The sequence below is a fragment of the Narcine bancroftii genome, chromosome 4 (assembly GCF_036971445.1).
Source record: "Narcine bancroftii isolate sNarBan1 chromosome 4, sNarBan1.hap1, whole genome shotgun sequence".
In the NCBI taxonomy this organism is placed as follows: Eukaryota; Metazoa; Chordata; class Chondrichthyes; order Torpediniformes; family Narcinidae; genus Narcine; species Narcine bancroftii.
The window spans coordinates 127,573,805-127,717,983 of NC_091472.1; the positions used below are offsets into that span (position 1 = coordinate 127,573,805).

The window sequence follows — 144,179 nt, forward strand, 5'->3', positions numbered from 1 at the left end:
TTTTTTCGTTTTATTACCAAATGTTAATTTCATTCTTGTTCCTATGCCAAATCATTTTGTTGTATCAGTATTGTGCCCAGAACTGCAAAATATCTATTGACATTTATTTTACTTTGTTCCCCAATTATCTCCATATTCTAAAAATTGCATTCCTCTTATTTCAATGCATATTAATTCTCTTTCCTTTGTAGCTGCTGTCTCACAGCTTTGATAATCTGAATTCAATCCTAAACTACAGTGCTGACAGTTTGCATTTTTTCTCCCATTTCCCAAAGATGTGAGAAGGTAAGATATTTGGCCACTTTACATTGTCCCTGATGCATTGGTGAGTGCAGAATCTTGGGGTGGGAGGGAAAACTTTTGAAAATATGGGCAGCATAAAATTGAATTACTGAAAAAGAGTACTTGATGACTGCATGGGCCTGTTATTATGCTATATTATCCAAATATGTTTTGAAATATTTTTTGAAATATTCATAAATGAATATTGCTTGCATTTATACATTCAGAAATTACATCTAAGCCTTCACTTACTTAATTCTGCATTAAGGAGTCATAACTAATGTAATTTCCTTTATATTTTGCTAATGAATTCCTTTCCCCTACTTTCAGCAAAGGTGACATCCTTCAATCTTTCATTGCAATTCCCTCAGGTAAACACAAAAGCACATTTTCCAAGAAGATATATAATCACAAGACTGATAAAGATATAAAGATGATCTAGACTATGTCACATACCATAGGACATATGTTTAAGGGGGGGGGGGGGGGAAATAGGAAGGATAAGTTCAAAGAAGATGTTTGAGATGGGTTTTTTACTCCGAGAGTGGAAGGTGCCTGGAACTGGCTACCAAGGATAGTGGTGGAAGCCGATATGATAGTAGCATTTAAAATGCTTCTAGATAGATGAATATGCAGGGAATAGATGGGAATAATGGTATGGTTAACAAGAAGTGCATGCGATAAATTTTAGTTTAACGGGCATCATGTTTCATGCATTCATTGCAGCCCAAAGGGCCTGTACTGTACTGTTCTATATTCAGTGTTTTAATAGTGCATCAGATTTTGAATATATAGCAAATTAAGGAAGTGATAAGAACATTGAATTCTTGTATAAAGTGACTACAATTTAAATAAGATTTTAAAAGATAAACAAAAAAGCAATGAGTTTAAAAGGTTAGTACTGTCCAGTCCAATTCATACGAATCCTTCCATGATGCTTAGGTCATTCCATGATTATGACTTCAATATATTAGTTGCCCATTGCCAATCTGATACCATAATTCTGTGATTCTCTGTTCTGATTTAATTTTCAGTGATTGAGCCCAGCACTCTGACTCCTGTCCATAGTGAAAAACCCCGCTCTCTTATCCCTGTCATACAATTTTCTGATACTCTTCAAGTCAATAGCATTTGAAAACATAGAAGGTGTCATTCAGCAGCCAGCCTCCTTGGAGAACCAAGCAGAATGTTTGATGAAATTTTGCATAGAGCTTCAAATTGTAGCAAGGACAAATCAAGTTTGCTTGAGAGAAGCCAATCCGCCGGACGATATAACTCTGAAATTGGATTCTGTTCACATTCCGAGATGACAACCACTTGGGGAATTGGCAATAGTTCCAAATTGCATGGAAAGAGGATTAAAGTTAGACTATGCATCAAGTCAGTTATTTCTGTAATTATTTAAATGAAATGCACATAGCAAAATGTAAAAGTAGTACATGTAGTGGCAACACTGTAGTGAGCAGGTAGTGTTGCTGTCTTACAACTCCAATCTCCTGATTCAATCTTGACCTCCAGTGCTCTCTATGTGGATGTTGGATATTCTCCTTTTGACAATATGTGTTTCCACTAGACGCTGTGGTTTCCTCTCATATCCCAAAGATGGTGCATATGGTATTGTAAATGACTCTAATGTATGGCGGGGGAATCACCATGGGTTGATGTGAAAAAGAATAGATTACGGGAAGATTGCGATTGATGGAACTGGTTTGAAAGCTAGCATATAATGGGGATATGAAAATAATAAGTTATGATAATACCTTTAGGAAACATGACTTTTCTGAAATAATCTGTCCTCTGCTGTTCTTCAACAGTTCTCTTTAGCATTTGCTCCCTCAACGAAAGAATACCCTATAACTTCTATTGGAATATAACATCCAAGTGCCAGTAAATCATTGCTGCTTTAACCAAAATAACCTTCTTTGACCGTGCAATAATGGAATCTACATAATGGAACTCAAATTTCTTCCTACTGTTACAAGTCCAGAGGACCCCAAAACCCAACAACAAAAGAAATTCATATATCTCCCTTATCAAAAGGAGGAACTAGATTTACCTCGCGACTGGCCAAAAACCTCTCCCTAGGACTTATAGCCTCAATTCTCTTACCTCCCTCCATCTCAATTTTTAACTTCTCTAATTGAAACTCTCTCTTTCAATTTTTTCCAAGCCATATTTTCTGTCTTTCGTCATCCTCCCTCCATTTTTCAGCTCCCTCTAACTCATATTATTGTCTCTGCAACTCAAACTCCCGCTTCTCTCTCTCTTCTACCACCCTCCGTTTCTCTCTTCTTCCACCCTATATTTCTCTCTTTCTTCTTCCACCCTTCATTTCTCCAATTCCAATTGCAATTCAAAAGATCTATCTTCCGGAAAATTCTCTGTCTTTCTCAACAAATTTTCCCTCACCTATATAATATTTCACTATAATCCTTTGTATTTGTATTTTCCACATCCAATGCTTGACTTCAGCCAGGTTTAATTCCTTAGCAATGACCATCTGTTCGTCTTTTCTTTTTCTCTGGAGCTCCGCAGTTGATTTATGTAACAAAAATTACTAACATCCATGGCTGCTGTTTTTCCACACACACAAGCTTTAAATTAGCTTGGAAAAACCAATTAACTTATCGCAAAAACTCCAAAAGTTTAAGATCCCAAAACTCCAAATATTTCAATCCGAAAAGATGAACCCCCACTTTGTTATGAGTCCAGAAGACCCCAAAACCCAGCAGCAACAGAAATTCACGAAGACAAATGGTCACTTAAACAAAAGTTGCTTTTAATTTTCTTTAAACATAAAAACAGGATCAAACTTTAACTTATTACTATTAACTTAACCCCCTTCCAATTCTAAGCGCATGTGTATGTAATGTGTATATGTTCAGGAAAGTTCTTTGATTCACAGTCCAATCTCACTTCTCACTCCTCCAAGTTCACCAATATCAGGCAATTTAACATTTATGAATTTTCACCAGGCTCTGGTGCTTAAAGGTAAATGGTTACTGCTCAGGAAGGTTCTAGTTGCTTTCAGAAAGATATTTGTTGCTCGTCGGACACACACACAAACTGATTTCCTCCGATCAGCCACTTCAGTGTCTTGCCAAAGAAACTTGCCCCATCATGGGATTTCCAACTGATAACCTCTTCTTCCAGGTCACCATAGAATTTCTCTTGTTTCCCTTATTTAAGAAGAAACACTCTAGCCAGCCATTTCCTCTTGTAATAACTACAAGGGTTTTTCAACAGGCTGAACTCAGAACTCTTCAAAATGGGGTTTTCAACAAGCCTGCTATTTTTCCATGTTGCAGCCTCAAAATCCACTGCAGAACTGTCAAACTCAGTTTCCCTTTCTCTCTCTCTCTCTCTCTGAAATCCTGTTTTTACTTAGAGGAAAGTTCTGCTTGTGAAAAGCATAACTTCTTGCAGGGCTAACCCAATTCTTGAAAGATCTTTGTCAGCACTTGAGCTCTTCCATTTGCACCTGCTTTTTGAAATTCCTTCCAAAACAATTTCATGGTCTTTGCCAAGACACCCAGAGCCTGGATGTCTGGCTTGAGCAAAGCTCTGACATTTTAAATGAAATGTGTTTTGTTAAGTGTTACTCTGTTTGTGAAATGACCTACACTAAACCCCCACAATTTATCTCTTTTAAAATATATAATATACTATTACCCCTTTAACACTACCCAATATGCATTTCAATGTATTCTCTGCAAGAGTCACTATTTGGAATGCTCCTAATAAGAGAAAACTGAGAGCAGTCATATCACTCCCTTCAGTATTTTTGACAAGGGCAGTTAATTCAGCTAAGGCTAGGTATCAAATCTCAGGTCAGGTCCATGTAATTCAGTACCTCGCTTCTTTTTTTCTGTTCTACCAAAACTTGTTGAAGCTTTTTTTAAATTTGTGAAATGCATTCCAGAAATTTACAAAGGTTTTCTTTGCAATTTGTTGTGGTGCATTTGACTTAAAAGCATATTTATTATTAGCTCATCTTCATCACAGATTTGTTTGCAATAAATTCAAATTTATTTCACATAGTATCCTTGCTGACAGAGAAAAGAAGCTTTCAGCTCTTCATTTTACATTCAATTTATGCACAAGGACTATAGCAGATTAAACACAGCATTTAATTATAATTCTCCATTACATCAAATCAATTTAATGTTATGGTTAACAAGAAGTGTCAATTGGATCAAACATAGAAACGAGTATTGTTTTTCTTGAAGATGCTGGAGTTACAAGAGATGAAACTGAAAATTGTGACAGCAGTATGTTAACTTGTGTGAAAGAAATAAGAACTGCATAATTTTATCCTTGTTCTCATTTTTTAGAATAACTTAGCCTAAAAGGAGTCTAATTTCCAATCATCTCAGGTGAAGGAGAGAGTCATTTGACCGAACCCCACTTTCTCCTTTCAGAATCACCATGAGTTTTATCGCCTAATATTATGTCTTTCTTCTGCTTATCTTGTAGCAAGCTAGCTTTTCTCTAATGGCAATCTATATTTGACAACATTCTAACTTCAGCCTTTTCAGGAAGGCCTTTTTACTTGTAATATTTTTTGTTAAAAAGGATGATGACTCCACAAAATTCAGAACGTGGAATCTTACAGTGTTTTACCAAAAGAAGATCACCTTCAGAAGTTACAGTGTGATTGTTTCCACTTTACAGAAATGTCTACATACAATCCATTCACTCTGAAGATCACAGTAACTGTTAATCATAAGGACCTGCATGAAGGCATTTAGTATCATTTATATAAAGGATGCAAGCATTAAAATATTTATATGGCAAAGACAACAAAATTCTAGAAAGTAGAATGTGTGAAATGCTATCAGAAATACAATCAAACTTTCCCATAATTTGTTAAATTATGTTTTATGTAAATTCTACATTTTGTAGATTCCACTTTATTTCCTGTACCCACCAAATTGAACTGTATTTTATGCTGTAATTAATATATTTCAACATGTGGACAATCATTTGTGCAAAGCATGTGTTTTTAAATAGGCCCTGTTTTCCCATGATTGGAAATGATTTCAAACAAAAGATTAAGATATAAACCAGTTAAGCAAGATCTGATTATCAATTAATCTAAAAAACCATTGCGTGACATCAGAAACAACACTCTCAATGTATGGATGTAAGTTAACATCTCAAAAAAAGTCACTTCACTCCTTTCTATTCTCACATCCTCAGGATTTGTTCACTGTTATTAGTTTCCACCTATGCTTTACAAAAGAGTTATCTTTCAAGTGAGACTTTTTGGTGAGGCCTCGTGTGCTTTCAACAATGAACATGAACAATTCTATAATAATATTGCAAAGTAAAAGAGTGGAAAAAAAGCACATAATGTGAAGAAACACAAAGATGAGTGATTGTGGATGAAACCAGATGTTTCTATAGGCTTGAGAAGAACTAGAAGTTAACATGTCACAATACATACACCTTTGTGTTTGTAATGACAGCCAGCTCCAGAGTACCATTCAGCAAGGGGGCTGATTGCAATGTATTCTTCAAAGCTGTAAAAATGTAGGGAGATTTAGAACAGGAAAGAAAGTACAATTGTAACAGCAAAAAAGTATACTAATAGTTGAATTTGCTTTCATGATTTGTGTGCTTGTTTATGCGGCACAACTGCCTGAAAGGTCAGTGCTATATATAAATACGTGTTCCCTGGCTTTGTTCCATTTGGTGCAGACTTTCAAGAGATTGGTAGAAGGATGAGAGGCATGTCAGAGAATTTTACACTTTCAGTTCATTGCTATGTGCAGCATTGGGCTGTCTTTGTTTATTAATATGTTCCATTTAACCCTCGCTCCTATAGACCAGTAAATTTTGCTCTGATCTCAAAGTATCTTGAACATATTTTTTTAAAAAGTAACATAAAATCTAAAGATGGTTACACAATAATCAAGGCAGCCTAAGATTTTATACCAAACAGTATTTAATACTTCAGACAGATTCTCATGTTTCATGCTTTTATGCTGACTTGGATTAAAAATATAGATAGCTAAACAATCACAATTTATGTATTTCCAATGTATGCAAAGTTAATTTATTGGATGTGTTAAGTATGTGTTAGATCCCTTTGAAAGTGCTGTTATATCTTTAATAATAAATAGTCACGAAGTATGTTATGTTTTCTGCTTTATAAATACCAATGATAGGAATCCATTTTATGACATCTTAGAACAAATTTCTGTATTTTTGAAATAATTATTAAAATACACTTCTTCTATCCTAACTATAAGCTAGCAATACATTTTGGGTTCATCTGATGGATTGCTTTTTTCTAATCTTTGGGAGGTATAATAAGATGGTACTGTGGGATTAATTACTGGACTAGCATCTAGCCTGAGTGAAACACAAAAGTCTGCAGATGCTGTGATTATAGTAAAAACACATCAAAATGGTGAAGGAACTCGGCTGGTCTTTTCGGCATCCATAAAATGCAAAGATAATGCCATCCAGTGGGAGGGTTCGCGGGCAGAAGATGAGGTGTTGTTCTTCCAATTGCTCCCATTGTGGTCTCCTGTAAATTGGAGAGATTGGAGGAGGAGTCATGTGATGAAGTAGTGGCTGATCGGGAAAACCAGCCCTCTCCAGGAAAATAGGAAAAAAGTTAGGAAAAAGCAAAGCATAACAAAAATAGAAGATAAGAAATAGAAGAGAAAGATACAGAGAAGAGAAAGAAGTTAGCTTCCAAGAAAGAGAAAGTAAGAACAGCTGGAAAAATAGAAGTTAAAGAAGAAAGAAGAAGGCCTTACCTGCATGAAGGAACAGGACGCTGTGGTGACGAGGAGTGCCCAACCCTTGAGGTCCGTGCCTGCTCTGCGGAGTTGCGACCCACCAGCCGGTGCACTACAAAAGTGGCTCTTGGAGCCAAACAAAAGTACACAACTGCACATTCAAAAGAGAACGAGGACACCGGCAGGAAGGAGGCTCAGCAGAGGAGCAGGTTGTCACAGAACGAGCAGCTGAGGGACGCCCGACACCAGGGCTCTCAGCTGGAGGGCAAGGAACAACAGACGAGCAGGACAGGAAGGGAGGCCCAGCAAGAAGAGGCCTGACAAAGAGATACAAGCAGCTCATCAGGAAAAACAGAAGAGACACAGACACAAAGAAGAGAAGAAGAAGACACAAACACAGATACAGACACAGAAGAAGAGGAAGAGGAAGACCAAGATCTTCACAGAGAAATAGAAGGTAAAACTGATGGAAAAAGAGAAATAAAAGTTAAAACTGATGAATAGAATAAAGTCTTTTTTGAAGAACAAATGAGATCACTAAAAGAATGGTTGTCATTAGAGTTTAATGCAATTAAAAGTAAAATGAAAAGAACAGAAAATAAAATGCAAAGGTTAGAACTGGTAATTTCAGAAACAGGGAAAAGAGTAGAGAGTGTGGAAGAGTGGGAAACGGCTGCAGAAATGGAAGTAAATGACAAGAGAAAAATTGGAAGAAAGTGACAAAAATATTAAAGAGACACAAGAGATGTTATCTCAGAAAATTGTATGTTAGAAAATTATAGTAGGCGACACAACATAAAAATAGTGGGCCTGAAGGAGGGTGAAGAAGGTAAAGATATGAAGGAATTTATACAAGGATGGATCCCGAAGGTCCTGGGAATGACAGAAATTCAGGAAGAAATGGAAATAGAAAGGGCACACAGAGCATTTGCTCCGAAACCAAGGACATGTCAAAAATCAAGATCCATCTTAGTAAAATTTTTGAGATACACGACAAGAGAAAATATACTAGAACGATCAAGGAATAAAATTAGAGAAGATAATAAACCATTGGAATACAAGGGTCAAAAAATATTTTTTATCCAGACATAAATTTTGAACTCTTAAAGAGGAGGAAGGAATTTAATACAGCGAAATCAACTTTATGGAAAAAAGGTTACAAATTCATATTAAGACATCCAGCAGTGCTTAAAATATTTATACCCCGGGAGAAAAACAGACTGTTCTCGGATCCAGAGAAAGCGCAAGAATTTGCAGAATGTTTGCAGGACAGGAGAAGAGATGAAGAGATGTAACAAGAATGAAGAACAGCAATAAAGTATATGTAAAGATGTAAAAACAATGTATATGTAAAGAACTAAAGAGGGAAAAGAGAAGGAAAGGAAGGGAGTAAGGGGAGGAAAAAAGAGAGAGCTTTGTTATATGTGTTTTTTAAAAAAAATAGTGTTCTCTGGAGAGGGCTGGGTAGAGAGGGAATAACCGTCACTGCAAAATCAGTTGACGCTGTGAACAAGATCGCAATCCAAATGAAAAGGGGAGTTGTGGTTGCCCGGCAAGGGATATGGGGCAACTCAGAGGGGGGGGAACTTTTGGGGTTAAGGTATTAGTGGAAGTGGGAACTGCGGGGGTACTTTATGTCTTAAATGTGTTGTCGTACATTAAGTGTAATAAGAGAAAACTAAGAAATGGAAAAGGGGGATGGAGGTGGTGAAAAGGTGTATGCAAGATATAAGATGGCCATGGTGAACTATATGACTATAAACATTAATGGAATACATAACCAAATTAAAAGGAAGAGGTGACTAAATTTATTGAAGAAGGAAAAAAATAGATATAGCATTTGTGCAGGCAATGCATCTAACTGAAGCGGAACATAACAAACTAAAGAGAAACTGGGTAGGACACGTAATGCCAACATCCTCTAACTCAAAAGCTAGAGGTGTAGCCATACGAGTTAACAAAAATGTACCAATCAAAACAGAGGAGGAAATAATAGATCCGGCAGGGAGGTATGCAATGATAAAGTGTCAGATATACTCAAAATTTTGGAATTTGATCAACATATATACGATTAACGAGAAGGATCAAAAGTTTATGCAGGATTTTTTTTGAAGATTGTAGACACACAAGGAAATATATTGATAGGAGGGGATTTTAACCTTAATTTGGACCCAATGTTGGATAAAACTGGACAAAAAACAAGTAAAAAGAATAAAGTAGCCAAATTTATGGTTAAATCAATGCAGGAAAAGAAAATGAATAAATGTATTCCATTGGAAAAAATAACATATAATTTAAAAAATAAAGTCACAATGTTTGAGCAAATTTTGGAACCATACATGGAACATATCAGAGAGAGCTTGCCTATGACCTCCATCCCCTAAAATGAGAATGAAAATGATAAGAAGACAAAATGACTAGATTCAGTGTGTAATAAATAGATGACACATTTTTCTTGTTTATTTTCCTTTGTGTGAAAATATTGTTTTATGGTTTTATTGTGTTGTATATGTTGAATATGGGTTTTAGAGGGGGATGGGTAGAGGGGAGGGAGGGAAAGGGGAAAAAAAGGGAAGAAAAGACCACTGTGTAAATTTAATGAGAAATGTTTGTTCATATTTTGGTTGATATGGTTCATAGTGTGAAAAATAAAAAATTATAAAAAAATAAATTGGAGAGATTGAACACAGACTGGGAGATTGCTTTGTTGAGCACCTCAGCTCTGTCTACTGCAATAGCTATCCATTTCAATTCTCCATCCTATTCCCTTGTTGACATGTCTGACCATGGATTCATGCATTGCCAGACTGAGACCATCTTCAAATTGGAGGAACTGGATGTCATTAATGTCAACTTCTCTGACTTCTGTATACCCCTCCCCCTTTTACTTCTTAGTTTAGTTTAGCTTATTTATTTATATAGTACATTTAAAACAACTCATGTTGACCAAAGTGCTGTACAGATTACAATTAGGAAATAATTGGTCACTACTTCAATGACGATGGACAGCCAAATACAGCAGCGTGGCCATTTTTCCACAAAGACATTTCTAATTAAGACTTTTTTTTAAAAAAAAGACCACAGTAAATACAATACGAGATGTTATTCCTCCTGACCCCAGTGATAAATGACTGCATCTAAATAAATAACAATGCTACAAATATCAGTTTTCAAAAAATAAGCAGTATACACAAATAGGCCTGTTCACATTTCTGTTTTAGATATTACAACAAGTCCACTGGCACAGTGATGATAACAGTTTGCTGGATCCGAAGAGGCCGCTGGAGCTCCAACCACGCAACCATCTTACGCCTGGTTTACTATCATCCTCAAGATTTAGATGTTACAGTTTTCCAGCTTCAGAGGGGAAACTACCATCTAAGTCACAGTTTCTTGGGGTGCCAGAATTTCAACAACAATCCACCTGGAAGCCTCCCCCCCCCATCCTATTCGGGACCATCCGAATGCCACAAGGCGTCATGCTTCAGGTCAACCACACTGCACCATCTCCACAACCATCGAAACAAGGGCCACAAATGCCTCCTCTGGAAGCCTGAGGCCACATTACCATGCTACCTCTTTGGTAGGCCACAACGGAAATCCCACTCCATGATCATCAAGCTGCAAACCTTATGGCTTTGTCTCAGCAACTCGCTCGTTGTTTGGCACCCCAAGTTGCAGTTCCAGACTCGCTGCATTCCACCAAAAACTCCCATAGATCCATGTTTGTGCACAGCCTACCTACTTGCTAGTTACAGCACTCCCATGGTCCGGAATGGTTACTGCGAATGCAATTGTGCTACCATCTTGTTCTTCCCCCATTACCTTCCCCCAGTTCTGTGTCTCTCCCTTTTCCGTATCTCCTTTTCCTGTCTCTTTTCACACAAACATGATAAATTCTTACTTCGTCCCCTATCATATCCAATTAACACCTTTTGTTGGAATGGATTATTTCGCCAGGCAGCATCGTCTGAATTCTGAGACTTTCTGAGATTTCCTGCTTCTGGCTCATTCCATTTATTCCTTGAAGAAGGTCTCAAGCCTGAAACTTGGCAATATATCTTTGCTTTTTATGGATGCTGAAAAGACCGGCTGAGTTCCTCCAGCATTTTGGTGTGTTTTTACTAGCATCTAGCCTGGTCCATTTATCCAGGAACAAAAGTTCAAATCAGAGCATAGCAGCTATAAAAATTTAAGTATTCAAATAAATATCAATTGAACAAGTTTTGAAGCAGCAACAGTGACAAAGAAATTACCAGACTGGTTCACTAATGCTCTCCAGGAAAAGAAATCTGCTTTTCTTACCTGGTCTAGTCTGCACTTGATGCCAAATGCACATACTCTTTTCTGAAGTGACCCAAGAAACCAAAGAGCAACTGGGAATGGACAATAATTTCTGGCCTTGCTTAGGATATCCATATCCTACAAAGACATTTAAAAAAACAACAAATTTTAACTGACAACTTCAACCAGTGAGACATGGACTGATAAATGTCATAATTTTTAACAGAAAATTAGCTATTTAATCATTTTTGCTCCCAAGTATGATTTAATGAAGGAATCAGAATGTTGTTGCAAAACTACAGAATTGAGCTTTTGAATAAATGTACAGAGTAATGGAATGCAGATGACCTTTTTAGGACTAAAGGTAGGTAATCAATTTATCTATTAGTTATGAGGTTGCATTGGCATCGATTGCTATGTAAAAAGAATTACCGGAAAAGGCCCACAACTTCAAGGTTGCCAATAAGGAAATAAGAATTGGAAATGTAAATGTTTCAGTTTTTACAAAAAATTCTGCATTCAGATGCTTTTGCATGTGGCCAAATGAAATGTTTTATTAAAGTGTATTATATTTTATATTGCAAATCTCAATGTCAAAGGAAAGTTATTGCTGCCATAGATTCTGCCCATAATATTCATTATTTGAGAGCCAAGAGTAAGGGGCACAGCAACTTTTTTATTTATTTGACTGTTAGTTACAAGGATTACATTTATTGACCTCCTATTTGCCTGTGACAAAATGGTATGAATGGCCTCTTGATTGGCTGAATCTGATGGTACTCTTTCAATGCTGTTAAGGAGGGAGCTTCATGATTTAGTTCCAATGATGATGAAGGCAGAGGAATCAACTTTGAAGTCAGAATAGGTGAATGACATGAAGGGGAATGTGAAAGTGATGGTGTAACCTTGCACCTGAACCCATCGCCCTTGGTGGTAAAAGTCATTGGCTCAGGAGGTGCACCCAGGTCAATCAACTGCAATGCAGGATCTACAGACTCTGCAAAAAGGGTAGGTGGCTTGTTTGGATGTTGTGCACTCCTTCCACATGACCTTTGCAGAGATTTGAAGTCGATGCCTGTCCAGTTACTCCTTCTGCACCTTGTGTAGTCATTGGCCAGGGATTCCCATAATTCAATGAAGATGTGTTTTTAAGTATGATGAAACCTTGGTGCTGGAAAAGTTGAACACTAATATTGGTCCAGCTATCTTGCCAATGGAGAAATTTTCAGAGATACCAATGTTAATGTCCTCTCAATTCAACTTAGGGGCATTGGCAAAATCAGGTGTTAATCATCTTATTTTAAGAAAAGTATTAGAAAGTATAGAAAACTTTTACAGTAGATATAAAGTGTGGGCACCTTGTCTGGAGTGGACATGGAGTGAATCGTGAGAGAATCAAGAACTAGAGCTCAGAGTTTACAAGAAGTTGTCCATGTAATGCAGAGATGAAGCAAAGTTATTTCTCCAACAGGGGTTGGGTCCTTGGAACACTTCCAAGGACAATCTTTGAATAAGTTTCAAGCAGACATAGATTGGAATAAAGTATTGGAATGAAAGGTTATGTATGTATTGGTAAAAAGGAATGCAATGGCAAGGTAACAATCTAATCAGCCATGATGCCATAAATCAGCCATAAGTGACAGGGAACGTTCTGGGGATGGAGTGGCCTGATCACTCCAAATTCTGATATTCATATGATCTGGTCACTCTCCACAGTCTTTTTTTTTTCTGTCAGGTAAGTGAAAGGACTCGAGAGTTAATTGCGAAATTCAAAGCAGACCAGCTTTAAAACCCAGCTGCATCTGTTGGTTGGGAGTCATTAGGTTCGTTATAAGGCAAATAAGTTTTATTTTTATGGAGACCTTGAGTTTCAAGGCATTAACTTTCCTGTAGCAGCATTTCTGTTTGCCATCACCATATATGGCAATTTAATGATGGATATGACTGTTTATATTGGAAGTTGATGAGTCCAACAGTCACGAGTGATGACTGCGAACTTGGAATCTCTCACTTGACAATGACCTAACCCAAATGTTGCCAATGTTTGAATTAAAGTTTTGCCATGAGATCTTATACATGCTTCTCTGAAGAAGAACTAGCATGTAGGTAATGTCAAGATCATATTTAACACCTTTCCTCAAGTGGACGATTCAACTGGAGTTATGATTCCCCACTCCTTCTTTTCCGTTGGTTCATCTTTTCTAGTTGACATTGAATAGCATCAGTATTTCTTGTCCTGCGGAGCTTGGGCCAGGGAGTAGAAAAAATGGGGTAGTGCTATCGGGCACGAGAGGCAGAATTGGGGACGGGATTAATGACTTGGCTCTGGCATCTGACTCTGGACTAAATGGCGCTCTATGATGGAAAACATTTTAAATCCATTGAACTTGGGTTTTTTTTCTCTCACTCGGGTGGCAGATTGTCTTAAATTATGATCTCCCTCTGATTTGAGAGGCAATGCTACAAGATGGTGAAAGAATTACCTGAAGCGGGCAAAAATAAAATACAAATTCACGCTCTCGCAATCTCCGCGGCTTCTCCGACGCTCATGAAGTATCCCGACAGCCTCCTTGATCAATGTCCTGGCAACCAGGGACGCTCTGACGTTTCACCTTGACGTGTTGTGCCTGGCGATGGTGCATGCGCTATTCGTTAAGATGAGCAGCGCCAACAATGGCGGCCGTGGACTTACGGGAATTCTTGTAGCGGGCGAGAGTAATAATGTACTTCATCATGTCAGAGGTGAAGCTGTCTTGGATGTGATCTTCTCTACCGAGTGTCTTTTCGAGCTGGATTGACAAGGGAGATTCAGAGTTTCCTCTTTCCCTACCATTTGCTCTCTCCTCGGGCCTTGTCCTCATCTTCCCTCTCCCTCCTCGCTTTCTCTCCTTGCGAGCCCTCATCTGTTTTCTACACCCTCTCCCTTCTCCTCCCCTGTTTCTCCCCAGCCCGCGTCGACAGGATGTCCGAGGACGGCGTGGACAGAGTGATCAAGGTAGGACCTTGATGGTGGCTCACGTGATGGCTTCGGTGCGCGCGTTGGGTGCGAGTCGCAGCACAAGTGTTGGGTCGAGAAGCTCAGACGATGGGACATGTTGAAGATTAAATGCGATGGGCGGACTTTCAGGGGATGACGCTTTTTTATGTGCCAACGACTCTTGAGGGAGAAACAAACACCTCACCCTTCCAGAACTGATCACTAATTATGAGAATTACGGACTTCAAACGTGGTCGATTTAAAGAGTCATTAATCGTTTCGCTCTTTTCGAGATAAAACCACTTTAGTGGAAAAGTGATCGATTTGGGTGAATTATGGAACCCGATGCCATTAAGGAATTATTTTTAACAGGGAGGCGGGAAAGTTGTTTATTAAAATAGTGTTAACGTCTTTTGTCCATTGTGGAGTAAATTTTACCTGATTGCAGTAATTGCAAAATACTGAAAGTAGCTTATTGGTGTTTTGATTTTCCAATGCGTTCTTCAGCTGTGTCAACTGTGGATTGAATTTTAGTTGAATTAATTTTCCGATGGCATAAATTAAAGCAATAGCTTGGTATTGCAGAGCTTATAAATTCTTCACTTGTTCAGCAGTATAGATGTTGCTTGGCAGTAAATGTTTTTCTCTGGTGTTAATTTTGATTACGGGGCAGCTTATTATTTATTAATGCTAGGATATTTAGAGGAGAACTTTTTATTCCACACATGCAAATTGATTGATTCTGAGTTAAAATATGGTATTGCAACTGGTTGAGTCATAAATAAGAGATTAGTAAAACATCAGTGTTCAACATTTTTTCTTACTATAAAAGAAAACAAAGTTGTCCATTATCATTTGCCACTTCAGATGAATTTGAATATTAGTGCAGCCTTGACAGATTGAAATTATTACATTCATAATTTTTTTATGATTTATTGAATGGTAGAAATCAAGCTCCATTGGTGATATCTATTTGCTAATGTTTGCACTTGGGCAGTGGTTTTCAAACTGCTCCCCCAAGCTCACATTCCACCTTAAGTATTCCCTAATGCCACAAGTGCTCTGTCATTAGTAAGGGATTGCTTAAGGTGGTATGTGAGTGGGAAGGTTGAGAACCACTGCTCTTGACCCAATAGTTACTGAAATATTTTGCTTGAGAAAAATTATTATTGGCCCATTTCGTTTGAAGTTGTGAAACTGTACATATAGCAAGTCAATTAGGTATGATTAAAACTGTGGTTTTCAAACTTTTTCTTTCCACTTGCATACCGTCTTAAGTTATCCCTATGCCATAGGTGCTCTATGATTAGTAAGGGATTACTTAAGGTGGTATGTGAGTGGAAAGAAAAAGTTTGAAAACCACGGTTTTAATTGTACCTAATTGACTCGCTATGAGCACAATTTCATAACTCCAAATGATAATTTTTCTCAAGCAAATTATTTCAGTAACAATTGGGTCTAGAGCAGTGATTCACAACCCTTCCCCCCCATCCATCCACATACCACCTTAAGTAATCTCTTACTAATCACAGAGCACCAATGGCATAGGGATTCTTAGTGGTATGTGAGTGGAAAGAAAAAGGTTGAGAACCACTGATCTATGGCACTTAAGATGGTATTTGAGTTTTGGGGGCAGTTTGAAAACCACTGAACTAAGGGAAATAATGTTGGCTTAATGAAGAAAAAGTACATTATTGCTTTTTCTCCACCTTCCCACTGTCATTCAAATATTAAATAGTTATCAGTAGTTTCTGACATTTCTTGGACTTTGGGTGCAATTTGTTTGAGAATTTTTAAAAGGAATTTAAGCCATAGCATACCATAGAACATTACAGCAAAGTACAAGGCCCTTCAACCCTCGATGTCATGCCAACCCATATATTCCTTTTTATTAAAAAAAGTACTAAATCCTCCCCACCCCGTAACCCTCCACTTTTCCATGTGCCTGTTCAAGAGTCTGTTAAATACCTCTAATGTTTCAGCCTCCACCACCATCCTCCCTGGCAAGGCATTTCAGGCGCCCACAAGTCTCAAAAAAAATTACCTCTGTCTCCCCTAAACTTCCCTCCCTTCACTTTGTACATATGTCCATGTGTTTGCTGTATCTATGCCTCTCATAATCTTGTATCCCTCTTCACTTTGTGAGAGGGCACCAGTCTTCATTTTGCCGATGATTTTCAAATGTGTATCTCTTCTTTCTAATGTGTTGGAACTCCAACACATTCACAGGGAGAACATGCAAGCTCTACACAGATGATTCCACTTGGGTTGCCTGAGGTGTAAAACATCAGTTTGCTGCCCTTTTGCTTTTTACATAATTCCTTGTACTTTTGAAGGATAAAAGGATTTTTCAACCCTTTTGCAGAATGTGGGGGGGGGGGGGTTGTTGGAAACTACAATGGATGGGGATGTTTGTGGAAATTGAATGTCAAGAACAACTCAGAGCTAGCTTAAAAAAAATGTCAGGCTTGGATGTAACAATGCTCATTAGCTAGCCTAATCACTGGCTGGCTAATTATGTACTTGCCTCCTCAGACTGAATATTTACTGTTTTTTGTTTACCACATGTGATTAATTGCATTCATCTGTTTTCACTTTTCCAAAGCTCTTCTGCCTCTACTAATTCATCAATTACTTCTTTCCAGTCCATCTTGGCTCAATTTCCCCCATCCATCACCTGAAGTGACTTACCAGCTTCTGTACTCCATACAAAATTAAGCATTCCCTAATTCTTCAGGCCTCCAACTTTCCAAATTTGACCTGATTCTAGAATCATCCTCTCATGTTAATATTCCTCAAAATGTTACAAGTTAGAAGAACCCTCAGGTTTTCTATGTGCCTAAGCTATCATGCTCTAGTTTAGATTTTGGACTCCAGTTGCAAAATCTGTGTTCCCAAATGCTGGTACTTCAATTTTAATAGTTGTCACATAGAATGTAGTACCCTTTCTGCTGCCTTGTAGGTTATTTGCATGTATGGAGCATTTCCATTCCACTATCTCCTTTGGACTTTTCTATCACAATACTCCATGTTACTCTATTTTTAGGCAATGTTTACCTGCGCAAAATGGAAGAAAGAAAGAGCTGAGACATGGCATAAAGAATTAGAAAGTAGTTTATGTTTCATTGTGCAGTGGTGAAGGTAATTATAATACATTGTATACTTGGAAGTACCTCAATGTAAAATAGCTTATGCTTTGACTTGCATGATATAATGGAAATAACAAATTAAAGCTGGTCTACAATAACCTGGTTCTGTGAGGAAGGGTATGTCAGTTGATGCTAACAGGAATTGTCCCTAACAGGAATCCTCCATATTAGATGAATACACAATCAACTGGACTCAGAAACTGGGAGCTGGGATCAGTGGGCCTGTACGGTAAGAGAATCAAATGCAGACTTTTGTTTATTGTGCAATTTTTGGATAATGCTGACTTGATCAAAGTTCACTTGAGATAATAGCATCGTTTAGAATTTAGATAATGTATAATTATTGAGTTACTGAAGCACGCCAAACTAGTTATAACAAAATTTAATAAACGAAAATGAGTAGTGTGTGGCAATTTTTTTTTATTCTTAAGTGTGTGTAATTCTGGGTGTCTGAAGGATTGTAAAAGTGTATCTTGGTGACATTGCACATCTGCCACTTGTTGATAGTGGTGATTGTGACTAGTTTGAAATTCAATTACTTGCACTTAATTAGTACTTTTTTTTCATTTAAAATAAGATATTTATTATGTCAGAGGCTTTGTGAAAGATTTAAACTTTTCCTGTATGATGAACAAAGTGCTAAGTTCAGAGTATGGTATGTTTTTGATTACCTGCAGATGGTTGATGATCATTGAAATCCTTCAAGCTTCACTTAAAATGCATATCTGGAACGTAAAAATGCATTGTAGCAAACCAATTTATTATCTTGGGTTTCTTCCTTGTATTGCTTCAGTTATTCCTGAAATGTAATTTGTGAAAATCTTTGATTCGTTTTTGTATGAACTCAGAATTTCAATGCATCCCATGCCCATGCTCACGCAGAGGATTTAGAGTAGCTCTGCAGTTTTATAAATAAATGCTCAGTTGATTTCCACAAAATTGAACAGCATTGCTTTACTCTAAAGAAACTGGGTGAGTACAATTGGATCTAGAGTAATGAAATACAGGTACCTAATCTTTTATCCAAAATTCTGAAAACCGAACATTTTTTCCATGGATGTCATCTGCGCACCAAAGCCCAAGTTTGGCGCCAAACATGACTTGACGCAACCCACCCCTGCCAGCGCCATGTCTCAGTGCTCATCAACTTTGCAGTTCTTTTTGACATTTTCAGACTTCAAATTCTCCTTGGGTAACAGAGAGAAGCAGAAAAGGGAGCGCCTGTAACTATCGATAGCAGAAGCTTAATCGTGGTGCATCTGTGAGGTGTCTTACTGAAGATTATGGTGTGGGAACTGCCACCATATATGACAAAGAAGAAGAAAGACAAGTTGTTGAAGTTTTACAGTGACAGTTATGACTAGGAGCTAATGAAAAATTGGAAAACATTGCATAGGGCAAAAAATGGAGAACTTGAAGATGGTCAACATATTTTCAGGTCTTTAGCTTAGTTTGAGCCAGTTTATGTTTTGAAATTTTAATTTATATTTTTACTTAAAAAATGAAAAGATTGCTAGTAATTTTATGGTCTATCTTTATTTCACTTTATTTACCCCCGTCCAGCACTGCCGCAGCACCCCCCCAACTGTCCAGAGATCCTTCTAGTTGGAGTATGTCTTTGTTTTGCGCAAATCTGAAATCAGCTTAATTACTTAAGATACTGCCATTACTGTTCTATTATCCAAAAAATTCTGAAAAGTTCCCAAGGGTTTCAGATAAAAGATTATGTACCTGTATTGCACTACAGTTCAGCTTTAAACCAGGTACAGGGTATTTCGTATACTCTTACAAAATATGAGATTAAAAAGGTTTACTTATTTCCTACCCTCTCTAACTGCCCTGTTTCAAGGTGATGTTGTATTTTTGTGTTAAGTTTGTGCAGGACTGCATCACCTGCCTAAGAAGCAAAAAAAAAAAGTGCAGGTGCTTGAAATATAAAAGGTTGGAAAATGATGAAAATACTCAACAAGTCAGACACCATCTCTGGAAAGAGAAACAGCATTTCAGCTTGATTTTGTTTTTTGTCTCCGCAGATGCTGCCTGCCATGCTGAATACTTTTGGCATTTTCTGGTTTTATTTCAATGCATGAGATTGTGGAACTAAACACATTTAAAAAATATATATTGTGTCAGTTGAATAAAGTTTCAAAAGCTTTAAATGGGTTGTATTCTTCAAGAATACTTTTGTTTCAGGGTGAAGCTCAGGCCTGACTCGGCAATAAAACTATTACGTTACAGGGTCACTTGCTTCACTTGCTGTTTGAAATGGAAATTGCTTCTTCAACCAAAGTGGAAAATTACTCCTAAAATTTTCTGTTCTATTCATTATTACTGGACATGGACTTAACTTGCAAAGCAATAAGAGATCTGAATTGTGAATGAAACACATCTAATCAAAAGAAATTATTCCTTTTTGATTTTCTACATTTTGGTAGATGCCTGCCTTGCAGATTCCTATAATTGATATTCAATGAGATACTTCATTGTTAAATTTACAATAAAATACTAATTCTGATTAATTTTGTATTAAATAGGTTGTATAATGACCTGATGTTGTAGCCTTTGGACAACAGAACAATAGGCTGGCTTGGGTTTTAATGCCAAAAAAGATGTTTTCAATTGTAACTTGAGTATTCAAACAAAATTTAAAAATCCTCCAACTGTGCTAAATCTTAAAAGCTCACTCTTTTTGGAGCAATTGCTATGTATGATCAATTGCTATTTCATTGGAAGAAGTGTGCATTATGTATCATGCAATTCAGCTAGTTTATTCATCAATTAGTCTAAATCTTAAATGCTTCTAGTATTGAATACATTTTCCAACTTTCAAACGATGGTACAATGGTGCAGACAGTAATGCTGCTGCCTCACAGGACTAATGACCTGTGAATCTTAATCTCTAGTAATCTCTGTGTGAACTTTGCGGGTTCATGTGACCTTGAGCTTTCTCTAAGTAGTGCCTTGCGCTCCAAAATGGTGCTTTACAGTGGCGACTCTTTGTGTGCAGCTCTGATGGGAATTATCAAATATTTCCATTCAGAACTATAACCTGGAACCATAAAATCAAACTTTCCCATTAATAAGGATGTTCTAAGATCACTAGCAGACCTCAGAATTGCAGACTCCATCAGACTATGGGACCTTTAAACTGCCAGCACTCAGGCAAGTTCAACACTGTGGGAGTTTAAAATAGCCAGTAATTGGGTCATTTAAACTTCTTGGGAGTCACAAAAAGCAGATGTTCAGCACATTTAAACATTGCAGGAGATTTTAAAGAGACATCACACGGACCATTTAAACAGTGGAAACTGCCAGCAGCAGACCCATAGGCCATATATAGAACTGACCATGTGGACGTATGGTGAGGGGGGGGGTGGTGCTACAAGAAAGCTGAGTCGCTGGGTCCAGAGTCTTCTGCTCCCTACCATCCTCCTGGCCAACATACAATTCTTGGAAAACAAACTTGAACTCCAAACCAGACTTCAACATCAGAGAGACATCAGGGAGTGCTGCATGAGGTGCTTTACAGAAACCTGGCTGAACGTGGACATTCTGGAGACAGTGCTACAGCCCAAGGGCTACACCCACCATCGCGCTGACCAGCGTCAGGAAAACCAAGGGAAGTTGCGTTTGTGTCATCATCAATTCATTGTGGTGCACAAACATGACGGTCATGTCCCAGTCTAGCTCCCTGACCTGGAACATCTGGTGATCAAATGCCACCCATTCTACCTGCTGAGGAAGTTCACCACAGTCATCCTGGTCGTAGTGTATATTCTGCACCAGGCTAATGTCAGACTGGCACTGGAGGAACTGAGCACTGTGATTCACAGCAATGAATCAGCACATCCTGATGCCTTCCCAGTAATTAAAGGAGTCTTCGATTAGGCCAAGCTCTGACAAACTACTATCAACACGTCACATGCGAGACTAAGGGAGCCAACACACTTGACCCCTGATACACCCCTATGAATTACGCCTACCGAGCCATACCACAACTGCACTTCAGCAAGTCTGATCACTTGACTGTATTTCTACTCCCAGCATACAAGCAGAGACTAAGGACTACAGCACCAGTACTGAAGACGGCGAAAGTATGGTTGAGGGAGGCAGAGGAGCGTCTGCAGGACTGCATTGAATCAGTGGACTGAAACATATTCAAGAACTCATCTGTAGACTTAATGAACATGCAACAGGTGTCACTGACTTCATCAAGACCTGTGTAGACACGTGTGTGCCCACACACACATACCGGGAGTTCCCCAACCAGAAGCCCAGGAAGAATCAGAGGATTAGCAGCCTACTGAGGGCAAGAGCAAGGGCATTAAGGCCGGGGATTTATATCTCTACATGAAGTCCAGGTATGACCTGCGGAAGGCCATCTCTGAAGCAAAGTGGCAATTCCAGAGGAAGCTAGAGACATACATGCCTACAAAGTGAGGGCAAACACTATAGATGGTTGTGATGCTTCATTACCTAATGAACTGAACACACACTTTGAGAAAGAACCAAACAATGCCTAATAGAATCCCTTCAAAGGCTGAGGACTATGTCTTATCTGTCTTTGAGAAGTATATCAAAACATCATTCAAGAGGGTGAACCCTCACAAGGCAACAGGCCCTAATGGCATACCTGGCAGGGTACTGAAAATCTGTGCCAACATCTAGCTGGAGTGTTCACGGACACTTTTAGCCTCTCATTGTTGAAGTCAGAGGTTCCCACTGCCTTCAAAAGGACATCAATCATCCCAGTGCCCAAGAAGACCAGAGTGATTTGCCTCAATGACTATTACCCAGTTAATGACTTTTAACTTCTACTGTGATAAGATGCTTTGCAAAGCTGGTCATGGGCAGAATTAATATGTATCTAAGCAAAGATCTGTACCCACTGCAATTTGTCTATCGTCACAATTGCTCCACAACTGATACAATATTGCTGGCTCTCCACTCAGCTCTGGATCACCTCAAACAGCAATTCATACATTCGGCTACACTTCATCAACTACAGCTCAGCCTTCATTACCATTATTCCATCAATGTGGGTCAAGAAACTACAAATCTTGGCCTCTGCACCTCCCCTCTGCAACTGGATCCTTGACTTTCTCATTGGAAGACCACAGTCAGTATGAATTGGAAACAACGTTTCCTCCTCACTGATTATCAGCACAGGTGCAACCCAAGGATACGTGCTTAGCCCAGTGCTCTACTCATTATACATCCATGACTGTATGGCCAGGCACAATTCCAATGCTATCCACAAATTTGTCGATGACCCCACATTTGTCAGCAGAATCACAAACGGCAATAAGGAAGCATCCAGGAGGGAGGTAGATCTGCTCATTGAGTGATGTCACATCAACAACCTTGCGCTCAACATTAGCAAACCCAAGGAGATGATTGTGGACTTCAGGAAGAAGTCAGGGGAACACAACCCAGTCCTCAATGAGGACTCAGTAGTGGAGAGGGTCAAGAACTTTCAAATTCTCTGAGGATCTATCCTGGAGCCTCCATGTTGATGCAATCACGCAGAAGGCTCACCAGCGGCTATACTTTGTAAGGTGTTTGAGGAGATTTGGTATGTCACCAAAGATTCTTGATACCTACCGTGGAGAGAATTCTGGTATGGAGGCCCAAATCTCAGGACAAGAAAAAACTTCAGAGGGTTGTTAACTTGGCCTGCCACATCACAGGCACTAGACTTCACTCCATTGAGGACATCTACATGAGGCAGTGTCTTAAAAAAGCAGCCTCTATCCTCAAAATCCCCCATCACTCAGGCCATGCCCTCTTCACTCTGTTACCACCTGTAAAAAGGTACAGAAGCCTAAAGACTACCATTTAATGGCACAAGGATAGGTTCTTCCCTGCCGCCATCAGATTCCTGAATAATCAATGAACCAAAGACACTGCCAAACTTGAGTGCATTATTATTTTAATTTTGTAATATTTATGTAGCAAGATGGTTTATAATTTAAATGTTTGCACTATGATGCTGCCACGAAACACCAAATTTCATGTCTTGTTCAGGACACTAAATTCTGATTCTGATGTTCTTTTGGTTTTCTCCCTACATCCCTAGGACACATGGTCAGTCACCTAATTGGCTTCTGTAAATTTCCCCTTATGAATAATTGTAGGGATGTTTTGGGGAGAACATTAGGGTTTTTAGTGGAATTAGTGTAGCATTAATGTAGTTAGGGTTAGGGGTGTGTATATATGGCATGGAGGGGGAGGGATCAGAAAGAGCATCTTGTGTATATTGGTTTGGAGTATGCATCAGGATTGAACAGGTAATGAGATGGACAGGGCAATCGTGGGTGGGAGTTTGGAGGTTTTCTGAAAGAGTTAAAGGGCAAATGGATGTCTTGGATTTTCTATTAGCAGTCCAGCTAGCTTCAGACTCTAACATTTGAAAGAGGCGACACAGGTAGATGGTAGTAAAGAAAGCATTTTAAGTTTTGCAGTTACGAGAGTTGGGGCATCACGTTACAGCTAAGCAGAAGTTGACTGCATTTTGAGTATTGTGTGGAGTTCAGGTTCAGGAAGGATGTCATTAAGCTGGAAAAGATTAACAAAGTTACCAGAACTGGAGGGCTAGTGTTATAAGGAAAGCAAAAAACAAACTGCTGGTGAAAGTTAGCAGAGGGAAATGGATAGTCAACATTTTGGTTCAAAACCCTGCATCTGGACTGAGAAAGAGAGGGAAGATGGGCAATATTAAAGAAGTGGGAGGGAGGGGTGAGTAGTTGATAGACCCAGGAAGGATGAATGATTACAGACATGGGGGAGCAGGAATGGTGGAATTGAGAAACTGAGGCAAGAGGATGATGGATGGAAAGTTGCAGGAGTGTGATGGATTCCAGCTTCTACAGTCCCTTGTCTCTCTTTTATGTGAGACTAGGCTGGACTTTTTACCCCTGAAGCATTGGAGATTGAGGGTATGACTTGCAGAGGTATGTAACGCCATGAGCAGTGTCACAGATGGGAGCCTAAGGTTAGAGGGCACAGATTTAAAATGAGAGGAAAACTATCTAAAAGGGTCCTGCGCAAGTTTTATACAGAGGGTGGTAGGTATGTGAAATGAGCTGCCGGAGGAAATGATAGAGGTGGGTACTATTACAAAATTTAAGACTTTTTGACAGATGTGTGGATAGGAAATGTTCAGAGTCCTGCCAAATGCAGGTCAATGTTGATCATATTGGGCTGTAAGGCCTGTTTCTGTATGTGCTGTATGATTCAATGACTAAAGCAAACCTTAAGCTTCAGTTAACACCCACTTCAGCTTTCTTGGAGGTTTAACAGTTTTTTTCTCATGTCACTGTAAGTGCCCATCAATCACCATGTACCAGGGCTTGTTATGCATGAATGTGCTAACAACATGGACCATCAATTTTCTCCTCTGATTTGAAAATAGCTTCCCCATTGGAAATGTTTGACCATTATTTGTTAGAAGATTATTACAGCCAGGTCTTGTGTATCCTTTACAACTTCTGATGTGAATAAATTCCATTTGGAATCTTTGTCCAATAATGAGAAATGGTTAAAATAACAGGGTTGGCTCTCTATTTGTCCACCCACCCAACTCACTTAACTTTCCCTTCCTTAGCCAAGTCCAATCATAACTAACTTTGGTAAAAGTCAATTAAGAAGAGGTTTGACTTTCATGAGCATTACAAAGTCTTGACAATGCTTTCACACGAGTTGTTCTTCAAGATTCTTCTTTGAAGGCTGGTGGAAGAATTTTGACCCAATGATTCAATAAGGAAAAGCAAGTCAAAATAAAATAACACTGGGGATATGAAAAAGAGGGAGGGCAATTTTTTTAATGTCTGAATGGAAAATTGTGATATCTTTTAAAGTAGGAGAGACTAATTTTCCCTGACCGATATGTAGCAAGTTTTTCCTTGCTGCACTGCAGTTAATGATATATAAATGACATCTATTTCAAGGTTTCAGATGAGATCTGTGTCGGAGTTGTGTCACATCTTATTTTGGTTTCCACAGGACCAGTGTTTAATCTTTTCTACCCTGATCCTATTAATATTATTTGTTTATGAATACTTTGAAGGAGAGGGTTGTAAAATTTGACATTCCTCCTGTTTAAAATGGTCTACAATTTTATTGGATAGAGAATTTAAATAATCATCTGTCGTTTGTTTTCTATTAGAGCATAGAACATTAGAGCACAGTACTCACCCTTCGGCCCACGATGTTGTGCCATCCTATATAAAGCTACTCAATAAACAAAACCTTCCCTACCTCACACCCATACCCTCTATTTTTCTTGCATCCATGTACCTGACCCAGTCTTTTAAATGTCCTGATTGTACCAGCCTCCACCAATACAAGGGATCCAACACTTTTTTAAAATATAAAAAAGTTTACTCCTAGCATCTCCTTTTAAACTTTTCTCCCTCACCTTATACAGATGCCCTCTGATGTTTGCTACTCTTGCCCTGGGAAAAATATGCTGGTTATCCACCCTATCTATTAATATTAAGTAATTGCTTTATTTTAGAGTATGCATGAAAAAATCATCTGGAGAACGGTTTGCACTAAAAATTCTCCTTGACCGTCCAAAAGCAAGAAATGAGGTAAGTGTAATGACTTTAAAATATATTTAATGTAACTTTCAATTCACGCTGAAAGATGTTGTTATTCTCAGGACAAGTAGGCCTGAGAAATTAGTGAAAAGTACGTGATGATATTTAATTAGCTCCCTGTTACTCCAATGAAAAGCCATTTTAAAGAAAGCAACCTTATTCTTCCTATTCCAGAGATTTATTGTGGTGAGGTTTCTCAGTCTTTTTGATTTGTGACATTAAAATGTAAAGAATAGTAGAAGATTACATGCAACTTACTGTTGTTTAAAAGCTACAGAATTTTTAGAGAAGTCAAAGAAATGTGTAAATGTAGCTTTGTGTAAATAACCAGCAGACGGACGACTGAAGAGTATATTTTTTTAATATCTGGGCAAGGAGATTAAGTTAGTTTTAAATTTGGTATGTTTTTCTTGGTCTTGTATTGCCTCATTAAAGCAGAAAAATTAAAATTCCCAAGTACTGGGCCATCAGTGCACAATACCATGAAATATTATGATATGGGCTCTTTTTTAATTATTTTTTAATATGATGGATTCCTAATCTGGCTAAAGTAGATTTTAACAAGAAGCCAAATATTTTCATCAGCTAAAGGGAAAACAGAAGGAAACCAATTATAGACATACTTTGCTTTTTTTGTTCTTGTACTAACTGCAACTCTGAATCCTTAAAACCTCTTTTCGTAGCATATTATGGTGAATATTTTTTATTATTGTAATTAGTACATTTTGCGTTTTTGGCTGCAGCAAGTAAGAATTTTGTTGCATCTGTATATTGTACATGGCAGTAATCCCACATTAACATTGCTTGTTTTTGTCAAAGCTCAGCATTTAGATGATCTTTTGCAGATTATTGATTATTTCAAAACCTTTTATTAAAAATAAATAGAAGCAAATTTTAAGAATGAAGAAGAAAAATCTAGATGGGTTTTGTATAGGGTGAAACCTGAAGCTGAAAGGTTAGCACATGAATTGCATTAAAATATTATTTTGCTTCACCAGGCATTCTGTTAGTCTCTCTCTCTTCCCCCCACTCCTTCCAATCTTGCTGTGTTCTTGTGCTTATACATAATAATCAGAAGTTTAAAACAGGCAGTCCTCCTAAATATAGCACATATGTGTATGGTGCTGATCTGAGCAGCCTTAATTAAGGACTCCCGGAAATCTCTTTATTTTCCCAGCATGCATACTTACAACCTTCCCAGACAAAATGAAACAAGAGTCTTCAGTAGAGTGCAAATCTTTCTTGCTTCAACAATTTCCAATATAATTTTCTTGTTATGCTGTTCTCCATTTCCCAGCCTTTTTATTAGAGCAAGAATAATGAATCCTGTTGATAAATAATGTAAGAAATACATTTAAAATGAATAAAAAGAGAATATATTAAATCAAACTTTTAGTGGGTCTGGCTGCTTGCATTCATACACTTTAAAAGAATTCAGTGAAGATTAGCTGAAGTATCACTTCTTATTAAATAATTTATTGGAAGAGGTTTAATGACAGAAGAATGGCATAAAGCAGATTCCTGTCTTTGAGGAATAGAACATGTTCAGATAAATATAAATTAGTTAGCATAATATTAGTGGTATGAGTAAAGAAGAGAATTGATGAATATCTAGGAAGGTAAAACATAATAACAAATAGTCAACATGGATGTCAAAAAATAAATATCTTGCTTGACCTGGCTAAATAATTTTTAAAGAGGTAATCAAAGACGATATTTAAACTTGCCCCTTCACAGACTAAAGAGGTCAGAGAATGTGGAGTCAGGACACAGTGATCAAAATAGATTGTTAGCTGACTTCCAAGTACAATGCAGAGAGTGGGAGTAAAGAGGGGTATTCACAGAGATAGAAGGTAGAGAGTGCTATTCACAATTTGTATTAATAATTTAAAGTTTGAAGTTCCAAATTCTCTGCATGGTAGGTAGGGGCAAGGAGCTATTAAGTAAGAAGATTGCAACAAAATATAAGACAACTTTAATAAACTTGACTAAATGGTAGATGAGGATCAACACCCATAAATATGAAATGATACATTCAGGAAACGAGAATAAGCAAATCACTTGTTACTTTCACTATGCAATTCTCAGTAGGATAGAGGAGCAAAGAAATCTTGAACTGCAAAATACACCAATCACTAATTTACCTTGCAAGTTAACGTGATTAGAAACGAAACAAAAAGTACTATGCTTCAAGAGCAATAGAAAAAACTGGAACTGTGGCACTGCTACCTCTGCTCAGGAGGCTCAATTTGGTCCTGACCTTGTTTAATTTCTGATGGGTGCTCCCTCCTGCGGTTGGCAAGTTCTCCCTTGGCTTTGTGAGTTTCTCTGGTGCTCTGGTCTTCTTCCAATGACAAGGATGTGCTGGTTGATAGGTTATTTGGCAATTATAAATTGCCCATGGAATATGTGGATGAGGAAATGATCCTCGCTGGAGCATAATTTCTGTGAGAGGTGCTGGACAAAGTAGTGACTCTCGGTCTTTCTTAGATAGACAAAATTAAAGAATTTCATGTATGTTACATTCTAAATGTAGTATTACATGACAATAATGGAACCTTTACCTTTCCCTTTAAGATGTGAAAGGAAAATGGGATTAGCTTCCCTGAGTGCTTGATGGTCAGGATGGAAGGGCTTGTGTCCATACTATATGACTTGGTTGTCAGTGACTAACTTTATCAATCCTTGGTTAGACTGCATTTGCAGTATAGCATACATTTGATTTCTGCATTATGTAAAGTACATAGATGCAGTGGAAGGATGCAGAGAAGATTAAAATTGATACCAGAAGTGCAAGTGGAAATGCATCAGTAAAGAATAATTGGATCTCTTTTCCTTCTTGAGAAAGGGGGTTGAGGCATGACATAATAGAAATTTATAAATTATGCAGTAGATAAAAAGAGAATGTTTCAATTTGTGGTGCATAGCATAACTAGAAGCCATTAATATAGGATGGTCACTAAATAATTGGGAATCCAAAACAAACTTCTTCACAAAAGACTGAGAATGTAGAGCTTACTCTGATGTTGACTAGTGGATGTATTTTAAAGGTGTCTGCAAGCATCCAATGAAACAGTTAATAAAGGATTACTGTGATAGATCAGATCTGATATTGACATGTAATATAATATAACATAATAACATGAAATTGCCTTTAGTCTTCTATAAGGCAGATAAAGATTTGCCATTAGCATTGCCTAGTGCCCCTTTCAGTCAGCGAAAAAGAAGCAAAAAAAGAGCCCCCAGAGGCATCAAATGGATTAGCCTCCAGCTCTCCTGCAGCCTCTTCAGCCACACAAGACTCTGGTTCAGTTCAAACCACTGGCAACCTGAGCCCAGATCCAAATCTCCGACATGATGAGGAAGGCTTCAGCGCCCAGGGTCCTTCGGGATGTCTTGGATGAAGGTGGCTCAAAATGGAACATTAATTTGGGCTGAATAGCCTGTTTTGTGCTGCATATCTGATGTAATTCAATGATGTTTAAGAATTGCCCCATCCACCAACTAAATGAGCAGAGTCAAACTTTGTGGAGTTTCCAACTCCAAGATACTTGGATTATCTGAAATATAATATCTGAAAAATGAGGTTTAAAAAGCACTTATGTTTTTTTTTATTTTCAACAATTACATTAATTTTGTCCATTAGAAATAACAGCCATTATCCAAAAAAAAGAATATTTTTACTTTTCAGAGAAGTCACCAAACCCAAAGTTTTCTAGCATTTTTGTTTTTCTTTCAGATTTCCAGGTTTTGCTCTTCCACTTTTAATGTGCAAAGGAGAGTATGTTTGACTGAATTTATAATTGGAAATTTATATAATTGTCACAACTGACATACTAATAAATCGGCTAAGTTTTCACAGCACTTCCTGTTATTTCAAATTCTTGACATTTAAAATTTAAAAGGGAAATACTTTATTGTCATCTTGAGTTATTCAGTTATTATTCTCTTTCTAAGTTTTATGCTAAAGTTCTGCAGCAATAAAAATGTTTAATACTTTCCATGGAAAAGAATATGGGGCACAACGCCTTTACAGCGCCAACAATCAGGATTGGATCAGGGTTCGAATCTTGAGCTGTCTGTAAGGAGTTTGTACTTTGTGGGTTTTTCCCAGGGCCTCCAGTTTCCTCCCACCATTCAAATGTACCGGGGGTGCAGGTTAATTGGGTGTAAATTGGGCAGCATGGATTCATAGGCTGAAATGGCCTGTTACCGTGCTGTATGTCTAAACAATAGATATATATATATATATATATATATATACATACTTACCATATTTATAAGTAAAACATTTTTGATTTCTAATGCAGTTTAATCCTTTTACAGGTTCGACATCACCTCATGTGTGTGGGCCACAACAACATTGTTCAAATTATTGAAGTTTATGCTAACAGTGTACAATTCCCTCATGAGTCCAGTCCAAGGTATGTCTTCAGTTACTGTGATTCATGAAGATAAAGTAAACCATCAGATATTTAATTATTTGGAGGAGTTATAATTAACTCTTTTACAAAATGTGCTCTAAATTAGGGTGCACATCAATCTTGTGTTTATTTAATTACTCTTGCACTAAATTCACTATCTTATCCTTTGGAAATGTCTCTAGGGCTCGGCTGCTAATTGTAATGGAGATGATGGAAGGTGGGGAGTTGTTTCACAGAATCAGCCAACATAAGCACTTTACAGAGAAAATGGCTAGCCAGGTTACTAAACAGGTGAGAATTCATTCATGAAGGTACAGATTTTTTTAAAAAGTGAAATATCTGCCTATTAGACAACATTGAGGAGTTTCAAATGAAAGTTCAGGTAATCTGGATTTTAAGATCCACTGTATTCATTTTTTTTTATCTTGACACACATTCTCTTCAGAAGTCAGCATAATGAGATATTTGTTTTCCGATTGGAGAAAGAATACTTTGGAATAGGTTGCCATGGTAACCACTTAACGAGCTCTTTAAGTGGGATTTTGTGGCAGAGGGGTGTGGATACGAGTAGATTCACAAAAGCTTCTCCATGAAGTTGATCTCTTTTTGAATAATCAAGTTTCCCAATTCTCTGGTGGCAAATCAAACAACATAGCAGATGCTGAAAATAAAAATGGATCTGGCATCATGTGAGCCAAAGTTAAACCTAAGTCACAAATCATCTCTGGATTACTGCCTGTCCACAATCAATAGAATCAAAGTTTGTTTAGGGGAATGGGGTTAAGGATTTTGGTTCAGGTGATGCTGTTAAGACAGGTTTGACAAGAATTGTGTTGGGACCAGTGTTCTATCAAAATGAATAACTAGGTCTGTTATGAGTTATAATAGTATGGTTATGGATAAATATGTCTTTAAAAGAGATTGTGGGGGTTTAGTGCCAGTAACACTTCACAAAAGAGTAACACTTCACAAAAGACATTTAAATGCAAGAGTTTTGCTGAAGCTAGACATTGACGCTCCAGGCTCAGAAGTACTGATAAGATCTTTCAAAGATTGAGTTTGGAGCCTTGGGAGAGAGTTTTGGTTTTTACAAGCAGAGAGAAGAAAAAACAAACAGGATTCTTTTCTCAAAGAGAGAGAAGTGAGTTCTACAGTAGCAGTTGAGGCTGCAAAATGGCAGGCTTATAGAAAAACCTCATTTTGAAGACTGGTTGTGAGTTCTGAGTTCAGCCTGTTCAAACCCCTTGTAGTCCTTATAAGAGGAAATGGCTGGCTAGAGTGTTTCACCTGAAATAAGGGAAACGAGAGGAGCTCTGTGGTGACTTGGAAGAAGAGGATATCATTTGGAAAACCCATAGTGGGGCAAGTTTCTTCAGCAAGATACTGAAGTGATTAATTGGAGAGAATCAGTTTGTGTCCAATGAACAACAAATATCTCTCTGAAACCAACAAGAACCTTCCTGAGTGGTAACCATTTACCTTTAAGCACCAGAGCCTGGTGAAGATTCATAAATGTTAAATTCTGTGCACAGTATAAGAATTGCCTGATACCAGTGAACTTGGAGAAGAAAGAAGTGAATGATTGGACTGTGAAACAAAGAATTATCCTGAACATATACACATTACATAAACGTGCACTTAGAATTCGAAGGGGGTTAAGTTGATAGTAATGTTAAAGTTTGATTTTGTTATTATGTTTAAAGAAAATGAAAAGCAACTTTTGTTTAAGTAACCATTGTCTTGGTGAATTTCTATTGCTGCTGGGTTTTGGAGCCCTCTGGGCTCATAACAGGTCTTTGTAGGGAGAAGGGTTCAAATTAAGAAAAAACAGGGCAAGAGTGCAGGGTAGCAAAATGGGAGTGGAGATGAATTTAAGTCAGGAAGGGTCCGAGCATGCAAGCATAAGGATGTATCTTTAATTAAAATCCAAATAGGGAAACTAGCTGATTAAAAGAAATGGATACATTAATGGATAAATGGATTTAAAGCCTAAGGTTTTGAAAGTTGTTCCAGAGATGGTTGCTGTCTTTGAAAACTCCATAGATTCTAGAACCATTCCCATAAAGGTATCCTCACTATTTGGGAAAGGAAAGAGAGAGAAAGCTGGCACAAATAATTGGACAGGCAATATGGATTTATGATAAGTAAATAATGTTCAATTATTGTTAGATTTTACAGCTGTAATTGGCAGAGTAGATGAGGAGAGACTGGTGCAGTGGTTCTCAACCTTTTTCTTCCCACTCACATACCACTTTAAGTAATTCCTTTGCCATCGGTGCTCTGTGATTAGTAAGGGTTTGTTTAAGGTGATATGTGAGTGGGAAGGGAAGGTTGAGAATCGCTGCTCTGGACCCAATTGTTATTGAAATATTTTGCTTGAGAAAAATTGTCATTGGCCCATTTCCTTTGGAGTTACGAAACCATGCACATATCAAGTCAATTCAGTACTAATCACAGAGCACCGAAGGCATAAGGAATACTTGAGGTGACATGTAAGCAGAAAGAAAAAGATTGAGAACCATTGGACTAGTGGATGTGATGTATTTGGAGTTCCAGAAAATCTTCAATAATATACCATATACTTTATTAAACAAAATCAGATCAGTGAATTGTAGAAATAAATGAGTAAAGTTATAGCAATTGGAATATAACATGAAAAATATGAAGTTTTTTTAGTCGATAAAGTGGGAATATTTTTTTGAATTTCTGATAAATGACAAGATGTTGGTGATAAAAGGAATTTTGTCTTTGTACACAAATCACTTTTCCCCTTTCAGGTGTCAAATCACCTGTTGGACAAAGAAAATAGTTTAGTATAACTCTCTTCATACTCAAATCACTTAAAGTGAACTACACTTTTAATTCACTTCAGGGCTTTTTACACAGAGATCCAACAAAACTTCCATAAATAAGACCTGTCAATTAATCTGGCTTTGGTTGTTTACACTGAACCAACCAATGCCGGGCCAGTATGTCATTTTACACAGTAAGCTGGCATTCCGGGAGCACAAGAGGCAGGACGTGTAACACACTAGAGTTGGCGTCTAGTGTGATGTATAACATGTGCGCCAGACATTGCTTTCTACACAGAAATGGAGGTTGAACTTGATGTGCTTATGCTAACCGTGAACATTTATGCTACTCTTCAAGCACAAGCAAATTTGCTGCACGTTGTACACAAGGTTTTGATGCGTAGATGGCCAGATTCGTGCGAGCAACGTGATCGTGCTATCAGAAATACATAGGAGAAATTGAAGTGGGGCTGTTTGAGGCAGAAAGGTGTGCAAACCTTAGATGCTGTAGAACGTTTTGTTCTTGAGAGTCAATTGGTGCTGGTCTCCGATAGAAAAATGTGGAGGAGAGAGGGACCACACGGGCCCGTGTTTTGGACTAATGTCCTCAACAATTTTGATGAAGATGAGTTGCAGAGTTATTTTCGTATGTCTCGGAACACTTTTGATTTGTATTGGAACTCATTGAGCCACACCTGGGTGCAAGTCAATAAACTGGCGACAGCCTCTGGAACTTCAGCTTAGACTTGCCATTGCTTTGTAGTGGTATGCTACCCCAGGTGAATATGGATCCATTTGTTGTATTTTTGGGAGAGGAGGGTGTGTGTATTACACCAAGTTACTGGAGCATCGATGAGGGCCCTTTTCAAATGTTTTGCTCACCTGCCGAGTGGTGCACGTCTTCAGGAACCATTGAAAAGATGTACAGAAAGGGGATATTCAATGTGCGCTGGCACCATCGATGGCAACATGTATTCCCATTGACGCCACCCCCCCCCCCATGAAGATGCACCAGCCTACTACAATTGGAAAGGGTGGCACTCCATTGTTCTTCAAACTGTTGTTGACCACAACTGCTGGTAAGGATCACAGCCTAAGTTACAATTATTTGTCTTTAACAATTAATGTGTTTCGTATGTCGATCTACACAGTCTTTTTGTTGTTCCAGCTTCACAGATGTGTATGTGGGTAGGCCTGCTTGCACGCATGATGCTCAACTTGCCCATCTACTGAAAGGCCAAAGATCAATGCAGGTACCTCTTCCCACATTAAGCAAGTTTATATACCCCACTGTACAGTAATGTATGTGTGGATCATTCAATCAATCGTGTTTATTTGTCATGTAACCATATAGGATACAATCTCAGTGAAATTATATATAAAACTGAAGGAATGGTTGACTGAGTCTACTTCAAATAAAACATGACAAGTTCAAGGGTCAGGTTTAATCATTTTTGTTGTAAATGGCCAATAGAAAACATTAGCGAACTGTTTGTGATCTCAGAGGTTGCATAAGGTAACCGGTTCATTGCTCTTCCCACAGAAATCCAAAACTGCTAATGGAATGGAAATCCCTGTGCATCTAATCGGAGTCCCAGCTTACCCCCTCAGGAAGTGGCTGCTGAAAGGATTCACTATCCACCACGCACTTGATCAATGGCAGCGAAGCTTTAACTACCATTTGAACTCGGCGAGGATGGTAGTAGAAAATGCTTTTGGACATCTCAAAGGTCACGGGAGATGCCTGGCCAAGTGGTATGATGTTTGTACCACTTTTGTATCAGAAGTTGTAATTGCCTGTTGTATTTTACACAATATATGTGAAATCAACAAGGAACACTGAGCTACCCAATGTTTCAGAGCCTGATCGAGCTGCTTATCAGGGTGCACATGCACAGTCACCAGGCTATCTGTGAAGTAATTATGTCCATTTTGTAAGCTATTTAAGCAAACAAATAACAACTTTTAGTAAATCTATATTGCACATGGCAGAGAATTGTAGTGTACAGGAAACATGTAAGTAACAATAAAAATGGTGAATTCAACGGCGTATAACTATTTATAACTGTACAAATAAACGAAACACCAATGACCATGTATAAAAGTAGTATGGCACAATACAGTGTGGCAACTATTAAATCACTCCAGCAACTGGAGAAAAGCGGAGGAAGAAGGTGGTGAAATGACTCATATGTCTCGTCCTTATAGTGGATGCTGTCATTCTGCAGTGGTGGCAGAAGCGTGGTACTGTCGTTTGGGAGTTTGGCGCATTCGAGCGGGAACAGGGTGATGTGGTACATGAGCTGCCAGGTCTTGTATAAGTGAGGCCTGATTCTGCAACTTTTGCTGAAAGACCTTAAACATGTTGCTGAACCCATTCATTTTATCTGTCCACTTCGTCTATCAGCCTCCTGTGCTGCCATCTCCGCCTACTGCGCCCCTCTCCTCAGCTGCTCCTCATGGGACCTCTGCACTTCCAATCAAAGGTGCTCCCTCTCCACATCCTCACGGTCCATAGCCAGTAACAAGACCTTCATTTCCTTCATCACCACCTGGACTTTGGTTGGTTTCTACCTTTACTGCAGCAGTAAGCATCCTAGAGAACAATAGAACACAAGCGACATTAGTGAGTTGGCTCTTTAAGGGCAAATATACTCTCAAAGACACAGGGAGGAAATAAAGTTAATCACAAAAAAAAAAGTTTTTATCTGGTTGATTGTGAGTGCGAGATTCAGTTTTTTTTATTGCTGGTCTCTGTGTCCATACCACTAGAGACTCTGGCATCAGGACTGCTGCTGGAGGAGGAGGAAGATGCAGCTGGAACAGTCTCAGGAGTAGCTTGATCCTCCATGTTGCTCAGAGAGTAACCGAATTTGCAGTGGCTTGTGCCCCAAATGGAATAGCACAGATTGAAATATGACCAGTCCAAACGTCCTCTTCCACTCCTGCCATTATGGTCATTCACCTGATGGTATTTTTTTTCACAAGCTTTTCAACTTGATTGTTACCTGCGACTTGACCCAAGCAAGGCGGCAGACTTTTAAGGTGTTGTCCCAGTATTTCCAATATTGGGCCATCCTTGACTGTCCCAGTTATATGTTGCCTTGTTTTGTCCTTTGCTGAGAGGGTAAGGAGCTCACGGACTTCTTTGTCTCCCCAATTCGTAGCCATTAGCTGCTTTAAAATTTTTTAATTTCCCGCTAAGTTGCACACATAACGCATCATCAAAACATCACATTCCTTTACTGACCTGGTTCCGAAACAGCAGATTGCCCTTTTTACATGACATTGATTCAGCGCTGTGATTACCCCTGCTGCTAATATAAAGACTGGACTGGAATGACACCCCCGACCCCCAATTCTATGTTTGTACCTTTTACACAGAAAGCGTAGCGCAATAAAAGTGCCACATTCCCACATCGAAATGGCTGTGAAAAAGGGGCTTTTGAGTTGACTTGAAATATTAACTTTGTTTCTCTCCCCACAGATGAGCCTGACCTGTGGGGTATTCCCAGCATTTTCTTTTGTTGAGTTGGGTTTCCAATATTGGTAGTTGGTTTATCAACCTGTTTTATGAATGTTGAATTAAAATATGCATTTTAAGCCACACTTTAAAAGATCTTGAAATTTTGTTACTTCAGTATATTAAGTTTTAAACAATTCAGATTCGAGGTTAAATTGTATCAATTCCAAATTTATATTGAGTAATTTAATTACACAAGCAAGACCATTGAGGATAGAGAAGGTCCAGGACCTGAAATGTTAACTGCTAATTACTTACTATTTCCAGCATTTTCAGTTTCTATTTCAGATTTCCAGTGTCTGCAACTTTTAAAATTTTCAAGAATATGTTCTTGCAACAAATATTGGATATCACACACAAAACAGTAAAATGAAGTATATTTGTATAATTTTAAAAGTCATTTGGATCCAGGGTCTAATACAGTACTTACTGATAAACTTGTTTGCAACTAATTGAATGATCAAGGTTTCAATTCCCATTCCAGAGTTTGTTAATGAAGAATTGCATTACTATGAGCAATGTCAAACTCACACTTGTTTCAAAGTTAATGGTTTTGAGACACTCAAGAATTATTTGGTATTCTCAATATCCTTCCATATTAAATTAATATTATTTATTTCATTTTGTTTAAATAACCACGCTATTTGTTTAAATCATCTTTGAACAAAATTATTTTTATTATTTAATCCACAAAGGAGACATTTTTAAGGTAATGATATAAACCTATATGATTACAATTAGCCTTATTTCAAATCTCTCAATGATTGCTCTTTGTTAACTACATTAATTATTAGAAACTCCAAAAAGGATGAATTTAATATATATCTATTGGCATTATGTGCAGTAGATAACAGAACGCTCCTATATTATAATTATTTTGGATGGTCTCACCTTTTTATTTTTTATTTTTCACACTATAAACCATATTGACCAAGATACATACAGACATTTTTCTTCTTAAATATATACAGTGTTGTTTTCTCCCCCTTTTTCCCCCCTCCCTTCCCTCCCTCCCTCACCCCCTTCCCCATTTATTTGAAGTTCAATCTATAAGATACATTAAACCCGTTAAACAATGTTGTAACTTAATAAAAATAAACAAGAAATTTTACTGAGTCAGTTCTTTTCGTTATCTTCTCCTTCTGTCATTTTAGGTGGTGGAAGTCCATGGTGGGATTTCTCTATTGTATTTCATGTATGGCTCCCATATTTGTTCGAATATTGTGATGTTATTTCTTAAATTATATGTTATTTTTTCTAATGGAATACATTTATTCATTTCTATGTACCATTGTTGTATTCTCAAGTTGTCTTCTAATTTCCAGGTTGGCATAATACATTTTTTTGCTACAGCTAGGGCTATCATAACAAATCTTTTTTGTGCTCCATCCAAATCGAGTCCAAGTTCTTTACTTCTTATATTACTTAGAAGAAAGATCTCTGGATTTTTTGGTATGTTGTTTTTTGTAATTTTATTTAATACCTGGTTTAGATCTTCCCCAAATTTTTCCACTTTCTCACATGTCCAAATTGCATGAATTGTTGTTCCCGTTTCCTTTTTACAGCGAAAACATCTGTCTGATACTGTTGGGTCCCATTTATTTAACTTTTAAGGTGTGATGTATAGCCTGTGTATCCAGTTATATTGTATCATGCGTAACCTCATGTTTATTGTATTTCTCATAGTTCCGGAGCATAGCTTCTCCCATGTTTCATTCTTTATGTTTAGATCTTGTTCCCATTTTTGTTTAGGTTTACCGTTTGTTTCCTCATTCTCCTTTTCTTGCAGTTTGATGTACATGTTTGTTACAAATTTTTTAATTATCATTGTGTCTGTAATCACATATTCAAAATTGCTTCCTTCTGGTAACCTCAGACTGTTTCCCAATTTGTCCTTCAAGTAGGTTTTCAGTTGGTAGTATGAAAACATTGTATCATGAGTTATACTATATTTATCCTTCATTTGTTCAAAGGATAATAATTTATTTCCCGAAAAACAATATTCTATTCTTTTGATCCCTTTTCTCTCCCATTCTCTAAAGGAAAGGTTATCTATTGTGAAAGGGATTAGCTGATTTTGCGTCATTATTAGTTTTGGTAGTTGGTAATTTGTTTTATTCCTTTCTACATGAATCTTCTTCCAAATGTTGAGCAGATGATGCAATACCAGTGAATTCCTACGTTGCACCAATTTTTCATCCCATTTATATAGTACATGTTCAGGTATCTTCTCCCCTATTTTATCTAGTTCTAATCTGGTCCAATCTGGTTTTTCCCTTGTTTGATAAAAATCTGATAGGTATCTTAATTGTGTGGCTCTATAATAATTCTTAAAGTTTGGTAGTTGTAAGCCTCCTTGTTTGTACCATTCTGTTAATTTATCTAGTGCTATCCTCGGTTTCCCCCCTTTCCAAGAATTTCCTTATTATTTTCTTTAACTCCTTGAAGAATTTCTCTGTTAGGTGTATTGGTAATGACTGAAATAGGTATTGTATCCTTGGGAAAATATTCATTTTAATACAGTTTATCCTTCCTATCAGTGTTAGTGATAAGTCTTTCCAATGCTCTAAGTCGTCTTGTAATTTTTTTCATTAATGGATGGTAATTGAGTTTATATAGATGGCCGAGGTTTTTATTTATTTGTATACCTAGGTATCGCATTGCTTGTGTTTGCCATCTAAATGGCGATTCTTTCTTAAACTTTGTGAAATCCGCATTATTCATTGGCATTGCTTCATTTTTATTTGAGTTGATCTTGTACCCCGATACTTCTCCATATTCCTTCAATTTCCTATGTAATTCTTTTATTGATATTTCTGGTTCTGTTAAGTATATTATAACGTCATCTGCAAATAGACTGATTTTATATTCCTTCTCTTTTATTTTTATCCCTCTTATTTTATTTTCTGTTCTTATCAGTTCTGCTAGTGGTTCTATAGCTAACGCGAACAGTGAGGGAGATAGTGGACATCCCTGCCTTGTTTTGAATATATATCCATTTACTGTCACTTTCACCAATGGCCCCTTATGTAATGCTTTAATCCAATTAATATATTTCTCTGGTAGGTTGAATTTTTGTAGTACTTTGAATAAATAATTCCAATCTACTCTGTCAAAGGCCTTCTCTGCGTCTAAAGCAACCGCTACTGTTGGAGTTTTATTTCCTTCTACTGCATGAATTAAGTTAATAAATTTATAGATATTGTCTGTTGTTCGTCTTTTTTTAATAAATCCAGTTTGGTCTAGATTTACTATTTTTGGTACATAGTCGGCCAATCTGTTTGCTAATAGTTTAGCTATTATCTTATAATCTGTGTTAAGTAAAGATATTGGTCTATATGACGCTGGTGCAAGTGGATCTTTCCCTGTTTTTGGTATTATTGTAATTCTTGCTGTTTTGCATGAATCTGGTATGCTTTGTGTTTTATCAATCTGGTTGATTACTTCCAGGAGGGGAGGAATTAATAAGTCTTTAAATGTTTTATAGAATTCTATTGGGAATCCATCCTCTCCTGGTGTTTTATTGTTCGGTAGTTTTTTTTAATATCTCCTGTAATTCTTCTATTTCAATTGGTTTTATTAATTTATTTTGCTCCTTTGTTTGTAATTTCGGTAGTTCAATTTTAGTTAGAAATTCATCTATTTTGTCTTCTTTCCCTTCGTTTTCAGTTTGATATAATTGCTCGTAGAATTCCCTGAAGTTTTCATTGATCTCTGTTGGGTTATATGTAATTTTTTTGTCCTTTTTCCTTAATGCCAATACCATTCTTTTAGTTTGTTCTGTCTTAAACTGCCATGCTAGAATTTTGTGCGTTTTTCTCCTAACTCATAATATTTCTGTTTTGTCTTCATTATGTTCTTCTCCACCTTATATGTTTATAGTGTTTCATATTTTTTTATCTGCCAATTCTCTTCTTTTAGTTGTATCTTCCTTTATTGCTAATTCTTTTTCTATATTTGTTATTTCCCTTTCCAACTGTTCTGTTTCCCGATTGTAGTCCTTCTTCATCTTAGCCACATAACTTATTATTTGCCCTCTGATGAACGCTTTCATTGCGTCCCATAGTATAAACTTTTCTTTCACTGATTCCGTATTTATTTCAAAGTACATTTTAATTTGTCGTTCAATTAATTCTCTAAAATCCTGTCTTAAGTAGTATGGAGTTTAATCTCCATCTATACATTCTTGGTGGGATGTCCTCTAACTCTATTGCCAATAACAGGGGTGAGTGGTCCGATAATAGTCTAGCTTTATATTCCGTTTGCCTAACTCTCCCTTGAATGTGGGCTGATAACAAGAATAGGTCTATCCTTGAGTATGTTTTATGTCTACCCGAATAATATGAATATTCCTTTTCCTTTGGGTGTTGTTTCCTCCATATATCCAAAAGTTGCATTTCTTGCATCGATTTCATTATAAATTTGGTTACTTTGTTCTTTCTGTTAGTTTTTTTTCCAGTTTTATCCATGTTTGAGTCCAAATTAAGGTTAAAATCCCCTCCTATTAGTATGTTCCCTTGCGTATCTGCTATCTTCAAAAAGATATCTTGCATAAATTTTTGATCTTCTTCATTATGTGAATATACATTGAGTAAATTCCAAAATTCTGAATATATCTGACATTTTATCATTACATATCTCCCTGCTGGATCTATTATTTCCTCTTCTATTTTGATTGGTACATTTTTATTGATTAATATAGCTACTCCTCTGGCTTTTGAATTATACGATGCTGCTGTTACATGTCCTATCCAATCTCTCTTTAATTTCTTGTGTTCCACTTCAGTTAGATGTGTTTCTTGTACGAATGCTATATCAATTTTTTCTTTTTTCAGTAAATTTAACAGTTTCTTCCTTTTGATTTGGTCATGTAATCCATTAATATTTAAAGTCATATAATTCAACATAGTCCTTTCATATTTTGTTTATCTTTCCTTTCCGGTTCCTCATCACCATTTCTGCCTTCTTTTTTTGAACACATTATAAGACAACATTTCTAAAACATAAAATATTTCCACTATTCTCATATCTAAAATTCCTTTAACCCCAATAGTCCCTCCCCCTTCTGAGCTGCCCTTTGTCCCTTGTCGGGCAACCACATCTTCCCTCTCCATTTGGAGTTGCTAATCCGCTCGCAAGCGTCAACTGATTTTGCAGTGACTGTAATTCTTCTCCACCCAGCCCCCCCCAGAAAAGATTTTAATCTTCATATATAACAAAGGTCACTCTCTTAATTCCCTCCTTACTTCCTTTCTTCCCTTTCTTTCCTTTCTTAGTTCTTACCTATACTCTATTTTTTATATATACACACATATATATATATATATATACACACATACCTACATACACACATACATATAGTTTGTTGTCATTTTTGTTCTTGTTACATCTCTTCATTTCTCTGTCTGTTTTGTAGTTGTTCTGCAAATTTTCGTGCTTCTTCCGGGTCCGAGAATAGTTTGTTTTGCTGCCCCGGAATAACTATTTTAAGTACCGCTGGGTATTTTAACATAAATATATCACCTTTTTTCCATAAGGTCGTTTTTGCTGCATTGAACTCCTTTCTCTTCTTCAGGAGTTCAAAACTTATGTCTGGGTAGAAAAAAAAATTTTCACCCTTGTATTCCAGTGGTTTTTTGTCTTCTCTTATTTTTTTCATTGCCTTCTCCAATATATTTTCTCTTGTTGTATATCTTAGGAATTTTACTAGAATGGATCTTGGTTTTTGTTGTGGTTGTGGTTTAGGGGCTAATGTTCTGTGTGCCCTTTCTATTTCCATTTCTTCCTGTAATTCTGGTCTTCCTAGGACCCTGGGGATCCATTCTTTTATAAATTCTTTCATATTTTTGCCTTCATCTTCCTTAAGGCCCACTATCTTTATATTGTTTCTATTATAATTTTCCACTATATCTATCTTCTGAGCTAACAGCTCCTGTGTCTCTTTAACTTTTTTATCAGATTCTTCTAATTTATTTTTTAAGTCCTCTACTTCCATTTCTATCGCTGTTTCTCATTCTTCCACCTTGTCTACTCTTTTTCCTATATCTGTCATGATCATCTCTAATCTATTCACTTTTTTTCTGTACTTTTTATTCTTTTTATTTCACTGAATTCTTGTGACTGCCATTCTTTTACTGTTTCCATATATTCTTTAAAAAAAAATATATCCATGTACTTGCCCTTCCCTTCATCTTCCATTTCTCTTGTGTTCTTCCTCCTCTTCTTCTGAGTCCACTCCAGGATCTGTGACCTTTACCTCTGTCTCTTCTGGTTTTCTTGTTGAGTTGTTTGTTTTATTTTGTTGGGTATTTTTGGTCTTATTTTAATTAGAAGTGTCTTGGTGTTGGTCTTCTGTTGTTTCTTTGATTTCTTATTTTTATTCTCTTCCTTCTTGTTCTTGTTATTTTCTATGTTTTCCTCTTGCTGTTGTGTTGTAGTTGTCTGTTTCAGCTGTGGAGATCTACTCCTCAGCTAGTCCCCCCTCCCGTCAGTGTTATTTTTGTCTTGCGCGGTTGCGCACTTTTGTTTGGCTCCGTGAGCCATTTTTGTAGTCCCGAGTTCAGGACTTCCACTGACCTCAGGGAGCGGGCTTCTCTCTCCACGGCGGGCCTCCTCGTACCGGTAAGGCCTTCACCTTCTTTTTCCGACGTCTTTGCTTCTTCTTTTCTTCCCATTGTTTTTGGTTTTTCTTTCTTCGCTGCCATTTTCTCCACAGTTTTACTTTCACTTTGTTATTGTTTTTATGTTTGTGCCTTTGTTTTTTCTCTCTTTTTTTTTAACTTTTCTGGAGAAGGCTGGAGTTCCCCTACCAGCCACTACTCCATCACATGACTCCTCGGTCTCACCTTTTTTGATGTGTAAAGTGTTTAGAATGGAAAGAGTATTCATGTGGTTTCACAAAAGTATGTCCCCTGTGAAATTGCTTGTATTTTAACAGCATTATCTTCAGTTTTTTTTAAATTTTAGGATGGTTGGTTTCTCCAATCTTGTTTAGTTAAATATTTACCAATATCTGTCCTTTTTGTTTTTTGTAAAGATTGCTCTGGCTATACAGCACTGTCACTCCTTGAACATTGCCCATAGAGACCTCAAACCTGAAAACCTCCTCTTTAAGGACAACTCTCTGGTGAGTATTTAAATCAGGCACTAATCATGTAAGTAATAACTGCAGAACACTAATTATATAAGTAACTTTCATCATAATTGCAGTTTAAATAATGTTGAATTTTTAAACGTAACTCTAGTGGCACCACAAGAAGTTGTGCAGTTTTAATAAGGACATTATACCATTGGAAAAATACAATTTAAGTTATTGCTCATTTGGGCCAGAAAGTATTTGTTGAGAAATAATTAAAAGAACCATTCTCTGAAAGATCTGAACTTTTGCATGTTTTCCTAGCTTATGGGAGTATTAAGACTAAACCTGATGTGGCTTTGGTTGTGTTAAATTTTATCCAAACTCAAGCAACTTTGGAATCTCATTTAATCTGTGATTCCATCCCAATGTTGACTCCATAAATAAAGCCCTTTGCGCTTACATTGGTCATGTGGCCATAACTTGTGCCACATCCCGTTCAAATGGCCTGATCCAGAAAGACACGTTCCGTTTGGTGGTGTTCCAAGTTAACTGTGTTCTTCCAATTTTGCCCTGGACTGCAATCCCAACACCCATTGCTCTAGTGTGGCATTATATCTTCAACAATATTGTCCTAATCTTAAGAATTCCCTTCCTAAATATTTCCATCTCTAAATATATTATTTACGATTTCTCCTGAGACCATACTTTTGGTCACTTGACTTTTACACTTCTTGGCAGCTTAATGCAAAATGTTGAATGAAAATAATTTTATAAAATGTCTTGAACATTTAAATATGTTAAAGGCACTATATAAATACAAGTTATTGTTGAAAGATGCACTCTATCTTGTCTTTCTCTGTGGTCGTTATGTTTTTTTAAAAAATTTCCCCACTCCTTATTTTCGCTCTCTTCCTTTTTTTTCTTACCCTGTTTTTAGTGGGAGGTACAAGATCTGGTCAGAAAGGGATGTGGCCAGGTCAGAGGCTGATGAATCAGGGGTGCTTTTGGGTTTATGGTTGGAGAGTGGGTAGAAGGATCAGGCCTGGAAGCTACATTTACAGGTGAGGGGCACAGCTTCATCTACCTTGGAGATTCATCTTTGAGAAGACAAGAAGGCAAATAGAGGTAAGTTCATGGGGAAATTTAAACCTAATACAGACACAGCACTCAAGCATGATGGAATCGTGATGTCCTGACCATCTTGTGAGCATGGGAAGTGCATGCTTTTGTATTATATAAAATATTTTATGGATTGACAACAAGTATTCTCCCATAATTGATTTTTTTTTAAATGTCAACTAGTTGCAGCGCACTAAATTTAGTTCAGAATATTACTAGAATGGATTCCTAGTAGGGTAGAGGGTGGAGTGGGGAAAGCCACTGCCATCTATTTATCATAGTGACCTGCTAATTTAGAGGCCAAATTTGTGTCCTTGTGAAATAAATATAGAAATTGTATTTGTACATGTGAATCCTATATGATAAACCAGGGTGCAAGTTTGGCTTCTATGAACATTGGGCTTTAATTTGAAAACAAATGTGTAGAGTGTAAATAATTTCTTTTTAATGGTCAAGATATTGGTCACTGGAGTGGCCAATATTTAATGAGAATATTTAAATTGGGTAGGAGCACAAAATGGATGATGAATCCTTTATCATTATTTTCTTTTCATAAAATTTGTGCACAAAACGTACAACTTGGGGGTAGGAAATGTGATACTGAAATCTGTTGATGACACTCCAGTAGAAGGCTTGGCTAAAAATCAAAAAAAGCAATTGAGACACTTCATTTTGACTAAGAGAACAAATGGGGCTGATACAATTTGGAGTAAGGTAAAGGAAGTGTTACTATGAGAGAGCATGGTATTGTAGTAATTAGTGTTGGACAGTGCCACGAACAAGCACACACACCAGGGGATGAATGATCGTGGTCTTGTAAAATAGCATGCTGATTGTTTTTTCCATTTCTGGTTTTGATACCTAATTCTTTAATCTTGTAGGATGCACCAGTTAAGCTGTGTGATTTTGGATTTGCCAAAATTGATCATGGGGATTTGATGACACCACAGTTCACTCCGTATTATGTAGCACCTCAGGTAAGTGGGCATATTCTTGTTTTTGTAGATATTCCCTCCAGATAAAGGATGCCTTGCCTTCCACTCTGCTTTGTGGCTTCTGTAGCAAGTATTGAGGACAACATGAGTACAGACTCTCACATTTGGGGCAGCCTATGGGTGGGTAGTGTGTGAGGTGGTGTTCTCTTTCCACTTCCGACATATGGACTTCATTCTCAATACTATTCCAAATGCTCCTTCTCTATTTTGAGCCATTCCCTGAAATGGCTGGGGTTATTGAAAGCTTACAGAACGCTATTGAAACTTTTTCTGCTTCCATTTGGATATTTCTTTGTAAGATAGAGCATGGTATTGAAAGTAGTGAAAAATGAAAGACTGCAAGTACAGGTACACAATCCTTAATCCAGACATCTAAAATCCGGAAAGCTCCAAAATCCAGCAAGTGGGGAGAGATGGCAGCACGACTTGGGCAGATTGGGGGGGGGGGGGGGGAGAGACTGGCAGCGCAAGTCGAGTGGGTGACGTGGGGGTGGCGGATACGGCAGCACGACTGGAAGGAGATGGGGGTGGATACGGCAGCACAATTCAGGTGGACTGAAATCTGGCTTTCTGAAATTAGGGGCACGCTGACCCCAAGGGTTCCGGATAAAGGGTTGTGATTATAGTTAAAAACTTAGAAATGTGGAGGAATTCAGCAGGTCTTCAGTGTCCATAGGAGGAAAGATAGAAACCAATATTTTGTGCCTAAACCCTTGTAGAAGTTTATAAAATCATGAGTGTGGAGATAAGTTAAAAAATAGTCATGGTCTTTTATGCTGAAAGATTTAAGAGACAGGATAGGGACCTACTTCACACAGAAGATGGGAATATGGAACAAGAATGGTAGAGGCAGGAATAATTCTGTTGTCCATTTCTAAATAGATTTAGAACATGAATAGGAAAGGTTTAGAAAGATACGAGTGGAATGCAGGCAAATGGAACTGGCTTAATCAGCAAGTTGGACCGAATGGCCTGTTTTTGTGCTGTAGAATTCTGACTCTGCATCCAGAGTTTTCATGTAGAGTACCAATGATTCACATCCCTCAGAAATTCCTTCCCACTGTAATCAAATTGGAAATTATTTTTTTATTGTGACATATTTTGAGAAAGAGCTCAGAGTAAATGTTTGCTTCATGGGAAGGTTAAGCTGGCCAGAGTTGTGATATTTTTCAGTTTGACAAATCCCCTTCAAGCATTTGCTTGATGTGTGTCATTTCTAATCTGCCCTCCTTTACTCCCTCCATTCTCTTTTTTAAAAGGCTTTTCCTCCAGATTTTTAAATTCTTCAGTGTGATTCACTTGCTATTGAAGTGAATTAGGGTTCTACCTTTAATTTCGTGAAATTCAAGGAGCCTGCATGGTAAAGTCTTTTCCGTTTTAATCTTTTTGATAACCTTGCAGGTATTAGAGGCACAGAGGAGACATCAGAAGGAGAAATCTGGAATAATACCTACCTCGCCAACTCCTTATACATACAATAAGGTAACTCCTTGTCTCTTGCATTGGGGTGCAGTCTTGAAAATCAGTTTGTATGAAATGATGGGAGCATGTCTGAAATAATGAATGTGCTGTTTCAGTTGTTACATGGTGGAAATTAAATTTAGTTTTCTTCCTGTCATAATGTGCATAAATAGGGAAATGAGATAAATTAAATTTGTGAAGTTTTCTACAGTGCAATAATTCTGCCCTTTATTTGCCATCCCATTTCCCCATTACCAATTTCCAACCCTCCCTTTCCTGAAATGGAAAAATTATTACTAATGATTCCAAAGCATCTTTTGTAATCTCAGCACAGCATTGTGTGTTGAAAAGATCCTATCTGTTTTCTACCCCTCTTTTCCCTCCCCCTTCTCTCCCTTGGTTACTATAATAGGTAAGAGAGACATCCTGAAATGCAGTTTAATGCTGTACAGGTACTGACTAACTCCCTACATATTGCAACTCCCCACATATTGCCTCCTACTCAATGGTGAGAATTCATTGAGTTGAGGGTTTTTTAAAAAAAACAAAGAATAAAAGTGTTCAACATTTCCTTTGGTGAGAAACATCAATTTTACCTCTTCTGTGGTAGTTTATTCTCTTTAAAATTTATTCAATTCCAAAGTATAGGTGCTTCAAATGCATGTAATTCAAACCAAATTAGAAATTTTTTAAAAAGCAACAAAAGTTGAAAGTAAGTTATCGAAGCTTCTTTTTCATCTTTTTTAATTAAAAAAACACATCATTTAACATACTAATTCAATCTTTTATGAGCTATTTAGGAAATAGGAATTTGACTTTGGCACAATTTATGGATAAATGAGATTGGTGAGAACAACTAAGAGTCTCCTCCCTATTTATGATGTTGTTTTTATAAAACTAAGTCTGATTCATTTTTAAAAAAATCTCATTTACCATTTTTGGCATAAGGAGGTACTGTTTTTCCTTTATGCTTCCAATTAATAAACAATTAAAATAATACAATTGTGGTTAGTGATGGTGATTTTATTTTGCATACATTGATCGTTTCAATTGTATTTATGATGCATTCTGGCGATGTTTTGAAGAGTCTTGGGACAGAATGAATACTGAGGACTGTAGAAATTGAGTTGGTTATTAGACCCCCATCCCTAACCTGTGTTTCTGATTTTGATAAAGGGGCAGTAGGTAGTGCTAAGTGGGGAAAAAAAAGGAATTTTCTACAGGAAAATAGAACTTTAGGCAGTCACATTCCATATTCTGGCCAACATCATTGATGAAGATCTGAAAGCAGGCTGACCAGCTTCTGCACAAGTACTGTTGGAAGAGATCCATAGCAAATTCACCAAGCGAATCCCAAAATATTTTCCCATTTTACAAATGGTATTTTTCATATATAAAAACTTTTTTTGTTTATCCCAGAGCTGTGACCTGTGGTCGCTGGGTGTAATAATTTACGTGATGCTATGTGGATATCCACCGTTTTATTCCAAACACCACAGCCGGACTATCCCAAAGGACATGCGAAAAAAGATCATGACGGGAAGTTTTGAATTCCCAGAGGAAGAGTGGAGTCAGATTTCCGAGATGGCAAAGGACATTGTGAGAAAGTGAGTTGAATAGCTGGGTTGCTGTTGTATAGGTGTAGTCTGAGGTAGTATTGGAGATGTTGTAGAGAAATGATTAACAATAAATCATCAAGATAAAATGTTGGTGGATCTTGCATTCAGCAAACCTTTCTATTATTGGACACATACCATTGTATCAGTCAACAACTAGTGTTTGGTTGTTTTCTGGTTGGAATCCATAGTCTGCATTATTCTGTTTCTTTACTAATAGGTGTAAATGGGCTTAATTCTTTATTTATTTTGTTTCCTGGTTTCATTATTAAACTGTTCCCTTTTGCAGACTGCTGAAAGTAAAGCCAGAGGAGCGGCTCAATATTGAAGGGGTGCTGGATCATCCCTGGCTGAACTCCACTGAGGCTTTAGATAACATTCTCCCATCATCCCAAATGATGATGGATAAGGTAAATCAGTTATAACTAGTAGATCACAAGTGGCAAGCATTTTTTGTAATTGTGGTGAAGGCTGCAATCTGCATAAATACGTTATGCAAGAGTTGGTGATTTCTTATCACTTAAATCAAAATGGTAAAATCATACAATGCCTAAACATGAAACTTTTCCTTTAGAGAATTGATCAGAACTTGAGGGAACAGAGTTTGAGATTAGAATTTCTTGTGCTTTTGAAATTTTGAACCAGAAAAAATGATTTGTACAAGTTTTATTTCACTTGAAGTAAAAACTGAAGTTTATTGGGGCCTCTTGTGAGTATCTAGTCCTTGACCAGCTGAAACTTTATGATAATTGTGTATCTTTGCAGGCTGGGATTGTCCCTTTGCTTGTCTTATTTTGTTGTAACAAACCATATATTGATGATGAATCTGTGTATCATAGGCAATGGTGGCTGGGATCCAACAAGCTCATGCAGAACAGCTGGCCAATATGAGAATTCAGGATCTGAAAGTGAGCCTTAAACCTCTAAACTCTGTTAATAACCCAATTCTTCGCAAGAGGAAATTACTTGGGTAAGTTGTACAAATGTGATGTAGATGGCTCGGACATGCATGGTGATGAGATGTATTGATTAATCTATAGGGGAATTCTGTTTGGCGATGTGATCGGCATTATGGAGGTAACTTCATTTTTATTTAGAGTTCAACAAAGAAGCTTACTATCTTTTGCCATGTCAGAGTTTTAGTTTATCAATAAAGTACAAAGGAGTAAATAAGTTGGGATAACATTTCAAGTTATTTAAATTCCTTATTTAAGAATAAGAGCTTTGGAGTCCATGATGGTTGCAATTAGAATATTTGATCCCTGTTTTAATTGATTTCTGTGAGTTTACAATTTACCTCTGACTCCTCTACAGTGAAAAATAGATTGATGGAAAATCATCTAGTCGTGTGGAAGTTAATTGCATCTCATCCCAATGTCTTTCACAATTCAACATTCTTTTAGCATTCATGTCTTCAGTCATACACAAGGCTTTTTGAGAACAACATTTTTATTTTAAAATTAGAGCATTACAGAGTGTTTATTATTCCCATGTTATAAAAGGTTAAACTATCAAGTGGAACATGTAATTTTTTTTCTCTCACTGAATAAGGTAACAGTCTTTTAGTAGCATTATCTTGTGCTCCAGCAAATTCAGCATCTTTTTGGAGTGGTGAGGGCACATTCCTTCTTTGCTTGCTCTTCTATGCTACAGTTTGATTAAATAAATTGTACCTTTATTTCTTTTCTTTGCCATTCTCGTCCCCATTCAGGATAGGTGTTTTTTTTCTTCCCCCAGTTTACAATTTATTCCCAATCAGAATTGGTTTGTAAAGCAGTACTGTGCTGTCAAATGTAAAAGACAGATACAAAAAAACTAATGTTTTATTTACAAGTCAAGTGAAAAGGGAAATATTTAGTCAAGGTTTTCTCTGGTACAATCAGACCTGGGGTGGGGAGGAATATAAAAATTAAATTTGCCGACGGATTGTGAATAAGAGGTGGTTTGGTTTGTGTGCATTGCTTGCTCAGTTCAGGATTGTATAATTATTTTTATTTAGAGTTTCCTAAAATATTTATGCAAGTACAATTTGTTCCAAACTGAGCACCCCAATGTACACGGTGTACATACAGACCACAAGTTCATAGGCTTGATTATTTTTGCTAAGTTGGTTGATCTTCCACCCAAGTCAGCAGTTGAAATTACTGTGTTTAGTTTAAACCATCCCATGAGCAAGAAAATGTTAATCAACCAAACATCCTGCTCTTTGCCACTATTGAATTGTACTGCTGGAAAGTATTGTATTTTTTTGGCAGCATTGGCTTGGCTGTGATGCCCTTTGTGGTCAAATAGTTTGCTGGCTCACCTTTTGGCCTTACTCACGAAAGGTGGAACAATTCCATCGTGTATTTGAGGAAGAAGGGGAAATAATTGAAAGTAAAACCTAAATAAATTTGGTTTTATAACATTGTTTTCACACATTTCCTTATGCATTTGTTGGTTTTCTTTGAAGTATCTGAATTTTAACTGAGCCCAATATGGCTCACTGCCATGAGACTGCCTGGGCTTTCAACACAAACTGAATATTGGATCACATTTAGAATCTGCATTATGTTGGGATGATTTTTCTCAATGAAAGTATTTGATAGACCAGGTGAATAGAAATCAAGGAAATTGGGTGGCAAAATACAAGAGTAAACCAATTGCCACGTCAAAAAACTGATTCCAAACTGAATTGATGACTAGCTATCAATATATTCGATGTGTGCAAGTTTTGTGACGTGGAGGGGAAAAAAAACATTGCTTATGTCATGAAGAATTCAGCATTCTACTTTCTGGCTGATCTGAATCTGAGATAGACAGACATAATTGGCTGCAGCTGCTTTAGATCTTTAAGTTTAACAAGCCATTAATGTTTTTCATGCAAGTTGAGACTGATGCCCAGTGGTATTTTAAGAGTATAATATTGTTTACTGCATTGCTGCAATGACTTCCTTTTCTAATAAACTGTTGACTACCATTTGAGTGTGGATATTATTTCACTACATTGGAAGTTGGTGGTCACAAATCCAAAGGCTTTAGGAACATTTTTATTTTTTAAAGAAGCTGTCATCAAGGCTTGAACACATCTTGGAATATGGTTGCATGGGCATTTGGTGTCCTTGGTACCTATTCTAAGAGTCCATTTTTCTTGTGTAAATTAGAATTGTGCTGGCAGCAGTCAATTTGACCATGGGAGCAGGAGGAAGAATCACAGCCATGTCCATTACATTTTTTTTTCCAGACAGTTACACAAAGCACTATTGGAAACAGATTATTTTTAACCTCCCTCTTTATGAATACTCCCCCCCCCCCCCCCCCCCCCACTTCATCCTTCCACCATTAATCTGGGACTGAAGCCATTAGTTCCTGCTTTTGGCAAGGAGCTAACCCACACAGACCAGGTATGAACTTGAGCACTTTCTGGTCTGTATGGCTCAGTATCTCACAGCATATTGTATTTCCCCAGAAAGTCATTGGCAAGCTCTCAAAGCTTTGGTTAAAGCAGGTGTTGATTTGAAGCTGACATAATACCAAAGGACACATTTCTAAAACTTGCTTCAATCCATGTGGTCAGATATTTCACCATTACTGCAACAGTTGAATCCTCAAAGGGAAACTGTGTTCATTTGAATTTCATTACAGTCCTAAGCGTTATAAAGATCGGTGCACATGGTTTCTTACTCCTCCTCTCTTCCATCAGTTTCATGCTTTTAAATTTTTGTTTATGGTATCTTATTGGCATTTTCAACAGTGATGTAAATGGAAGAGTAAAATTCACTCTAGGCTTATTGAATTCCTAGATAGTGCCGTCATTTCAGTTATTGCCATGGAACTTCATGATGTCACATCACAGGAGAGGCCGCACAAAACGACAATCCTGGTTCTCGTCTGACTAGCGGTTTTAAAGCATAAAATAAGATCCAGGCAAGACTAAGATGCTAGTAAGTGCACAGAAAAAAAAAATGCTGTCAATGGAAGTGTAGAACCAGAAATGATCTGATTGCTGTAGTTCTGACTCTCTTTGGCAAGGCTTTTCCAACAATGTGAGTGTTGAAGCTGCTGCTACTCAATAAGCGAGACTTGTTGGACTGAGTTAAACAACATACGGGCTTATTATCACCAGATCAAATATGTTGACCAGTGCATGGGGTTTAATGAAGATTCAGCTGTTACACCTGTGAAGAGGATTGTTTGAACTGCGGATTTTCAAATGAAATCTTGCCAAGAGGAGGGATGTCCTTTTTTTTATCACATTTAGGATTATACATTGATTCAAGTGAAGACTGTTCCCCTTTAAGAAGATTAAAAAAAAATATTATTTCCCTAAATGTTCCCCATTGTTGTTTTTCTCATATGGCTGTTTGCCTCCAGATAGCCTCCTTCAGCCAGCAGGTGAGGCAGGCAATCCAGACGTCGGACCTCTCACCAGTGACCATCACCAGTGCCACAGCGCGATCGCCTGATAGATGGCACACTTGTAGTGGGGGCGAGATGGGTAATGTCAGTTTTCCCGTCGCTCTTCTCGTGTTTTTTTAATTGCTTTTCATTTTTATTAATTCTTTCTACCTTTCCTTTTTTATTTTTAGTTTATTTTTAAGAAAAATAAGCCTGCTTAATGTTGTAGCCCACTAAATGTGTCTCTGATTTGGCTGGCTAATTGCACCTGTTCTTGTATGACCTTTTCCCTCCCAAAATAGAATGTCATTTTGTTTCAGCACGAGACCCAAAGATGGTGTCTATATTCATGACCCGGAGAATGAGGAAGAGGATGCCAATGTTGCTGTGGAGAAACTACGGGATGTCATCGCCCAGTGTATTCTACCACAAGCTGGTAAGGCAGCGAATGTGGACGTGGGGTAGGCAGGAGAAAATGTATAAGGAATTTAAAGTATTAAACTATAAACAAGGCAGGTGTAAAGATATGGCGTACCAAGCTACCTGTTCTGATTATCTGCAGGTAGGACAAAAACACAAAAAATAGCAGCAGGACTACCATATTTTCATTTATATTAAGCATAGAAAATCATAAATTGTGTATATAATTTAAAAAAAAATTATAACACACACGCATATACTGAGCAGGTGGAGTATTCTAAATTATGATTGACTGACAAAATCAATTTGCATTTAATGGGACATGAGGCAAAGCACATACCACTATCTGCCACAGTTAATCTCCTATGATATAGATCTATGTTGTCGATGATATCCTACAACAGCACATTAACAAGCTTTGGAGAGGAATCAATTAAATATATTGAAGACAAGGCTTCAGAGTTGAGCTGGATTTTGATTCTAATGTCTCAAATTAGAGGCACTTGATATGTTAATTGTCTAGATCTGTTCCAGAGGGAGGAGCTTAACATTAATAAGGTGCAGTGCCCTAGCCAGAATAACCTGTTGATAGGAATACCATGACATTCAGTACAAAGAGATATTCCCAAGATCAAAATTTCCCATGCTCGATTTAAATTGCCAGCACATCTTTCCCATGGCTGCTATAAATTGTGCGCGTTCTTTCAATGCCACTATTATATTCCCACACTCGCTATAAATTGTCATTTCGACTTGCCCCATGCCCATTATTGTGTGCATCCTTTCAACATGTAAAAATATTCTTAGAGATAGTGCACATATGCATATAACACTTGGGGGTGCCTGGTTTGTAAAATAGGCATTTAACACACATTTACATGCATAAAAATACAGTAGATTGTCTGGTCCTTTCTCTGCCATTCAATAATTGTCCGATTTACTACTGTTCCTTCTAAAGTGAACGACCTCACATTTAACAATATTGTACTCTATCTGTCAGACCCTTGGATGCTTATTTAACCTATCTCCACAGACAATTTAATGTCATTAACAAATTTTGATATGTTGCACTTGCTCCCCTTCTCCAGATCGTTTAAGAATATTGTGAACAGTTGTGGGCCCAACCCTGATTCCTGGGACATTTCACTAACCTCTCACAACTTTCTGCTTTATTAGTTAATCAAACCTACTTCGTGTTGGAGACACAGGAGAGAATAGAGTTGCTGAAATCAGGGGCAAAACAACCTGATGGAGGAACACACTGGGTAGAATAGAATAAGTGGGAGAAAAAGAATTGTCAACATTTCAGGTCTAAACCCTTCAATACCTATCACAGCTATGTTGAAAAGTTGTAAAAGAGCAGTGTCACTTGACTAATGCTGCACTCTCTGCCCTGGAGCTTCACACTTAGATGTGTTTTCTTCCTTCTTGAACAAAAGATTGTGCAGCTTTATATGCATGCTGCAAATTCTTTCCCTTGCTGGTACCCACCTACTTTTTCATCCATATCACAAATAAGGGTCCCAACACTGATCCCTGCTAAACATCACTGGTCACAGGCCAAAAAACAGCCTTCATCCACCGTCTTTCATGGCTCAGCCAATTCCATATCCAAACTATCAACTCGATAATCCTGTTCATCAAGGACATCTCAGATACCACCTCTTATTTCCCCTTCCACAGGACATCAAACCACTGTCTCTGACACTATCTCTAACCTCTGCCCATCTCCCTTCCATGGCTTCCAATCTCATGATTTCCCATCCCTGCACTACCAGTTCTATCTCGTACCCAAGATACACAAACCTATTTATCCAGGTAAACCCATTGTTTCTGCATGAGAAATTCCTGCCCCACCAAACTACTATCCTCTTACCTCAACTTCATTTTTTCTCCCCGTTCCAATCCCTCTCTACCTACATCTGTAATACATCTAATTCCCTCCATCTCTTCAATTGCTTCCAATTCCCTAAACCTGACTGCCTCATTTTCACTATGGACATCCAATCCCTTTACACCTCCATCCCTCATACAGAATGTCTAAAGCCCTTTGTTTCTTTCTTGACAAGAGACCTAACCAGTTACCCTCCACTACCACCCTCCTCTGCCTCACAGAACTTATTTTCACTCTTAATAACTTCACCTTTTTGACTCATCCCACTTGGGTCCCAGCTATGCCTACCTGTTTGTAGCCTTTGTGGAGCAATCCATGCTGCAAGCCTACATAGGCAAGACCATTCAGCTCTTCCTCTGCTATACTGAAGACCACATCGGGGCTGCCTCATGCACTTGTGATGAGTTTGTCAACTTTGCTGCCAACTTCCACCTGACCTCAAATTCACTTGGTCCAAATTCTATGACACTCTCTCCTTTCTTGATCTGTCTCCATCTCAGAAGACAAGCTTTCCATGGACTTTTTTTTTAAGCAAGCCCATTAACTCCCACAAATACACTTCTCAGTCCTTGGAAGATTCTATTCCTTTCTCTCAATTTCTAAGTCTCCATTGTATCCCCAAGATGAGATCATCCAAAATGTACTCCTTCTTAAAAACCTAGCTTCCCCTCCACCACCATCAACTCAGCCCTTGTATGCCCTGGCTCTCTCTGCCGCCAGATGCACCTACCAGCCTAGGCATCCAACACATTATTTTCTTTAATTACCACCACCTCCAAAATGATCCCACCAGCAGACACCTCTTCCTCTCTAAGCTTTCCATAGGGACCACTCCCTCAGTAACTCCCTTGTCCAATCATCCTTCCCCTGCGGCTGCAGGAAGTGCCACACCTCCTCCCTCACCACCATTCAGGGCCCCAAACGGTCCCATCAAGTGAAGCAATATTTCACGTGTATCCGCAGGAGTTGTCTACTTCACTCGATGCTCCAGTTGTGGCCTTCTCTACATCAGAGACACTGGACATAGCCCTGGAAATTGCTTCGCTTTCTCCACATCAGTGACAGTAACACGGATCTCCCAGTAGCCAACCATTTCAATTCTGCACCCTACTCCCACGATGGCACGTCTGTCCGATGCCTCATCTATTATCAAACCAAGACCACCCATAAATTGTTAATTTTAATTTTAATGCTTAATTTTAATTCTGGGCACTCTCCAATCCAGTTTCTGCTAGCCTACTCCCTGTTCTCTCTGTCTTTCCTCCTGCACTCCAACCCCTTCCCTCTCCATTTGCAGAGCCATCTCTTCTCCCCCTGTTTGCCAGTGTGTCCTCCCTCCCTTATCCATCTATTACCTGCAGGACGGCTCCTCCCCTGCCCCACCCACAAATATTGTCATACCTTGGGGGGATAAAAAGCCCAAAACGTAAAGTACACTGTTTTGCCTGCTATGTTTTTATATCTCATTATCCATTTTTATCATTTTCATGCCCTGGTTAAGTTCTTTCCTACAATCTTCATATTCCCCCAGGGGCTTGTCAGGTTGTAGCTTTTTGAAACTTGCATATGCCTCTTCTCTTTTTGTTGAATTCATGACTTCTTCTCATCCAAAGTTCTGTTGCCATTCCATTTCTTCCTTTGCCCTGGAACATTCAGTCCTAGTCTCTAATTAATTGGCCATAAATAACTCCCTCATTTCAGTTGTGTGTTTGCCCAATAACAGCTGGCTCCCAGTTTACTACTTAATCATGTCATAATTTGCCCTCTCCTGATGTTGTACTTTGCAACACAGAATTAGATTGAAACTTTCGGAAGAGTGATAACTGTTCCTAAAATGTTCCCCCACTGAAACTGATCACCTGCCTGGGTTCATTTACCACTGCAAGGTCCTGGTTGGACTATCTGCATGTTGTTTCAAGAAACACAATGCTGCAATTATGTGTTTTGTAGGAGAGAATGAAGATGAAAAGTTAAATGAGGTTATGCAAGAGGCTTGGAAATACAATAAAGACTGTAAATTTCTGCGTGATACACTGCAGAACTTCAACTGGAATGGTGAGAATTGCATCCGCATCAGTTTTTGTTAGGTTACATTTTGGGCATTTTGGGCTTGAACATACTTTTCACACTCCAGATTATCTCTGCCATCTGTTGCATCCTTGGGCTCCAAATTTGCGTCATCAGCTGCCACCTAGGGGTCCCCAAACCTTTTAGACCATCGACCCCTTCGTGGAATCCTTGATCCCTTGTAGACCCCAAGGCATGTACAAAAATAAATAAATGCTGATAATTAAGTAGATGTGCAGTTTTCATATGCATTAGTGAGGGAAACTGTATACCAAGCCCTGCAAGACTGTTGTTCTATATCCCCTCCCCCCATGACTATCTCTCATGAAATAAAGGCACACAAAAAGGAAAAACTGTTTACCATCACTATGAAAATACAGCATGATAAATGAATATTTCACATTTTTCAGTAAACAATATAAAATAAGTAGTCTATAAAAGCAAATTGTTAATCAGAAATGTGTACCAGCAAAACTTCCCATCAATTTTCTGCTTGGCTCTTCAGAGCAGCTTCAAGAAATGTGCTGAAGACTGGACCTCCCAGCAACAACCCAAATTTTGTTGCAACATCCCAATTGCCAAGTAACAAATCTGTAATTTAAGCAAGCACATGATTGATTACAATAGCAGTAAAAAAATACTTGGCTTCGGGCCGGGAAGATGCCAAACAGAGCTGGGTCCAAGTCTTCAACATCAGTTGCGGTGCTGTCTCCATCAAAAAAGTCGCCTTGGGTTCCCAGGCAGGAGCAGGGATGTCAGACTACAATTCTTTTGAGGCCCCCCCCCCCCTCCCCAGCATTATTTTTGGACCCCTTGGATAGTCCCATTGACCCACAGGGGTTGATATCGACCACTTTAAAGACCCCTAAGCTAGACCAGTACCCACTTGTGAATATTATGTTGTACCAGGAGAACTGAAGGAATTGTTATTTTGGGGGGAAAATATACAATTTTGCTTCAAATGTTTATCAAAGCAATGAGGATATGCTTTGTTTTTAAAGTGTTTTATTTAAAAAAAAATGGCAACATGATGGTTAAGTGGGAGAGCAAACACAATTCTGTGAATTAACAAGATGCAAATTGTGGCATTTGCTGTCAATCTTGCTGTGACTTCTCTTATTTGCCAGGCATGGGGAATAGTTATAAAGCACAGAACAGGTTCTTCTGCCCAATTTGTCCACACCGACCAAGTTGGCATTTGCCTCCATTTGGTTCATATCCTTCCAAAGCTTTCCTATTCATAAATCTATCCAAATGTCTTGAATATCAGAATTATGCCTGCTTCTAGTTTCTTCTGGCATTTCATTCCAGATATGGATTACCCTCGGGAAAGTTACCCCTCAGCTCCCTATTGAATATCTCCATTCTGAACCCTCTAGTACCTGTGCTTTCTAGTTCTAGAATCATTTACCCTGGGAAAAATCAATATTGGAATATACTAAAGTAAGGGAAGCCTCGTGAACTGAGGGTTTGAATGGATAAATAAAGCTTTTTTCTTCAGATTTCAAATTAGATTTTCACTTCTGATTTAATGATCTTTTAAACTATGTGGGTATGACCTGAAGTGGTGGTAAGGCACTGTTCTTGTCATTTACTTTAAAAACTCACCTTGTTGATTGATGCCACCGTGTACACTCACAAAAAGAGTATCATGTCAAGTGAAATAATGCTAATACGTAGTACCCAATGCCATTCAGTTTAAAGGTAAAGGCATTAGTTACAATACATTCTCTGCAATTTCTTTCATTTATTGGCACCTCATTGTTTTTTCATGCAATTAAAGTAATAATTGTGTATAAAGTATCAGCTACGAAGGCAGCACAGTTACTTATCATAGTGGTTAGTGCAACGCTGTTACAGGGCCAGAGACTGGGGCCCAAATCTTCCTGTGTCTGTGTGGATTTATTCCCACCATTCAAAACATACTGGGGTTGTAGGTTAATTAGGTGTAATTGAGTGGGTCAAAATTACATGTTATCATGCTGTTTGTCTAATTTAAAAAAAAAATTTACTCCTGTGCCTGTAATTTTATTTGGATTAAATAATTCAAATTTCTTTTATTTGCAATAAATCTGATTTTGTGAGATTACAAACATAAGCTTTAATCTGGTAATTTTTCAAAGAAACCAGTTTTGGCCTCTATCAGCTCAACTGCATTATCACTGAAGATTCCCACTTAGTATTTCACCCCAACTCTACTCTGGTTAAGACTATGTTAAGGAGTCTGTATAAAATTTTGTTTACGGTGCATTGAAGAACAGTATTACAATCTCAAATCTGATCCTTTAAAATATTAGTAATTAAGCTTTGTACCTTGTGATATGACAATACATTTGCCTTTTCAGGTCGAGGGTTCAGTGATAAAGTTGATCGTCTGAAACTTGCAGAAATGGTCAAACAGGTCATTGAAGAACAAACAAACATGCAGGATTCCTAACATTAGCATCCACTGTTTTTACACTGTACCAGGAGTATTCTTTGATAAATGTAAAAATAATTTTTATTTAAATAAAAGATTTTAAAAAAAGTGCAAAAGACCTTCAGAAATGTTTCCACAACATTGAACATGTCACCCTAATTACACTTTCTTTTGAGCCCTTACTTCTACAGTTTGATTTTTTTTAAACCAAAGTGGTGTAATATAGCCGGACTATTTGCGACTTCCACATGTGAATCCCCTTTATTATCAATGCCTGAGTAAGATTGACAAAATTAGAATGAAGCCAAGTGGGGAAAGCAGGCAGACTAAGTTCCCCACTAAAGCAATTTGAATCTCAACCTCAATTGAAACATTTCTGCTTTTAACATTAGTTAAACACAGGATTCTGTTGACACTGTGATTAAGTAAAAAAAACACAAATGCTGGAGGAAACTCAGCAGGTCAAACAGTGCCTTTATGTAACAAAGTTAAAGATAACATCAACTTTCCAGGCTTGAGCCCTACATCAAGGTGTGGGGGAACAAAAGGGGGAAAGCAGAGAAGGGGGAGATGATAGGTGGAGTTTTGCCATATTTTATATTTTGAATATTTTTAAAAAGCAAAGTTTAATTATAGTTGAGTGGAAGAACAATGTGGAAAGACTTGCTTCCCCTGAGCCAATGAAACAATTGATAAGAAAATAATTTTCTACTATTTCATTTGTATCACCTATTTTGTCAACAAAGAATATAGTTTGCATCCTCTCTATACAATTGGCTCTAAGGCACTTTTGGATGTCATGACAGGGATGTGAAAGTTGTTATGCAAATGCAATTCTTTTTTCTTAATAAATAGAAGTATTGTAATTTTAGAAAATAGTGCAATTTTGTCTGTAATTTTTCCCTACAGGGGCTCCTCTCACTGTTGGTGGGATCCCAAGATGATTTACCACACTGGTTTTTAATTGTACTGCAGTTAAATCACTTTTGAAAATGCAGCAATGGGGTCTGTGTATCAACATCACAATGAGCTTTTAGTGTCCAATGTAGTTCAGCAGTCCCTATGATGCACCGGGAACAAAAGTGGATTTAACGCTGCAATTTTCTTCTGTTCAGTTTTACTATCTTTACCTTTCCTGTTTATTTCAATACTCCTATTAGCCCAGGGCCCACAGTTTTATTTCCAAAACTCACTTTCATGAACTGTTATTACCATTGTTCAACCACCAGGGGGTGGCTAATAGCCCCTTTGCAAAGAGATTGTTTATAGTCCTGCAAGATGACAATTGACTAGCACTTCACAACTACAATCTTACAGAATTACCCACTTCTGAAGCTGTTGCATTAGCACAAATGTGTCACTAAATTTCTTAGTTAATATATCTACAAGCTTCAATATCCAGATAAAACAAATAAGGAAATTATTTCATTTCAGGCATGAATACTCAAACTCATACTGCATGTATCTAAGAAGCAAGTTTTATTTGCTTTCATTGTCTACTCTGCATACAAAGGTGCCTCAAAGGCCACACTATATACAGTATATATATAAAATTTTTTAAAATCCACCTCGATGATCATTTTCAAACTACTTGTGGAGCATGTCTTGGTGTTCTAATTAAGATATCTACAAAGAATAACCTTTTCATAAATGTTTTAAAACTGAGGTTGAACAGTGCAACAAGAGAGGATTAAATGTAATTAGGTTGTCTGCAATTTGAAGGCAGGATTGTGGCCATCTCTGGGATGGATGAAAACATTGTTCCACACTTGTGACTTGGCTCAGTGCAAGGCTCTTGCTTCCTGACGGGATCAGAAAGATGCACATTAATTCCCATCCTGAATATCTGAGGATGACTCTTCATTGCAGAAATGGAAGGTGCTACTTGGGAAGATCCTGTCTTTCCGAGTGCTATGTTAACTGTGGCCCATCTTTCACACAGCTGTGAACAATTTTATCATGCTCTTTGAGGGGAAAAGAAAAGCTGGAAATTTCTGAGTTAATTCTACTGTCTCACAAACTATCACTCTTCAAAAGACAGGCTATGATTTTACAGAATAATGCAAGTGTCAGGGAATTTTGAAAAATGTTATGAGTTTTTCTTTCAGAAATTTCTAGGTCATCTATTACACAGTAGTAGTGGGGCACTTGCATTTAAGATTGTAGGTCACAGAGATTTTTGAGGAACTTAATATTTTAATAATACACTCATGTCTTGTTTTGGGACTGAACTGGTTTTAGATTCTTGTAGGACACTGCTTTCTATACAACCTCTACATCATTGTCTAGCAAAGAGTTTTAAAGATAAATTTCCTTGAGAAATTGGAATGTTGATACTTGTTAGGTCCCACTTTGCTTGTCACATCAATTTGTATGAAGTGAAAAGTAGTTTCTCTCAACGTTTTTAATACCTAAAAACAGCAAATTCTTAGACCGTTCCCATGGTTCTCAGACTAGAGGAGTCCATTCATACTTTTAAGCAAAGAACTCTTATTAGTCATTTCTGAATCTCAGGGACAAACTTAATGCATCACAGGTGCAATTTACAATTGATGCAAGTTATTTTTCATATCCCTGACCCAATTTGGAAATTGAAACATTAATTCTGTGTTAATCTAAGCATCAGAAACAATTGAATCATACTTTCCAATCACTGTATATTATGGAACAGTTTGTCTGATCTCTATGTATTTAATTCATCTTTTTTTAATTTTTTATTTTTCACACTATAAACCACATTGATCAAGATACATACATTTTCCTTTTCAAATATATACAGTGTCGTTTTCTCCCCCACTCCCTCTTCCCATCCCCCCCTCCCTACCTCCCCTCCCATTCATTTAAAGTTCAGAATATAAGGTACCCGTCAAACAACGTTGTCACTCAATAAAAACAATCAAGAATTTCCACTGAGTCAATTCTTTTCATTCCCTTCTCCTTCTGTCATTTTAGGTGGTAGATGTCCCCGGTAGGTTTTCTCTATTGTGTTTCATGTATGGCTCCTATATTTGTTCAAATATTGTAATATTATTTCTTAAATTATATGTTATTTTTTCTAATGGAATACATTTATTCATTTCTATATACCATTGTTGTATTCTCAAGTTATCTTTTAATTTCCAGGCTGACATAATACATTTTTTTGCTACAGCTAGGGCTATCCTAACAAATCTTTTTTGTGCACCATCCAAATCAAGTCCAAATTCTTTGTTTTTTTATGTTACTTAGGAGGAAGATCTCTGGGTTTTTTGGTATATTGCTTTTTGTGATTTTATTTAATATCTGGTTTAGATCTTCCCAAAATTTTTTCACTTTCTCACATGTCCAGATTGCATGAATTGTTGTTCCCATTTCCTTTTTACAGCGAAAACATCTGTCAGATACTGTTGGGTCCCATTTATTTAACTTTTGAGGTGTAATATATAGCCTGTGTATCCAGTTATATTGTATCATACGTAACCTCGTATTGTATAGTTCCTGAGCATAACTTCTCCCATGTTTCATTCTTTATCTTTATGTTTAGATCTTGTTCCCATTTTTGTTTAGTTTTACTATTTGTTTCCTCGTTCTCCTTTTCTTGTAGTTTAATATACATGTTATAATTTTTTTGATTATCATTGTGTCTGTAATCACATATTCAAAATTACTTCCCTCTGGTAGCCTCAGACTGCATCCCAATTTGTCCTTCAAGTAGGATTTCAGTTGGTAGTATGCCAACACTGTATCGTGAGTTATATTTATCCTTCATTTGTTCAAAGGATAATAATTTATTTCCCGAAAAGCAATTTTCTATTCTTTTGATCCCTTTTTTCTCCCATTCTCTAAAGGAAAGGTTATCTATTGTAAAAGGGATTAGCTGATTTTGCATCAGTATTAGTTTTGGTAGTTGGTAATTTGTTTTATTCCTTTCTACATGAATCTTCTTCCAAATATTGAGCAGATGATGTAATACTGGAGAATTCCTATGTTGTACCAATTTTTCAACCCATTTATATAATATATGTTCGGGTATCTTCTCCCCTATTTTATCTAGTTCTAATCTAGTCCAATCTGGCTTTTCCCTTGTTTGATAAAAATCTGACAGGTATCTTAATTGTGCGGCTCTATAATAATTTTTAAAGTTTGGCAGTTGTAAGCCTCCTTGTTGATACCATTCTGTTAATTTATCTAGTGCTATCCTCGGTTTCCCCCCTTCCATAAAAATTTCCTTATTATTTTCTTTAACTCCTTGAAGAATTTCTCCGTCAAGTGTATTGGCAATGCCTGAAATAGGTATTGTATCCTTGGGAAAATGTTCATTTTAATACAGTTTATCCTTCCTATTAGTGTTAGTGGTAAGTCTTTCCAATGCTCTAAGTTGTCCTGTAATTTTTTCATTAGTGGATAATAATTGAGTTTATATAGATGGCCGAGGTTTTTATTTATTTGTATACCTAGGTATCGTGTTGCTTGCATTTGCCATCTGAATGGTGATTCTTTCTTAAATTTTGAGAAATCCGCATTATTCATTGGCATTGCTTCACTTTTATTTGCGTTAATCTTGTATCCCGACACTTCTCCATATTCCTTCAATTTCTTATGTAATTCTTTTATTGATATTTCTGGTTCTGTTAAGTATACTATAACGTCATCTGCAAATAAACTGATTTTATATTCCTTGTCTTTTATTTTTATCCCTTTTATTTTATTTTCTGTTCTTATCAGTTCTGCTAGTGGTTTTATGGCTAACGCGAACAATAAGGGCGATAGTGGGCATCCCTGCCTTGTTGATCTGCTTAATTTAAATTGTTTTGATATATATCCATTTACTGTCACTTTCGCCAATGGCCCCTTATATAATGCTTTAATCCAATTAATATATTTCTCTGGTAAACTGAATTTTTGTAGTACTTTGAATAAATAATTCCATTCTACTCTGTCAAAGGCCTTCTCTGCGTCTAAGGCCACCGCTACTGTTGGAGCTTTATTTCCTTCTACTGCATGAATCAAGTTAATAAATTTACAAATATTGTCTGTTGTTCGTCTTTTTTTAATAAATCCAGTTTGGTCTAGATTTACTATTTTTGGTACATAGTCGGCTAATCTGTTTGCTAATAGTTTAGCTATTATCTTATAATCTGTGTTAAGTAAAGATATTGGTCTATATGACGCTGGTGCGAGTGGATCTTCCCCCGTCTTTGGTATTACTGTAATTATTGCTGTTTTGCATGGATCTGGTAAGCTTTGTGTTTTATCAATCTGGTTGATTACTTCCAGGAGGGGAGGAATTAATAAATCTTTAAATGCTTTATGGAATTCTATTGGGAATCCATCCTCTCCTGGTGTTTTATTATTCGGTAGTTTTTTTATTACCTTTTGTATTTCTACTATTTTAAATGGTTCTGTTAATTTATTTTGTTCCTCTATTTGTAATTTCGGTAGTTCAATTTTAGTTAAAAATTCATCTATTTTGTCTTCTTTCCCTTCATTTTCAGTTTGGTATAATTGTTCGTAGAATTCTCTGAAGTTTTCATTAATCTCCATTGGATTATATGTGATTTGTTTGTCTTTTTTCCTTGATGCCAATACCATTCTCTTAGTTTGTTCTGTCTTAAGCTGCCATGCTAGAATTTTGTGCATTTTTTCTCCTAGTTCATATTATTTCTGTTTTGTCTTCATTATGTTCTTCTCCTTATATGTTTGTAGTGTTTCATATTTTATTTTTTTATCTGCCAATTCTCTTCTTTTAGTTGTGTCTTCCTTCATTGCTAATTCTTTTTCTATATTTGCTATTTCCCTTTCCAACTGCTCTGTTTCGTGATTGTAGTCCTTCTTCATATTTGTTACATAACTTATTATTTGCCCTTTGATGAACGCTTTCATTGCGTCCCATAGTATAAACTTATCTTTCACTGATTCCGTATTAATTTGTCTTTCAATGAATTCTCTAAAATCCTGCCTTTTAAGTAGCATGGAGTTTAATCTCCATCTATACATTCTTGGAGGGATGTCCTCGTCAATATCAAGGGTGAATGGTCCGATAATATTCTAGCTTTATATTCTGTTTTTCTTACTCTATCTTGCATACGAGCTGATAACAGGAATAGGTCTATTCTTGAGTATGTTTTATGTCTACCCGAATAATATGAATATTGCTTTTCCTTTGGGTGTTGTTTCCTCCATATATCCAAGAGTTGCATTTCTTGCATCGATTTAATTATAAATTTGGTTACTTTGTTCTTTCTGTTAATTTTTTTCCCAGTTTTATCCATGTTTGAATCCAAATTAAGGTTGAAATCCCCTCCTATTAGTATGTTCCCTTGCGTGTCTGCTATCTTCAAAAAAAATATCTTGCATAAACTTTTGATCTTCTTCGTTAGGTGAATATACATTGAGTAAATTCCAAAACTCCGAATATATCTGACATTTTATCATTACGTATCTCACTGCTGGATCTATTATTTCCTCTTCTATTTTAATTGGTACATTTTTACTGATTAATATAGCTACTCCTCTAGCTTTTGAATTATATGACGCTGCTGTTACATGTCCTATCCAATCTCTCTTTAATTTCTTGTGCTCCATTTCAGTTAAGTGTGTTTCTTGCACGAATGCTATATCAATTTTTTCTTTTTTCAGTTAATTTAGCAGTTTCTTCCTTTTGATTTGGTTATGTATTCCATTATTATTTAAAGTCATATAGTTCAACATAGCCATTTCATACTTTGTTTATCTTTCCTTTCCGTTTCCTCATCATCACCTTTCCTTCTTATCCATTTCTGCTTTCTTGTTTTGAACACTTTATAAGACAACATTTCTAAAACATCAAACATTTCCCTTATTCTCCTATCTAAAATTTCTTTAACCCCACTATCCCCTCCCCTTCCTGAGTTGCCCTTTATCCCTTGTCAGGCAACCACATCTCCCCTCTCCATTTGGATTTGCGAATTCACTCGCAAGCGTCAACTGATTTCGCAGTGACCGTAACTCCTCCCCACCCAGCCCCCCCCAGAAAATATTCTAATTTTCATATACAACAAAGGTCACTCTCTTAATTCCCTCCTTACTTCCTCTCTTCCCTTTCTTTCCCTTATTAATTCTTATCTATACTCTATATATTTTCCTATAAATACGCATACACTCATGTACACACATATTTCTTTCTTTGGCTTGGCTTCGCGGACGAAGATTTATGGAGGGGGTAAATGTCCACGTCAGCTGCAGGCTCGTTTGTGGCTGACAAGTCCGATGCGGGACAGGCAGACACGGTTGCAGCGGTTGCAGGGGAAAATTGGTTGGTTGTGATTGGGTGTTGGGTTTTTCCTCCTTTGCCTTTTGTCAGTGAGGTGGGCTCTGCGGTCTTCTTCAAAGGAGGTTGCTGCCCGACAAACTGTGAGGCGCCAAGATGCACGGTTTGAGGCGATATCAGCCCACTGGTGGTGGTCAATGTGGCAGGCACCAAGAGATTTCTTTAGGCAGTCCTTGTACCTTTTCTTTGGTGCACCTCTGTCACGGTGGCCAGTGGAGAGCTCGCCATATAACACGATCTTGGGAAGGTGATGGTCCACCATTCTGGAGACGTGACCCACCCAGCGCAGCTGGATCTTCAGCAGTGTGGACTCGATGCTGTCGACCTCTGCCATCTCGAGTACTTCGACGTTAGGGATGAAGTCGCTCCAATGAATGTTGAGGATGGAGCGGAGACAACGCTGGTGGAAGCATTCTAGGAGCCGTAGGTGATGCCGGTAGAGGACCCATGATTCGGAGCCGAACAGGAGTGTGGGTATGACAACGGCTCTGTATACGCTTATCTTTGTGAGGTTTTTCAGTTGGTTGTTTTTCCAGACTCTTTTGTGTAGTCTTCCAAAGGCGCTATTTGCCTTGGCAAATATATACATATATACATACCCATATACACACATACATATAGTTTGTGGTCATTTTTGCTCTCGTTACATGTCTTCATCTCTTTGTCTGCTTTGTAGTTCTGCAAATTTTTGTGCTTCCTCCGGATCTGAGAATAGTCTGTTTTGCTGCCCTGGAATAACTATTTTAAGTACCGCTGGGTACTTTAGCATAAATTTATATCCTTTTTTCCATAGGATCGCTTTTGCTGTATTAAACTCCTTTCTCTTCTTCAGGAGTTCAAAACTTATGTCTGGATAGAAAAAAAAATTTTTGTATCCTTTCTATTTCCATTTCTTCCTGTAATTCTGGTCTTCCTAGGACCCTGGGGATCCAATCTTTTATAAATTCTCTCATATTCTTGCCTTCTTCATCTTCCTTAAGGCCCACTATCTTTATATTATTTCTTCTATTATAATTTTCCATATATCTATCTTCTGAGCTAACAGCTCTTGTGTCTCTTTAACTTTTTTATTAGATTCTTCTAATTTCTCTTTTAAGTCCTCTACTTCCATTTCTACGGCTGTTTCTCGTTCTTCTACCTTGTCCACTCTTTTTCCTACATCTGACATGACCATCTCTAATCTATTCATTTTTTCTTCTGTACTTTTAATTCTTTTTATTTCACTAAATTCTTATGATTGCCATTCTTTTACTGATTCCATATATTCTTTAAAAAAATATATATCCATTGTCTTGCCTTTCCCTTCTTCTTCCATTTCTCTGTGTTCTTCTTCTTCTTCCTCTGGGTTGGTCATCTGTTGTTTCCTTGATTTCTTTTTACTCTCTTCTTTCTTGTTATCGTTGTTTTCTATGTTCTCTTGTTGTTGTGTTGTAGCTGTCATTCTCAGCTGTGGAGATCGACTCCTCAGCTGGTCCCCCCTCCCGTCAGTGTTTTTTGTCATGCGTATCCGCGCATGCGCGAGGAGTCCCACAGCGGGCCTCCTCGGACAGGTAAGGCCTTCACCTTCTTCCGATGTCTTCTTCTTCTCTTCTTCCAGTTACTTTCGACTTTTCTTTCTTCGCTGCCATTTTCTTCCCACCTTTACTTTCACTTTATTTTAATTTTTGTATTTGTACCTTTGTGTTTTCTGTGTTTTTTTTAAACTTTTCCGGAGAGGGCTAGAGTTCCCCGACCGGCCACTACTCCATCACGTAACTCCTCCCTATTTAAATCATCTTCAATGTCTACTTTGAATGTCATTATGATGGAAACTCTGGGAGGCCATATTAGTGGAGTTTCCCTTTACTGCAATGAGATAGGTTTCACACAGAACAGTTGTTTTCATAAAGTCCTTGAACTTTCTGTGCAATCCTTAGTTTCTGTTTCTCATAAAAGGAAATCTAGCTCGACTAGAATAGATTGAATATCTAATGATCTTCTCAAAGTATTTAGATGGTAGTTGAAAAAGTCTTGGAAGAGAGAAAAGCATGCCCTCTATTCCTGCCTTTGAATAAAAAGAGAAGCAATTTGTTCGGAAACCTCACATAAGATGTAGGGTGCAAGGTAAAGTTGGCTCATGTTTATTGGATTCAGAACTTGATCATGGCCAGAAATCTCATTTGCATAAACTGGACAGGTTAAAAATTGTCTCAAGGAGTATTAACCTTGTGTGTCAATTGCAAGATCTGACTGCCTTATTTCCCCAACTACAAATGAATATTGATCTATTATATTTGTCTCTTAAGATGTATTAGGGAAATTTATACTATTGTTGATGTCCTTTACATAGAGTAAAACACAAAACACTGTGACTGTAGTTTAACCCCCCCCCCCCCCATGGTGGAGGAACTCAGCAGGTCTTGCAGAGTCCTAGGAAGAAAAGATATTTACTGATGTAAAAAGCAGCTGGAATCTGAATTAAAAGGTTGGTGGAGGGGGGGTGGTGGTGGTGGGCTACGGACAAAAGTTGTTAATTGGATGTGCCTAGGAGGAAAGGGGAGGTGGGGTCTGGGTCTGTGAATACAGAGCTGGGCTAAAGAAAGGATAGATGAGTTGGGGGAGGGGTGGCTAATGGAAACTGGAGAAGACTATGCTCATGCTGTCTGGTTGGAGGGTGCCCAGAGGTAAGATGAGGTGTTCCTCCAATTTGTAGGAGGTCTCAGTCTGGCAGTGCACGAGACCATGGACTGACATGTCAGCAAGGAATAGGACAGGGAATTGAAATGGGTGGCTACTGGAAGATTCACTGATTGCGGCAGACAGAGTTGAAGTGTTCAGCCACACGATCTCCAAGTCTGTGTCCAGTCTCTCTGATGTAGAGACAACAGGAGTATTGGATACAGTAAATGACCCCTGCAGATTCACAAGTGATGAGTTGCTTCACTGGGAAGGACTGTTTGGGGCCCTAAATGATGGTGAGTGAGGAGGTGTTGGTGCAAGTGTAGCATGTCTTGCGGACACGGGGCGATTGGTGGGAAGGGAGGAGTGGATGAGGGAAGTCACAGAATTAGCAGTCCCTGCAGAAGGCAGAGAGGAGAGGAAAAGGGAAGGTGAGCCTGGTGATGGGATTATGCAAGAAATGGCAGAGGACGGCATGTTGGATGAAGAGGTTGATGAGGACAAGGGGAATCCAGTTCTTGATTTATGTTCCCATGTGGCTGCAGGAGTTGGGATATCATGTCATAACTGTACAAAATGTTGATGAGACCATGTAATTCTGGTCACCAAGCTATACAGTGGTATTAAATTGGACAGGGTGCAGAAAAGATTCATAAGGATGGTACTAGGACTGGAGGGCTTGAAGTAATAAGGGAGGGCTAAAAAGGCTGGGACTTTTTAATAGAGTGAGGGAGGCAAAAGATGACCTTACAGACATGTAAAATTATGAGGGGCACAGAAAAGGCAAAGATTTAAAAGGGACATAAGGGGCAGCTTTTTCCACACAGACTGGTGGGTAAATATTGAATGAGCTGCTGTAAGAAGTGATAGGTGCAGTCACAACGTTTAAAAGATAGATAAGTAATTGTATAGGAAAGGTTGAGAACAGAAACCTTTTCCCCCACTCGAATAGATGCTCTGTGATTAGTTAGGAATGGCTTAAAGTGGTATGTGAGTGGGGGGGGGGGGGAAGGTTGAGAACCACTGGTTAAGAAGGCTATGGGCCTGATGCATACAACTTGGACTAGCTTAGGTAAATAACACCTTTCCTTAAAAACAGATAAATAACCCTCATGTCTATAATTTCTATCCATTCTCCCTTTATCCTCACTAATTTGAAGCCAGACTTCCTTAACATTCTTTTGCAGTATCTGTAAAGTGTAATTCACCTTTCTTTGGATTTCCCACTCCTGAAACTGTGACCTTAAAAAACCCAAGCTTGTTGTCACGATATCATTATTTCCTGATTTACCCTGGCTTCTTTACTCGCTCCAGCCTACAAAATGCCTGCCTACAGCCTTTTACTCAAATTATACTGTAAACTGAGAAAAGAGCACTGTAGCCAACATACCAGACAAACTTAATATTTCATATTGTTTGCACAATTTCCAGTTTTGAATACTAGCCCATCTATCACCAACACACCTTAATTACCTTTTGCAGTCAGCTTCAGTTTACAGAATGATCCATTGGTGCTGGCACATTTGACTCTTGTCAATTAACCTCTGCCCCCTACTGCAGTCATACATAATTAGCTGTATATTGGTTAATCCAGTCCATTGGATTCTGCCTACAGATTCTGAGATGAACAAGACAACACAAGATTCCCACTAATCTGGTACCCAACAGAATAAAGTCATGGGATACAGAAAGACTCCTCATTTAATTACATTGATCTTTGCCCATTGTTTGTCTCCAAGAAACCCAACCACAGTGACCAGATTTTTGGAGAGGGGCCATGTTTAAATTAGAAGAATCTCCAAAAAGGAATGAGAAAACAAATACTCTAATAGAAAGCAAGGAAATCAATCACAGAGATTCTGACAGAGCTCTCTGAATGAAGTTATCTCAGTCAAACATAAATGTATAGTGCCTCTTAATGTAAAAAATACCTAATCACAGTACTCCATAGGAATTTACCAGAAATGTCATCTCCAAGCTACTATAGAACTATTATAGTACAGCAAGGTCATTAGCCAATTTAATCAACTTCAGTACAAAAACTGAATGCTGTAAGAATTCAGAGGCCAATAATCATCTGGGGAAGCAACAGGTGCAAGTTAAAGTTTCAGGTTGAGTCCCTGCATCAGGACTGAAAGGGAATAGGAAAGATTGCCACAGTATATTAATTCCAAAGAGATGGGAAAGGTAGGACAGAAGTGATCACTGATGTATGCAGCAAACTGGGAAAGGGATAATAGGCAGCTGGAACCTATTTTAATTCCTTTGTTGGTCAATCCTAGTCATTTCATTTTGCACCCTATTGCCCAGTATGAACAAATTATAATGCAATTGAATACAGAATTTTATGGACATCAAATTGTTGCCAGAAATAGGAATGGATTAAAAGTGGATTTTCAAGAAGTAGTGACTAGTGAGAACCTCAGGGAATTATGCCATTAAAATTTATTCAGGGCATTTATTCTACACTTTTAAGGGAAATAGCAGAGCCAATAAAGGAAATATTTATTGCTTTACAATAAATACACTAATCTTGTGATCTGGTGGCTGGGATTCTCAAACCTCCAGGACCAGTGCACAATATTGAAGTAATAATTCTAAGAAACATTTCTGTACTAAGTAAGGGGCAACATGGAATGAAAATGGGGGTGATTGAAGGCAAGCCAACCACAGCAGTCAGTGTTCTCAAAAACACTCTTTCCAAGTGCGGGAGCAGATCGAACAGTTTAGAGAGAGATCTCTAAAATAGAGCAGTGGCACCAGTAAGGGGATAACCCAACCAGAACTCCTTGCTCAGTCTTTAGTACATTTCAGTTATGGTAGAAGGCATGGAGATAAAACTAGACAAACAACCTTCAATATAGGTTGGGGCTGAGGCAGTATGACAGGATCAGAATTCAGGAAAAATTGGGAACCACTCTATGAAAATGATCAGATGAGCTAAATCTAGAGGGCAGTCTTAAAATCACATATTACGAGGACTCTTTATCTGCAGAAGAATGGAGGTGGAAGGGTATTCAGTCAGAATATAAAAGTCAGTATGGACTGAGAACATACATTGATCAACACATCATATTTATAGCACATCATCATAAATTTAACTCCACCATTTTCTGTTTTTAGACAAGGAACCACACATTAGAAAAACAAGATTTGCATTCTTTCTCACACCCGATTTTATACCCACCATCTGTAACCACCACAGTTCATAAAATATTTAATTTTAGTTCATTTGTCATCTAATGGCACCAGTAAAACCCAAAAAACAGCATTCTGTCCAAAACATGGCTACAGTCATAAATCACACAAACTATTATACACAAATATACACAATATATATGTGCATATATTTAAATATTCTTAATAAATTGAGTAATAGAAAGTTGTTTTAGCAGTCATTCAGTCTCACAGTAAAAAAAAAATCTTTTGGGGAAATAAAACAGATAGAAGGTTATTTTATTTAAATTAGGCTATAGTTCTAAAGGCAGTGCTATTGTACAATATTAGCTGTTGCACTAACAACCTTCACCTTACACACAGAGCAGCTTCAATGTAATAAACATCTCTTGAGGTTACTTTGAGCCACATGATACCCAAGAAGATTAGAGTGGGCTGCCTCAACAACTACTGCCCAGTAGCACTAACTTCTACTGTGATGAAATGCTTTGAGAGGCTGGTCATGGCCAGAATTAACATGTACCTAAGCAACCTGCTGCAATTTGCTCTCTACACAGCTCTGGATCACATTGAAAACAGCAATTCAACAGCTGCTCTTCACAGACTACAGCTCGGCCTTCATTACGATTATTCCCTCAGTACTGGTCAGGAAGCTACAAACCTAGGCCTCAGCAAAACCAAGGAGATAATTGTGGACTTCAGGAGGAAGTCGGGAACATGACCCAGTCCTTATTGAGGGCTCAGTAGTGGAGAGGGTCAAGAACTTCAAATTCCTGGTGCCTCCACATTGATGCAATCATAAAGAAGGCTTGCCAGCAGCTATACATTGTGAGGTGTCTGAGGAGATTCAGTTTGTCAACGAAGACTCTCGTAATCCTCTACAGGTGTGCTGTCGAGAGCATTCTGGTGGGTTGCATCACTGTCTGGTACGGAGACGCTAACTCTCAGGACAAGAATAAACTCCAGAGGGTTGTTAACTTGGCCTGTGACATCACAGGCACCAGACTTCACTCCATTGAGGACATCCACAGCCTCTATCCTCAAAGACCTCCACCACACAGGCCATTGGCCTCTTCACTCTGCTACCATCAGGAAAAATGTACAGGAGCCTAAAGCGAGCACTCAACAGCATAAGGGCAGCTTCTTTCCTTCTGCCATCAGATTCCTGAATAATCCATGAACCAAAGGCACTACCTTATTTTTTGTGCACTATTATTTTTATTTGTTTCACTAGCAGGACACCCGGCATTGCCTGGAAAATTAAACATTCAGCTGTTGACTACATGGTTGAAACAAAACCCAGAAAACTTCATGGTAATTCTGCATAAATATATTTTTTTAAACACAACATTTATATTCTTTGTAAAAGAAAATGGTTCTGCCCTTTGGCTGGTGACTTTTGTTTGCATTGCTTGGCATCTTGCTTGTTCTTTCTCAACAGACTCTTATTGTCTGTTCATGGAATGCCTGGTGGCATCAGTACTGAGGCGGGCTTGGCATTGCTCCTCAGTTTCCTGCTGCTTTCTTCTTGCCTGTCTGGAGGCCTGAGCACTAAGATGGCTGATGTTCAGTTTCCTGCTGCCTGCTCCTTGCGTGTCTGGAAGCACCAACAGTGAGGGGTGAGACTGATGTTCCTGTGCTGTCTCTTGCTTTCTCTTTTGTCTAACCCTACAGGCTTGTGAAGAGATTCTGCCAATGTTGCTTCACTTTTGGGGCCCATATCTTGTTTTTATTCTGAATGTACATTGATGCGTAGCCCTGTAACTAACTGAGGTGTCTCAATTACCTTAGTGCAAGTTCAATTTTTTTTTTGAAGTTTTGATCTTCATATAACCTTAAAGATTGAATTCAATGTGGTCATGCATTACAGTAGTAATGCAAGTCAGTGCTAGTAAATGCTTGTCTTATAAACAGTAATGCAAGTCAGTCAAAATCACTTTTGTACTTCATTATTACTTTAAAGGTTAAATTCAATGTGGTCATGAGGTACAGCATCAAATATTACCCCTATTGAATCTTCTTGGACCTTTCTGGAGTGCTCCTTATTGATTTGCATGGAGAACAGACAAACAACCCGACATATATGCTCAAATATATATTAGATAGTAATGTTGTAAGATGGTTATAATATGTATGTTTGCTCTATGATACTGCTGCAAAACACCAAATTTCATGACTCGTTCTGACAATAAATTCTGATAAAGCATCGACAAATATTGGAATTAAAAAGGTACATCTTAAAGGAGAAATGAGAGATAGAGGGTTTAAAGAAGAAGAGGATGGCAAAGGGGCAAGAGTAGGAAGAGTTCTTATGAGAAGAGATTACTCAAACTAGGGGGCATAGCGTCAAAATTCCAGGGAGGCTGAGGAGTCACGTGATGGAGTAGTGGCCGGTTGGGGAACTCCAGCCCTCTCCAGAAAAGTAAAAAAAAGACAGTGAAAAAACAAAGGCACAAACATAAAAACCAAAATAAAGTGAAAGTAAAGGTGTGGAGAAAATGGCAGCGAAAAAAGAAAAGCCAAAAGCAACGGGAAGAAGAGAAGAAGAAAGGACGTCGGAAGAAGAAGGTGAAGGCCTTACCTGTCCGAGGAGGCACGCCGCGGAGAGAGAAGCCCGCTCCCTAAGGTCAGTTGAAGCCCCGAACTCGGGACTACAAAAATGGCTCACGGAGCCAAACAAAAGTGCGCAACCGCGTAAGACAAAAATAACACTGACGGGAGGGGGGACCAGCTGAGGAGTCGATCTCCACAGCTGAAATTGACAACCACAACAAAGCAGCAAGAGGAAAACACAGAAAATAATGAGAACAAGAAAGAAGAGAGTAAAAAGAAATCAAAGAAATAACAGATGACCAAACCAGAGGAAGAAGACCAGCAGCAAGACACTTCTAATAAAAATAAGAAGACCAAAAATACTCAACAAGATAAAACAAACAACCCAACAAGAAAACCAGAAGAGACGGAGATAAAGGACACAGATCCTGGAGTGGACTCAGAAGAAGAGGAAGAACACAGAGAAATGGAAGAAGAAGGGAAGGGCAAGTACATGGATATATATATTTTTTTAAAGAATATATGGAATCAATAAAAGAATGGCAATCACAAGAATTCAGTGAAATAAAAAGAGTAAAAAGTACAGAAGAAAAAATGAATAGAGATGATCATGTCAGATATAGGAAAAAGAGTGGACAAGGTAGAAGAATGAGAAACAGCCACAGAAATGGAAGTAGATGACTTAAAAAAGAAATTAGAAGGATCTAATAAAAAAGTTAAAGAGACACAAGAGCTGTTAGCTCAGAAGATAGATAAAATGGAAAATTATAATAGAAGAAACAATATAAAGATAGTGGGCCTTAAGGAAGATGAAGAAGGCAAGAATATGAGAGAATTTATAAAAGAATGGATCCCCAGGGTCCTAGGAAGACCAGAATTACAGGAAGAAATGGAAATAGAAAGGGCACACAGAACATTAGCCCCTAAACCACAAACACAACAAAAACCAAGATTCATTCTAGTAAAATTCTTAAGATATACAACAAGAAAAAATATATTGGAGAAAGCAATGAGGAAAATAAGAGAAGACAAAAAAACCACTGGAATACAAAGGTCAAAAATTTTTTTCTATCCAGATATTAGTTTTGAACTCCTGAAGAAGAGGAAGGAGTTTAATGTAGCAAAAACGATCCTATGGAAAAAAGGATATAAATTTATGCTAAAGTTCCCAGCGGTATTTAAAATAGTTATTCCAGGGCAGCAAAACAGACTATTCTTGGATCCGGAGGAAGCAAGAAAATTTGCAGAACAACTACAAAACAGACAGAGAGAGGAAGATATATAACGAGAACAAAAATTACCACAAACTATATGTATCTGTGTTTGTAGGTATATGCTGCAATCGTGTCTGCCTGTCCCGCATCGGACTGGTCAGCCACAAACGAGCCTGCAGCTGACGTGGACTTTTTACCCCCTCCATAAATCTTCGTCCGCGAAGCCAAGCCAAAGAAGAAATATATATATATATGTATATATGTATATATATGTATATATATATATATGTGTGTATATATATGTGTATATATATGTGTGTATATATACGTATGTATATATATGTATGTATATATATATATGTATATATATATATGTATATATATATGTGTGTGTATATATATATATGTGTGTGTGTGTGTGTATATATATATATATATATATACATATATATGTGTATGTGTATGTGTGTATGTATATATATAAAAAAAAATAGAATATATGTAAGAACTAAGATGGGAAAAAAAGGGAAAAAGAAAGTATGGGGGCAATTAAGAGAGTGACATTTGTTGTATATGAAAATTAAAATCTTTTCTGGGGGGGCTGGGTGGGGAAGAGTTACGGTCACTGCGAAATCAGTTGACGCTTGCGAGTGAATTCGCAAATCCAAATGGAGAGGGGAGATATGGTTGCCCGACAAGGGACATAGGGCAACTCAGGAAGGGGAGGGGATAGTGGGGTTAAATGAATTTTAGATAGGAGAATAAGGGAAATGTTTGATGTTTTAGAAATGTTGTCTTATAAAGTGCTCAAAACAAGAAAGCAGAAATGGATAAGAAGGAAAGGTGATGATGAGGAAACAGAAAGGAAAGATAAACATGGCTATGTTGAACTATATGACTTTAAATATTAATGGAATACATAACCAAATCAAAAGGAAGAAACTACTACATTTACTGAAAAAAGAAAAAAATTGATATAGCGTTCGTACAAGAAACACACTTAACTGAAGTGGAACACAAGAAATTAAAGAGAGATTGGATAGGACATGTAACTGCAGCGTCATATAATTCAAAAGCTAGAGGAGTAGCTATATTAATCAGTAAAAATGTACCAATCAAAATAGAAGAGTAAATAATAGATCCAGCAGGGAGATATGTAATGATAAAATGTCAGATATATTCGGAGTTTTGGAATTTACTCAATGTATATTCACCTAACGAAGAAGATCAAAAATTTATGCAAGGTATTTTTTTGAAGATAGCAGATACGCAAGGGAACATACTAATAGGAGGGGATTTCAACCTTAATTTGGATTCAAACATGGATAAAACTGGGAAAAAAAATTAACAGAAAGAACAAAGTAACCAAATTTATAATTAAATCGATGCAAGAAATGCAACTCTTGGATATATGGAGGAAACAACACCCAAAGGAAAAGCAATATTCATATTATTCGGGTAGACATAAAACATACTCAAGAATAGACCTATTCCTGTTATCAACTCGCATGCAAGACAGAGTTAGGAAAACAGAATATAAAGCTAGAATATTATCGGACCACTCCACCCTGATATTGACAATAGAGTTAGAGGACATCCCACCAAGAATGTATAGATGGAGATTAAACTCCGTGCTACTTAAAAGGCAGGATTTTAGAGAATTCACTGAACGACAAATTAAAATGTACTTTGAAATAAATATGGAATCAGTGAAAGATAAGTTTATACTATGGGACGCAATGAAAGCATTCATCAGAGGGCAAATAATAAGTTATGTAACTAAGTTGAAGAAGGACGACAATCAGGAAACAGAGCAGTTGGAAAGGGAACTAGCAAATATAGAAAAATAATTAGCAATGAAGGAAGACACAACTAAAAGAAGAGAATTGGCAGATAAAAAAAATAAAATATGAAACACTACAAACATATAAGGTGGAGAAGAACATAATGAAGACAAAACAGAAATATTATGAACTAGGGGAAAAAACGCACAAAATTCTAGCATGGCAGCTTAAGACAGAACAAGCTAAGAAAATGGTATTGGCATTAAGGAAAAAAGACAAGCAAATCACATATAATCCAACGGAGATTAATGAAAACTTCAGAGAATTCTACGAACAATTATACCAAACTGAAAATGAAGGGAAAGAAGACAAAATAGATGAATTTTTAACTAAAATTGAACTACTGAAATTACAAACAGAGGAACAAAATAAATTAACAGAACCATTTGAAATAGAAGAAATACAAGAGATAATAAAAAAAACTACCGAATAATAAAACACCAGGAGAGGATGGATTCCCAATAGAATTCTATAAAACATTTAAAGATTTATTAATTCCTCCCCTTCTGGAAGTAATCAACCAGATTGATAAAACACAAAGCTTACCAGATTCATGCAAAACAGCAATAATTACAGTAATACCAAAGACAGGGAAAGATCCACTCCCTCCAGCGTCATATAGACCAATATCTTTACTTAACACAGATTATAATAGCTAAACTATTAGCAAACAGATTGGCCGACTATATACCAAAAATAGTAAATCTAGACCAAACTGGGTTTATTAAAAAAAGACGAACAACAGACAATATCTTTAAATTTATTAACTTAATTCATGCAGTAGAAGGAAATAAAGCTCCAACAGTAGCGGTTGCTTTAGACGCCGAGAAGACCTTTGACAGAGTAGAATGGAATTATTTATTCAAATTACTACAAAAATTCAGCTTACCAGAGAAATATATTAATTGGATTAAAGCATTATATAAGGGGCCATTGGCGAAAATGACAGTAAATGGATATATATCAAAACAATTTTACTTAAGCAGATCAACAAGGCAGGGATGCCCACTATCGCCCTTATTGTTCGCGTTAGCCATAGAACCACTAGCAGAACTGATAAGAACAGAAAATAAAATAAAAGGGATAAAAATAAAAGATAAGGAATGTAAAATTAGTCTATTTGCAGATGACGTTATAGTATACTTAGCAGAACCAGAAATATCAATAAAAGAATTACATAGGAAATTGAAGGAATATGGAAAAGTGTCGGCGTACAAGATTAATGCAAATAAAAGTGAAGCAATGCCAATGAATAATGCAGATTTCTCAAAATTTAAGAAAGAATCACCATTCAGATGGCAAATGCAAGCAATGCGAAACCTAGGTATACAAATAAATAAAAACCTCGGCCATCTATATAAACTCAATTATTATCCACTAATGAAAAAATTACAGGACAACTTAGAGCATTGGAAAGACTTACCACTAACACTGATAGGAAGGATAAACTGTATTAAAATGAACATTTTCCCAAGGATACAATACCTATTTCAGGCATTGCCAATACACTTGAGAGAGAAATTCTTCAAGGAGTTAAAGAAAATAATAAGGAAATTTTTACGGAAAGGGGGGAAACTGAGGATAGCACTAGATAAATTAACAGAATGGTATAAACAAGGAGGCTTACAACTGCCAAACTTTAAAAATTATTATAGAGCCGCACAATTAAGATACCTATCAGATTTTTATCAAACAAGGGAAAAGCCAGATTGGACTAGATTAGAACTAGATAAAATAGGGGAGAAGTTACCTGAACATATATTATATAAATGGGATGAAAAATTGGTACAATGTAGGAATTCTGCAGTATTACATCATCTGCTCAACATTTGGAAGAAGATTCATGTCGAAAGGAATAAAACAAATTACCAACTACCAAAACTAATACTGACGCAAAATCAGCTAATCCCTTTTACAATAGATAACTTTTCCTTTAGAGAATGGGAGAAAAAAGGGATCAAAAGAATAGAAAATTGTTTTTCGGGAAATAAATTATTATTCTTTGAACAAATGAAGGATAAATATAATATAACTCACGAAACAGTGTTGGCATACTACTAACTGAAATCCTACTTGAAGGACAAATAGGAAGCAGTCTGAGGTTACCAGAGGGAAGTAATTTTGAATATGTGATTACAGACACAATGATAATCAAAAAATTTGTAACAAACATGTAAATTAAACTACAAGAAAAGGAGAATGAGGAAACAAATGGTAAAACTAAACAAAAATGGGAACAAGATCTAAACATAAAGATAAAGAATGAAACATGGGAGAAGTTATGCTCAGGAACTATGAGAAATATAATAAACACGAGGTTAAGTATGATACAATATAACTGGATACACAGGCTATACATTACACCTCAAAAGTTAAATAAATGGGACCCAACAGTATCTGACAGAAGTTTTCGCTGTAAAAAGGAAATGGGAACAACAATTCATGCAATTTGGACATGTGAGAAAGTGGAAAAATTTTGGGAAGATCTAAACCAGATATTAAATAAAATCACAAAAAGCAATATACCAAAAAACCCAGAGATCTTCCTCCTAAGTAACATAAAAAACAAAGAATTTGGACTCGATTTGGATGGTGCTCAAAAAAGATTTGTTATGATAGCCCTAGCTATAGCAAAAAAAATGTATTATGTCAGCCTGGAAATTAGAAGATAACTTGAGAATACTATATTCTATAATGCTATATAGAAATGAATAAATGTATTCCATTAGAAAAAATAACCTATAATTTAAGAAATAACATTAAAATATTTGAACAAATATGGGAGCCATACATGAAACATAATAGAGAAAACCTACCGTGGACATCTACCATCTAAAATGACAGAAGGAGAAGAGAATGAAAAGAACTGACTCAGTGGAATTTCTTGTTTATTTTTATTGAGTGACAACATTGTTTGACGGGTTTAATGTATCTTATATTCTGAACTTTAAATAAATGGGAGGGGAGGTGAGGGTGGGAGGGAGGGGAGGAGGGAAGGGGGGGGAGAAAACGACAATATATATTTAAGAAGGAAAATGTATGTATCTTGATCAATATGGTTTATAGTGTGAAAAATAATAAATTTTAAAAAAAATTCCAAGGAGTAGTTTTAAATAAGATGAGGAGGAAGTCCTTTTTCTCCAGGGAGTAGTGAATCTGTGTAATTCTCTGCCCAAGAAATACTGGCTGCCTCATTACAGATAGAATCTTCAATGGTCAGGGATTCAAGGGTTATGGAGAACAAATAGACAAGTGAAACTGAGTCCACATCCAGATCAGCGATGACTTTATTGAATGGCAGAGCAGTGCCAGATGGCCTAGTCCTGTTCCTATTTCTCATGTACTGAGACAGTAGGGATCAGAACAAAGACATTTGAAACCAGGAATGAACCAATGTAATAAAACAAAATACTGGAAATACTCAGGTCAGGCATCGTGGGGAGAAGAACAGAGTTAAGAGCTCAGGTCGATGACCTTTCATCAATGGAGGTCATTGAACTTAATTGATGAAGAAGTCTTGGAGCAAGTTTGGAATTAGGTAGCATTGTCTTGGTTAAGATGAACTTTAGAAAGCTGAAGGCAACCACATATGGACTGGAATGGTTGAGCCCAGAGGTAACAAAGGCATTGGCAAGTGTTCCAGTAGCAGGTACAGAAGTATGGGACTGTGAGGTGGAGAGAAAGAATAGATGAGTAATGCTAAAGAGATGGAAATAGGTAATCTCGGTAATGAATGGAATTCAGAAGACAGCAAAGCCACCGGTTAGCAAAAATTGGATGTACATTACTTACGAGCTGCTGCAATTGACATGACAACTGTATCTGTTTCAAACACAAAATACAGGAAGCATCATTATGGAGGGAATCAATGTGTAAGAAACAAAAAAATCCAAGAAAATAATGGAGTGAAAGCCTTTTCGCTCAAGAGCCTTTGTGAGTTGTAACTACATTGAGCTTCAGCTTGTCCGAATTGCATTCATTAGTAGTCTACATACAACCTTTGTGAATTCTAGAACAATTCACCGTATTCCCCCAATTATTTATATTTTAACCAGACGATTGAGCTAAGATGGGAATGGCTAGACATTAATCACAAGACCTTTATTAAAATTTACATGCACATAAGTCTAAAAGGGGAAAATAGATTTTAAGGAAGCATTAAATGGGCCTGCGGTTTTTGGTTTGTTTGAAATTCCCAGTCTGTTCAAAAGCTATTCCATGTGATGTAACCCTAGACATGATGTTGCTCTCTAACAAGGTCCATGCTGAAACTAAGTGAGATATTGCACATTGAGGAGTGGATCTCATTCCTGCAGGGTGTAGAATCCACCTGTTTCAAACAGGTGTAAATCATACCAGTGCCCAAAAAGAATGTAGTAACCGGCCTTCATGACTATCAGCCTACATCAACAGAGAACACTACAGCTCAGAAACAGGCCTATTTGGCCCTTCTAGACTGTGCTGAATCATCTTTTTGTCCAGTCCCATTGACCTGCACCCATTCCATAGCCCTGTCCATGTACCTGTCCAAATTCTTCTTAAATGTTAAAATTGAGCCCACCTTTAACACTGAGTTAGAATTTAACATGGAGCTTGGTCACTTTTCTGAATGGTGAGAATTGCACTAGAGTTGCTTTCAGTTCAGCCCAATGATTTTGCTGCTTATCCTTGATTCAAAAACCAGAATGAATCACATGCCCCTGCATGTATTTCTGACAAAAAGGGTCAAGTTTTTCTTCTTAGAACCATAGAACATTACAGCACAGAAGCAGGCCTTTCCAGTCTGTGCAGGACTAGTATTCTCCTTCATCCATAGCCCTCCAAACCCCTCCCATCCATGTACTTGTCCAAATTCTTCTTAAATGTTAAAATTGAGCCTGCATTCACCACCTCAGCCAGCAACTCACTCCACACTCCCACCACCCGATGTGTGCAGAAGTTCCCCCTCATGTTCCCACTTTCACTCTTAACCCATGTCCTCTGGATTGTATCTCACCGAACCTCAGTGGAAAAGGCCCATCTACATTTACTCTGTCTATTCCCCCTCATGATTTTTAAATCCTCCATCAAATCTCCCTCATTCTTCTAAGCTCCAGGGAATAAAGGCCCAACCTGTTTAACCTTTCCCTGTAACACTGTAGTTAGGTGACCAAAACTGCACACAATTCTCCAAATTTGGCCTCACAAATATCTTATACAACTTTACCATAACATCCCAACATCTATACTCAATACTTGGATTTATGAAGGCCAATATGCCAAAAGCTCTCGTTACAACCTTATCCACAGGTTACACCACTTTCAGGGTATTATGTATCTGTATTCCCAGGTCCTCTGTTCTACTGCACTCCTCAGTGGCCTACCATTCACCTTGTATATACTTTCTTGGTTTGCCCTTCCAAAATGCAACACCTCACACTTGTCTGCATTAAATTCCACCTGCCATTTTTCTAGCTGGTCCAGATCCCTCTGCAAGCTTTAAAAACCTTCTTCGCTGTCCACAACACATTCAATTTTAGTGTCATCTGCAAACTTGCTGATCCAATTTACCACATTATCATCCAGATCATTGATATAGATGACAAACAATAATGGTCCCAGCACGATCCCTGAGGCACACCACTAGTCACAGGCCTCCAGTCTAAGAAGCAATCATCCACCACTACTCTCTGGCTTCTCTTATCCAGCCATTGTTGAATCCAATTCACTACTTCACCATGAAAACCTAGCATCTGGACCTTCCGGACTAACCTCACATTTGGGATCTTGTCAAAGGTCTTACTAAAGTTCATGTAGACACCATCCACAGCCTTTCCTTCATAAACATTCCTGGTAACCTGCTCAAAAAACTCTTTGATGGTTAAACACCACCTATTACGCACAAAGCCATGTTGACTGTCCCAAACCAGTCCATGGCTATCCTCTTTTCTCTTTTAAATATTTTTATTGAGTTTAACATAAAAACTTACATACAAAATTTTAAGGAGAACACATAACATGTCATTTATATACACACAAGTACAAAAAATGGATGGAACTATATGAGAAACAAGTTAATGAATTAATCTATAACCATGTTAAACCCATATTTGCCAAATTAATCCAAATAAAAATTGATAAAAAGAAAACAAATCTAAAAACCAAATCTACCCCCTCCCTCTAATCAATGTAACCTTTGTAAAAGGAATGGACAGTGACCTCCAGACATCAGACAGAGAATCTCCGAACATTCAAAATTCTTAATTCTTCCATTCATGATAGGATTCTATGAACAGGCAAATTGAAACTTTCTATCTATAATGTTGTATCTAATTTTTTCCAAGCTTAAATAGGGCATTACATCATATAACCACGGGTGAAGAGTCATCTTTCCATTTCAATAAAATTGCTTGTCTGGCTATCAGTGTGGTAAAGGCTAAAACTTTCTCCTGAGTTGTAGACAGAAGTACATCTGGTTCATGTGAAAAACCAAACAAAGCAATGAATGGACATAGTTCTATTTTGATCTTAAAAATCATTGATAACATTTGGAAAAATCTGCACAAAAACCCTGGAACACCTGGAGTGTAAAGATGCAGACATCAGGTTGCTCTTTATTAATGATATTTCAGCATTTAACACCATCACCCCCTCAAAACTGATCAGCAAACTCCAAGACCTGGGACTCAACACCCCACTGTGTATTTGGATCATGGATTTCCTTACCTCCAGATCACAGTCAGTGAAGATTGGTAAGATCATTTCCTCCACTATCTCCATCAGTATCAGAGCACCACAGGGCTGCATTCTTAGCCCCCTCACCCACAACTGTGTGGCCTGGTACAACAATAACACGACAAATTTGCCGATGATACCACTTGAAGAAAGCACGAATAGGAGTTTGTGGAGGTTTGGTATGACCAGAAACCCTGGCAAATTTCTACAGATGTCCAGTGGAAAGTGTGCTGATCTACTATATCATGGTCAGGCATTGGGACACCCTAATCCCGAGTGTAATGCAAAAGGTAATGGACACAGCTCAGGACATCACAGCCAAAACCCTCCCCACTATCATCTACAGGGAACACTGCCCTTGGAGAGTAGCAGCAATCAAGAATCTGCACCACCCAGTACATGCTCTGTTCTCACTGCTACCATCAGAAAAGAGATATAGGTGCCACAAGATTCACTCTATCAGGTTCAGGAACAGCTTCTAACCCTCCACCATCTGACTCCTCAACAACAAATTTTATTGATTTAAAAAAATTATCTCTATATTACAATTGATTATTTACATTTTTTATCTATTTATAGTTCTTTATTTGTTTACACTGTATGCTTTTCCTGGCACTCAATGAATGATTGGACCATTTGCTCTGCCACCCTATTGCTTGCAGAAGTGTTGAAACTCTTCACTGCAAAACAGTGGTCCATTGTCACTCACTACTTGGTTTGGAAGGCCGTACTTGGCAAACAAGACCCTCAGCCCTCGGATGGTTGCACTTGCTGTTGCTCGAGTCATGATGATGATTTCTGGCCACTTTGAATGTGCGTCCACAATGACTAAGAAGTCCTGCTTCTCTTTCTGGGCAAAATCAATGCGACTCCTCCATGGACTTCTTGGCCAGACCCATGGCATCAATGGTACCACTGTTGGAACACTGCAAGTCTGTTGACAGGTTACACATTGTTTCACTAGTCCCTCAATGTCCCGTCACCACACGTGACTCCTCGCAATTTCTTTCAGTCATACTGTTCCTGCATGTGATGTATGTAGTTCTAACCCTTCTTGGAGCCGTGGGGAAGAACTACCCTGTATCCCCAGAGGATGCAATCTTGCTCCACATGACATCAATGTATGAATGGCTTCAACTGCTCACCGTGGACATCATTAGGCCAATTCCCGATCTTGACCCATCCAAACACTTGTGACAATATTGGGTCTGTATGCGCCCTCCTTCTCACATCATCACTTGTAACTGGTAAATTTTCCAAATGATGTATCGTGATATATCATCTATTTCTGTTTCAGGTAGTGGGAGACGTGACAGAGCATCTGCCACTACGTTGTTCTTCCCAGCCACAAACCTCAACTCAGTCAGAATCAGACAGTATGATAGCCCATATCTGCAGTTTCTGAGTAGCTAATGCTGGAATTGATGTCTTTGGATGGTTTCTTTGGCTTGGCTTCGCGGACGAAGATTTATGGAGGGGGTAAAAAGTCCACGTCAGCTGCAGGCTCGTTTGTGGCTGACAAGTCCGATGCGGGACAGGCAGACACGATTGCAGCGGTTGCAGGGGAAAATTGGTGGGTTGGGGTTGGGTGTTGGGTTTTTCCTCCTCTGCCTTTTGTCAGTGAGGTAGGCTCTGCGGTCTTCTTCAAAGGAGGTTGCTGCCCGCCAAACTGTGAGGCGCCAAGATGCACGGTTTGAGGCGATATCAGCCCACTGGCGGTGGTCAATGTGGCAGGCACCAAGAGATTTCTTTAGGCAGTCCTTGTACCTTTTCTTTGGTGCACCTCTGTCACGGTGGCCAGTGGAGAGCTCGCCATATAACACGATCTTGGGAAGGCGATGGTCCTCCATTCTGGAGACGTGACCCATCCAGCGCAGCTGGATCTTCAGCAGCGTGGACTCGATGCTGTCGACCTCTGCCATCTCGAGTACTTCGACGTTAGGGATGTAAGCGCTCCAATGGATGTTGAGGATGGAGCGGAGACAACGCTGGTGGAAGCGTTCTAGGAGCCGTAGGTGGTGCCGGTAGAGGACCCATGATTCGGAGCCGAACAGGAGTGTGGGTATGACAACGGCTCTGTATACGCTTATCTTTGTGAGGTTTTTCAGTTGGTTGTTTTTCCAGACTCTTTTGTGTAGTCTTCCAAAGGCGCTATTTGCCTTGGCGAGTCTGTTGTCTATCTCATTGTCGATCCTTGCATCTGATGAAATGGTGCAGCCGAGATAGGTAAACTGGTTGACCGTTTTGAGTTTTGTGTGCCCGATGGAGATGTGGGGGGGCTGGTAATCATGGTGGGGAGCTGGCTGATGGAGGACCTCAGTTTTCTTCAGGCTGACTTCCAGGCCAAACATTTTGGCAGTTTCCGCAAAGCAGGACGTCAAGCGCTGAAGAGCTGGCTCTGAATGGGCAACTAAAGCGGCATCGTCTGCAAAGAGTAGTTCACGGACAAGTTTCTCTTGTGTCTTGGTGTGAGCTTGCAGGCGCCTCAGATTGAAGAGACTGCCATCCGTGCGGTACCGGATGTAAACAGCGTCTTCATTGTTGGGGTCTTTCATGGTTTATAAACCATGCAAATGACAGATTTTCTTTCATACAAATAAGTTTTGAAATGTTGTAGTCCAAACTTGATAGCCAATGCCTCATCCAGATGCACGTAACCTTTATCATGCTTGTTCAAACTTCTCGATGCATAGGCAGTCGGTAGGTGTCTTCCTTCATCATTGACATGGCAAATGACTACTCCTATGCCTAGGGAGAGGCATCTGTACTCAGCTCCTCTGCCTTTGAAGGGTTGTAGTAAGTCAGCAGTGTGTCTGAACTGATCATCTTCTTCACAGTGTTGAACAACTCCTCACACTTATCTATCAATTTCCATGGTGCATCACCCAGTAGTGTGTTCAGTGGGTGTAGCATTGTGGACAAATGTGGGAGAAACGGAGCTTGGAAATTCATTATCCCTAGCCATAACCTCAACTCTGTTATGTTCTTGGGTGCAGGAGGCTGACGAATGGCATCAACCTTGTCCTGTGTTGGTTGGATCCCCATTGCTGATCGCTTCCTTCCCATGTAATTACTTCATTTTGCATGAACAAGCACTTTTCACACTTGACAGTAAGATGGTACTTGTTGAATCATACAAACAGCTTGTCTAGGTTCTGCACATGCTCCTCATCATCAACTCCAGTGTCGAGCACATCATGATTGCGCAGACACCCTCCAATCCACCCAACACTTGCTTGATGAAATGTTGCCATATTTCAGGACTAGATGAGATCCTAAATGGAAGCCTGGTGTACGAGAACCCCCGATGTGTATTGATGGTCACTAACCATTATGATTTCTCATCCAGTTGAATCTGCTGATAGGCACACTTGAAATCAATCCTTGAGAACTTCTTCCCTCCTATCAACTTGCTGAACACTTCTGTTGGAGTGATCACAATGAATGTTCTTGTTGATGGTTACCTTGTAATTACCACACAATCTAACTTGGCAGTCCGCTTTAGGAATGCACACTAGTGGGATTGCCCATTCACTGAATTCAACTGGAACAATCATTACTTCATGTTGCATGCGTTCCATCCTTTTCAATAGCGGGACATAGAGCATACGGTACATTGCAGGCCTTATGGAAAACAGGAACCACGTTCTCCTTAACTTGGAGTGTTGCCTTGAATTCCTTCATTGCACCCAACTCTTGCCTGAATATGTCAATATACTTCTCTTGTAGCACTGATCCAACATCTATATGTTGATAGCGTACTGTCCTTGTGAAAAAATCTTTGACCAATCTAACTGGAGCTCAACTAACCACAAGTGTGCTAACAGAGGAGGTGCATTTCTGTCAGCATGGACTACTACCAGAAGAAGTACCTTCTTCTGTCCCTGGTAGCATATATTGGCTGAAATTTCTCCTGCTACTTTCAACTGATTATCCGTATAGGTGTAGAGTAAACTTTTCTTTGATTCAAGAGGACAATGCTTGAATTTCTCTTTATAATCTTGGAAATTGATCATAGACACTGCTGCCCCCATATCAAGTTCCATCTCCAGGTCATGTCCGTTCACTTGCAACACCACTTTGAATGCCGCGGCTGACGACTTCCAGTCAATGTTAAACAAACTCTCCACAAAACTGCTCTCATCAACTTGCTTGATAGATCCATTTCCTTTTTGTTGCCCTGGTGCCACCTTGCCTTGTCATCCTGATTGAAGAGGCCTTGCCCTGGACTAACCTTGTTCAGAATGCTAAGCACAACACTGATCGAAAATGCCCCAACTTCTGACAGGCACTTCATTAGCCAGCACCACTTTCACAGCTTGTGGAAAGAAATAGTTCTTGGCCAGAAGTTTCTTCTGAATGCTGGCAGATGCCAAGCCTTCAGCAAATCAATCTCGCAGAGCTTCTGCCAATTGCACACCTGAAAACTTGCAATGTGATGGTATTTTTTTCAAATGCAATATACTTTGGCCAGGAGCCTGAAACGTATTATTAAACTTAAATCTCTCAGTCACTGCTAATCTCTTGGGAAAATAAAGCTCTTAGCAACATAAAGAGTTCACCAAAACTCTTATTAGTCGGTTTGTCTGGAAATGCCAAATCTCGCAGCGTTTGGTATGGCTTGTTCCCAACTCGACTCAGTAAAACGGCTTGATGTTTAGATGCATTGTGCCCGGTATTGTCCATGTCCGGAGCAACAAGAAAATGCTCTTATCTATCACTGTTCAAAAATCAGAGCCTGCTGCCACTCCATCACCAACTTTGTTCTGTACACGTATCCAATGTCAAATTAAAATGACAATTTTCCTTAAGCTATCATTCCAACATGTGACTAATATCTCATCAGTATGCAGTATCAGGCAGTCATCGCATCGGGTGCAGTGCGTTCCATTCCAAATGGCCCTTTTTGGTTGTTTCTTTTACCGAAGTAAAATGCACAAACTTGCTTTTTCATCTCTTCTACTCTTCCTCTGCCAGCCAACGAAGAAGCGAGACGTAGCGTGTAGCGGACCGTGTTCTCTTCTACCAGCCAACCAACAGGTGAGACGTAACGTGGAGCGGACCGTGTTCTCTTCTACCAGCCAACCAGAAGGTGAGACGTGGCGTGGAGCGGACCGTGTTCTCTTCTACCAGCCAACCAGCAGGTGAGACGTGGAGTGGAGCGGACCGTGTTCTCTTCTACCAGCCAACCAACAGGTGAGACGTGGCCTGGAGCAGACTGTGTTCTCTTCTACCAGCCAACCAACAGGTGAGACGTAACATGGAGCGGACCGTGTTCTCTTCTACCAGCCAACCAACAGGTGAGACGTGGAGTGGACCGTGTTCTCTTCTACCAGCCAACCAACAGGTGAGATGTGACATGGAGCGGACCGTGTTCTCTTCTACCAGCCAACCAACAGGTGAGACGTGATGTGGAGCGGACCGTGTTCTCTTCTACCAGCCAACCAACAGGTGAGACGTAACGTGGAGTGGACCGTGTTCTCTTCTACCAGCCAACCAACAGGTGAGACGTGGCGTGGAGCGGACCGTGTTCTCTTCGACCAGCCAACCAACAGGTGAGACGTAACGTGGAGCGGACCGTGTTATCTTCTACCAGCCAACCAACAGGTGAGACGTAACGTGGAGTGGACCGTGTTCTCTTCTACCAGCCAACCAACAGGTGAGACGTGACGTGGAGTGGACCGTGTTCTCTTCTACCAGCCAACCAACAGGTGAGACGTGGCGTGGAGCGGACCGTGTTCTCTTCTACCAGCCAACCAACAGGTGAGACGTAACGTGGAGCGGACCGTGTTCTCTTCTACCAGCCAACCAACAGGTGAGACGTAACGTGGAGTGGACCGTGTTCTCTTCTACCAGCCAACCAACAGGTGAGACGTGGCGTGGAGCGGACCGTGTTCTCTTCTACCAGCCAAGCAACAGGTGAGACGTGACGTGGAGCGGACCGTGTTCTCTTCTACCAGACAACCAACAGGTGAGATGTGATGTCGAGCGGACTGTGTTCTCTTCTACCAGCCAATCAACAGGTGAGACGTAACGTGGAGCGGACCGTGTTCTCTTCTACCAGCCAACCAACAGGTGTGACGTAACGTGGAGTGGACCGTGTTCTCTTCTACCAGCCAACCAACAGGTGAGACGTGGCGTGGAGCGGACCGTGTTCTCTTCTACCAGCCAACCAACAGGTGAGACGTAACGTGGAGCGGACCGTGTTCTCTTCTACCAGCCAAACAACAGGTGAGACGTAACGTGGAGTGGACCGTGTTCTCTTCTACCAGCCAACCAACAGGTGAGACGTGACGTGGAGCGGACCGTGTTCTCTTCTACCAGCCAACCAACAGGTGAGACGTGGCGTGGAGCGGACCGTGTTCTCTTCTACCAGCAAACCAACAGGTGAGACGTAACGTGGAGTGGACCGTGTTCTCTTCTACCAGCCAACCAACAGGTGAGACGTAACGTGGAGTGGACCGTGTTCTCTTCTACCAGCCAACCAACAGGTGAGACGTATCGTGGAGTGGACCGTGTTCTCTTCTACCAGCCAACCAATAGGTTAGACGTGACGTGGAGCGGACCGTGTTCTCTTCTACCAGCCAACCAACAGGTGAGACGTGGCGTGGAGCGGACCGTGTTCTCTTCTACCAGCCAACCAACAGGTGAGACGTGACGTGGAGCGGACCGTGTTCTCTTCTACCAGCCAACCAACAGGTGAGACGTGGCGTGGAGCGGACCGTGTTTTCTTCTACCAGCCAACCAACAGGTGAGACGTGGCGTGGAGCGGACCGTGTTCTCTTCTACCAGCCAACCAACAGGTGAGACGTAACGTGGAGTGGACCGTGTTCTCTTCTACCAGCCAACCAACAGGTGAGACGTAACGTGGAGTGGACCGTGTTCTCTTCTACCAGCCAACCAACAGGTGAGACGTAACGTGGAGTGGACCGTGTTCTCTTCTACCAGCCAACCAACAGGTGAGACGTGGCGTGGAGCGGACTGTGTTCTCTTCTACCAGCCAACCAACAGGTGAGACGTGGCGTGGAGCGGACCGTGTTCTCTTCTACCAGCCAACCAACAGGTGAGACGTGACGTGGAGTGGACCGTGTTCTCTTCTACCAGCCAACCAACAGGTGAGACGTGACGTGGAGAGGACCGTGTTCTCTTCTACCAGCCAACCAACAGGTGTGACGTAACGTGGAGTGGACCGTGTTCTCTTCTACCAGCCAACCAACAGGTGAGACGTGGCGTGGAGCGGACCGTGTTCTCTTCTACCAGCCAACCAACAGGTGAGACGTAACGTGGAGCGGACCGTGTTCTCTTCTACCAGCCAACCAACAGGTGAGACGTAACGTGGAGCGGACCGTGTTCTCTTCTACCAGCCAACCAACAGGTGAGACGTGGCGTGGAGCGGACCGTGTTCTCTTCTACCAGCCAACCAACAGGTGAGACGTAACGTGGAGTGGACCGTGTTCTCTTCTACCAGCCAACCAACAGGTGAGACGTAACGTGGAGTGGACCGTGTTCTCTTCTACCAGCCAACCAACAGGTGAGACGTGACGTGGCGTGGAGCGGACCGTGTTCTCTTCTACCAGCCAACCAACAGGTGAGACGTGGCGTGGAGCGGACCGTGTTCTCTTCTACCAGCCAACCAACAGGTGAGACGTGGCGTGGAGCGGACCGTGTTCTCTTCTACCAGCCAACCAACAGGTGAGACGTAACGTGGAGTGGACCGTGTTCTTTTCTACCAGCCAACCAACAGGTGAGACGTAACGTGGAGTGGACTGTGTTCTCTTCTACCAGCCAACCAACAGGTGAGACGTAACATGGAGTGGACCGTGTTCTCTTCTACCAGCCAACCAACAGGTGAGACGTAACGTGGAGTGGACCTTGTTCTCATCTACCAGCCAACCAACAGGTGAGACGTGGCGTGGAGCGGACCGTGTTCTCTTCTACCAGCCAACCAACAGGTGAGACGTGACGTGGAGCGGACCGTGTTCTCTTCTACCAGCCAACCAACAGGTGAGACGTGACGTGGAGCGGACCGTGTTCTCTTCTACCAGCCAACCAACAGGTGAGACGTCACGTGGAGCGGACCGTGTTCTCTTCTACCAGCCAACCAACAGGTGAGACGTCACGTGGAGTGGACCTTGTTCTCATCTACCAGCCAACCAACAGGTGAGACGTGGCGTGGAGCGGACCGTGTTCTCTTCTACCAGCCAACCAACAGGTGAGACGTGACGTGGAGCGGACCGTGTTCTCTTCTACCAGCCAACCAACAGGTGAGACGTGACGTGGAGCGGACCGTGTTCTCTTCTACCAGCCAACCAACAGGTGAGACGTCACGTGGAGCGGACCGTGTTCTCTTCTACCAGCCAACCAACAGGTGAGACGTCACGTGGAGTGGACCGTGTTCTCTTCTACCAGCCAACCAACAGGTGAGACGTGGCGTGGAGCGGACCGTGTTCTCTTCTACCAGCCAACCAACAGGTGAGACGTGGCGTGGAGCGGACCGTGTTCTCTTCTACCAGCCAACCAACAGGTGAGACGTGGCGTGGAGCGGACCGTGTTCTCTTCTACCAGCCAACCAACAGGTGAGACGTGGCGTGGAGCGGACCGTGTTCTCTTCTACCAGCCAACCAACAGGTGAGACGTAACGTGGAGTGGACCGTGTTCTTTTCTACCAGCCAACCAACAGGTGAGACGTAACGTGGAGTGGACTGTGTTCTCTTCTACCAGCCAACCAACAGGTGAGACGTAACGTGGAGTGGACCGTGTTCTTTTCTACCAGCCAACCAACAGGTGAGACGTAACGTGGAGTGGACTGTGTTCTCTTCTACCAGCCAACCAACAGGTGAGACGTAACGTGGAGTGGACCGTGTTCTCTTCTACCAGCCAACCAACAGGTGAGACGTAACGTGGAGTGGACCGTGTTCTCTTCTACCAGCCAACCAACAGGTGAGACGTGGCGTGGAGCGGACCGTGTTCTCTTCTACCATTCAACCAACAGGTGAGACGTAACGTGGAGTGGACCGTGTTCTTTTCTACCAGCCAACCAACAGGTGAGACGTAACGTGGAGTGGACGGTGTTCTCTTCTACCAGCCAACCAACAGGTGAGACGTGACGTGGAGCGGACCATGTTTTCTTCTACCAGCCAACCAACAGGTGAGACGTGACGTGGAGCGGACCGTGTTCTCTTCTACCAGCCAACCAACAGGTGAGACGTGACGTGGAGCGGACCGTGTTCTCTTCTACCAGCCAACCAACAGGTGAGACGTCACGTGGAGTGGACCGTGTTCTCTTCTACCAGCCAACCAACAGGTGAGACGTGGCGTGGAGCGGACCGTGTTCTCTTCTACCAGCCAACCAACAGGTGAGACGTGGCGTGGAGCGGACCGTGTTCTCTTCTACCAGCCAACCAACAGGTGAGACGTGGCGTGGAGCGGACCGTGTTCTCTTCTACCAGCCAACCAACAGGTGAGACGTGGCGTGGAGCGGACCGTGTTCTCTTCTACCAGCCAACCAACAGGTGAGACGTAACGTGGAGTGGACCGTGTTCTTTTCTACCAGCCAACCAACAGGTGAGACGTAACGTGGAGTGGACTGTGTTCTCTTCTACCAGCCAACCAACAGGTGAGACGTAACGTGGAGTGGACCGTGTTCTTTTCTACCAGCCAACCAACAGGTGAGACGTAACGTGGAGTGGACTGTGTTCTCTTCTACCAGCCAACCAACAGGTGAGACGTAACGTGGAGCGGACCGTGTTCTCTTCTACCAGCCAACCAACAGGTGAGACGTAACGTGGAGTGGACCGTGTTCTCTTCTACCAGCCAACCAACAGGTGAGACGTGGCGTGGAGCGGACCGTGTTCTCTTCTACCATTCAACCAACAGGTGAGACGTAACGTGGAGTGGACCGTGTTCTTTTCTACCAGCCAACCAACAGGTGAGACGTAACGTGGAGTGGACGGTGTTCTCTTCTACCAGCCAACCAACAGGTGAGACGTAACGTGGAGTGGACCGTGTTCTCATCTACCAGCCAACCAACAGGTGAGACGTGGCGTGGAGCGGACCGTGTTCTCTTCTACCAGCCAACCAACAGGTGAGACGTGACGTGGAGCGGACCGTGTTCTCTTCTACCAGCCAACCAACAGGTGAGACGTGGCGTGGAGCGGACCGTGTTCTCTTCTACCAGCCAACCAACAGGTGAGACGTGGCGTGGAGCGGACCGTGTTCTCTTCTACCAGCCAACCAACAGGTGAGACGTAACGTGGAGTGGACCGTGTTCTCTTCTACCAGCCAACCAACAGGTGAGACGTAACGTGGAGTGGACCGTGTTCTCTTCTACCAGCCAACCAACAGGTGAGACGTGACGTGGAGTGGACCGTGTTCTCTTCTACCAGCCAACCAATAGGTGAGACGTGACGTGGAGTGGACCGTGTTCTCTTCTACCAGCCAACCAACAGGTGAGACGTGGCGTGGAGCGGACCGTGTTCTCTTCTACCAGCCAACCAACAGGTGAGACGTGACGTGGAGCGGACCGTGTTCTCTTCTACCAGCCAACCAACAGGTGAGACGTGGCGTGGAGCGGACCGTGTTCTCTTCTACCAGCCAACCAACAGGTGAGACGTGGCGTGGAGCGGACCGTGTTCTCTTCTACCAGCCAACCAACAGGTGAGACGTAACGTGGAGTGGACCGTGTTCTTTTCTACCAGCCAACCAACAGGTGAGACGTAACGTGGAGTGGACAGTGTTCTCTTCTACCAGCCAACCAACAGGTGAGACGTAACGTGGAGTGGACCGTGTTCTCTTCTACCAGCCAACCAACAGGTGAGACGTAACGTGGAGTGGACCTTGTTCTCATCTACCAGCTAACCAACAGGTGAGACGTGGCGTGGAGCGGACCGTGTTCTCTTCTACCAGCCAACCAACAGGTGAGACGTGACGTGGAGCGGACCGTGTTCTCTTCTACCAGCCAACCAACAGGTGAGACGTGACGTGGAGCGGACCGTGTTCTCTTCTACCAGCCAACCAACAGGTGAGACGTGACGTGGAGCGGACCGTGTTCTCTTCTACCAGCCAACCAACAGGTGAGACGTCACGTGGAGTGGACCTTGTTCTCATCTACCAGCCAACCAACAGGTGAGACGTGGCGTGGAGCGGACCGTGTTCTCTTCTACCAGCCAACCAACAGGTGAGACGTGACGTGGAGCGGACCGTGTTCTCTTCTGTCAGCCAACCAACAGGTGAGACGTGACGTGGAGCGGACCGTGTTCTCTTCTACCAGCCAACCAACAGGTGAGACGTGACGTGGAGCGGACCGTGTTCTCTTCTACCAGCCAACCAACAGGTGAGACGTGACGTGGAGCGGACCGTGTTCTCTTCTACCAGCCAACCAACAGGTGAGACGTGGCGTGGAGCGGACCGTGTTCTCTTCTACCAGCCAACCAACAGGTGAGACGTGGCGTGGAGCGGACCGTGTTCTCTTCTACCAGCCAACCAACAGGTGAGACGTGGCGTGGAGCGGACCGTGTTCTCTTCTACCAGCCAACCAACAGGTGAGACGTGACGTGGAGCGGACCGTGTTCTCTTCTACCAGCCAACCAACAGGTGAGACGTGGCGTGGAGCGGACCGTGTTCTCTTCTACCAGCCAACCAACAGGTGAGACGTGGCGTGGAGCGGATTGCAACTTTGCAGCGCGTCAACACAGTCGAGGAAAGAAAAATATCGGCGCGAAACGCACTCCCACACGCGGCTTCAACCTTCCCCCTCCCGTCCATAAACTCTGTCGAGCAGCATCTCGTCGCCTGAGACGAGGATGTTGCTATTGAATAACTGCCATGTTTAATCGTGGGAAGGTAGATACGGGATGCTTTATTCCTCTTAACTGTGTGCAGTTTACAGCCACGGAGGGTCTTGGACACCTGCCAAAACCTGCCAGGACGCGTTTTTCACTGTGAATTTTTGGGCCCTTCCGTTTTCACGTGTCCGTTTATTGCAGAACTGCCTGCCTTCAGGGACCTGTCAGAAGGAGGGGGCCGGCGCTATTTGCATGAAACTCCCAGCCCCTGGCATCACATGGTTCCATTGCGAGGGAGACCGAGCGATGGCGGCTGTAGGCAGCTCCTTTCTGCTGTTCCTGACCGCAGGCTTTTTGCAGCTTTCAGTTCCCACTGGAGCCCTGCAGACGGTCGGCTCCTTGCCCCTGGACGCCGTCACGTTTTCCAAGGTGAGTGGATCCTTTAATCGCCTGCACTGAAGGCACTCAGGGGCCAGTCGATTGTCACCAGCCCGTCAGATTCGGACTTTCCATCTGCTGCGTAATAGAAGTCCCTGACTTGAACGCATTGTCATTAGTAACGTTAAAAATGAAGAGATGCCCCCCCCCAAAAAAAAAGGGCATTGATCCGCAAAGGTAGAAATAACGTTCATTCTCGACATGCGGCTTTATTTTAATATCGGAATCCAATGAAACGGAATCAGACAGCGGCGGGTGGCTGCAAGAGGAGCGCTTTGCAACCTTAAGCTTCAACGAGGGCTGTCGGAGGGCGGGAGAGGAGCAGGGCTTCGGATCCCATTGCGACCAGAATTTTCTGGAGCCGATTCGTTGTGCATGTAATTCATTTATGAAGCTCACCGGACTAGATAGGAAGTAGCCAATAGAACAGTTACAACCAAGTAGCAGCGCACCAATCCTCTTGGTCCGCGTCGTTCCCTCCCTCTCTCTCACAAGCTCCATCTTGCTTCTCTGAACTCTCCGAACAGAGAGGGGCCCTGCCGCCTCCCCCCAGCACACCAATGTGATCGGTCCCCCTTCCAAAGAAAACCAAGCGCGAGAGAGTACCAAAGTGATGGGAAGAATTCGAATTCAACATGGGATCAATACACAAATGTGCTGCAGAATTCAACTTTAGGAAGTAGAGAGTAACTGCTGAGGCCAAAAGGTTGGTTACCCTTTATAGATGTTGAGTTTCCTTAGCACATTTGTGTATTGCATTCGACCCCAGCGTCTGCAGACACTCAACACAATCAAACGAGGGTCTCTGAGTTGTGAGGGAACATTGTGCCCAGTTTATTATTACCATCTGATCTTTCTCCCTCAAATCTTCCAATTCCTCATCCTTTTCTCAGTCACACACTGTCAGGGCGAGAGAATTCTAGGAATTCAATACACTGAGACCTTACTTACTTTCATCCCAGTTTTATATAACCAGTGAAAACATCTAAACTGATCAAGGTCTCTTCGCTTCTCCTGCAAATATTCAACCATACTGGTGTCTGCTCGTCTTTGTTGGTTCTTTAAAACATGAGCAAGTCATTTCACCTCCTGCAATTTCTCTGCCATTCATGGTTGATGTTTCACTTCAGTCTCACTTTCCTGCAGTGTCCCATAATTGCCTTCACATTAAAGTAAACAAATAAAGAAATGTAAACAAAGTGAAATACAGAGATAGAAAAAAAATCAAAGTGCAAAAGTAAGAGTCCTAACACAAGACCTTGAGTGTGTGGTTGAGGAGCTTCATGGTGTAGTGGTAGCAGCTGTTCCTTCATCTGGTTGGTTGTGCAAGTCTTCTGGCACTTGTACCTCTTTCCTGATGGTAACAAGGATTACAGTGTGTGCTGGGTGATGTGGATCCTTGATGATTGCTGCTGCTCGCCAACTACTGCATTCCCTGTAGATGTTCTCTTTGGTGGGAAGGGTTTTGCCTGTGATGACCTGGGCTGCGTCCACTACTTTTGGTAGGACTTTATGCTCAGGAGTATTGGTGTCCCCATACCAGACTGTGATGCAGCTGGTCAGCATTTTCCACCACACATCTGTAGAGATTTGCCAGGGTTTCCAATGCCATACCAAACCTTCACAAACTCCTGAGGAAGTCGAAGCAATAACATGCTTTATTCACAATGCCATTTGTGTTGGGTCCAGGAACGATCCTCTGAGATGGTGACTCTCAAGAAATTTGCCCAACTTCATTCCATATCCTTAAATATGTCAGCCTGTGTGAAATGCTTCATAACATAATCTGCAATGTACCAAATTACCATACCAATTCTGTTAATCTTGCATCACATGGGTAATGACCCAAATGCAATCAAACTATGGAACATCATAGCACAGAGTTAGAATAAATACATGGCATAAAATTAAAGGTAAAGAAAATGAAACACCTCAACCTTTCTTCTTTATTATATTTCACTGAGAGCATTGCAGTAGGCAGAATGAACTCTTGGCTACAAGCTACTAGATGTATTGGTTTGCTTGTAGAGATCCTTGGAAATTTCCAAAGACAACAGGATTCTACAAACCCAGCATCTGAGATATGTGTTCATTACAGGTAATCTCCAAAATGAAATACGCTCTGGTAAAGATTGACACACAGTATCCATATGGAGAGAAGCAGGATGAGTTCAAGAAATTAGCAGAAAATTCTGCTTCCAGCAAAGACCTCTTGGTGGCTGAAGTGGGAATTTCAGGTAGGAACTTAGTTACTTGTCGAAGTTGATTCAAGAATGTAAAGGTATTGTTCAGTTGTCATTTGTCTGATCTATCCAATCTCCTCATCCAACCACTTTGTGTTACATTTCTAGTTTGGTCAAACATCTGCAGCATGAGGCTAAAACCTGTTCAACTTGAAGCTCTTCCAAAGACAACATGCTTTACTTAAATGTATAAGGATATGAGAATGGGTCATTAGAGACTAGCACTAAGGTTGCTGTTTAACTTTTTCTTCCACACTACTGCCATATTTTCTGGCATGCAAACATTTATCTAACTTGCTTAAGTGGACTATCAGAGTATTGAGGTAAAAAAAAAATTGCCATGAGTTTTATACTCCCAAAAAAACTCCAGGGAATAGAAGCATAATTTGCTCAGTCTTTTCCCATGATACAAATGCATAACTTCAGGAACCAATGTAGTGAATTTGTTTTGTATTCCCTCCAAAGCAAAGGTGTCTTTAAGACCACCAAATATATTTTTGGTGAGGCCCCACGACAGGCTTGTAATAGTAGCAGTAAGACTCATTCTTATATTTGCTTTCTAACCTAAAAATTACATATCATGGCTCTATATTTACTGACAGTTAATCAATCCCAAACCATTATATTTCCACTCCAAATGCAGTGTTCACTAATTTTTCCTCTTCACCCAATAGTTACAATATGAAAAACTTGTATTTATTCCGACATGAAGTCTGTTTTATGATGTCCATTTCATTCTATATAACTGATAAATTCATTTCCTGAAGATAGTTGGAAAACTGATGTAAATTTGTTCTGTTTTTTCTTTGAACATTGGTAATATCTTTGTTACCTTCCAATATGGGGACAGTCATGCGCTGCATAACGTCTGTTCAGGCAATGTCCAACCACATGAATGTCTGTGGTCCCATCAGAGAATGGGATGTAGCACACATACATGGAATGGAATGAGCTGCCAGAGTAAGCACCAAAATCCAGGTCAACTGTATAGTTCAAAAGGCATGGAAAAGGGAAGCTTCAAGGTATATGGGCAGAACGCAGGCCACTAGAGCTGGCTGGTTGGCGTGTTCAAGCAGGACTGCCGAACAGTATGGTTCTGTGTGGCAGTGGCAGGTGAAGCACGATCAGAGCTTTTGCATCCCTGATTGCCAGAAGGTTCATTTTGCTGCGATGGAAAGATATTGTCCCTCCCACACATACACAATAGTTATTGGATTTGATGGCATCCCTCTCTCTATTGAAAATTGGATGTTCAACTACTAAAATGAGTTTAAAAAAAAATTCTCTTTGGGGTTTTTTTCAATTATTTCCAAAATTTATAGATCAATTATCTTTGCTCTTTATTTTAATTTTTTTTCCTATTTTTGAACTACTAGTGTTGAAATTAGTAATTGACATCAGGCTCTGATGTAATCAGATAATAGGTTGGGGTTAGAAATTAGATGAGTTATTTTTTTTCCTTTTCTTTTTTAAAAAAAAAATCAATAACATGGATCATATGTACCTTGTTTACTATCTGTAATTTTAATTTACTTTTAGCTGAACTTTATATGTATCTATGTATTTGAAAGTATTTTCTTAAAAACCAATGAAAAGATTGGAAAAGAAAGAAGAAAATCTGGAATTAACTGAAGACAATGCGTGAACATGAAACTGAACATAAACAGACAGTTTTGTGAGGTAGTAAATGGGGGAAAGAAAATCAACATCCAATAACAGGGAGATTAAAATCCTGGGGTACAAATTATACGCGACCTGACTTTGGAAGGAAAGAGCTGAACTGGGACTGTCCAAGGCCAAGGACCGGAATTACGGCCAGATACATTAGCTGAAATACAGTAATGTATGTGTACAGTATCTTGGCTATTTCATCATTATAGGTACACTACAGTATCCCATAGAGCTTTGCTAAGTATATAATATGGTTGTGAAATATCCAAATCACATAACATCCCATTTCACAGAACGTATTGTGGACGTTATGCGACACATGATTGTATATTAAATGTCCAGAAGTCACTTTTCCTTTAAACTAAGTGGTAACATTAAGTAGAGTTGTTAGATTTTAGTTCCATTAATTTCTCTTCTTCACCTAATGTTTCTAGGAATACTTAGTGAGGGAGCAGCACACCTAGAAATTGCATCAGATATAAAGCTCTGAGATGGAAAGCAAATTCCCAACGAACAGAATACAAGTGTTCACTGTTATCTGACCAGGGAGAATAAAAATGGAGGGGGGTGGTTTCCTGCTTAGATGAGAGGGAAAATTAAATATTAAAAAAATACTAGCATTTACATAATCCTTTCAAGAAATACCAAAATGTCTTAGTGTCAATTTGTACCTTTTTTTTTTTAAAATGTTTTCAAAATGTAAGAGAGACACAAGAGATGGGAGCAAACTTGGCTCATTACGTCTTCTCCATCATTCAAGTCGTGGCTGATCTTCCTTTCAAACCCATTCTCCTGCTTACTCCCCATAACCTTTAACGGCCTTACTAATCAGGAACCAATCAACCTCCACTTTAAGTATATCCAATGACTGCCACCACAGCCGTTTGTGGCAAAGAATTCCACAGATCCACTACCCTCAGGCTGAAGGAGTTGTTCATTGCCAAATCTGGAAGGTCTTTTGTGTGTGAAATGTCATATCCAGTTTTGGCAGGGGAAGGGGTGTTTTTGAGAAAGAGGCGAAGAGAACAAGCTCTGAGGTCAAAATTATGCTGTAAGATTTTGATTATTGATTTAGAGTTAATTTTGAAATATTTTTTAAAATACAGATTATGGCGAAAAGGAAAATTCAGAACTAGGAGTGAAATATAAAGTGGAAAAGGATGATTATCCTGTCTACCTGCTGTTCACTAATGGGGATCTGGAAAATCCAGTTCGGTACACGGGAGAGATTAAGCAAGAAACCATTCAGCAGTGGTTGAAAACTAAAGGGGTGTGGGTCGGGATGCTCGGCTGCCTGGAGGAATATGATTTACTCGCTCAGGAGTTTAGCAGCACAAGCAGTCAGGAAGAACGCCAGAAGATCATGGTTAAGGTAAAGAACATGATGGGTGGGCTGCCACAGTTAGAGAATAAACTGGCAGAACAGTACTACAAAATCATGAGTAAAGTCCTGGCACAAGGTGACTTGTTTGTTCATTCAGAGATTGCACGGATTGGCAAACTGCTGGATGAGAGCAAGATGAGCTCAGCTAAGAAGATGGATTTTCAGAAGCGCCAGAACATTCTGAGCTCATTCCAGATACCAAGCAGAGCAAAGGAGGATTTGTGAGAGAGGTTTGGGTTCTGTTGAAACCTGGGAAAAGAAAGCTTCCTACTGTAAGCCATGTTACTGCTGGAGTTGCCTTCAGTAGTTCTCTTTCCTGATCTCTGTCTATGCTCTCTAACCATTGTTTTTTTCGAGCTAATCTCTGCTGGGACTGGGAGAGGTGGTCAATTACCACCCTCTTGCTCTCCCCGACTAGGCTCCCAGCTTTCTGTGCAAGAGCAGAAGCCAGTTGTGAGCCATTTCCCTTCCACTCCAACTAACCCACTAACAGGGACGCAACCCTGGAATGTTGATGTGTTGGGATCACAAACTCTTACTCAGCCACAGCAGTCCTTTCAAAAGGAACTTTCAGCAAAGGTTTTGCAGCAACATTACAGGACACTGATCACCACCCAATAATTTCTTCACTTCGCAGAGCTCTCAATCAGAGAGCTGCTGTGGAGTTGTCGAATGGCAGTGTTGGAACTGTCAACCTATCTTCCAAACAATTTTACTGCTGCTCTAGTTTTGATCATCCATACCAACACAGGAATGGCAGATGTCAGGAAAGAGAAAGGATACCATTTAAGTTTGGAGTTATGCCAACTGAATACAAATTTAAACTTTTTCTTAAGATGTAATAAGTTACAGCAAATTTTACTGTTTACTCTTCAGCAATGACATGGTTAAGAGTCTTAATTGTTTACATGCCTTTTTACAATTTCAAATCTTGCAAATAAGTTTTCACTTATGTTTTGAATGTTCACCAACTTCTATCAGAGGGGACCGACTGTCCTTCCAAAGCCAGTGACAAATCAGAAAAATGTCACAATTGGCTGTGCACACAGAGGTCACGTTAAAGGTGGAACCGTGGAAGATTGTTTCATTAACACCTGTAATGATTTTAGCCTTTCTGTTTCACTGCTGGAATGATAACCTCTGAGCAAAATTCCCAAATATTGTCACTGGAGAATGAATTGGAAGGTCCAGGCACAGAACTGGCATACAAAGCACCACAGATGAAGAGAAGCTTAACCAAACCTCCCATCTCAGTCTGATTTTCTCAGTAAATAAATCCACGGGACAATCCTACAACCCTTTGTGTCTTCCTGGGACATCAGCTAAAGTGACCACATCATGAGCAAAGGAGAACTCAAATTCCATTTGAGTTGGACTCAAATGGACTCAATTCCTGTGACAATAAGGGAAACAAAACGGCCTCAATTAGTAACACTCAAATCCTGTATGCTCATTCCTAATTTGATCTTTTTCAACAGTTCATCATTGTTATGATTTACACGTATGAAAACAACTGTCTGCTTTAATGAATTGATTATTTCAAAAACATTAAAATTCATAATTTACACTTACCTATATGTGTACCTTGTGTTCCATTTTATATTTTAGAATTCTGAGCAAATTGCTGTTAATCATAAATGATCTTGAGCTGTCAGATGAGAAACTTTACAAGTCAGCTGGATATGGGTTCAAGACCATCATATCCCAAATCTTACATAATAAACCCCCTGTAAAAGCTTAAAGGATGCTGCTATAAAATACCACAAAGAACTTCTGGTATCTTGAACATCATTTTATCTTTCAAGCACCAGTAATATGGATAATTGGTGGCAGACACTTGATTGATCATGCAGATGGTCTTGCAGCATGGACTACATTACAGAAGTGATAGATTTAGGTATGATCCAGTTTACAGCACCTGGAAGTCATGAAAAATGTACAATACATAGTCTTTATAAATAAATAAATGATTCAACTTTAATTCCTCTTTTTCTGCAGTTGCAAGATCTTGGAGTTGCTTGCTGGGTTTTTCTATACCACCCCCCCCCCCCCCCCACCCCCAAGTCATTCCATCTATCTAACTATTATTTCTCAACTGAACAAACATCCAGGGCTTATTTCATGCATTAATAATAACAATCACATTTCAGAATGAGAGATCTGGACTTTTTGTTCTTCCTAACCCACCAGCAAATTGCAGCACCTTTTTTTAGCAGGAGACTTGTTTGGTCACTGCGGCTTGCCTACTTGTTCAATTTACTGAGATAATAGCAGGGGGCAAATTATTTATGGATGCTGTAAAAGTTTGAAAAAATAGGTATGTAGTGGAGCAAAGGAGCAGTAAGCATCAAATATCAGTGAATAGTGTTTAGAGAAAAAGCAGGAAGTGGTGTTTCCTACAGTTATTGTAGGGGCTGACCTATCGGATACAAGTACAGTACCCTGTATCTGAAATGCTTGGGACCAGATGGCTTTTGGGTTTTTTTTTAAATTTTGGAACTAAGCAGCACAGTAGTGTCAGCAGACCTGTATCAGTGGTTAAACAACAGTAAACAACGGCAGGCTTTTTGAATGGTGATATGACCCCAGAAGTGGAAAATTCACATTCACTAATGTTTAGTACTTACCAAAAAAAACTCGATCTCTGATTACAAAAGAGCGCCAAACACTAGAAATTCTTTTCAATGGCGTGTCTATAGATAAACATAAATGCTTCCTCTTTTTCTTATCACTTTCAACCATAGTGCTATCTGCAGGCCTTTTTGTCATTTTCAATATACCTTTGCACACCAGCACTGTTTTTATCAAAATGGCACCCCACATGGGCAAGTCAGGTGATGGATTTTTCCCCCAATTTTGTAGGCGCAAAATCCCCCCCCCGCCCCCCCCGCAGATTTTGGATCTTTGGATATGGGTTACTTGACCTGTCATGAATTGATGTGGGTCATGAGTAAACCAGGCACAAATCCTAAGTTTGCAGATAACACAGCAAAGAGTATAGTAACATCATTCAAGAAAATGTTTGAGCAAAGTGCATAAGGCATAAATACTGGTGATGCAATATCAAATTAGATTATGAGTAGGGAGGCGAACATAGAGACTTCAAGCAGATACAGACAAGCTGAGTGAGTGAGCAAGAACATAGTAGCTCTAATACAGTGTGGACCATGAACTTATTCACCCTGATGCACAAAAAGGTTGAGTACTTTTCAATGGTGAGAGTTTGGGGAGTGATGGCATTCAAACACATTGTTCAGTCACTGAAGGGGATTGAAAGTTATATGGAGTCTCGATTTGGAAAGATTTGATGGTTGCATTAAACATTTTGAAAGGTATCGAAAAGAGTACAAAGCTTCCCAATGTCATAGATGTTGGTACCAAGTTTTAATATAACTTGCAAAAAACTAAAATGAATACGAATTTCTAAAAAAAAAATGTATAAGCAAGTCATTAGTTTGTTGTGTACTGACTGAAAGATGGTGGAAGGAAATTCAGTCAGCATTTTCAACAGGGTTAACAGATGAACCAGCTCTTATTGAATACTGTATTTGATACAACTGAAATATAAATCTACAGATCTTAAACTGTCAATAAGAACAAGCCCTACTGGCCTTGTGCTATCCTGACCATCTTCTAGGGGGTTTAATCTCTGTCAACTTGTCCTTGCCTTGGCCTTTACTGCTTATATACTGCAAAGATGTAATCCTCAGCACTTCAATGACCTTTATTTCACTGGACAATGTCAAGCTAGAGGAGGTTTCATTTTGAATTTCATACTTTTACAATGTGTCCAAGATCTAACCCACTCCATCTCTCTACCTCACTATCACTATCTCACCTGCTTCAGCTCCTGGATTATCCTTTGGCAGTTTACATTAGATACAGAGTTGCCGCTGTACCCTGGAAAGACACATGAATTAGACATATTAATAAAGAAACGTGCCATTTACAAGGAGAAACAAAAGGAAAAACTTTCACAATAATTGCTAAGATTACAAAAAAGGTACAAAGTACAAATCTGACAGAATGAAACATAGAGATGAACAATAAGAAGATACATGGAAGGAAAGAAACAGTTGAAAGGATCATTGTTAGCAAATGCTTTATGAAATAACCTTAACACAAAACTATACAAATACAATGCACTGGACCAACACTGAGAAAACAGTCAGGCTTTAATTCACTGAACAATTTTTTTGCAAACGTATTTTACAATAATCTCAAGACCAATAGATAGATACATGCTCACAACCTATATTTCCTCTTTTTTTGATAAACACATTATTTAACTGCTATGAATCCATTACCATGGTCTAATTCCTGTTTTCTTACCTTGTGTGAGCCTTGCATCACTGATGTGGAATCCTGCCAAAGTGATACCTCAAAAATATACAGGTTTGAATAATCCCCATTCACAACAATCAAACCCACATTCTTCAGTTAATAGCAATTAATTTCCTAAAATGCAATCTTTTAAACAAACAATATTTCAAGAGCTCAACGTAGGTCAAAACCATTTCAATCAACATAAATTTGTAAATTAGTACATTACAGTTCCAATTTTTTTTAAAGTTAGACTTTTCGTTAGAATCTCTCAAGTACAGTATATTTAATTAAAGCTCTTGCGCTGGGTAGGTCACGTCTCCAGAATGGAGGACCGTCGCCTTCCCAAGATCATGTTCTATGGCGAGCTCTCCACTGGCCACCGAGACAGAGGTGCACCAAAGAAGAGGTACAAGGACTGCCTAAAGAAATCTCTTGGTGCCTGCCACATTAACCACCGCCAGCAGGCTGATCTCGCCTCAAACCGTGCATCTTGGCACCTCACAGTTCGGCGGGCAGCAACCTCCTTTGAAGAAGACTGCAGTGCCCACCTCACTGACAAAAGACAAAGGAGGAAAAACCCAACACCCAACCCCAACCCACCAATTTTCCCTTGCAACCACTACAACTGTGTCTGCCTGTCCCGCATCGGACTTGTCAGCCACAAATGAGCCTGCAGCTGACGTGGACATTACCCCTCCATAAATCTTCGTCCGCGAAGCCAAGCCAAAGAAGGAAAGAAGAAAGATATTTAATTAAAGCTACACTAATGTCAATGATCATCTTGTTTCAGACTGTTGAGTGCCAACTGTCATGATCACGTGATATTTTGACCAGTGCATTTGTAATAGCACAAATGTGTAATTTTCAATGTGTTACTCCCTTAGTCAATTACAGAATCACTAAAGTCCCATGAACAAAAAGCATAATTGGCATCAATTTCTCAAACTTAAAAAATTGTTGAATTACCCAGCATCCATACATAACAAGACTACTTTGGTTATATACAAATAAACAAACTAACCAAATTGATTTGCATATACAACAGATTCCCATTTCAAGTCAGATAAGGATAACAACTTTTCCATTTGCAAGTCCCAAAGGTGCAGAAACAAAAGACCAGTTGTAAAGAATCAGATACTACACTGAAAATTATTAGCTGAACTTTATTGCTTTAGTAATATTTATAAATTTAAATACACATCCGGAAACCTGCTGAATTATCAATGGTCAAATTCTGTTCAACATTATAAAATGGTTTTTTTTGAGAACTATCACAGCCTTAAAACGTTTAATCTCTGGATTCTATATAATGGGGTCATTAAAGAGAACGGCATTTGTAAATATGCATCAGATAAAACATCAGTATTCTTTAATCAAGGGCAAGATTTGGGAAGGAAAATGTAATGTGTGTAGAGCGAGATAATCAACTTCACAGCTCTGAAATTCTTTGATGCTGCAGGATCAAAATAAAATACTGGGATTTGCCAGATTAGATTTCAATTGGACATATCAGGTAAGAAAGCTGTAAGCTACAAGTACACCTGTAATAAAGTAAGAGCACACAATGGATCTAACTTCAGTTAAGCATATGATAGTCACCCAGGGTAAATGGGTTATAAATGAAGCACATATTTAGCTGCTGAAGTATGCATTAATATGCTTTATGATTGTTCAGGTCAGAAATGAGGATACAACACTGGTCCTTCATTCTATCAAGAGTTCAATCACCTAAAGAAATTATAGCTGTCCGCAATTACACATTGCCTGCTCAATCAGTAAGCTGTCTCGAGCAAAAGAAAATCCTGAATGATTGTCTTAAAAAAAATGTCAATGAGCATTATTTAGTTCTTGTCCAAAAGACCACAGCATGTGCACTAAATCTGCCATTCTGCCAGAATGTGACTTCACATTGGGTATTTTCAATTTCTGTCCTTAACTCTCCAAGAAGCAATGTGAATGGCTCTTGATTTGTGGTGTAGTTTGTGTTCAACTAGTCAAATGAAGTGCTTTCTCCGCTGGGAGAAATTAATTCTATTACACAGATGGATTCCAAATGTGAAGTGCAAAATTTCCTTGAATTAAAATTTTTTTTGACAATATCATTTTCTTTAGAAAGGACATGTTATTCTCAGTCGATCCAGTCAACTGGGTTGATCCTGCATGAAATCCCAGAAACCACGTTGAAGCAACCAGAAACCTTAAACATCATTCATGTGTTCAGTGGGTACTCCTGTGTTCCATATTGATAATTCCCGAACCATGAGCCCAGGACAACCATATAGGGGAATGGTGGGTGGTGTGGCTAGAAAGAACACAAACACCTGAATAATGTGTGGGTGTTTAACATGCCCCAAATTTCCTGTTTGCACCCAAATTTTGAACTTTACAATGGGAGGAAGCACAAAACTCACAAAGGGAATAATATCAACATAGACCAGAATTACTGAACCAACAATTGAAATAACAAAACTAATTTTACTTCTGTGGAGCACACAATTGGACTGCAAGTTAAATCTTATTGGCAATTGTTACATTATCTTTGCAGTTACGTAACAAATTTTTGCAAAGACATAATTCCCTAGTTGATGTGGTAAAAATTAATCCAGGTTGCAGCACAGATGGTAACCATTTTGTCCACTTGCCCATAGCAGCTCTTTGAAAGACCAACCTCAATATATTGCATACTTCCTTCAGGAGCCAGATAGTGGGGTCATTCAGATTTATTGTCAGAGTACATACATGACATCATGTATAACCCCAAGGTCCTTTCTCCTGCAGGTGAGGCAAGGCAGAATTACCAAAATTGGTAGTGCAAAAAAAAATTGTACTTGACATTCACATGTAAACAAATAAAGAAATGTAAACAGATGGACTAATAGCTACTCACATTGGGATACTGATGCCGGTACTTAAAAATGTATCCAAGTACAAGCAAAAGCTATTGATGGATTTGTGGAAAACGGCAGGATGTAACTAGGAAAATATAATCATCAGGCTTTATTCTCCATGCACATTGAAAATTCTGCAATGTCCAGGGAAAGTCAGTACATATCTACCCATCCCAGTCCCAAAATTAATTTATTTACAAAGTCTGCTCTGTGATAGTAATAAAGAATCAATCAGGAGTTAAGAAAATTATATTTGCTATGGTTCTAAATTATTTTACCTTCCATGAAAATGTCTTTTTTTGGGTCATATGGAGGTAAATTTTTAAATGTTTTCCCTTAATGCACTACCTGTAATCTACTGAAACAAGATTTGCAGCTAGATATGTTTAATGTTTACTCAATAAAACTTACTTTAATAAAAGTGAACCTCAAAAAGCTGCCTAAACCAAGTTTTATATTTAACTAAATTTACAATTAGCTCATTTTAGCAGCATTTGAGCTTGTTATGTCATGAAAACAGAAGACAGGTGCAGAAATTTTATATTCAATAATTATTTTTGTTGAAAGCCAAGAATAGTAACAACAAAGGACAGACTTCTGGACAGGCAGGGTCTCAAATGAGCAAGGCATGGAGGAATATAGAATTAATGCAGTGAAGTGGAATTAAAATGTATATGATGGACAGCATAGACCAGATAGGATGAAAGGTCACTTTCAGTGCTGTACAATTCAAAGTGGCAAATCTTGTTGCCACCAGCTCAGTTTGCCAATATTTGAAACTGCAGGATTTGGGATTTCTCAATAAATCCTTCTAAATTGTCCTTTTCTTGTCAGCAAGATGAACTAATTCAAAATGGTTATTGTACAGTATATGGGCTTTTCATATAATGGGGCAATATGTTGCGACTCAGAAAAAAAATTGAGGAACTCCAAAATCTGGATCCACTTGATATTGAGTACTGTATATGACAGGCTACAGGAAACAAAAGGCAGTTTTTGGTCAAATAACAAGTGCTCATTACTGGGTGAAACCAAGAATGTTTTATTTAATACAGAAAGGACAAAGAAAGTGCAAAGTCCAATGAAAAGGAACTTGAGTGCTAAGCAAGACAATGTAGATGAGGTTCTCAAGTAATATTTTGTAGATCTTCATGAAAGAGGGTTGATACAAATACTGCAGTCAAAGAGGAAGTGTGAATTTTTTGATGATACATAGTTGTTATAGGAGGAATTATTCACGTGTACTATCTTCAAAGAAATCACCAGGTTCAATAAAGTGTGTTGCAGATGATTAAGTACGAAGGAGCAGAGACAAACAATTTTTCCAAACTCTTTCTCAAACACGTGACACTAGAGGACTACAAGGAAGTTAATTGTTTAAAAAATAGTAGAGGGTCAATCTGAGTGAATCAATGGACTCGTGGGTGGCAGATTAGTGGAGAAAGCTTTGAGGGACAACACAAGCTTACATTTACAGATAAATAGATTAATCAAGAAATCAGCTCAAATTAACTAGACTGCTTTTTTAAAAAAAAAGCTAACAAAGAGTGTTTAGGGTAATTATTTTTATCGTCACTATAGATTTTCAGAAGCTGTTTGGCAAGCACTTTGTCAGACTGATTAGAAAGGCAAAATCCAAAAAAACATGGCAACTAGGATTTAAAATTTGTTCAAGTGGCAGAGTACAAAGGGCAATGACAATGGATGAAAGCTTGGTCCCATGCTTCCTGTTGTATCTTTTAGTTAGAACAATGTGCATTAATATAGGAAACATGATCAAAAAGTTTAAAATACCAAAATTAGTTAGGATATAATGAGGGGAAAAAATCTGCAGACCACAAGAAGATTTGTGAAATGGCAAATGGAAACAATTTAGTGGTAGAGAGAGGTAGTAAATAAAAGTAAGGAGATATACCAGAATGGCAAAAAAAAAAACAAGTTAACCAAGTTAAACCATTTGTACAAAACTGCATTTCTGGCCATCATATTCCAGGGAAAATGTAAAAGCACTGGAGGATGGCGAGGAGATAAAGAGAATCCAAACACAACCTGCTGATAGCATTCAGCAGGTTAAGGAGCATCAGTGGGAGAAAAGGAATGGTCGACATTCTGAGCCTTCCTCAGGGAAGTACAGCTTCCCTGATGGATTTTCATAATGAAATATCAACCATTCTTTTTTGCTTGCTTCAGATTCCAGTATTTGGAGCCTCTCTTGTCTATCTTCAAATATAGAAGAACATTGCCTGGAATGGAAAATTTTATTTATGGGAGGATAAGCAGAGGAAACAGGGAGAAATCTGAAAGAAAACCAGAACATATACAAAACCTGCCTGAGCTGATTTCTGTTCTTATTCTATTACTGCTTGGAGTTCAAGATGAATTTTACAATATGCAGGACATGCTAATCACTAATATTCAGTTCTACAGTTTATCTATGCTATTAAGGATTTTAAAATCAAAAGCTGGCTTCCAATTTGTTTAATCACCAATGCAATCGGAATCTGGAACTTTTTATAAACATTGTAAACCGTTTCAGCAATGTTCTGCATGGGATTGCCTCAACTAATAAATGAACAATTATGGCCAGATATTAAGAGCAACTCAGTTTGATACTGAACGACAACACTGCAACTGAATGAGAGTCCAGCAACAAATCAAACCTTCAAGTCCACATTGTGATTTCATACAATGAGGACACAATCTTTCTTGAACAAAGCTGGGCACTTTGGAGGGGGTGGGGTGGGAAAAAGAGAAAGAGTGTCAAGTACAAAAGGGCCAGTCATCTTGGATCCAGGTGTTCAAAGAGTGCAAGCAGATTAGGGAAAGCAATACAAAGATAAAAAATGCAAACTCAGATAAAAACAAAATTGAATTCCACAATGAATAGGAAGAACTATCACTAGATCATCATGTTTCCTTTCACAGACCCAATTCAATAACTGTAAAATCAAAACTTTGAAAAGATTTGAAACTTTGAATTCCAGATCCTAAATGTAGCAACAAATTTCAAATACCTGTATGACAAACCCTGAGCTGGGTGCATATTCTGTCATCAGAATAGAAAGCATACACTAGACTGCCAGCAAGTAAGAAGGCCAGTTATGAATATTTTAGTTGCTCCCATGGTTCCTATTAAAAATAGAAGCAGATGGACAATGACCACATCCTGTCAATACAAAGGGTGAGAAGAACATGAAGTAATTCAAATTACTGAAGAGGTTGTACATAAACAAAATAAGGGGCTTATCATTTGTATTAGATATGGTCAACTCTACAACTGAAATATGTGTTACACGAGAAGCTAGATAATTAATTCTTCACTAATAAATTATGGGTCAAAACTAAAATTTTTAATTAACTGCATTGTATAATGACAATGTTGCTTCAAAATTGTACATATCTATTTGGTTAATCTGACAGAAGTTCCCATTTTGACATTTCGTATCCCATTATTATGCATGCCAGATTATTTTCAATTGATTGGGCAATATAGCTTCAAGCACCACCCCATTAATGGCTCTCAGTAGATTTTCAGATGTGGTCCCATGAAACATAAAATACATTTCCATTCATAAGTATTATGGTTTGAGAGATGGACTATGAACATTGTTGTGCAGTGGCATGAATTTAGTTGAGCGAAAACAGAATCACCTCTTCTAAAGAAAGCAGCAGCAGGCAATCCTAGAAAGAAAATAAGATCCTAGTTTAAAAGTGAAAGAACTATAGATTAACCTGGAATCATGTTTAATCATGGACTGACAGCTCTCAGTGTAATCCAAATAGACACATACTCTTTCACCGCAGCACTGGCAATTTTTTCACCACTTTCCCTTTGGGAACATATCATTGGATTGGTTTCTGGAAGGGCATTCCAGATTATAACTGCTGCATTGATATTTTTCCTCCTGTACCCAGCTCTTCTACCCTGTACATTAAATTGGTTTGCTTTAATCATCACTGGAAACCATCTCAATTATCCCAAAATGTTAATTAATTTTGAACAATTCTACAAAATCTTAACCTTCTTTGCTCTAATAGAGGTCTTTTACTAATCTTTATGTTCGCACATACCTGACCATGCTTATTCTATTCCTTCAGGATAAGCAAATTTAAAATGGTAGGAATGAACACGACCCACAATGATGTGCATGTCTACAAAATATTTTCAATTTCCTCCCTTCTTGCTCCCATAACTGTTTCTCATGCAAACACAACCTATTATAGCATTTAGGAAGGCCAGAAACCCTTTTTCTATTTATCCAAAACCAGGAGTGGCCCAGGACTGTATCATTCATCATCAAGAGTACAAGAAAATACACCAAATTCCAGTCTTACACCAAAATGAAATACATTTTCTTCGAGAGGCCACCAGCTTCTGCGAAGGGATGGGTTACTTTCTTTTTCAATCTTCAGAGTTTGAAATCTTCCCACTTTTAGCTCTCATGTGCCATTCTAATATTAACAAACTCAGTACAAATGAGAGATCAAATTTGGTCTGTATTGTACAATAACATATGATCCATTCAACCACTATGGGAAGCACATGGTCGAGCTTGCTTAAATCTGATTCTGGACTACTAAACTCAGTCTCTTGCTAAATTAATATTGTTGTGGTATTGAAAACCTAGTCGGTCAACAGCTGTTGGTACTTGAGATCAATGTAATCTAAATACAGATTGAACCTCTTTAATCTGTCAATGTCGGGACCAGACCACAGAAAATGCTGGAAAACAGAAATTGACCTCTATGTAAACAAATCAAAATTAGAGCAAAGCTTAAAACAGTAAATAATACTCTGGGCAGCACGGTTAGCATAATGCCATCACAGCGCCAGCGATCAGGACATCAGTGCACTCTTTACAGACAGCGCGGGACTTGAACCCCAGTCCTAATCACTGGGGCTGTAAAGGTTGAATCTGCTGCCATTAGTACAAATTCCTTACAGACAGTGCGGGACTCAAACCCGGGTCCCGATTGCAGCAGATTCAACCTTTACAGCCCCAGTGATGGGAACCCAGATTCAAGTCCTGCATTGTCTGTAAGGAGTTTGTACTAATGGTGGCAGATTCAAAATGCGCTGGACCATGGGAGCTGCCAGACCACAGCGTGCCAGATCATAGAAGTTCAACCTGTGCCAATCTGTTGTATAATATTTGAATGCATGTCTTAAATTCAGGTTTTTTTGTCAAGGTGTATTTTTATACTTTTTGTTCAATATTATGTTTCCCCTCCTCTTCATTAGTCCAGTCTTCAACAAATTGAGAGGGTGCCTTCTTGTTAGATGCACTACTCATTGGTCACTGGAAACAGTGAATACACGAGAAATGTGACAGACATTGGTGTCTTCTTGTTCAGACCCACCCCCTCTGGTGACTTTGTTCTCCTTGGGTGTTCAGAGTTACCACAATGAGCAAGTCCATCAGCAATAAACTGGATAAATGACTTGCACAAACCCTTGAAAAAGAAAAATTGACAGTGAAGTACTTTAGAAACAAAATAAAATCCCTTCAAAGTTAAAAGCTTCTTGGAAGAGAATTATGGAACAAAAGAATAGATTTGAGAGGTCAGATTCACAATGAAGCATACACTCTGTTTCACAGTTGCTGAAAGCAAGTTCTGCTTGGACAACAAAAATTATACAAAAACACTAAAATTGAAATATTGAATAAATTATGATGGAACATATACAGTCTGTACACCAATATGTGATGTATAAGCTGCAGTCAAAATCTCAGTACCTACACGGGTACTGTTTGCCACCGAACAGTCTAATGTTTCATTTGACATTTCAGCATCTCGTCGCAATGACGCTGGGCATATCATGCACTGAACTACACAAGAGGAGCACCCAACATTTTCTAAAAATATTTCTGCCAAGTCTGAGTGAAGGCCTCTGACTTTGAATTTATGTACATAATTTATTAACTTTTTTTGTTCTAAAAACCTTTTATTTTAAACTCTTCTGTTGCAAAGTCCTTCATGCTCTCTGGTAAATGTTCTGGATCAGCTGATGCATCTGATGGGGTCCAAGGAACACATGGTAACCGTGTTGGAGGTGAAACGGCATTGTCGAGCAGTTGTTTTTCCACTGCTCCTTCCCCTCCCCCCACCCTCCCTCTCCTGCTTTGCCTCAAACAGTTAAATTTTTAGGCTTTTAACTGTGTCCAGTCTCTTCCTCAATAGCTCTCCCATCTCCTGAAGGGAACGCAGGTAGCTGCTTTGTACTTTTCCTTGCACCATCCTGGAAAACTTCTGATCACCCTGAAATCAAAATAGTTTTAGATTATCAGCTGTTTCCACCAGTCTGATATTACAATAAACCTCAAAGCACCAAATAAGTACAACACAAAATACATTCCAAATCATATGCACAAGGCAGCATGGAAAACTCACTCTTTTCAATTTGTGCTTAGGGAGAGGAAGAGCATTGCTGCAAGGTGGTCAGCATTTCACTTTGGACACAGAGTAGCAGTATCAATCACATTTGGTCAGTTACAGCAACATGAAATAATCAACTTTGTTCTGCTTTGATCACAACACAGATTTTTGGTTTTAAGGTTGGATAGGTATTACCTACTCTGCACTAGGGTTTTCCCTTACTGGTAATTTGATAATCTCTCAATGAGAAATGCCACATTTACTCAGTAATAATAATCACTGTTCAAAGAATGCTGATTCAGGAGCTCACATAGCCAAAAGTATGCTGTTTATGTTTTATAATGGGATTTGAGCACAAAATACTTCAATGTAATAACAACAGAATATTGTATTGCTGAAGAGGTTTTATGATGTGGAAATAAATATACCATTACTCCTCCAATTTTACAAAATTTTAAAGCTATAATGAAGCCATGCAAGTTGGGAAGAATAGCTGTGGAGGTTGAAAACCCACAAGATTCTAACAGTTTAAAAAAACATTACTTTGAAGTTTTTGGCATGTAAACTAAGAGAGACCATATGGTCACTTCGAACAAGGCAATCTTCGAGAATCCAATTATTTCCTGTTTAAGTACAACCAAGTCCAACACAGTTATCTTCTAGGAAATCATACTATTGTTCGTGAATTTGAAATGATTCCTTGACCCGTTCAACTGTCCTCAACATTTGTGGGAATTGTGACACAAATTAAGTACTGTCATTGACTGCCTTTGGCATGGCCATGCTAATGAGCTGAGCAGGTGGTTTGAAAGATTTCTCCACAAAAAGTATTACAAAGATGATTTTAAAAATTCAAAAACCAGAATTTTATTGTCAAATGGACATCCAAGAATCATTTTATGCTAATTGAAAATTCTGTGTAAATGTTTAAAATATCTAATATAGTATTTTTTCCCAAACTTTATTTAAAGAGAGAAAAAAACATAACATACAGTCTAATAATAATTTAAAATTAATTTTACAAGGAAATATATATATAAACCAGAAAAAAAAAACAAATCCACCCCCCCTCCCCTTAAGGGGAGCCAAAAATATAACATAAATATTTAAAAAATTATAAATGTTAAGAACAATTCAAAGTATATCTAAATTCATATATTCCAAATATGGAGACTATTTACTAACAAAAAAGGAATGATTATCATGTAAATTATGTTATTTTTTCCATAACAATATGTTTTCAATTCATTATGCCAACGTAGTATATTAATCTCTGTACTGTCTTTCCAAGTACTCGCGACACATTTACGCGCTACTGATAACACCAAACGTAAAAAAGCAATTTGAATTTTTATACAAACTCAATCTTCTCAACGAAATCAAATTACCCAACAAGAAAATCGTTGGGTCTAATGGTAATGTAAAGTTATACAGTTTTTCCAAAACTACTTTAATTCCTTGCCAGAATGGTTGAACTTTAACACAAGTCCAAACAGCATGTAAAAAAGTTCCAATACATGAATCACATCTAAAACATAAATCTGAATTACTAAACCCATATTTTTTCAGTTTCTCCGGAGTCAAATATAATTGATGTAAAAAATTATAATTAATAATTCCATATTTTACATTAGTCAATTTATCCTGACACATATCCACCCAATCATCTTCAGGAAAAATAAACATTAAATCATTTTCCCATTTAAGTTTAGATTTTTCCCAATCCGTCTTATCCATATTATCTTGTAACAAATTATACATAACCGAAATATAACCCTTCTTTGGTACAGAGGAAATCAAAGACTCAAATCTCGACAAAGTAAATAAATTCATCTCTCTACCATAATTATCCTCTACCAAGGCTCTAAGTTGGTAATACACAAACAAAGAATTACCAATATATCAAATCTCTCTCTCAATTGATTAAAAGAATAAAATTGTCCCTCTTCAAAACAATCCTGTATTGCCTTTATACCCTTAGAATCCCAACTCTTTAAATAATGATTAAACATTGAAAAAGAAATAAACTGGTTATTATACAATGGAGTTTAAAATTGTTAATTTAACTTTTGATCCCAAAACCCTATAGTTTAAAAATCCAGATCTTTAGCAAATGTTTCAATATCAGCATATTATGTTCCTGTAACAAATTCAAGTTCCAACGAAATATAATTTAATGTACCTCAACCTCAGAAATACACGCCATTTTCACCTTAGCTCAGCTAGGAGGTTGATCTAGATCCATCAACCTACTAATAAACTTCAACTGGGCTGCTTCATAATAATTTTGAAAATGTGGTAACTGAAGTCCACCTAACGCATATTTCCATGCAAGTTTATACAATGCCATTCGAGCTAATTTACCTTTCCATAAAAACTCCCGCACTGCCTTATTTAAATCCTGAAAAAAAAACCTTTAAAAGTAAACAAGGTATTGACTGAAATAAATATTGAATTCAGAGAAAAATATTCATTTTAATACAATTGATCCTACCAATCAAAGTTAATGGAAAATCTTTCTACTTAATCGAATCAGATTTAATCAGTTTTAATATAGGCACATAATTTAACTGATATAATGACTGATAAAAACACACATAAATATTTAATTTTATTTGTCCACCTTAATTTTGTAATAGTTTTAAATTCTGAATAATCTCCTATTCCTACTGGTAAAATTTCACTTTTATCCCAATTAACTTTATATCCTGACAATTCTCCAAATTTCGACAAACACTCTTGTAACTGCTTCAACAACTGTTCCAGTTCCATCAAATACATCAGTACATCACCTGCAAAAAAATTAATCTTATATTCTTCATTCATAACCTTCATCCCTCTAATTTCATCATTTTGTCTAATAGTCTGATAGGTTCAATAGCCAACGCAAATAAGGCTGGTGACAATGGACAGCCCTGCTGAGTTGAACGAGTCAACCTAAATGGTAAAGAAATCTGACCATTTGTCACCACCCTAGCAATCGGGTTTGTATATAAAGCTTTAACCCAACCAATAAAAAAAGGGCCGAATTTAAACTTTTCTAACACCTTAAATAAAAAATCCCACTCAACTCTTTCTGCATCTAATGCAATCACCATAGGATGGTTAGGCTCCTTTCGGATTGCATTGACCAAAGTAATTAATTGAAGAATATTATCTGATGCATTTCTGTTCTTAATAAAACCTGTTTGATTAATATCAAAGTATGTAGCAAATCTATTAGCTAATACTTTTGCTATAATTTTATAATCTACATTTAATAAAGAAATAGAGATCCAATAAAAGTGTCTTCATACAGACCTATCTTTTTTTTTGAATAACAGTTATTAAAGCACTTGAACAAGATTCCGGCAACTTCTGTTCTTCAGTAACTTTTTTTAACACATCTCCAAATACATTAGATAAATCATCATTAAAAAATTTGTAAAATTCCACAGGAAATACATCATCCTCTGGGGACTTTCCATTTGGCATTTCCTGTATAGCTTCCTTAATTTCAAAATCTGTAAATGCAGATTCCAATTATTGAATTCTTTTTAATGGCATTAATAATCCAAGACGCCTGTTCAGCTTTCAAATGCCAAGCAAGTACCTTGTGAGGTCTTTCTCCCAAATCATAATAACGTTGTTTAGATCGATTAAGTAAACACTCAAACTGATAAATTTGTAAAGTATTATAGTGTAATTTCAATTTCACTAAGGCTACTTTTTTGTCTTCAGTCACATCCTTCTGAAAATCTTTCTCTAACTCGGCAATCTGATTTTCCAACATTAAACTTTCTGCCATATATTGTTTCTTAACTTTCGTAGAATAACTAATAACCTGTCCCCTCAAATAAGCTTTTAACACGTCCCATACTACAAAATGACTATTCACAGAATTAATATTCTCAGTCAAAAATAAAGAGATATGCTCTTTAACAAATGTTTTTTCAATAACATTGCATTAAACCTCTATCTATACGACGGACGTACCACTTCTGAACTTTCACAGGAAAAAAAAATGAATGGTCTGATATAACTCTACTTTTATATTTGGCTTGCAGTGCTCTACCCTGTCGGTGTGCTGATACCAAAAAGAAATCAATCCAAGAAAACGAATCATGTCGTGATGAATAAAAAGAAAAATCTTTCTCTGTAGGATTAACCTTTCTCCAAATATCTACCAGATTTAAATCTTTCATCAACACATTGATTTGTATTGCCATCTTTGATTTCCTTATACTCTTCGAATTTCTGTCCAATAAAGGTTCCAAAACACAATTAAAATCTCCTCCAACTGAAATATTTTCATTAGCTTGAGTGAACAATACAAAAAAAGCTTCTGAAATAAATCACTCTCCATCTATGTTAGGCGCATAAAGATTAAACAAAGTCCAAGATTCAGCAAAGATTTTACAGTTCATCCGTAAAACTATACCAGAATTTCTCTCTAAAGACTCCAATTCAAATGGTAAATTTTTATGAATCTAAATTGCCATCCCTCTTGCCTTAGAATTAAAAGAAGAAGAAAACACATGTCCAACCCAATCTCTTTTCAATTTCAAAAGTTCCTTTTCAGTCAAATATGTTTCTTGTAAAAAGGCAATATCAACTTTCTTTTTTTAATACAAGCCAATACTCTCTTTCGCTTAATTGGATTATTTAATCCCTGAACATTAAAAGTTGCAAAATTCAAAGTAGACATTTTTACTAGCTACTAATATATTTACACACTATAAAATAATGTTCCCCTTTATAATTTTTCAAAAGCAAAACAAATCCCACCCCTCAATAAACCAAAAAAAAACCCAAAAAATAATTTTTAAAAAACCACCCAAAGGTAATAACACCCTAAAAATCTGGGTGTGGTAAGCCCACAGTGGTAGATGACAGTCAAAGCTTTCAGTGTCATCCACTCCCACTTCCCAGCCAGATACATATTCATTATGGAATTAAGAACAATCAAATAATAAATATATTCAACCCAATGATTCCAAGCCCAATGATTGTTCCGAATCTTCAATGTCAAGAAGACTTTGTGTCAACACTTCTTTCTTTCCATTCCCATTTCCATTTCCGCTTACCCTCCTCTTAGGAAGTGATGATGAAGACCGCCCATTCCTTTGCAACTCTGGCAATGAATTAGCAAAAACCAAGGCATCATGATCATACTCAAAAAATTGAGATTGAAAGTTTCTGTAAAAAACCTTGAAAATTGCAGGATAATGGAAAGCAAACTTATAGCCCTTTCGCCATGAATTAGCCGAATTAAATTCCCATCGTCTTCTACTAAACTCTTGACTCAAATCGGCATTTTTAAAAAACACTATTGCTCAATGTATATGCACCTAATGAAGAAGATCAAAAATTTATTCAAGATATCTTTTTGAAGATTGCAGATACGCAGGGGAATATACTGATAGGAGGGGACTTTAACCTTAATTTGGACTCAAAGATGGATAAAACTGGAAAAAAGACTAGCAGAAAGAACAAAGTAACCAAATTTATGGTTAAATTGATGCAGGAAATGCAACTTTTGGATATATGGAGGAGACAACACTCAAAGGAGAAGGAATACTCATATTATTTGGGTAGACATAAGACCTACTCAAGGATAGACCTGTTCCTGTTGTCAGCCCACATCCAAGGGAGAGTTAGGAAAACTGAATATAAAGCTAGATTGTTATCGGATCACTCACCCCTGTTATTGGCAATAGAGCTGGAGGACATCCCACCGAGAACATATAGATAGAGATTAAACTCCATGCTACTTAAAAGACAGGATTTTAGAGAATTAATTGAACGAAAAATTAAAATGTACTTTGAAATAAATACGGAATCAGTGAAAGATAAGTTTATACTATTGGATACATGAAAGTGTTCATCAGAGGGCAGATAATAAGTTATGTAACTAAGATGAAGAAGGACTACAATCGGGAAATAGAACAGCTGGAAAGGGAAATAAGCAAGTATAGAAAAAGAATTAGCAATAAGGGAAGATGCAACAAAAAGAAGAGAATTGGCGGACAAAAAAAAAATGAAACGCTACAAACATATAAGGTGGTGAACAACAAAATGAAGACAAAAGTATTATGAGCTAGGAGAAAAATGCACAAAATACTAGCTTGGCAGCTTAAAACAGAACAAACTAAAAGAACGGAATTGGCATCAAGGAAAAAGGACAAACAAATTACATATAACCCAACGGAGATCAACAAAAACTTCAAGGAATTCTATGAGCAACTATATCGAACTGAGGACGAAGGGAAAGAAGACAAAATAGATGAATTTCTAGCTAAAACTGAACTACCAAAATTGCAAGCAGAGGAGCAAAATAAATTAATAAAACCATTTGAAATAGAGGAAATACAGGATATATTAAAAAAATACCGAACAATAAAACGCCGGGAAAGGATGGACTCCCAATAGAATTCTAGAAAACATTTAAAGACTTATTAATTCCTCCTCTCCTGGAAGTAATGAACCAGATTGAAGAAACACAAAACATGCCAGATTCATGCAAAACAACAAAAATTAGAGTAATACCAAAGACGGGGAAAGATCCACAAACACCAGACCAATATCTCTACTTAACTCAGATTATAAGATAATAGCTAAACTATTAGCAAACAGATTGGCTGACTGTATACCAAAAATAGTAAAACTAGATCAAACTGGATTTATTAAGAAAAGACGAACAACGGACAATATCTGTCAGTTCATTAACTTAATCCATGCAGTACAAGGAAACAAGACGCCAACAGTGGCGGTTGCCTTAAACGCAGAGAAAGCCTTTGACAGAGTAGAATGGAATTATTTATTCAAAGTACGACAGAGGTTCAACCTACCAGAGAAATATATTAATTAGATTAAAACATTATACAAGGGACCATTGGCGAAGGTGACAGTAAATGATATATCAAACCAATTTAAATTAAGCATATCAACAAGGCAGGGATGTCCTTTATCTCCCTCACTGTTCGCGTTAGCTATAGAACCACTAGCAGAACTGATAAGAACAGAAAATAAAATAAGAGGGATAAAAATAAAAGAGAAGGAATATAAAATCAGTCTATTTGCAGATGACGTCATAGTATACTTAACAGAACCAGAAATATCAATAAAAGAATTACATAAGAAATTGAAGGAATATGGAGAAGTATCGGGGTACAAGATCAATGCAAATAAAAGTGAAGCAATGCCAATGAATAATGCGGATTTCACAAAGTTTAAGAAAGAATCACCATTTAGATGGCAAACACAAGCAATTCGATACCTAGGTATACAACTAGATAATAATCTAGGCCATCTATACAAACTAAATTATCAGCCATTAATGAAGAAATTACAAGACCACTTAGAGCATTGGAAAGACACTAACACTGATTAAAATGAATATCTTACCAAGGATACAATACCTATTTCAATCATTACCAATTCACCTAACAGAGAAATTCTTCAAGGAGCTAAAGAAAATAATAAGGAAATTCATATGGAAAGGGGGAAAACCGAGGATAGCGCTAGATAAATTAACAGAATGGTACAAACAAGGGGGCTTACAGCTACCAAACTTTAAGAATTATTATAGAGCAGCACAATTAAGATACCTATCAGATTTTTATCAAACAAGGGAAAAACCAGATTGGACCAGATTAGAGCTAGATAAAATAGGGGAGAAGGTACCTGAACATATACTGTATAAGTGGGATGAATAGCTGGTGCAACATAGAAATTCACCAGTACTGCACCATCTGCTCAACGTTTGGAAGAAGATTCACTTAGAAAGGAATAAAACAAATTACCAACTACCAAAATTAATATTGAAGCAAAATCAATTAATCCCTTTCACAATAGATAACGTTTTCTTTAGAGAATGGGAGAGAAAAGGGATCAAAAGAATAGAAAATTCTTTTTCAGGAAATAAATTATTATCTTTTGAACAAATGAAGGACAAATATGGTATAACTCACAGTACAATGTTTGCATACCACCAACTGAAAGCCTACTTGAAGGACAAATTGGGAAGCAGACTGAGGTTACCAGAAGGAAGCAATTTTGAATATGTGATTACAGACACAATGATAATTAAAAGATTTATAACAAACATGTACATCAAACTGCAAGAGAAAGAGAACGAGGAAACAAGCTGTAAACCCAAACAAAAAATGGGAACAAGATCTAAACATAAAGATAAAGAATGAAACATGGGAAAAGCTATACTCCGGAACTATGAGAAATACAATAAACACGAGGTTACACATGATACAATATAATTGGTTACACAGGCTATACACCACGCCCCAAAAGTTAAATAAATGGGACCCAACAGTATCAGACAGATGTTTTCGCTGTAAGAAGGAAACAGGAACAACAGTATATGCAATTTGGGCATGTGAGAAAGTGGAAAAGTTTTAGGAAGATCTAAACCAGGTATTAAATAATATCACAAAAAGCAACATACCAAAAAATCCAGAGATCTTTCTTCTAAGTAATATAAGAAGTAAAGAACTTGGACTTGATTTGGATGGAGCACAAAAAAGATTTATTATGATAGCCTTAGCTGTAGCAAAAAAATGTATTATGTCAACCTGGAAATTAGAAGATAGCCTGAGAATACAGCAATGGTACATAGAAATGAACAAATGTATTCCATTGGAAAAAATAATATATAATTTAAGAAATAACATCACAGTATTCCAACAAATTTGGGAACCGTACATGGAACACAGTAGAGAAATCCTACCGTGGATCTCCACCGCCTAAAATGACAGAAGAAGACGACGAAATTAAATGAACCAGTATGTAAAAATAGAAGACACAAATTTCTTGTTTATTTTCATTGTGTGACGACATTGTTTAATGGGTTTAATGTATCATATATGTTGAACGTTGAGTGAGTGGGGGGGGGGTGAAGGAGGGAAGGGAGGGAGGGGGAAAAAGGGGAGAAAATGACGCTGTGTATATTCAAGAGGGAAATGTTTGTGTGTGTTTTGGTCAGTATGGTTCATAGTGTGAAAAATAAAAAATATTTAAAAAAACATTATTATTTTGAACCATCAACGGGGATTGACTCTGGCACACTTTCTGTACCACCATTCATAAAATAATTTCTCTACCTTGATAATTCAAACAATGAATCAAGAGCCCCCATGGTGTTTGTCCTGGAAGTAGTTTTTTTCCTCAACGCTCTATGGGCCTGATCCAGTTCCAAACCTTCAGGAAAAACCTCTTTACCCAGTACCTCTGGGATCCATTGTTTAAAATTTTTTATTGGATCAGAACCTTAAATGTCCTCTGGAAGACCAACTATTTTCACATTATTTCTTTGGTTTTGATTTTCCCCAAATCTACAAAAGAACCTTCCACTTTTTCTCTATTGTGTTCCACCTGATTTTGACATTCAGAAAAGGCTGTTTAAATTTAAAAAAATTATCTTGTACAATATCAACAGATTTTATACATCTATTAATATCACTCTTAACTAGTCATTTCTTGTTTCATAGTTGACCTTTTTTAAAAAAACTATTTATTTGAAAAATTGTTAGTAATACAATGTACAAACAATAAAAAATTTATGTATAATATTAAATATATTTAATATTAAAAATAAAATAAAATAAATTATCAAAATTAAATCCCCACCCAGCCTCCCACCCCTTCAGCCAGCTCTCTTAAAGAGAATCAAAAATATATAAAGAAAAACTAAAAATAAGATGTATCAAAGTACATCTAAATGCATATACTCCAAATATAGTAACCACTTAATTACAAAAATAGAATAATTATCATGCAAAACATATATAATTTTTTCCATAACAATACAAGCTTTCATTTCATTATGCCATCGCATTATGTTAATCACTATATTATCTTTCCATGTACTTGGGCAACACATTTTCGAGCTATGGACAATGCCAAATATACAAATGCAATTTGGAATTTATCCAACCCCAATCCCTTTAAAGGAATCACATAACCCAATAAAAAAAATGGATGAATCTAATGGTAACTTAAAACTTGTACAATTTTTCCTAAGTTAGCTTAATTTCTTCCCAAAATGGTGTACACACATACAGGACCAAAGAGCATGTAAAAAAGTTCCAATATATATATACACCACATTTAAAACAAGAATCCGAATTACTGAAACCATATTTTTTCAATTTCTCAGGAATTAAATATAACTGATGTAAAAAAATTATAATTAACCATTCCATACTGTGCATTCGTCAATCTAGTAACACCATCATGACACATATTCTTCAGGAAAAAACAAAAGTTAAATGTATGATTAGAATGTGGCAAGAAATTAATGAACGTATTGGAAAGAAAGTAGGGATTGTGGTGGCCTGCAACCACAGAGATTGGGCCAGCACAACACGCAGTAATAAACAGCTGCATAACTCACTAACATGACCCCTAGCATAGTGAAGTGGCATGGTTGGAAGCTGGGACAGTACAAGACCAGCAGCCCTAAAATGGCACTGGCCAGGCTGCCCAGCTAACAGAGAAACACCAGGCTGGGGAAGAAGGGTAGCTCATATGCAAGAATGTTACTGTGAGCAGGAATCCCATGTTTGTTATTCATGTGAGTTACGTTAGCCAATCCACCAAACGGCAGGAACTCCAACTGTAAAGATTCCGGAAGAGGTGGTTGCAGCAAGGTCAATTTTGTCATTTAAGAGGAGGTTGGATGAGTACATGGACATGAGGGGGTTGGAGGGTTATGGGCAGGGAGCAGTTAGGTGGAGTTTCACTTAAATCAGTGCAGACTAGAAGGGCTGATATGACCTGTTTCAGTACTCTAATTGTTATATGGTTAAAACACAAATACAGAGTTGGCCAATGGGACCTTTTTCTGTTTTCTCCAGCTTAGATCGTTCTTAAGAGAAAGATGGGGACCAATGTTGACCCCAACTGAAATTAGTGAAACTGAACTAACGATTTGAATGGGGAAATACATCCAAATTTATAACAAAAACGTACTATGCTCTCCAGAGCAAAAGGGCAAAACATGGGTTGCAGAGGTCAAGGGAAAGATGGGAGTTGGACTTGTGTGTGGAAATTTCAGAAAGAAGCTGGTCAAATTAGTGTAAGGACCACATGACATCAATTATAAATGCAAAATATGGACTGGTTTAGTATTTTGTTTTACACCAACTATATCTTGCCCCACAAAAATTACACAGATCAAAAGCTGAAATTTCAGATGTGGGACTGAGACAGGAACTTTTTTGCATTAAAAATAATCGCAGGAATGTTAATCGGGATAAAAGGAGAGGCCTTCACGGGCGACCCGGAGCTACATCTATTAGGTTATTTCATGGAAATAAGTGACAAATTGACCAAACATCAAATCTCATTTATAAAAATAGCACTGGCGGTAGTGAGAAAATGCATTGCGATCATTTTGAAGTCCGACTCCCCTCTATTTATAGCACAATGGACTGCAGAAACGAACAGCTGTATACCAATGGGAAAAAAAATCACATATAACTTAAAGAATAAATGACACTTTTGTAAAGGTCTGACAGCCATACCTGGACCACATAGGGGCCCAGATACAATAATAAAAAGGAATAAAAAAGGGTATAAAAGTAACTATTATATGTACAAAAACAGTTTCCCCAACTGTACTCTATAAAAAATATATGTAAGCTCTGACAGTGAACAGATCTGTTTGTATGTATGGAAGGGAGAAAAAGTTTAATAAATTGTATATTTAAAATGTTACTATAATTTTTGAAAATTAAAAAAAGAGCTTATAGGCTTGACAACATTCGCACCACCAGGTTCAGGAACAGTTACTACTCTTTACCATCAGACTCCTAAAAAGACTCAATCGGAGCCCATTTAAAGACTCTTACTTTATTTGCACATTTATTACTGATTTTTTTTTGCATTGCACAGTTGTTAGCATTTTTTTTTTTTTTTTAAAACATTTGTTTCTTTTCTATGCAAATTATTTTCTTGAGTACAATTTACAATATCAATAAGTAGAAATTCTGCCTGGTCCACAGGAAAAAGAATCTCAAGAGTTGTGTGATGTCATGCACGTACACTGACAAAAAATTTGAACATGAACAGAGCATTCTTAAAATTTGAGTCTAATTCAAGTCTGTGCCAAGCATGATGCCCAAATTAAACTAAACTCTGGTGCTTGCTCATGATCCACATCTCTCCACCCCTTGATCATTCACATATCTATCCAGAACTCTCTTAAACGCCAATATTATATCTGCTTCCATCACTATTTCTGACAACCTGGTCCAAGTACCTACCATTCTCTGTATAAATAAAAAGACCTGCACATCTTTAAGATTTCCCCCCTCATATCAAGGTGCATGTACTCTAATAATTAGCATTTTTAGCTTCGGACTTCTCATAATTTAATGAACTTCTATCAGGTCTCCCCTCAGCCTGCAGAGATTTTGGAGCCCAGGTCCAAAATTACTCAGAAATATTGTTCCTTTTAGCATCATTGCTGTAATGAATTTAGGACTATTTTTATGTTACAAGTTACAATTGCTTTTGGTATCAGAACATGAAGCTAGTAACAAACATCTGTTGCAAAAATTTTCCATTTGCATAGATCCCATTTGCAACCACTGTGAGATGAGCATTAATGTAAAGTAATTAGAAGGAGAATTATCAGGGAAAGTGAAGAGAACTTGGTAGTCAAGTATGGTGGCAGTCAGAAACTCATCGCTGAATAAGCGTTGGAGACAAACACTCATTAAATTGAAAAAGTAGTCTGCTAAGTGCTTATGGTGCTATAACCTGTTTACAAATCAAGTACTATGAAGTGGGATTACAAAGGATAGGTATTTTACAATTTTCATGGACATTATGAGCTACAATGTCTCTTTCTATAACTAAAATGCAAACTAAGTATAAATACTTTGAGTCATACTGTTACTTTAAACTTTCTTTTCAGGTCATAAATTGATTACTAAAAGCTGTTTTGCTATAAATACACTTTATATATTACAGTGGTAGTAGAATAAAATAATTTATCTCAATAAGAATTACTTTCTTTGTTGCATTGTAATTTTCAAGTTTGTTTCAGAGCAACTATAAAATGTATACAAGACAAAGATGAAATGTTGCTTCAAGTCTCGTGACCCATTCAGCAAAAAAAAACTAGATTATACTCATCTTTTATGCCTTATCAGTAGTTTTATTTTACAAAGATTCTCTAAAACCAATTAGAGGAAAAATTCAGCATCGAATCAAAAATTGAATATCGTAATTTATTTAGAATAAACTATATTGTGGTAATTTTGCAGCTATCAATGCGCAATATATTGGAGAATTAATGTTTTTCTTTTGTTCTCCCGAAAACATGATGTGCTGGATGAGGCTCCACATGTTCTTTGACATGATTGAATAAGGAGTCTGGATATATGAAGCTGGTTAAGGAGTTCTGGCACCATTCAACCGAGAAGGAATAAAAATGCACTGTGCCAATATGTGCAGCAAATGGGTAAGATTTTCATCTAACCCATTAAAAACTGTGGCATTTCAGGGCTGCAAGATTTATGAGGGCAAATTGAAAAGGATTTTGCATTTCTGTGACTGAAATACTGCAGTATAGTCAGTCACAGAAAGCGTTAATTGGTATTTTGATTAGAGCCACATCAGCACTATGATTGAAAAAAAACTAAATTAGAAAAATATTCAAACATGTGAGGAGAAAGATTTAAATGGGCCCTGATAGGGAGCATTTTCACTTCAGACAATATTAACAGCTACACTGGCGTCCTCGTTGCGTTCGAGGTTGCAAGATGGCACCGGTGTGGTGAATCTGATCTCTGATGGGGGGGGGGGGGGGGATGCGAGTGCAGCACCAGACGCATGTCCGAAGAGGTTGGGGAGTGTGAGGGTGAGTGCCCTGATCGCAAGCACGTGGCTGGCGTCGTCACTACCATTAGCGCGGGGTCGGAGGACTTGTGCCTCCGAGCCCTGGCTGAACTGGGCATGCACAAGGAATCACGCATGCAAACTACGCCCGATCGGGCCTAGGCTGCTAGGATGACCGGCCTCCACCGGGCTGACAATGTCAGCTGAGTTTGGGGGGGTGGGGCGGTGCAGACCCGCAGCCAGGTGGCCTGGGCCAAGATGGCCACTGTAGAACAAGAAATAGAAGAAATACTGACTATGATGGAAGAAGAAGAGGAAGAAGCAGCAATATTACAAGCAGCTAGAATTATTGAAAATAGGCCTCAAAGGTTTAAATCTATCCCATTGCAAACTTTTAAAACTTCTGCTACTGAAGGTGAAGCTACTGTATCCTTACCAGAAGATTTTATGGCTATGCAAGTAACTCGGGTTTTTTGGCAATAAGACTCAATTAGCTGAATTAAGAGTGAAATTGGCCATAGTGCAAGATGAATTTAAGGAAATTAAACGGGCATTTCGTGACTGTAGTGATAAAGTGGAAAGATTTACCGAAAGAATGGACAACGTTGAACATTCCATCACGGGTTGGGATGTACAAAAACTCGAGTTTTTGAAGAAAATTGACTCTTTGGAAAATCAGAGTCGGCGTAACAATGTCAAGATAGTAGGACTACCAAAAGATATAGAAGGAACAGATCCAATGAAGTTTTTTTCAGAAATGGATTCCAGAATCTTTGGGGGAGGAAGCATTCCCAGATGGATTGGAGTTAGACTGAGCATATGGGGCGATAAGGCGAAAACCTTTTCCACACCAACCCCCTAGGGCAGTCCTTATTCGATGTTTTCAGTATCTGGATCGCGAGATGATTTTAAGTCTTGCAGTACAAAAAGCTCGCAAAAATCAGGGACTTTTGGTAGTTCAAGGCAAGAGATTTTTTTAATGCCGATTTGAGTCAAGATGTTATAAGGAGACGCAAGGAATTTAATCCTGTGAAGGCGGTGTTATGGAAGAAGGGGTACAGGTTTGCTTTTAGATATCCAGCTGTTCCAAAAGTATTTTATGGGCATTTTCAAGCTCAGTTTTTTGAGGATGAGAGTGATGCTTTAACTTTTGCTAACTCTTTGCCAAATAATTCCAACAAGTTCTAAGATGTAGAAACAGCTGTAATCGCAGGTATCTTCAGAGTAGAATGGGAATGGAAACGGGAAGATTTTGGAAGTGCAGCGATTGATTGAAATTGAAGGAGAAGACTAAGCTGTTAGTGGCATGGAGTCTGTGGGTTGAATGTCCGAAGTTTGGAAAAGATTTTATTTTTGGACGATCGGCTGGGGTGGGGGACTCTGAAACTTCCGAAGTCGTCTGCCACTAGTGGTATTGACCACACCCGGTTTATAGAGGGGATGTACCACTAAGGTGGTTTTTTTTAAGTTAATTTGTTTTCTTTATATATTTATATATATATCTATATCTGTAGTTTTAGAGGGTTTTTTTTTAAAAGGAGCTTTTATCTTGTGTAAGGGTTAGCTGTGTTGGGTGCCACTCTAATGGGAACAATGAGTAATATAAATTTTGCGACATTTAATGTTAAAGGGCTTAACCATCCGATCAAACGGAAATGAGTATTGGATTATATTAAGATGAAGGTGGACATTGCATTTTTACAAGAGATTAATCTGACTGAGAAAGAACATTCCAAGCTGAAACGAGACTGGCTTGGTCATGTGATAGTATCTTCTTTTAATTCTAAAGCATGTGGAGTAATTTTGATACATAAAAAAGTACCTTTTATTTTGGAGACCTTCTCTGCCAATACAGATAGAGTGCTGAAGGTTAATTGTAAAATATTTTTAGCAGCCTAGACCTTGAAGAATGTGTATGCACCAAATAAAGATGATGTAGAATTTGTTACAGATACATTTTTGAATTTGAACCAATCAAATGACAATATTGTGGTAGGAGGGGATTTTAATTGTTGTTTGGATCCATTATTGGATAAATCTTCAAAAACTGTGAAGAAAATTAAAATAGCTAAAAGAATGTCTCATTTAGTGGAAATATGGAGACGGATAAATCTGACTGAAAAAGATTTTTCATTTTATTCTGCCCATCATGATTCGTTCTCAAGCATTGACTTCTTTTTGGTATCGGCACATTTGCAAGGTAGAATTAATCATGCTGAATACAAGAGTAGGATTTTGTCTTGATCATTCACTATTGTTAATTTCATGTAGTGGAGTTGAGGTGGCAGAAACTACTTACCGTGGGAGATTTAATGAAATGTTGTTAAAGAAACCTGAATTTATTAAATTCGTTAAGAGAGCAAATTAGTCTTTTTTTAGAAATAAATGAAGGTTTAGTACAGAGTAAGTTTATCTTATGGGATGCTTTAAAGGTGTATTTGAGGGGTCAGATTATCAGTTATACAGCGAAGGTTAAGCAACAGTATTTGGCAGAAAGTCAGAACTTAGAAAAAGAAATTGCAGTATTAGAGAATTTCAGAAGTGTTCAACTGAAGATAATAAGGTACAATTATCTAAGTTGAAAATACATTATAATATTTTGCAAACTTATGAGAAAATGATTCAACGATTGAAGCAACGTTATTATGAGTTGGGTGAGAGGGCTCATAAGGTTTTAGCCTGGCAGTTGAAGATTGAACAGGTATCTAGAACAATTAATGCAGTTAGGAGAAATTCAGAGATTACATATAAATCACAGGAAATTAACGATGAATTTCGTACATTTTACCAGGATTTGTATGCTTCTGAAGGGACAAGATATGGACCAGATTGAATCCTTTTTGGCAAATTTAAATTTACTTTTCTTAAATGATGCAGATATTAGGGAATTTGATGGTCCATTTACTAATTTGGAACTTGAGGAGGCATTGCAATCTAAGCCTAGTGGGAAATCTCCAGGAGAAGATGGATTCACAATGGAATTTTAAAGAATTTTATGATGTTACTTCCTGTATATACACAAATACTTAAACAAGCGACTGAAACAGGTTTATTTTCGAGGGCATTAATAAGTTATTCCAAAGAAGGATAGGGATGTTAAAAGTGGCTTCGTATAGACCAATATCTTTATTGAGGATTAATGAGGATTATAAAATTGTAGCAAATGTACTCGCAAACAGATTGGCTAATTTTCTACTAAAATTAGTACATGTGGATCAAGCAGGATTTATTAAGAATAGATATTCAGCTGATAACATTACTAAATTGATTACAATAATGCTTCAAGACAGCAACTCAACCTACCAATGATACTAGCGCTAGACGTGGAAAAAGCTTTCAACCATATTGAGTGGTAAGAGATTTCTTAAGGTCATATGTGAATGGAAATGGAAGGTTGAGAATCACTGCTCTAGACCCAATTGTTACTGAAATATTTTGCTTGAGAAAAATTGTCATTGACCCATTTCCTTTGGAGTAATGAAACCATGCGCTTAACGAGTCAATTAGGTACAATTAAAACAGTGATTTTTTTTCAAACCTTTTTCTTTCCACTCACATACCACATTAAGCCAACCCTTACTAATCAGAGCACTTATGGCATTAGGGAATACTTAAGGTGGAATGTAAGATTTTTTCTAAAAAAGGTTGCCCACCTCTGGCTTAGAAGGATATGCACCAGATAGAAATGGGACCAGACATGAATGTCAACTTGGTCAGCATGGAAGACACTCTACGCTGAGACATGTTTGAAGAGTGTGTGAGAGATAGTGAAGACAGAGTACTATGTTTAGGGGAAACCCACAGGATTGTTTTGGTGACACAGATGTAAGGATTAGGATTAAGAGGTAGGATTGAGGTCATGGCCTCCAATCTTCAATCTCAAACATATCCGCACCCATGGTCACTGCCACAGATGTCAGATCAGCTTTCTAGAGGATGAACCAGCGGAAAGCAACTGGTCCAGATGGAGTCCTTGGACGTGTCCTCCATGTCTGTACAGACCAGCTGGTGGGAGTATTCAAATAGATCTCCCTTCTACAAGTGGAAGTTTGGACTCTCATCCTGGTACCAAAGAAGAATGTAGTGATGGGCTAAAATGACTACCGACCAGTGGTGTTGACATTCACCATCATGAAGTGGTTCGAAAGGTTGGTCATGGCTCATGTTAACTTCAGCTTCCCAGCCAACCATGACCCACTCCAATTTGTCTCCACAAAAGTAGGTCCAAAACAGTTGCCATCTCCATCCACTATAGCTCCACTTTCAATACAATAATACCAACAATAATTCCTCTTTGGATTATGTAACTTTGGTCTCAGTGACACCCCCCACATCCCTTCCCACAATTAGATCCACAACTTTCTATCACTCACGCTGTGATCATTGAATGTTGGTGACAGCTGCTCCTCCATGATCATCTTTAACACTGGGGCCCCACAAGGGTGTGTACTCAGTCCCCTACTAAACTCCCTGTAAATCTACATGACTAAGCACCACTCCAATTTCATTTAAAAATTCATCGCTGTCACCACAATCATAGGCAGGATCGGTAAAAACTGAGAGTACAGAAGGGAGATAGAGGGACTAATGGTTTGGTGCCAGGACATCATCCTCTTCCTCAATATCATCAAGTCCAAGAAGCTGGACATGGACTTAAGGAAGACGGGTGGAGCTCACTCCCTGGTCCACATCAATGATGATGTGGTGGAAATAGACAGCTTTAACTTCCTTGGTGTAAATATCTCCAGTAACTTGTCCTGGTGCACCCATGTCAATCCTGTGGCCAAGAAAGTGAATCAAAGGCAGAATAAATTTGGCATGTGTAAAACTGTAGAAGCTATGAAGGTGGCTCAGGTAATCTCATAAACTCTCCTCCCTTCCATGTATAACTCCTGGCGCCTGGGAAAAGCAGCAAACATCAAAATAGTAAAAGACTCATCCCATCCAGGCGCATTCACTTCACCTCCCCCCCACCCCTTATCAGGAAGAAGATTCACAAGTATAAAATCGCACACCACAGGGAAAGTTTCTTTCCCCTGACAATATCAGACTCCAGAATAAACCTCAAAGTAGTAAAATTAAGTTGCCCCTGATTAGTACCATCTCATCTCTTTGTAATCTTGCATTTCTGTTCTGTCTTACTTGTACAATGTATGAGATAGCTAAATGGTTTGCTTGCAAAATAAACTCCATCACTGGATTTTGGTATGTGACAATACACAAAGCTTCCCAAGCTATGCTCCCTTTTTTAATTTGCAATACTGTGGAAAGATATTAACATGCAACAGACCAAAGATACCATTCAACTAAGATGGGAAACCAAGTAGTCAAAACCCATAACTCTTCAAACTTCAAGCCCTTACTTACTTCATCATGTCTGAAAGATGCTGAACTATTGCAGGGGGCTTATTTTAAATTGTGCCATGAATCCTCATGTATTTATCTCTTACAGGAACATAAAATATCATTGACATAATGACTATTTGGCAACAGAGGCATCACACCCAAACCTATTTGAGCCTCATGTCCCCTAAACAGAAGTTGGTGAAAAAGAAAAAAAAAATCCGGAACTCTGGTGTATTTTTGTCTTCTTTCTTACAGAGCATAGATTTACAACAGCAATTGTACATCCTGAGAAGGGTGAAGCGGGCAAGGCTACCAGCCACCATCATAAAAATCCAGGGATGGAACTCTGGTGTACTTTTGTCTTCTTTCTATCAGGGCATGGATATACAACAGCAATTGTACATCCTGAGAAGGTTGAAGCGGCCAAGGCTACCAGCCACCATCATGTCAACCTTGCATAGGAGCTCTATCGAGAGTGTTCCGGCCAGAAGCATCATAGTGTGGTATGGTTGCTTCAGAGAAATGGATTGGAGGTTAATCCACAGGACCATAAGAGTGGCAGAGAGGATCACTGGAGTCTCCCTCCCCAACATTGATGTGATCTCCTGGGATCATTGTCTGAAGAGGACACACAAAATCATCGAGGACCCCTTCCACCCTGCACACAGCATTTTTCAGCTGCTCCTGTCGGGAAGAGATATAGAGCCAACAGCACCAGAGTGAGGATCAGCTTCTTCCCATGGTCAGTGAGAATGCTGAACGACCAAAGGAACTGCTCACACTAACAATATGAGACACTCATTTGTACAAAACTTTATTTTAAAATATAGATTATAATATTGTCCTGCATATGTATTACTTAAATGTGTGTTATATCTGGTTGTATGTCTGCATGTTTTTGCACTGGGGAGTGGAAAACACTTTCGTTGGGGTTGCACTTGTACAATTAGATGACAATAAACTTGACTTGATACAAGATTCTCACTGGACTGAGATGTTCTTGATACATCTGCCTCGTTAACAAGATGGAGATGTTTTTGATATACTTGCCTTATTTCCACCCTGACCCCAGGAGGGTGATCTGTCTCCCTCCCATTATATGAATTTTTTATTAATAGCTTCTTCTCAGTCTAAGCAGCACATCTCAACCAGCAGTGCTGATACTATTCCCAAGCACAGGGTTGTGAAACACGACTAATTTTCAACTATTTGCAAGGAAAAGGCATGCAGCACAAAAATAAAAAATCATAAATTGAAATAAGAAAATCCCAACAAAAAATTCCCATTATACTTTGGAATAATCTGTACCTCTAAAGATGAATGATCATCCACTGTCAACTCTTCAAATTTCAGTGCAGTTAGTGCAGACTCTAATTCTTTAATATGATTAATCACTTCGGACAAGAATTTCTGTAATCCAGAAATGTAGTCCTGAAAGCTGCTGAAAACAAATGGCTGTAAATAAACAAGAATATGTTGTTAATTAACCCACAACTTTTTGGAATACAAGCTTCTAAAACCAATATATTAATATACATCTTGGATTATAAATTTTCCTTTCTCAGACTCCAAATGGCTCACTGACTTACCCAAAAAATTCATTCTCCAACGGATGCTGGGATACCTGAATCCAAAGACATAATCACAGTGGAATTTATGGTGCCTCATAGCAATTCCTGTCAATTTCCATGGTATTGTGCAGTGTGATCTCATATGAATAATGTTGATCCCTCTCCCAGCTTCCTGTATGTTTTAGGTGCTTTTCTATGACAGCTGACCCAGTAAATAAATACCCTGCAGCCAACTGTAAATAAATTTTGAAGGTTGCAAACACAGCATGATGGGGGTTTAAAATACAACCAGAAAAAAAAGAGAGAAAAAAAAACTTGGAAGATTTTAAGATAGCTAACTGGTAGAATGAGAAACTGGACAAAGGACTGGAAAAATAGTGGAACATTTAAAAAAATGTGATAGTGCTTAAGAGAAAACAAATGTATCCCATTTTTAAAAAATGTCAATGTTGTTTCAGGATTTGATAAATGGATGCTCATTCATGGTTTACCCGACAAAAAAAATCTGCATGTCATTATTGAATTTTTATAATCCCTGATCAACCTTCCACATTTAAAACTCTGCTGGCTGCAGCATAACTTGTACTTTTATTAAATGTACTTATTGGTCTGTGAATTCTGATCTTTCCATTTTAAAAATGCCTCCTTTTAAAGTTCTGCATTCTATTTCTTTTCCTGTTCTCTGACAAATATGGACAATTGCTTTCTGAGCTCTTGGTGAATCCTCCATTTTCACCCTTATTAGATGTGTTAAAGCTACAAACCCTGACCAACTCTTTAGTTACTTGTTCCAATCTACAGTATCCACATACTACGACATTAAATTTTTTGATAATGCTGTTAGACTATATATAAGAAAAGTTTTGGTATTGATAAATGTGATTTAAATTTTCATTTGGTTTAAAAGTGTTACAGAAATAACTACATCAGATCCTGCAGGTCATGGCTGCAGATAGTAACGTCATCTAGGTATGGAAAAGTGGCCTGCAAATTGTAGTGCTCCACCATGTGGTCATCTCCTGCTGGTAGACGGAGTCCCCGTTTGTGACATCGAAAGGGACCCAGAGGAAGTGGTAGAAGTGGCCATCCACCTCGAACGCCATATACTGGTGGTCCTCTGGGCGGATCAGGAGTTGGTGATATGCTGACTTCAGATCAATCGTAGAGAATACCCGATATTTTGCAATCTGGTTGACACAAGTAGACTCTTTCCCCTGAGAGCAGGGGAGGTTGAAACAAGAGGACACAAGTTGAGGGAAAGGGGGCAAAATTTTAGGGGAAACATTAAAGGATGCTTCTTCTCTTAGAGAGTGGTGCTTGAATGGAATAATCTTCCAGAAGAAAGAGTTGAGGCAGAATCAATTCTTTCATTTAAGAGGAGACTGGATATATACATGGATAGGAGGGGGTTGGAGGGTTATGGGCAGAGAATAGGCAGGGAGATCTAGAGGAATTGTTTGAGTGAACTGGCGTGGACTTGAAGGGCCAAGATGGCCTGTTTCCATGCCATAAACTGTTATATGGTTATATGTTATATAGTAACATGATATTCCAACATTCATTGGAATGACTTCATCACCAACATCGAAGTACTCGAGCTGGCAGAGTCCGCAAGCATCGAATCCATGCTGTTGAAGACCCAACTGCGCTGGGTGGGTCACGTCTCCAGAATGGAGGACCATCGCCTTCCCAAGATAATGTTCTACGGCGAGCTCTCCACTGGCCACCGAGACAGAAGTGCACCAAAGAAGAGGTACAAGGACTGCTTAAAGAAATCTCTTGGTGCCTGCCACATTGACCACCGCCAGTGGGCTGATATCGCCTCCAACCGTGCATCTTGGTGCCTCACAGTTCAGCGGGCAGCAACCTCCTTTGAAGAAGACCAGAGCCCATCTCACTGACAAAAGACAAAGGAGGAAAAACCCAACACCCAACCAACAATTTTCCCTTGCAACCGCTGCAACCGTGCCTGCCTGTCCTGCATCGGACTTGTCAGTCACCAACGAGCCTGCAGCAGACGTGGACATACCCCTCCATAAATCTTCATCCGCGAAGCCAAGCCAAAGAAAGAAAGAAAGAACATGATAATGACCAGATTATATGTTCTTTGAGAGATTAAAGTTAGACTGGATGCAAGGAATTAACTTTGTTTTTCTTGGTTCTCCTACACTCAAAGCAGACCAAGCTTTGGTTTAACATCTCATCTGAAAGAGAGGTTGAAATTAAATGCTGGGATGTGACAGAATTCTATGAGAAAAGATTGGAGTAAAATTGGCCTACGTTGACTGTAGTTGTAGGAGAACACCACAATCATAACAAAAATATTATTGACATAAATTATGTGAAATGGTTTTCTTTTGCGTCAGAATCTATAATTGGGAGATAAGTAGTTAGGCATTCAGGACAGAAATGAGGAGAATCTCTTCCCCCAGAATATTGCAAAATCACTATAATTCTGAATCTAGAGTGTGGTGCTCTGGCCATTGAATACATTAAGTACAAGGTCAACAGACTTTTGGACACTAAGTGAACCTAAGGACACGGGTAATAAATGGGAAAGTGCACAACATTCAGAATTATTTGTGAGTGAATGAGAGAGGATTTATGGCTTATTTCCTCTGTTCAAATGGTGCAGCAGTCCTTTAGCACTACAATTGAGAATCAGCCTTGATTAAGGACTCTTGCCATGAGCAGGTCTAGCTAAGAAGGAATAAGAGATCACAGCTGTCAGAGAAGCAGACTAATTTGAAGATGATGCTGGAATTGATTAGAGTAGTTTGCATCTGTCTTTACTACAGATAATTTCAGAACCCTGATGGTCATCAGGAAAATTCCAGATTCAGTCAACACAATTGAGAGGATGTGAGCAATAAAAAAAAAAAATCAAAGCTCTAGAAGCAGAAAACTATAGTTTACAGCCCAGATAGAGGCTAAATTACTTGACCCAAAAAATGCCTTCTGTTGTGAGGAGAGGAAAAAAAAATTCTGGAAATTTGAAAGACACCAAAAAGTATTCAAAGCATTCAGAGGATCACTCCAACAAAAAGACATTAATATTTCAGGTGAGAATACTGCAGTAAATGTCTTGAATAGGACCTATCTCTTCCATTGCACTGATTTTTTTTTTGTGTGGTCATGCAGATCAACTTGGGGGATAAGCCAGAGATTTTAAGATTCATGTATAACTATTTATCAATTGTTCTCATACAATGATTTTTGAGATGAAAGTTTGACCTGAATTAATATAATTAGAAACAAAGTATGAAAGTATTTTCAATAACCACGAAAGACATTACAAAGCTTCATCAGTGACATTAAAGATCAGTTTATCAGAAAGAAATGTCAAATGCCAACTAAGTTTTTAGGAAGTCCAGAGTTGTAAAACTCATTATGGAGCCATACAGCACAGAATCAGGCCCTTCATCTCATTGTATCCATGGCGACCATCAAGCATCCACCTACATACACTAACCTCACTTTTCCTCTTGTATCCCCAACAACTCACCCTATCATCCAACCAGATGGGCAATTTACTGCAGACAAATTATTCACCACCAGTTTCTCTTCAGTATCAAGAAAACCAGAGCAACCAACGGAAACTCGTAGTCACAAGAGAATATAGAAACTTGACACCGATAGTGTTCATGATCAAGCTTGAATCAGGTCTCTGGTGCTGTGAGGCAGGAGCACTAATAGCCATACCATTACAAGAATCCTTTGGAAATCTGGTCCACCATTAATAATTTGTAAACACTAGTATGATTCACAGGGACGTTAATGCAACTTCCAAAAATGAACAAATTAAATCAATGTACTTTTTAAATCCTACACACCAATTAAAATGTGACAGTTCGTGAATAAATCAGTTAGCAGCTGCCCTCTAGTGGATTCATGGGCATCACAGACATGAATGTTGACCAGATGCATTTGTAAAATTTACAAGATTTAATTAAATTGAATTCCCATTTTGCAAGCTAATAGAACACAATCAAGGGGAGTAAATTTGCTGCATTTTTGGGAAAATACTTATATAATTATTTTTCTCCTCTTTCAGGGTGTCTTTTCCTCAGTTCTTACCATTGCAAAATTGATTTCCTTTTTCTTCTTCTTTTTCTTCTGTATACTGGATTTAAGCGGCCGTAGAACATTACCACAGTAATAAGATACCCACAGGATTATAGAGACAGTCTGAGTTGAAAACAGACTCAACATTAGTCAACGTCATCTGAGCATTTCAGTTTTGACAGGAATAAACAAGTTTACTGGCACATGTGAGATGCAGGATTTTTCTCACAACACTAGACTGGTTAAAAAGTACGTACACATCCAAATCCATATAAAAAAAGAACAGCAACTTTTCAATGAGATGCAAATGCAGAAGTTTGAACCAACTGTGCAGAATTATCAGAAACTGAGAAATTGTGTTTATCAAATAGATTTAGGGGAAGGTTGAAACTTGCTGAGGGTCAACTCACAGCATCCTCTCTTGAGCTCTTTAACAAAGCCTAATGCTAAGATTAGAACCCATCACTGATCCTAGAGTTGGCAAATTGTCTGCGACCATTCTACCCACACATTTGCAAAGGAAGTAATCTGGAGACAAATTCTGACAACAAACTGGGATTGGTATTCATTGTTGGATTACAGATTAGAGAATGATCTGAATGTTTAAGGATACACGGTAAATTGGAAGGATAGGCAGGTAGGTAAGAAGGGGTGGCATGGCTCAGCTGGAAACAAGTGACATGGGATCAGAAGAGGTAGAATCCTTACAGGCTGAGTTAAGGAATGGTAAAAGTAAAAGAACCTTAATGGCAGTTATATACAGGCCTCCAAACAGAAGCTGGGATGTTGACTACAAAATACAACAGGAAATAAAAAAGGCATGTCAGAAGGACAACATTGCTATAATCATGGGGGATTTTAATATAAAAGTATATTGGGAAAGTCAGGTCGCTACAGGTTCCCAGGAGGGAGAGTTTGTGGAATGCCTACAGGATGGTTTTTTTGGGAGGAGCTTGTTGATGACCCACCAGGGGCTGTTTTGGATTGGATGCTATCAAGTGAACCAGAAGAGATTAGAGCACTTAAGGTAAAGGGACCCTTAGGAGGCTGTGATCTCAATATGATTGAGTTCACTAAGAAATTTGAAAAGGAAAGGCTAAAGTCCAGAGTCGATATTTCAGTGGAGTAAAGGAAATTACAGTCACATGAGAAAAGATCTGGCCAAAGTCAATTGGAAAAGCACACTATTGAGGAAGAATAGTTGACGCCAGTGGTTGGGAAGATGTTGGAATCAACTGTCAAAAGATGAGATTATGGAGTACCTTGAGGAGCATGACAAGTTAGGTCCAAGTCATCATGTTGTCCTTAAAGGAAAATCATGCCTGACAAAACTACTACAATTTTTTGAGACGATAACAAACAAGATAGACTGGAGAGAAGTAATGGATGTTATGTACTTTGACTTTCAAAAGGCCTTTGACAAGACGTCACATATCAGGCTGTTTAACAAAATGAGAGCTCATGGGATTACAGGAAGGATACTAACATGGGTAGACCATTGGTTAATGGACAGAAAACAGAGAGTGGGAATAAGGGGATCCTATTCGGGTTGGTTGCCTGTTACTAGTGATGTTCTGCAAGGGTCAGTGTTGGGGCTGCTTCTTTTTACGTTGTATATAAATGGTTTGGATAAGGGAATAGATAGCTTTGGGGCTAAATTTGCAGATGACACCAAAATAGGTGGTAAAGATGGTGGTGCTGAGGACACGGAAAGGCTGCAGAGAGACTTAAAGGCTGCAGATAGATTAAGAGAATCGGCAAAGAGATGGCAGATAAAATACAATCTTAGGAAGTGTACAGGCATATACTTTGATCCTACCAATTTTGAATTTTCTACCAATCTATTTCTTGTACCAAAGGGACTTAGGCGTCCTCTTGCAAGATACCCTAAAGGTTAACCTCCAAGTTGAGTCAGCAGTGAAAAAAGTGAATGCAGTGTTGACATTCATTTCTAGAGGAATGGCATACCAGAGCAGGGATGTAATGTTGACACTCAAGAATATATACAGATGGCAAGACATCTCTTGGAGTACTGTGCTCAGTTTTGGAAGACTTATTTGAGAAAGAATGTGCTAGGTTGGAGAAGGTTTAGAGAAGATTTACTAGAACGATACCAGGAATGAAAGGGTTAGCATACGAGGAGCATTTGTACTCATTGAAATGCAAAAGGATGAGGGGGAACCTCAGAGACATTTCGAATGCTGTAAGGTCTGGACAGAGTGGATGTGACAAAGTTGTTTTCTATGGAAGGGGAGTTTAGGACAAGAGACAACAATTTTAGGATAAAAGAACATCAATTTAAAAAAGAAATGTGGAGAAATTTCTTTAGTCAGAGGGTCATGAATTTGTGGAACCTGTTCCCAGAGGCAGCAGTGGCAGCGAGGTTGTTGGGTGTAATCATGACAGAAACTGACAGGTATTTGATTAGTAAAAACACACCAAAATGCTGGAGGAACTCAGCTGGTCTTTTCTGCATCTATAAGAGACAAAGGTATATTGTTGACATTTCGGGACTGAACCCTTCTTCAAGGAATAAGCCAGAAGCAGGAATCTCAGAA

At 38.6% G+C, this 144,179-nt stretch overlaps 3 protein-coding genes and 1 long non-coding RNA gene across 17 annotated transcripts in view; 2 read left to right on the forward strand and 2 right to left on the reverse strand.

Annotated features, from left to right (window-relative positions):
• Positions 1 to 3,081: 3,081 nt before the first annotated feature.
• LOC138761134 (uncharacterized) lies at positions 3,082 to 14,424 on the reverse strand. The gene is made up of 4 exons (XR_011356133.1): positions 13,805 to 14,424; positions 11,343 to 11,459; positions 7,056 to 7,163; positions 3,082 to 6,820 (listed from the first exon to the last, which is right to left on the reverse strand). It is a non-coding gene; the product is annotated as an uncharacterized lncRNA (long non-coding RNA).
• mapkapk5 (MAPK activated protein kinase 5) lies at positions 13,966 to 61,038 on the forward strand. Of its 5 annotated transcripts, none has more exons than XM_069932791.1 (14): positions 13,966 to 14,316; positions 17,603 to 17,676; positions 25,966 to 26,041; positions 30,377 to 30,474; positions 30,657 to 30,765; positions 43,826 to 43,915; positions 45,868 to 45,963; positions 47,383 to 47,463; positions 48,862 to 49,049; positions 49,348 to 49,468; positions 49,898 to 50,028; positions 53,756 to 53,871; positions 57,700 to 57,804; positions 60,162 to 61,038. In XM_069932791.1, exons 1-14 carry the CDS (start codon positions 14,284 to 14,286, stop codon positions 60,251 to 60,253), a joined length of 1,410 nt encoding a protein of 469 aa, XP_069788892.1. In that variant the 5' UTR covers positions 13,966 to 14,283; the 3' UTR covers positions 60,254 to 61,038. The 5 variants fall into 5 exon arrangements, with proteins under 5 accessions (XP_069788892.1, XP_069788893.1, XP_069788895.1 ...); XM_069932792.1 differs by lacking the exon at positions 60,162 to 61,038 and adding an exon at positions 53,412 to 53,535 and having other exon boundaries at positions 49,898 to 49,966; positions 57,700 to 57,801; XM_069932794.1 differs by lacking the exons at positions 57,700 to 57,804; positions 60,162 to 61,038 and adding an exon at positions 52,841 to 52,981 and having other exon boundaries at positions 49,898 to 49,966; positions 53,756 to 53,843.
• A 36,696-nt stretch (positions 61,039 to 97,734) lies between these two features.
• Positions 97,735 to 104,773, forward strand: LOC138761136 (endoplasmic reticulum resident protein 29-like). 2 transcript variants are annotated; one of them, XM_069932796.1, is made up of 3 exons: positions 97,735 to 97,895; positions 100,003 to 100,141; positions 102,925 to 104,773. In XM_069932796.1, exons 1-3 carry the CDS (start codon positions 97,773 to 97,775, stop codon positions 103,425 to 103,427), a joined length of 765 nt encoding a protein of 254 aa, XP_069788897.1. In that variant the 5' UTR covers positions 97,735 to 97,772; the 3' UTR covers positions 103,428 to 104,773. The 2 variants fall into 2 exon arrangements, with proteins under 2 accessions (XP_069788897.1, XP_069788898.1); XM_069932797.1 differs by lacking the exon at positions 97,735 to 97,895 and adding an exon at positions 98,408 to 98,610.
• A 5,216-nt stretch (positions 104,774 to 109,989) lies between these two features.
• Positions 109,990 to 144,179, reverse strand: part of naa25 (N-alpha-acetyltransferase 25, NatB auxiliary subunit) — a 151,323-nt gene continuing 117,133 nt past the window's right edge. For 5 of the 9 annotated variants that reach the window (XM_069932813.1, XM_069932811.1, XM_069932814.1 and 2 more), the window contains 3 exons: positions 141,634 to 141,744; positions 137,294 to 137,440; positions 109,990 to 116,677 (listed from right to left, as the gene is read on the reverse strand). In XM_069932813.1, the coding sequence (XP_069788914.1) occupies positions 116,555 to 116,677; positions 137,294 to 137,440; positions 141,634 to 141,744 (381 nt within the window). In that variant the 3' untranslated portion in view covers positions 109,990 to 116,554. The remainder of the gene's footprint in view (positions 116,678 to 137,293; positions 137,441 to 141,633; positions 141,745 to 144,179) is intronic. The other 4 variants (XR_011356138.1, XR_011356137.1, XR_011356136.1 and 1 more) reach the window with 4 other exon arrangements.

Excerpts from the sequence above, each read along its gene's own strand:
- mapkapk5 (XM_069932791.1), top strand. The coding sequence starts at position 14,284 with ATGTCCGAGGACGGCGTGGACAGAGTGATCAAG. Across the intron at positions 30,766-43,825 it reads CTAGCCAGGTTACTAAACAG|ATTGCTCTGGCTATACAGCA; the intron begins GTGAGAATTCAT and ends TTTTTTGTAAAG. Across the intron at positions 53,872-57,699 it reads GTGTATTCTACCACAAGCTG|GAGAGAATGAAGATGAAAAG; the intron begins GTAAGGCAGCGA and ends TGTGTTTTGTAG.
- LOC138761136 (XM_069932796.1), top strand. The coding sequence starts at position 97,773 with ATGGCGGCTGTAGGCAGCTCCTTTCTGCTGTTCCTGACCGCAGGCTTT. Across the intron at positions 97,896-100,002 it reads ACGCCGTCACGTTTTCCAAG|GTAATCTCCAAAATGAAATA; the intron begins GTGAGTGGATCC and ends TGTTCATTACAG. Across the intron at positions 100,142-102,924 it reads GGCTGAAGTGGGAATTTCAG|ATTATGGCGAAAAGGAAAAT; the intron begins GTAGGAACTTAG and ends TTTAAAATACAG.